This window comes from Oryzias latipes, chromosome 4, assembly GCF_002234675.1.
Source record: "Oryzias latipes chromosome 4, ASM223467v1".
Taxonomy (NCBI): Eukaryota; Metazoa; Chordata; class Actinopteri; order Beloniformes; family Adrianichthyidae; genus Oryzias; species Oryzias latipes.
This window is the reverse complement of record NC_019862.2, coordinates 31494088-31635938: the sequence shown is the minus strand read 5'-3', so window position 1 is coordinate 31635938 and position 141851 is coordinate 31494088. Positions and strand designations below refer to the sequence as shown.

Here is a 141851-nt window from a genome sequence, read left to right as displayed (position 1 = left end):
CGAAAGCTCTCGTCTTAAAAACAGCGTACAAAGACTGAAAGTAGAGATTCAAATGAAAAAGACTGAGCTTCAACGTCATTCTAACCTCATTTGGGAAGGAACTGTCAGCTCGTCGGATCCACAAGCTCTGTTAGGGGCAGTTCGAGAAGAACAGCGTGCTGTCGAGCTTTTAAAAAGGGAAGCCACATACCTGAAGACTCAACTGCATGAATTGGAACTATCTTCAACATTCCAAGGAGGTTTGAGAGGAGAACTGAGGGGCCTGTTGGCTCAGAAAAAGTCAGCAGAGGAAAATAATTCCAGGCTGAAAAAGAAAATCCGACAACTCCAAGAGGAACACAAAGAGGTGATCGAAATACGAGGAGAAGTTGTGGCACAAAGCAAGGCTCTGGATGCTTTGAATGCAGAAGAAAAGGAGTTGGAGGAAGCTTATAACAGCATCAAGGCTGATATCGTGGCTCTTGGATACGGCAAAGGTCAACTAAAACTTGAAAAAGAGGTCCTGTCGGGGCAAATCCAGGAGAAAAAGAAGGTTTTGCAAAAGAAGGGCGAGGTAGAAGCTGAGCTGTGTGCTCTGAAGGAAGTTAGCAGTTCTCTCAAAGACGGCATAGAACTGATCAAACAGGAGATTGAAAGAGAAAAGGCTGAATTTGAGCGGATCAGTGAGTCTAAGGAGCTTCCTGACACACTGATCTCAACTTTGACGAAGAAAGTTTGGGAAGAAAAGTTTGCCGTTGAAAATTTAGAACAGGAAGCTGACGTTCTCAAGCGCAAGCTCCAAGACCTGAAAGTTTCTGTTCAGCAAAAACAAGGCGTAGAAAATGAGCTGCGTCAGGTTTCTGCACAGAAACGGTCGGCGCAAGACAATATTTCAGAGATGGAGCGTGAAATCACCAATCTTCAGAGCACGCTCCATCAATACGATAAGATCAATGCTGAAGTTCTGTCAGAAAGCAAGACTCTACATGCTTTGCATCAGCGACAAAGGGAGTTGGAAAAAGAACAGGAGAGCATCCAGGCTGAGATCTCAGCTCTTCAAGTCAACAACAGCAAACTGGCTGCTGAAAATCAGACCCTGTCAGAGAAACTCCAACAACAACAACAACTTGGGAAAAAGAAGACAGAGGCAGAGGAAGAGCTGCGTGCTCTGGGGAGAGTTACCGCTAGTCTCAAAGACAGCATAGGAACCTTGAAGCAGCAGATTAAAAGTGAGACGGCTAAGTTTGGAGGCGTCTTCCAAGACGGTGCGCATGAAGCCATGCCTGACCCATCAGACGTCTTCAAGGATTTCTCCAGGAGAATTGCCGACCAGAAGATTGTCGTTGAGAATTTAAAACTGGAAGCCGACAATCTCAACAGCAAATCCCAAGAAATGCAAGAACTTAACAAGCAAATACCATTATTGGAGAAACAGCTTTTGGACCTTGATCGACGAAAACAGTTATTGCAGGAAAATGTTTCCACGACGGCGCGAAAAATCTTAAAATTTCAGGAGAAAAAAAAGAGCTACATCAGCATGAATGAAGAAGTTGTGGCAAAGAACAATGAACTTAAGAAACTGTACAGAGAACAAAAGAGGGTGGAAAAAGAATATGAGGCAGCAAAGACTGAAATTAATGCTGTTCGAGCCAGCACTAGCAAACTGAGGGAGGACAATTACATTCTAACCAAAAAACGTGAGTCCTCACAAAAACGTGTGCAGAAAATGAAAAAAAAACAGCCAAACCAGGGGGCTTCAAATGTAAAAGAGCCGGTTTTGAAGAAAAGTGTTTCACCAAGTAAACATTTGAAAGAAAACCCTCCACCGAAAACCCCCAAATTGAAAAGTCCTGATCCTGTCTTAGAAAGCTCATCTGATGACGATTTAACCCTCGATGACATTTCAGAGCTTCCTTTTGACACTCCTTCCCTCAGTGACTTCTGAATTCAGCAAACTGATATAAAAGACATTTTTTTAGATTTATAGATCAGTTATATAGTTGTTAGAAGACTCAGACTCTTTGTTTTAGTTAACTTATGGGCTGTTTTTTTATTTTCACTTTCACTTTTATTGTATGTTTTTACTGTGTATTTGTCATTAGCTTAAACTAGAAGTAGGTCTTTTACATCTCTATTTTTGTTTTTATGGTAATATTCTGTTTTACTTTAGGAAAATAAATTAAATCAGTAAATTCAAATTAGTGAACCATAATGTACTTTGTTTAATAGGTATCAGTATTATTTAGATGTAGGAATATCTGGGATTAATGTTTTAAATGTTTAGATTTGACGGGGGTGGGGGTGGGATGGGCATCTGCGGGAATCGGATCTCCTTGTGACCGGGCCCCAGCACTGAGACATGAACACCATGACAAAGGGTAATGGACCAGCACAGGAGGAAGGCAGAGACAAGACTTAAATACAGACAGGGCAGACAAGACACAGGTGAAAACGATCAGGGCAGATGGGGACCAAAGGAAGTAAAACTCAAGAAACAAGACATGACAGGGAACCTTTCAAAATAAAACAGGAAACAGAACCAAACAAGACAGAACAAGAACCAAGACGAAAAACAAGACACAACAAACTCAAAACATGACACAAAAGACATGATTATTAAGTATTTCTACTTAATATTTACTATTCCATTGCAATGGCACAAATGGAATTTAAATGGAGTAGATGTAACTCAAATACTGTGTAAACTACATAGAAAATATATGTAAAAAATGGAAGAAATTGAGTTGATCTACCTGAAACCATTCACAGGAGATAACTTGTAAAATGACTGCCAAGAAAATCTATTTTACACTCTAAAAAGTAATACTGCACATTACTTAATTAACTCAGTGAAACGTTGGTTGTTTCTACAGCGGAAAAGCACATTTTGAACATAGTGAATCCTCGATCAAATTTCTTTAACTCATTGACACAACATTCAGGCACACATGAACCTGGAGGACAAGGTTCGGCCGGTACTTGTTAAGCCCGTTGAGTTGGCGACTGAAAAAGTCATGGCGGCCTGAAAGTTTTAAGCTTTACACGGGTGCTCCCACCTGGTATTGGAATTGATTTCGACTCTAGTCCCAAACTGGCTCCAAAAAATGTCAAACAACATATTGAAATTGTACAAAATATTCCTAGTGGTATAACCTGTAAAATATGTCTATTAGTAACATTAAGTGGCTGCCGACATGTCAATTCAATTCAATTCAATTTTATTAATACGACACTATGTATTGACCTCAGTTCGCCAAAGTGCTGTGGAGCATTAAGCAGGAGAAATTTCAGACTAACTAATAAAACAAAACAAAAATCCATTTTGTACAAATGAATATAAAACATAAAAACAGTTCAGTAAAAAGCAATAACTACAATTATAAAAGCTATTAAAACAAAGATTGTAAAATAGAATATTAAGTACTGCTTGTCTGGGGCGGGGGGTGCTGTCCGGGGATGGGGTCACAGGCAGGGCCCCTGGTGGGGTGGAGGAGCGTTGTATCATTTTGTTCTTCTTTCAAAAAAATGTTGTTTTTTTTTAATTCCTTTTTTTCCAAAAACTGATTAGAACCTTTTAGGTTTGGAGTTGCTGGACCCAAAAAGGCAGACAGGGACTTAGTTTGATTTAAGGGGTTGGGCGTTGGATCTTTGGCGTTGGTCTTGGTTCTTTGGGGTTTTGTTCTTTGGGGTGGATTGAGAGTTTCTTGTGGCTTTTGTTCAGGAGGCTTGGGTTCTGGAGGCTTTGGTTCTGGTGGCTTGGGTGTGGACGTTGGCATTGGCTTTGGCTTGGATCGATGAGTCCTTCATTAGAGTAGACGAACCGACAAATGCTGGAGGGCGAGATGGACTAAAATAGGTTCACTAATTGGATGCTAAACAGGTGTGTGAGACCGGATCCTCAAGCAGGTGTGCGGGGTTGACCCCGACGCCTGACAGAACCATGATTCAGTGAAATTACAAAACCTTTTTTCATCAGGCTGTTTTTCTGTTTCATGTCGAACTTTTCAGCATAGTGTTGGTCTGCTATGCTATAACTAAATACAAATTATATATATCATTACATAAAAATATAAATAAAAAACATAAAATGCATTAAAAGTAATATAACAGTAATAATGAATAATAATAATTAATAAAAAAAACAAGTATTTAATAAATAAACATACAAACAAACATATAACTCTGCCAGAGTGTATCTTTTGGATCACTCTGCCAGTCCCAAGCCTGGAAAAAAGAGGAGGGTGTGTTTCTTGTTTTTCTATTCCATGTCACATCTAAGCATCTGTTTCCCTTCTGCCATCTCTGTGCCTGCCAATTAAATAGATGATGAAGACCTCCTGTGACGGTCCCTTTAAAGCAGGGGTCTCAAACTCAGTTGACCTTGGGGCCACTGAAGGCAGGGTCTACCACGCAAACTGTTAGTGCAAAGGTGAGCTAACACCTGTGTTTAAGAGAGAGTTTATGTTCTTCTGAAATGAATGGTGGAATGTGAAAAAAAGGAAGGGGGAGTGACCAGCCATCTGCAAACCAAGACCCCCGCCGCAGCAGCCGCGGCAGCCCCCAGCGCCACCCAGCAGCAGGTAGAGAACAACCGCCCCCCGGGCGATCACATCTGCGACCCAGGCCAGGGTCAGCAGGACCGCCGCGAGGCCCCCAGACAGGGAGGACAGAGGACAGAGAGTGCCGCCCCAGCCCAACCAGAAGAGCAGCCCCCCCCGACGCGCCAGGAGGGCCCAACGCTCTGGGCATCCCCCCGCCCCAACCCCAGGTACGACCAGGACCCCCCAAGGGAGACCCGCTCCGCACTCCAGGCAGCCACCCACCCGGCCCACCCTTGGTCTAGGAAGGAGAAAGGCAGGGGCCAGCCGCCCCTGCCCAGGAGGGGGCACCCCGGGGAGAAAGGGGCCCACGAGGGTGTTGTAGACCAGGCTCGGCCACAGTTGGAAATTTGGCGAGGTCCGGCACCCGGGGGCAAAGACCAGAACCCACCCCACAGGGACACAGACACCCCGCTCAGGTGTGAAGTGATCCCTGGCTTCTGGCCTTGCCAGAATCGTAAATGGTAAATGGCGTATACTTGTATAGCGCCTTTCTTCCTACAAGGACAAAGCGCTTTACAGTCACAGACCCATTCACCCAGTCACACACACATTCACTCACACATTCACACAGGCGCCCGCCTACCACCAGAGGCAAGGTGGGGTTCAGTGTCTTGCCCAAGGACACTTCGACACATGGGCGTGCAAAGCGGGAATCGAACCTGCAAAATTACGATCATGAGTCGACCGCCCTACCGCTGCACCACAGCCGCCCCAGAAAGCTCAGGGATCCCTCTCCCTGCGTGGAGAGAGGCCCGCCGGGCCCAGGAAACCAGCACCCAGGGGACACGGCCCAGTACCCCCTACCAGGGATGGGGTAGGGCAGTGGTCCCCAACCCCCGGGCTGTGGACGGACCGGTACCGGTCCATGGGTCATTTGGTACCGGGTCGCACAGAAAGAATAAATAACTTGCATTTCTTCTGTTTTATTTATTTCAGAATCTGAAAGATGTTTTATTTTGAAAAATTGCCAGATTCTCTGGTACAATGGTCTATTCAGGGCTGCTCATTACGTCCATCACGATCGACAGGTCGATCTTCGAAGACATGATGGTAGGATCGCAGGCCAGCAAAGATAGATAAAAAAAGTACTTCTTTTTTTTTTTTTTAACTTGTCCTGTCCAACAGCTGGGCAGACAGATGAGAGCTGAGGGCCTCTTGTGTTGGACATATTTTACTTTAACAATAGGGGTTATTAATCTTCTGACAAATCAAAGGTATGTCTGAATAAACCCCTTTTGTAATTGAGGCCAAACTTTATTAATTTCAATCATGTCTGAAAATCTTGGGTGTTGGACCGGATGGAAAAGGAAAGAAGGGAAGAAAAAGGAGGGATGTTAGAGAGAGAGGGGGGTAGGAGGGTGATAATAGGAGGGGAGGGGGGATAAGACCATGAAGCAGCATAAAGCAACAAGTTTACTGGTTGTTTATCGTTACGGTAAGGTTCAAATGTAGTACAAAAAGGGCGGGGCCTTCCACACACACACTAAAATGTTATCAACACACCTGTTAGCTGCAAAAATGTCCACATGTCGACATGCACACAAAACAGATAGTGTTCACACGCATACTTATGCCTTAAAACCAACTAGTGTGAAATATTTCATTAAACCATGCAAACTGTTAGTGCAAAGGTGAGCTAACACCTGTGCTCAGGTGGGTGTTTATGTTCTTCTAAAAATGGATGGTGGAACGTGAAAAGGAGGGAGAGTGCCCAGCCAAAAAAAGGGGTCCACAAGGGGTGTTGTAAATATGGCCCGACCAGGCTCGGCCACAGTTGGAATTTTTTTTTTTTTTTTTTTAACTTGTCCTGTCCAACAGCTAGGCAGACAGATGAGAGCTGAGGGCCTCTTGGGTTGGACATATTTTACTTTAACAAGAGGGGTTATTAATCTTCAGACAAACCAAAGGTATGTCTGAATAAACCCCTTTTGTAATTGAGGCCAAACTTTATTAATTTCAATCATGTTTGAAAATCTTTGGTGTTGGACCGGACGGAAAAGGAAAGAGGGGAAGAAGAGGGAGGGACGTTAGAGAGAGGGGGGGTAGGAGGGTGATAATAGGAGGGGAAGGGGGGTAAGACCATAAAGCGGCATAAGGCAACAAGTTTACTGGATGTTTATCATTATGGTAAGGTTCAAATGTAGTACAAAAAGGGCGGGGCCTGTCCACACACACACTCAAATGTTATAAACACACCTGTTAGTTGCAAAAATATCCACCTGTCGACATGTACACAAAACAGATAGTGTTCACACGCATACTTATGCCTTAAAACCAACTAGTGTGAAATATTTCAGTCATTCAATCATGCAAACTGTTAGTGCAAAGGTGAGCTAACACCTGTTCTCAGGTGAGTGTTTATGTTCTTCTAAAATGGATGGTGGAACGTGAAAAGAAGGAGGGAGAATGCCCAGCCACCCCCACCCCAACACCCCCACCGCAGCAGCAGCGGCAGCCGGAATCCCCCCAACACCACCCGGGAACTGGCAGGGAACAACCGCCGCCCGGGCGACCAAGCCCGCCACCCAGGCCAGGGCCAGCAGGACCGCCGCAAGGCCCCCAGAGCCAGAGAGCAGGGAGGCGCAGAGGGAAAGAGAGCGAGAGAGTGGGCAACCCTGTCTGGTTCCTCTTCCAAGAAAAAACCTGTTGGAAGTCTGTTTATTAGTTCTAACTGATGCATTGGGGTTGTGATATAGTATTTGGATCCAATTGATGAATGATTCTCCAAACCCAAACTTATGGAGGGCAGCAATAAGGAACTTCCAATTTACTCTATCAAAGGCTTTTTCAGCATCCAGTGATAATATAGTCATTTCCTGGTTTTTAATGGTGGCAAAGTCTATTACAGGGGTCACCAACCTTTTTGAGACCGAGGGCTATTTCATTCGCAGTAAGTGGTATGAAGGGCGCCACTAAAAACCTCCTAGCCCCCCCCCCCCCCCCCCCCCCCCCCAAAAAAAAAAAAACAAAAAACAAAACACAATTTGAGGACTTCCTTTTGTGTGCCCTATTTTTATTTGCTCATTTTACACACAAAAACATGCATGAATTTTTTAGACTCGTTTTACAGGGGGGTCAAAGTCAGTTGCAGAGGGGGCCTAAATCCAAAACAGACTTTAAGTTGCAGCCACACAAGATAAATATTTATTGAACACACTAAAGCTAAACTTTTAAACCTTTAAAAACGTTAACTTAATTTTAACTTTTTAAACATAAATGTGAATAAAAACAGACAGGAATATTAATCCAGAATAATAAATATATTCTGTCAAATTATGCAAATATGAACAAACAAAGCCAGGATATAATAATAATTAGAAATAATAAATCAAATTATTCCGTTTTCTTTGCTCTTTTGTCATTTTCTTAGAGCTCAACTCCTGACATCATTTTTTAGCAATAAGTTCATTTCTGCTTGGTGTGTGATGATCTGTGTGTGCCTCTGGTCCTGTGTGTGTGTTTTTGGTCCTGTGTGTGTCTTTGTGAAATGTATCAGAGGGATTTGATTATTTAAAAAACCTGTTATTGTGAAAATCATGTTTAGGTCTCATAAAACATTAAAAACTAAATCATAGAGCTCATCACTGGGATTACTCCAAAAATATTTGGCATTTTTCTAATTTTGTGCAACACCAACATTAAAAATCCTCCAAAATCCTCAATACTTTCATAAACAAATTATTTATTGTTTATTCATGGTCTGAAAAAATGCAGCTGTTTTCCAGCCTGCATTACCTGCTGTCTTTATTTATAAGTAACTATCACCAACTAAACAACCGTAAAAATAAATTTATATGGAAAATACAGACAATTATTGAAAATGTCCGCAATAATTAGTAAAGAATGACATTATTAAAATGAGCTGAGTCATAAGCTACCCCATGATCCAGGTGTAGCGCAATGGTCTCCATGCGACGTTTCACCTCGCAAGCTGCGCCCACTACCCCTCCCCTTCTCCTCCTCACACACACACACGCGCCTTTTTCTCAAAGGCGGGAACGCTGATTCGTAAGTTTCAGGCCGTTCCATACTCTGCCATATATTTCACAATAGCAGAACTAAAGTGCATCAATTACCAATAGCAAGCACTGTATCACTACCCTCTAATATCCAGGCCGGTACCGTTGCGCTCAAGTCTTGATTCACTATCTTCTTACTTAGAAGCAGCTCCACTGGACATGTCTGAATCAGCTACCTGTGCCTCATGCAAAGCACAACCCCCGTTTGTCAAAAATGACACTCACATAAGTTAGCGGACAATCATATCTGTCTGTTTATTTTGAACACCCCCACCACCAGCCAAACAGCATTAACCTCAATTCTGCTCACAGCTCCCTCACTTATGGTGAGCAATTTAACACACCAAGATTCCCCACTTCCCATGAGTCAAGCTGAAGGCGGGGCTAACCCCCAGATCACCACAATATATTGATTTGCTATATGAGCAGTACTATTTTTGGAGCATTCCCGTTAAATTATATTTAGCCTTCCAATCATTTTTTTACATTCTCGCTTTAACTGGGACAGTGATCTTTGTGTCTTTTGTGGAAATGATCTAGAAACGGTGAAATGGTTGTCTTTCCTTTCGAATGTTTGCATGTAAAAAAGTTTTGGTCTTCTTTTCATAATTGGCTTAAAGCCAAAGATATCATCATTAACCCTTTAAATTGGAATATAATTAAAATTTGATTACAATTAATTGACAAAAATCTGGACTTTCTGATTAATGTACTGATTGTAATTTCAAAGCATTTTATTCATACTTATAAATTCTTAAAGGTAAAACCTCACATTAATGGATGTCTCAACCTAATCTCTAAATCTTTACATTACATGAATCACAAGAACGCCCAGATATTGTGTAATTTATTTGATCTATATAAACTTTTGTAATAGACCCTTACTTTATTATTTTTTAAGTTATATTTGGTTTTTTTTGTCTACCTTTATCTCAGAATTGATATTGTTGTCATTGATAGACATCCCGTGGTTGTTTGTTTTTGAATATTTGCTTCAATTAAAAAAAAAAAAAAAAATTGGGGTGCATTCCCTGCGGGCGCCACAAGGGGTGCTCGGGGGCGCACTGGCGCCCGCGGGCACAGGGTTGGTGACCCCTGGTCTATTATGTTAACGAGTCTGCGGACATTGTCATCCGAGTGTCTGGCTTTGATGAATCCAGTTTGATCAAAGTCAATTATGTGAGGAGTGACTTTTTCTATTCTCTGTGCTAGTGCTTTGCAGATAATTTTTACATCTGCATTAATTAAAGAAATGGGGCGATAGCTTGAAGGACTCGTGGGGTCTTTGTCTGGTTTTAGAAGAAGGATAATGTTGGCGGAGTTCATGTTAGGTTGTAGAGATTGGCTTTCATTGATAAATTTTACCGTTTTATAAAATGTTGGTGCCAGCTGTTCCCAGAATTCCTTATAAAACTCTGCAGGAAAGCCGTCAGGCCCTGGTGCTTTACCATTAGGCATAAGTAACAGAGCTTCATGAAGCTCAGACAACGAGAGCGGAGAGTCTAAATTTGTGATTTGATCTTCGTTTAACCTGGGCAGGTTTACATTGTTGAGAAATGAGTTGATGCTTTGTTCTGATGGATTGATCTGTGGAGTGTATAAGTTTTGATAAAAGTCTTTAAACGCATTATTAATTTTTACCGGGTCATGGGTGACATTCCCTGTTTGGTCCATAATAGAAGTGATTGTTGATTTTTCTTTATTAATTTTAAGCTGATTAGCTAGAAATTTGCCAGATTTATTTGAGTTTTCATATCTTTCCAGTCGAAGCCTTTGTATCTGGAATTGTGTTTGTTTATTGATGATGTCATTTAACTGCAGCTTTAAATTTTTCAGGCCGCCCAGTATGTGTTCCTGTGCAGAAGCAGCATAGGGAGTCTCCAGGGTTTTGATTTTATTTTCTAGTTCTAATAAATCTGCTTTCTCTTTGCGTTTTTTATGCATTGAATAAGAGATGATTTTCCCTCTCATGACTGCTTTTGCTGCTTCCCAAAGAATACTTGGTGATATTTCAGAAGTATTGTTGAATTCTAAGAAGGTTGCCCACTCTTTTTTAAAGAATTCAATAAATTCCTGGTCTTTTAACAGAGATGTATTAAACCTCCAGATTGAACCCAAGGGTCTGGGTACTTCCCTTGAAATAGTAACAGAAACTGGTGCATGGTCACTGATAATAATTGGATGAATGTTGGAACTTTTAATTTCTTTCAAAAGAGAGTTACTGACTAATAAATAATCTAAACGAGAGTGTGAATGGTGAACTGGAGAAAAAAAGGTGAACCCCTTAGCGTTTGGATGACATGAGCGCCAAGCGTCGCAGAGAACCAGATCATTCATGTACTGCTGTAGGATACATGCAGAGCGCCATGTACGCTGGTTTGCTGCCGTGCTGAGTCTGTCAAGTTCAGGGTCCAAAACCAGGTTGAAGTCTCCTCCTATAATGATTGTGGAGTCAGAGTGAGCTGAGAGTGAGGTGAAGAATCTGTGAAAGAAGGAAGAGTCGTCAACATTCGGGCCGTAGATACTGGCTATACAAAAGTCCTTGTTCTGAATGGATATATTAATGATTACAAATCTGCCTTCTGGGTCAGTAACTGTATCCTTATGAGTAAATGTAACATTTTTATTAATCAAAACTGCAACCCCTCTTTGTTTGGAGTTGAAACTGGCAGAATACATAACTGGATACTGGGAACAGCACAGGAGATGACCAGCTGATAAAGATAAATGGGTTTCCTGCAGTAAAGCTATATCTGCTTTAAGACCATCCAGGTGATTTAACACTTTCAATCTCTTTGGCCCAGAACCAAGTCCACGCACATTCCAGCTAACGATGTTAAGACTGTTCATAGCTGTTCTAACCGGGAGAGTGCAAGGCTAAATAGTGCGTGTGCCCGTCCGTGTGCGCGTGCCCGCTGTGCGTACCTGCTACACTGACAAGCGCTATGCGTTGTGGGTGAACGTGTCTTGGCTGTGAGTTGCATGTTGCGTGCGTCCTGTGTGAGCCTAAGTGAGGTTTTTGTAGTTTATCAACGTGTGTGTGCGGGATCGCGTGTGCATGCTCTTAAGCACGCTAGTATGCGCGCGCGCCCGTTCCGTGCATAAATAAATACTCACCGTGGTTGCGTTGACTTTACCTGATTCACATATGAGGACATGGGAAGGGGGGGGGGACAAGAGAAAAGAGATAGAAAAGATAAAGAACAAAAAACAAAAACAACGAAACAACAACAGAAACATGAATGTGAGAGAAAGAAAAGACAGTTTTCCTGAGAGGTGTGGATTATTGATGATCCGATTATTTCCTAGTTAAATAAGTTTGCGGGTTTCTTCTGGGCGGCGCAGATGTCAGTGGGCCTCTGAAAGCCTTCAGCACAGCCAGGGTGTTACCTCTGGGTCCCGGAACAGCTTGCCGTTCACAAAAAGTTTATCAACGGCAACCACCGCACGGGCTCCAGCAGACAGGTGCTTCCTCCTCAGCGGGAAGAGGATTTTCCGCCGGCGGAGGATCTCGCCTGGAAACTGATCATTCACGCTGTAATGTGTGCCTTTCAGCTCTCGTCCTCTGCTTTTTACTAGCTCCTTTTGTTTATAATGTTCAAATTTAGCAACAATAGGACGGGGACGCTGATTGTCCGGCCTTTTTCCTCCGAGCCGGTGAACCCTGTGGAAGGAGATCTTCTGGACTTCTTCCTTGGGGAGCTTCAGGTGGACCTCTATGAAGGACTTAACAATGTTCTCCGGGTCTTCTCCTGCATCTTCTGGAATCCCTGCGATCGCTACATTGTCCCTCATGCTCCTCGCCTGAAGATCCAGGAGGGTTTCTTTGATGGATCGGTTTTCCTCAGAAAGACGGGCGGTGTCGTTGCTCAGGGTCTTCACGGTCTCTCTGAAGGCCTGGTTCTCCGCTGCGAGCTCCTGCACCTGCTGTTGGCTGAACTCCAGAGACTCTCGCAGACCTTGGAATTCCTTATGGAGGATTTCCAGCAGATTTAAACAGCAATCAAGGCTGGAGAGCTTTTTATCAATTGAATCCAGGATATCACTCATGTTGCTGCCTGGGGAGGAGGCAGCCCCCGGGGAGTCTTCGGGGCGGCCTCGTTTGGTGGACGGAGTGGCGTTGTTGGATTTCCTCATGTGGCAGGTATTGAAACACTCGTCGATGTAATTCTCCAGGTCCTCCAGGTCATCCAGGCTGGCAAATGCTTGACAAACTTTTTCAGATTTTTATTTTTTAACTTTCTGGATTATTTAAATATGGCGGTGTAATGAAATAAATCAAAAATGTTTGTTCACAACTTACGCGCCGCCAAGTAAACTCACCACACTCCTCTCGTCGGCTCTCGCGATACTACAGCATCACGTGTTCCCAAGATCTCCACAGTTGGAAATTTGGCGGGGCCCAGCGCTCAGGGGCAAGGACCAGGACCCACCCCCCAGGGACACGAACACACCCGGCTCAGGTGTAATGTAAACGCCTCCACCGCGCGGAGAGAGAACCGCCGGGCCCAGGAAGCCGGCACACAGGGGACACGGCCGCCGTTGCCAAGGGGCCCGCACCCCCCACCAGGGAAGGGGTAGGGGACAGATGGTCCTAGGTCCCACCTTCCTTGCAAAATGTGTGTGCGTGTATGTGTTTGAGAGGGTGTGTGTGTGCATGTGTGTGTGTTTATGTTGGAATGTATATATTGAGGGGGGAGGGGTGTGTGTACTAAGGGGGGTGCAGTTAAAATTGGCGGGTAGGCACTAAGGGGACATCTCCTGATTACTCACAGTGTTGTCCCCTCACCCTCCCCACCAAGGGGCCCTGAATATCTAAGGTGCGGTTAAAATTGGCGGGTAGGGTGCTTGGAGGACATCTGCTGCTTGCTGGCAGTGATGTCCAAGCACCCCCCCTACCAAGGACCCTACATGTCTAAGGTGCAAATAAAACCGAAAGGGGGGGCCCACTCCATACGGCAACCATAGGAGGGGGGCCACTGCCAAAAAGCCCTTCCCCCCCAAGGCAAATCTCAGGCTAAACCCCCCAACCCCTCACCCTAATATGGGGTTATATGAGGAAGGGGATGAGTTCGGGACAGCTGGTAGACTGTCCCCCAGACAGAGAGAGAGGAGCCAGAAAGCGTCCCCCCCCCCCCCGGAGCAAGCCCAGGCCCCCACCCCCAAACGAAGAAGAGCTCTGGTCAGGCCTCGACGGGACCGAGGCAGCCAACCGGCCGGGGCAACCGCCGATGGCCTCAGCGGAGACCCCGACCCGTCAACCCCCCCCGCCCCGTACCAATAGTGGGCCCCCCCAGAACGCCCCCCCACAGGACAGGGCCGACAAGCCCCCACCCCACCCCAGACCCCGCAGCCAAAGCGGATGACACCCAGAGCGACCGGTGGCCCCGAGAGGGTTGTCCCGTCCCGTCCCAGAGCCAGGGAAGGGCCGATCCCAGCCCCAGGTGCAGATGGGCAGCCCATCCAGCGCCCCCCCCCCCCCCCCCCCCCCCCCCCCCCCGAGCAGGGCCCCCCGCCAACCCCCCCCAGCACAGGCAAAGGGACCACCCCCCCACCACGCACCCCCACACCCAAGCCCAAAAAAAGAACTTCTAAACAATCCACCAGCCAATCAAATTCTTCACCGAGAAGTACGGGACTTGTTTGACATGCAGAACGGCCAATCGGACATCTTCTAATACGGGGGTCGGGAACCTATGGCTAGCGAGCCATATATGGCTCTTTTGATGGTCACATGTGGCTCGAAAACAAATCTTTAATTATACTTTTTTTTTTCATTACTTCAGTCCTTCTCGGAGGGAGCCGGTTTAGCTCGTGCTGGTTTGTGGCGCCTTCCGTCCGTGAAACCAGGGTTCAAATCCGGGCTGCTCCCTGTTCCCTTCTCTACCTCTGTGCCGGTCCCAAGCCCAGTTGCTTTGAAAAGGTTGCGTCAGGAAGGGCATCCGGCGTGAAACATTGCCAAATTTACCATGCAACTTGTTTGCTGTGGCGACCCCTGATGGGAAAAGCCGAAAGAAAAAGAAGTCCATTCCTTCTCGGGCGCGATGCGATGCCAGAGGCGCGCAGTAGTAGCGGTGCTTGGAGAGAAAACTATCAGTTTACAATTTTCTATTATTTCACAGAGTTTGTACCACCCGCAAACCTGTGAATTGCCGTGCCTAAAGGCCTGTTCACACCGGGACGAATTTCGCCGGCGATTTTCGCCGACGTTTAACGCCTCGTGACTAAACAAAGGGCACCAATGAGAGTGTGCACACCGACGCGAAAAAACGCCAGGCGTTAAAGCGTCAAAAAAAAAAAACGCCTCGGGTTCGTTTTTTTTTTTCGACGCGTCGCGTCGAAATCTACTCGACCAATGAGAACGGCGCTTTTACTCACGTGTCTGGAGCTTCTGAAGTTACAGTAAAACACAACTTGGGGGCGCTCAAACACAAAACTGCCTTGCTGAGCACACATACCAGCGAAGAAGATAGACGCCAAGTAGCGTCTACACTGCCGCGAAGAAATATTGACGGACATTCTAAAATATCCCCGAACCAAGCACCAGTTGGAGCTACTGGTGCTTGAAATATTCATGTTTTCTTTGTATTATTCTGACAAGCGTGTAAATACTTGCTCTCTTCTTCTGAGTGAAAAGCGACTTTAAGAAGCGTAAAGTTGCGCAGCGCCACCTTGTGTTCAGGAGTATTTCTGTTTACATTAAGCGCCATCTAATGTCAGGGAATGAAATTGCATGTTCACTCCACTCATCGTCAGCGAAAATCGCCTGGGTGTGAACACAAAAAACGTGGCGAAAAACGCTGGCGAATAACGCCTGGCGAATATTCGTCCCGGTGTGTACGGGCCTTTAAACTGCGCGCTCCCATCTCTGAGGAAGAGCGCGCAGTTGCGGAGACGGGATCTGTGAGGAAGAAAGCAGGGGGTGGGGGTGGGGGGGACAGGCAGCAGGTGAATCGCGTAGGGATTGTAAAACGTAAAACCCACTGCCCGTCACTCACTGCAGTGTGTGAGTGTGTGTTTGTCTCCACATCTGCATGTGATCAGTCTTTGTCACATCTAAAGAACATTCAGACCCAAGATCACGTTTAAAGTCTCAACGCCTGTATGAAGCAGAAACTCACCTCGTACTTTTTTTGTACTTTTTTTGCACCATGAGAGTGTGGGAAAGGGAGAGGATGATGAGACCTGTGGGATGTCAACTGTTAAGCGTGTCAAAATAAAAGCACAGGGTTCGTCTTGTCACGTATTTGATCCTCCATCATCCAAGTATTGCTACATAATCATCCGCCTATATTTGAAAGACCGGTCCGCGAAAGTTTGTGTGACGTCATACCGGTCCGTGGCATGAAAAAGGTTTGGGACCACTGGGGTAGGACACAGATGGTCCAAGGTCCCACCTTCCTTGCGGAATGAGTGTGTGTGTGTTTGTGAGGGTGTGTGTGCATGTGTGTTTATGTTGGAATGTATATTTTGAAGGGGAAAGGGTGTGTGCACTAAGGGGGTGCAGTTAGAATGGCGGGTAGGGCACTGAGGGGACACCTGATTACTCACAGTGATGTCCCATCACCCTCCCCACCAAGGGGGCCTAAATGTCTAAGGTGCGGTTAAAATTGGTGGGTAGGGCACTAAGATCATACACATGATGGCGCCGCGGATGGCTGCCTCGGTGCTGTGCTCTCTCGCACTTATTACTTTTTTCCCTTTTAGCGTTGCTCTCCGCTCTCCCACTGCGGTTACATTCAGCAGAGAAGAGCTGTTGCACATCGGGGAGTCCAGTGCCAGACTTTTTAATCCTGTTTTCACTCACACGGATAGTTTTTTGGAGATCCTGATCGGAGGCGCAGCAGCCCTGTGTGGACTTAGGAAACGGCGTCAACGTGGTAAGCGGGCAGGCGCGCTGGTCAAACGAAGGCAGCGTGGTTTACGCACCGCTCTACCAGCCATACACCTAGGAAACGTCCGCTCTCTGGCCAACAAAGTGGATGAACTGCTGCTTCTCCTTAACAAAAACTCAGATTTTCGCTGCTCCTCCGCCCTGTGCTTTACTGAAACCTGGCTCAGTGAACACATCCCAGACAGCGCACTTCATCTGCCGGGCTTCCAGCTGCACCGTGCGGACCGCAACTGACCTCAACACCGCGCTGTCAGGGAAATCAAAGGGAGGCGGAACGGGCTTCTATATAAACGAAGGTTGGTGCACAGATGTCACTGTGCTAAAGAAGACATGCAGCCCGCACTTGGAGACTTTTTTCATAAACTGTAGACCATTCTACTCTCCGCGGGAGTTTTCCTCGTTCGTGATGGTCGGTGTTTACATTCCACCACAGGCGTGCGTAACGGAGGCGTTACAGCAACTCGCTGACCAGATCACAGAGGTTGAAAGAAACCACCCTGACTCTCTGGTGATTACACTCGGGGATTTCAACAGAGCAAACCTCAAGGCTGAAATACCCAAATACAAACAGCACGTGACTTGCCCCACCAGAGGCTTGAACATTTTGGACCACTGCTACACAACAATAACGGACGCATATCACTCTGTTTCCCGCGCTGCCTGGGCTTAGCTGATTTCAGCTTTTACCTATAGGTAAAAGCTGAAATCAGCTAAGCCCATAGTGAAGACTGTGAAGAGATGGTCAGATGAGTCAAAGTTGTAACTGCAAGCCTGCTTTGACTGCACTGATTGGAGCGTCTTCGAGGCTGCTGCCTCAGACCTAGATGAACTCACTGACACTGTCACACCATACATCAGTTTTTGTGAGGACATGTGTGTGCAGACTAAAGGCCCGTACACACCGGGACGAATATTCGCCAGGCGTTATTCGCCAGCGTTTTTCGCCACGTTTTTTGTGTTCACACCCAGGCGATTTTCGCTGACGATGAGTGGAGTGAACATGCAATTTCATTCCCTGACATTAGATGGCGCTTAATGTAAAACAGAAATACTCCTGTACACAAGGTGGCGCTGCGCAACTTTACGCTTCTTAAAGTCGCTTTTCACTCAGAAGAAGAGAGCAAGTATTTACACGCTTGTCAGAATCAAACAAAGAAAACGTGAATATTTCAAGCATCAGTAGCTCCAACTGGTGCTTGGTTCGGGGATATTTTAGAATGTCCGTCATTATTGCTTCGCGGCTGTGTAGACGCTACTTGGCGTCTATCTTCTTCGCTGGTATGTGTGCTCAGCAAGGCAGTTTTGTGTTTGAGCGCCCCCAAGTTGTGTTTTACTGTAACTTCAGAAGCTCCAGACACGTGAGCAAAAGCGCCATTCTCATTGGTCGAGTAGATTTCGACGCGACGCGTCGAAAAAAAAAAACGAACCCGAGGCGTTTTTTTTTTTTTGACGCTTTAACGCGTGGCGTTTTTTCGCGTCGGTGTGCACACTCTCGTTGGTGCCCTTTGTTTAGTCACGAGGCGTTAAACGTCGGCGAAAATCGCCGGCGAAATTCGTCCCGGTGTGAACAGGCCTTAAAACCTTCTGCACATTCAACAACAACAAACCATGGTTCACTGCTAAACTGAGGCAGCCACGTCAGGACAAAGAAGAGGCCTACAGGAGTGGAGATCGGGACCGGTATAAGCAGGCTAGAAACAAGCTAACAAAGGAGATCAAGGCGGCAAAGAGGTCCTTCACTGCAAAGCTAACGGACCAGTTTTTGGCCAACGACTCTTCTGCAGTTTGGAAAGGCCTGCAGACCATCACCAACTACAGGAGACCATCCCCCTGCCCCTCAGACAGTTACCACCTGGCTGAGGAGCTTAACGACTTCTACTCAAGGTTTGAAAGAACATCCTCTTCCCCCTCAGCCACCATTTCCATCACACAGGATTTACCTGCAATCCCAACCTCCCCCACACCTGCCTCCTCATCCGCACTGAAGATCTGTGAACGAGATGTGCGTCAACAGTTCCAGAAGCAGAAGATCAGGAAGGCTCCAGGAACCGATGGAGTCTCTCCCTCCTGCCTGAAAGTCTGTGCTGACCAGCTAGCTCCCATCTTCACCAGGATCTTCAGTGGCTCCCTGGAGATGTGTGTGGTACCTGCTTGTCTCAAACTCTCCACCATCATTCCAGTCCCCAAGAATAATAATAATAATAATAATACATTTTATTTATAAGGCGCCTTTCTGGGCACTCAAGGTCGCTGCACAGCATGTATACAGTATAAAAAACAATAAACACTAAAACAACAACAACAATTTAAATAAATACACAACTAAATAAAAAATATATAAAAACGTGAAAAGGTTAATGTTAAAGTGAATAGGCCATTTGAAAAAGATGAGTTTTAAGCTTTGATTTGAAGTGTGTTAGTGTGTCAGTGTTGTGGGGGTCAGGGGGGAGTGAGTTCCAAAGCTGGGGAGCAGAGCAACTGAATGCCCGGCCCCCATGGTGACGAGACGGGCAGAAGGGACAGAAAACTGGATAGAAGAAGAGGAGCGGAGGGAGCGAGCAGGTATGGAGACATGAAGGAGGTCAGAGAGATATGGAGGTGCAAGGTTGTGAAAGGCTTTGAATGTGTAGAGCAAGATTTTGTATTGAATGCGGAATGGGATGGGGAGCCAGTGAAGCTGTTGAAGAATAGGTGTGATATGGTTGATGGAGGGAGTGCGTGTGATGATACGAGCAGCTGAATTCTGAACCATTTGAAGTTTATGGAGGGTTTTTTGTGGGAGACCAAATAGAAGAGAGTTACAATAGTCCAGGCGGGAAGTAACAAGACTATGTACCAGTACAGCAGTGGACTGAGTAGTGAGGGAGGGACGTAGACGTTGGATGTTGCGTAGATGGAAGTAGGCTGATCTGGTGACGCTGTTTATGTGAGAAGTGAAAGAGAGACTACTGTCGAGGATGACACCCAAACTCTTTACCTGAGGGGAGGGAGATGGTGGAGCCGTCAATGGAAAGAGAGAAATGGTTGGTCTTGCTCAGGGTGGATTTGGTGCCTATCAGAAGAAGTTCAGTTTTATTGCTATTGAGTTTTAAAAAGTTTGAGGTGAACCATGATTTGACTTCATTGATGCAGTCAACCAGCGCTAATGGACGCAGTGTGGAGTTGGGTTGGCTGGAAAGATAGAGCTGCGTGTCATCCGCATAGCAATGGAAATGGATGTGATGTTTTTGGAAAATATGACCAAGCGGGAGAAGTTAGATAATAAAGAGGAGTGGACCGAGCACAGAACCCTGAGGGACACCAGTTGTGATGGGGCCAGAATGAGAAGTGAAAGATTTCAGTTGGATAAACTGAGTACGGTCAGACGGGTAGGAATGAAACCAGGAGAGGACGGTGCCAGAGATGCCAATGGAAGAGAGTCTGTTCAGGAGGATAGAATGAGAAATGATGTCAAAAGCTGAACTGAGATCAAGCAAAAGGAAGATGGATAATAAACCACAGTCAGCAGAGAGGAGAAGGTCATTAGTAATTTTTAGAAGAGCAGTTTCAGTACTATGAAGGGGACAGAAGGCAGATTGGAAAAGTTCATACAGATTATTGGAGGACAGATGAGCATGAAGCTGAGCAGATACTGTTTTCTCAAGAATATTTGAAATGAATGGAAGGTTGGAAATGGGACGGATATTATTAAGGTCTGTTGGATCTGCAACCAGTTTTTTAAGTATGGGAGTGACAGCAGCAGTTTTCAGTGCAGGAGGAAAAATTCCAGAGGTGAGGGAAGCATGGATTATGTTGGTGATGAGAGGACAAAGAGAGGGAGCTGTAGCTTTAACAAGGATGGTGGGCAGTGGGTCAAGCTGGCATGTGGAAGGTTTGGATTTTTTAATTAATGTAGAGATTTGACTAACTGTGGGTAGGGTAAATGAAGAAAACGAATCATCAGACGTAAAAGATGGAATGGAAGATAGAAATGGAGCAGAGTAGGGGGTAAGCTGTTGATGGATAAGGTGAATTCTTGTGGTGAAAAATGAAGCCAAGGGGTTGCAGAAATCAGTTGAATAGAGATGTGATGGAAGGGAGTCAGGAGGTTTGGTGATGTAAGAGATGAGAAAAAAAAGAATCTTTGAATTTTCTTTATTTGAATTGATGAGATTGGAGTAGTAGGCAGATTTGGTTTTGGAGATGCAGTCTTTATAGTGGAGAATGTGCTGCGTGTACATGTCTTTATGGATACTTAGTCCGGTTTTGGTGTAGAGTCTTTCAAGTTGGCGACCTTTTGCTTTTAACTGTCTTAGAGAGGGGGTGTACCAGGGTGCAGTGTCGGTGAATGAGACAGATCTGGATTTGAGTGGAGCAAGTGTGTTGAGGATGTGGTGCAGGTGTGTGTTGTAGTGTGAAACAAGTTGATCTGGAACTGTAAAACTGTCTGTATTTTGAAGTTCACTGATCAGGACAGATAAATTCTCCAGGTCGATATCCTTAGCATTACGGAAGGTAATATTGCGTGAAGAAGTCCCCAGTCACAGGACTAAAGGACTACAGACCAGTCGCCCTGACCTCGGTAGTCATGAAATCCTTCGAACGACTGGTGCTGAACCACCTGAAGGTCATCACAGAGCCTCTGCTAGACCCCCTGCAGTTTGCCTACAGAGCAAACAGGTCAGGGGATGATGCAGTCAACATGGCTCTCCACTACATCCTGCACCACCTGGACTCTGCAGACACCTACGCACGGGTTCTATTTGTGGACTTTAGGTCTGCATTTAATACCATCGTCCCAGAGCTCCTCCACCACAAGCTGTCCCAGCTCGCCGTGCCTCTCCCCACCTGTCAGTGGATCACAAGTTTCCTCACCGACAGGAGGCAGCAGGTGAAACTGGGTCGCTCCACATCCAGCATCCGGATCCTGAACACTGGCACCCCCCAGGGGTGTGTTCTCTCCCCTCTGCTCTTCTCCCTCTACACCAATGACTGCAGATCAGGAGCCCCCTCTGTGAAACTCTTGAAGTTTGCAGATGACACCACAGTATTTGGGCTCATCCGGGACGGTGATGAGACTGCATACAGAGGAGAAGTGGAGCGGCTAGTCCTCTGGAGCAGCCAGAACCACCTGGAGCTGAACCCACTTAAAACAGTGGAGATGACAGTGGACTTCAGGAGGAACACCCCACACACACACACACACACACACACACTCACAATTCTCAACAGCACTGTCCCCTCAACAGACTCACACAGGTTCCTGGGGTCCACCATCTCACGGGACCTTAAGTGGACCGCTCACATTGACTCACTCCGGAAAAAGGCTCAGCAGAGGTTGTACTTCCTGCGACAACTCAAGAAGTTCAACCTGCCTCAGCAGCTGCTGACCATTTTCTACACTGCAATAATCCAGTCTGTCCTGACCACATCCATCACGGTCTGGTTTGGTTCAGCTACCAGACACGACAAAAACAGACTTCAGAGAATCATTAGATCTACTGAGAGGATTATTGGTTCCAGCCTTCCCCCCATTCAGGACCTGTACCGATCCCGAGCCAGGAAGCGGGCTGGCAGGATCGTAAAAGACCCCTCTCATCCTGGACACTGCTTTTTCAGCCTCCTCCCGTCAGGGCGGCGCTTTAGGACACTGCGAACCAAAACCACTCGCCACAAAGACAGCTTCTTCCCCCAAGCTGTCACTCTTATGAAAACCTGACTCCAGACTACTCAAGGACACTGTACAACCACATAAACTGTCCAACTGGAATTACTGCTGCTGCATTTTTTTTTACCTTTTTTATTTTAATCTATTTCCTTATTCAGTTATGTTTATTTACTCATACAGCTACCTTACATCTACCTTTTTTTATTATTTATCTTTTTATTATTTATCCTTCTACCTTGCTAGTTTGCACAAGAGCACAAGTAACCGAAGTCAAATTCCCTGGACATGCGCTGTACTTGGCAAATAAAGTGATTCTGATTCTGATTCTAAGAGGACATCTGCTGCTGGCTGGCAGTGATTTCCAAGCACCCCCCCTACCAAGGACCCTACATGTCTAAGGTGCAAATAAAACCGAGAGAGGGGGGGCCATTCCATACGGCAACCACGGGAGGGGGACCACTGCCAAAAAGCCGCACCCCAAGGTGCATCGCATGCTAAACCTCCCACCCCCTCACCCTAATATGAGATTATATGAGGAAGGGCGTAGGTTGGGGAAAGCTGGTAGACTGTCCCCCGGTGGTCAAACAGCTGTCCCCCAGCATAGGGCCCAGGTCCACCAGCCCCGGGGTCCCATCCCCCGAGGCGCCGACTCCCCAGGCCCAGCACGACCTACCCCACACAGAGAGAGAGGAGCCAGAAAGCGCCGCCCCCCCCAGGAGCGAGCCCAGGCCCCCACCCCCAGGCGCCGGCCCTGGGAGAGCTCTGCTCAGGCCTCGATGGGACCAAGGCAGCCAACCGGCCGGGGTAGCCGCAGATTGCCTCAGCGGAGATCGTATAGGCTAACGAAACCCAGATAACTTTGTCCGATATATCCAAACAAAGTTTTGAAGTCATATGTGATGGCGACACTACCTATGGTTTGGCGGCCATTTTGTGCCAAAATCTGCCATTTTGAGTTTTTCGCGTTTTTACATAATATGGAAAAAAAAATTCGAGCGATTTTCACAAAATTTGACTCACATGTCCCTAGCGTAAGTTTACAATCACCTCTGGAGTTTCGTCGACCTTTGACCTTGGGAAGAGGCGGCCATCTTGAATTTTCTATAAAAATGACCTTTACCACCGGATTCAAACGTAAACTTGCCGTTGGAAATTTCATGGATCATCTCGAAACTTTTTGGGCATCAATGGCGAGCTACTGTGGAAAAAATGTTGCAATTAGAAGTTGTAGATTTTGAACGGCGTGGGCGTGGCGAGCTAGCAAATTGGCGCACTGTTATAACTCCTATGTTTTTCAATTGACTACTGTGAAATTTGAATGCATGCATTCATGTCTGAAACTGCATACATTGAAAAACACTGGACATGGACATATAAGGAATGTGGGCGTGGTTAGCATAAAACCACTGTTGCTTAGTATGACAAAAATTTTACTTTTTCCGATCTGTCTGAAACTGACGTCAATCTGTTCGTCCTCCGAGGGGACCAAAACATGAAATGGTTGCTATGGAGATAAAATCAACAGAAATGCCGCCAAAAAAAAAAAAAAAGTGTTTTTTTTTATCAACTTACGACATATAGCTTTCACCAATGGAGCAATGTGTTTTTCTGAGTCAGTTGATGATGCTGATCGCTATGCTAGCACTTTTAGCCAAATTAGCATAGTTAGCATAATTAGCATATTCTGCTTTGACTAGCTTTGATCAAAGGTGGGCAGTGAGGGTGGTGAGAGCGGGAAGGGCGGTGGTGGTGCATAGAGTTGGGCGTGGAAGGTGGGGTGCGTCTGCGGGCCATACAACGCCGCTTGCGGTTTTAATATTTTTCTTGTTTTTCCAATTTGTTAAAATGTGTTTTTTAGCAATACAAAGAGTTATGAAAATGATATTTAATAATTCTCCTTCTACTTCGATGGCACTCATGTCACCAAGCACGCAAAGTGACGGTGAAGCCGTGATTGAAACTTTAAGCCAGACTGATAGATCGGCACATACCTGCTGCCAGAGAGCCTGGACAGGTGTGCAGAACCATAGTGCGTGCATGTAACTATCGGGTAGATTACTGTCACAGTGCTCACAAATGTCTGAGTTACTGAGACCCATCTTGAACATCCTCTGTCCAGTGTAGTAAATTCTGTGAAGAGTTTCAAATGGATTAGCTGCAAATTTGGACTTTTTGTCAGTTTAAAGGTGTTTAGACAAAATTCTGACCAGAAGTTTTCATCTGTGCTGATTCTCAAATCATCCCATTTTGATATTGGAAGTGAAATATTATTATCTAAATTGCACAAGACTTTGTACATTTTGGAGAGAGTTTTATTAATTGAAAAATTAATCAAAAAGGTAACTACTTCTGGTAGCTTTAAATCGTTGTGTCTGTATTTAAACTTTTTAGTAATAATAGATTTAAGTTGCTGAAATTCCAAGAAGTTATTTATTCCATGTTTGTCTTGTAGTACCTGGGGTGTTATGAATCTTCTGTCAATAATTAAGTGCTCTAGTAATGTTACCCCCCCTGCTTGCCAAGCTGGGAAGTGTAAAATATTTTTGTTTACTAGGATATCTTGGTTGTTCCAGATGGGTGTCATTCTGCACGGTTGAATTGACGAGTTACATATTTTAAGAAATTCCTACCAGGCTGTTAAAGTGGCTTTTATATTAATACTTTGGAAACAGTCCTGTTTTTTAACTGTTTGGCTAATAAATGGAAGGTCTGACAGGTTGATCTTTCCACATAACGCCTGTTCCAAGTTTAACCATGAGTTGGTTTCTGGATTATTTTTTAACCATTTTACGTTGTATTGTAATCTATTTGCAAGAACATATTTGTGGAAGTTAGGTAATTCTAATCCTCCACAGCTTTTTGCAGATTTTAAAGTTTTTAGACCAATTCTTGCAGGCTTATTGTTCCATAAAAAGCTTGATATGGATGAGTCTAGTATTTTGAACCATTTTAGTGTCGGTTGTGTGGGAATCATTGAGAAGAGATAATTAACTTTTAGTAAGATTTTCATTTTAACTGTGGCTACTTTGCCCATAAGGGACAGAGGCAGGTTGGTCCAGCGTGTTAGATCGTCCTGTATGTTTTTCAGTAATGGGGTGTGGTTTAGCTGCACCAGTTCTGATAATTTGGGGGAAAATAAATACCTAGATATTTGATGTTGCCTGATTTCACTGGTATCGTGAGTCTTTGCTCCGCATTACTGTTCAGTGGTAATAAAACAGATTTATTCCAATTAATGGAGTAGTCTGATATGGAGGAGAATTCATGAATAATTGTTGCTGTTTTATTCACAGAATGAGAATTATTTGAAAACAGTAATATGTCATCTGCATAGAGACTAATTTTATGATGGCTGTGTTTGGTTTTTATTCCTATAATGCTCTCATTCTGTCTTATTGCTGCAGCTAGAGGCTCAATAAATATAGCAAAAAGAGAGGAAGAGAGTGGGCAACCCTGTCTGGTTCCTCTTCCGAGAAAAAAACTGTTGGAAGTCTGTTTATTAGTTCTAACTGATGCATTGGGGTTATGATATGATATTTTAATCCAATTGATGAATGATTTTCCAAAACCAAACCTATGGAGGGCTCGAGTTCTCCAGCAGTCCAGAGGAAACCTCAAGCTTTGCCAAGCCGCGTGTCACGGTGCCTCTGTCAGCCCCGCCCCCCTCTGCTCTGCTCTGCTCCTGACTCCACCAGCTGTGGCCACTTCACCCTCATCAACCAGCCTGCTCTTAAGGAGATCCAGCTCAATCATTCAACGCCAGTTCGTTACCCCTTATGGTGACTATGCCTGGTCTAGTTCTGCCCATGCCTTGCTTTTTCCTTGCCTTGCCTCGAACTAACGTTATATCTCCTTGTCACAGGATTCATCAACACGAAGGTCACCTGTGTGGAAGTCACCTGTTTCTCACCTGCTGCCTCTGAGGATGTCAGGAATTATCAGCCGCAATATTACCTCCAGCCACGTCACGAGCCTCCTTCCAGTCTGGATTGCCATCCTGTCAAAATAATCTAGTTATCTCCAGTGAGATTAAAATCTACTTACCAAGCCACTGATCTGTGTTATCATTCTGGGTTTCAGCGTCTGGGTCTGTCCTGCCTGAGAATTATGACACCGCGCTTTTACCTCCAGCCGCGCCACAAGCCGCTTTCCTCTCCAGCTGCCCACCAAACCACACCAACTTTCCTGGAAGGAAAATAAAACTCATTTCTTACATTTCACCAATCCTCGTCCTCACTCTGGGTTTCAGCATCTGGGTCTGTCAATCCTTCAAGTCATGACATTAATATATCCATGCCAATCTCTCTACATTAACCCAAAGAATGTCAAAAAATTTAACTCAGTTATTTATAAATTTATTTGGAGAAATAAGACCCATTACATCTCAACTTATTAAGGAATATAATTTGGGGGTATAAAGACGACTGATTTTAAATCAATGGTCGGAACCCTTAGAATAAAATGGTTAAAAAACTTTATAGCAAATCCTGACTCAATATGATTTCATATTCCCAAAAACATCTTCAAAAAAGTAGGTGGATTACATTTTTTGCTGAGATGTGACTTTGAAATTTCCAAACTTTCTATAAAGATTTCAGAATTTCACAAACTAGTACTTTTCCACTGGAAAATTATATTCTGTCACAATTTCCCCCCTCACTGCGCCCCCCTGTGGAACAACAGAGTAATTACCACACACAGGAAGACAATGTTTCATCAGAATTGGTTTGACCACAAGATCTTTTTTGTAAGTGATATTCTTGATTCAAATGGAGAAATTTTTCAGTTAAGAGACTTTAAAAGGAAATATGATATTGAATGTTCAACCAAGGAATTTCAGAAAACTTACAGAGCAATTCCAGTTGCTTTAATACATTTAATAAAAAATACAATATTGTCTTCCTATGTTCAAATTAAACTTCTTAGTAATAGGAGACATAAAACTCAGTTGGAAAAATTAGATAATAAATATCTAAACAAATTCTGTAAAAATAAAATATACCATGACTTTAATAGAAAAGTGAAATATAAAATAACTGAGACACCCGTCACATCAAGTGCTCAACTATGGAAATTCATAGAATGGTCAGTGATCCCCAAAATTAAAGAAATGAGGAAATGCGATCCAAAGATTCTGGCAAAATTTCATAATTCTGTTAGTCAAAAAATTAACAACATACAGTTCACAGAAAGAGATATTTTGTTTTATAACATTAAGTTGCCAAAAGAGACAGCAAAAGTAGTGAACATCCTCCTGATTTTGGGAAAATATCATATTCATAAGAAAAAGTGGAAATAAGATCGGCTGAATTTACTGTGCTTTAAAAATGAAGTCAGACTGTATTTATCCTCATTGAAATGTATTCACAACTCAAATCCTTTCATTGATGACATTTGTAAATCTGCTACAGAATGGTTACAAATCTAGGGTCCAGAAGGTTGATTGCCTTGTATTTGAATTTATGCTGAAAGATTTTTTTGATTTTTTTATATATGTATACATTCTTGTTTTTTTTTTATCTTTGTTTTTGTAAAGAGCTGTGGCTTGCATCATTGTGTGGTTGTGTCTGCGAGAGTTTTGTAATGATTATTTAAAAAAAAAAAGACACCCCTACAAAATGGTGACGGCACTATATAGGGGTTAGGGCGGTAATTCGGACACAGGGAAAGTTTTATTTTGTGCTCCTCAAAGTTTCCCTTTCTTATTTCTATTAAATTACAAAAATCAAAATCAAAAAATAAAAATAAAAAATTACAAAAGCACATCATATTATTTGGAGTAGTTTCTGGTGATAATCTATTTGATTTGACAGTCAATAATTTGTTAATATCTGGGAAATTTTTCATTCATAAGAGCAGATTCTTAAAAACCAAACCATTATTCATTACATTTCAATTCAATTTCAATTCAATTTTATTTGTATAGCCCAAAATCACAACAACAGTCGTCTCAATGGGCTTCGAAGTAAAACATGAACTCAAAAGGATCACGAATACAAAGAGTGCAATAGGAAAATACTAAAATGAACTAACAAACTGACTAAGCTATACTGGCATCCCTGCCCTTAGACCCCCTTCGCGGTTAGGAAAAACTCCCAAAAAACCGTAATCCGGAAAAAACGAAGAAACCTCAGGGGTGCCCACATGAAGGAGGGATCCTCCCCCAGGACGGACAGGCGATTTACCAGAACTCTTAGAGAAGAATTAACTTATCTAAATCTACAACTACATATATAAAAGTCCAGCAGACGAGCTTCATCCAGCCGTGGTTGTGGGGACAGTCAAAGGCACGAGTCGAGCCGGAGACAGGATCCACAGCCAGGTGTAGGAGCAGGAGCAAAGGCGAGGCAGACGGTCAGGAACTGGAGCACGGATGAAACAACTGGAGTCTGGCAGCACTCCCACTCCGCAGGAGGGGAGAGGAAAAGAGGGACAATACATGAATCACTGTACCAAACAGAAGCATGGAGAACTAAATGATAAATGATGATCAAAAATAGAGGAGAGGAAGGGTAGAAGTAGAAAACAGACGGGCCGGCTCTGTCCTGGACTGCTCCCTGGACTCCATCGAGGAGGTGGGTGAGAGGAGGATGTTAGCCAAGCTGACATCAATCATGGACAACCCCTCTCACCCACTGTACCAGACTGTTTCAGACCTCAGCAGCTCCTTCAGTGGCAGACTGCTGCACCCACGATGCAAGAAGGAATGCTATCGCAGGTCCTTCATCCCAGCTGCTATCAGGCTGTTCAACACCAGCCTAAGTAAATACTTTCATAGTTTTTGTTTTTTATTCACTGTACAAAACTGTATATACAGATGACCTCTAAATACCTGCACATCTCTTTCCCTGTTTATTTATCAGAACACTCTTACTTTTGTATATATTCTTTCAAATGTGTGTCTGTCTAACTTGTCATTAATGTCTGTACATACTTGTGCCAAACTCCATGCTACTGTGACAAGGAAATTTCCCATTCGTGGGATTAATAAACAAATCTAATCTAATCTAATCTAATCTAATCTAAAAGAGAAGAGGACAGAACCCCGGAGCACCATAGTTACCCCAGCTTCAACTTCTAGCAGCCTTTTAAAAGAAATAGTTATTATTAAGTTTAATTTAAACAAATTAACATTAAGTTAAATATCTCTGAATACTAACTAGTCTGATAATAATCCTGTCCACAGAGGAATGTTTTCAGTCTAACTTTGAATGTAGAAACTGAGTCGGCCTCTCTTCCATGAGCTGGGAGCTTATTCCATAAAACAGGGGCTTGGTGGCTAAACGCTCTACCTCCAACCGTACTTTGACTGGTTCTAGGAACCACAAGCAGTCCTGCATTTTGCGAGCGAAGTGTTCTGATTGGTTGGTAAGGGACTATGAGGTCCTTAATATAGGACGGGGCCATTCCATGTAAGGCCTTCTAGGTTAACAGGAGGATCTTGAACTTGATTCTGGAATCAACTGGGAGCCAATGGAGCGAAACCAACACAGGAGTGATGTGATCTCTTCTGCTGGTTCCAGCTAACAATCTAGCTGCTGCGTTCTGAACAAGCTGGACACTTCTTAAGGAACTCTTAGGACACGCTGCTAACAAGGAGTTACAGTAATCCAGCCTCGACGTAACAAATGCGTGGATGAGTTTTTCAGCATCACTCTTAGAAAGTATATTTCTGATCTTAGCAATATTCCGCAGGTGAAAAAAGGCAGTTCTGCACGCCTGAGATATGTGAGCCTTAAATGACAAATCCTGGTCAAATAAAAATGAAAAATTTCACAAAGAGATCAGTTTATATTTTAAATCTCTGAACGTAATGAAAAACAAAAATGCAATAAAACTGTGTATTTTGATTGACAATCACATGCTGTATGACAATCCCTAGCATTGTAAACTACAATTCATTTTTTTATTTGTTTTTCTTTTTTTTCTTCTTTGTGTCGTTACTATGTGTATGTAAAAAAAAAAAAGATAGTGAAGAATAAAAAAAAATACGATGTGTATGTGTTTGCTTGAAGAACAAAGTTTTATTTTGCCCCACAACCTAACCTGTATGTCTCGTTTGTTCATTCTGAGATGTGATTTGTTGTGTTATCTGTCTGTATAATGATCCATCCAATCAGAGATAAGTGGGCGTGTCTCAGAGGAACGATTGAAAAATCTTTTCACAGACGGGCAGAGAGAGTCAGACAGTGTTGCCAGATTGGGCGGGTTTCCGCCCAATTGGGCTTCTTTTGGTTATGTTGGGCGGGTAAAATTGGCATTGGGCGGGTCTATAAAATTTGGGCTGCTTTTCAAAATATTTAGCGGTTTTATTGTCATTATTATTATTTTTCTTATTATTTAAAATATTAAGTAAAAGTATACTAATTAATATATAGCCTAAAAAAAGCATTGTGAATATATGAAACATTACAGTAATCCCCCTGTTTAGTTCCCCCCCCCCCCCCCCCCCCCCCCGCGAATAACAAAAATCAGCGAATAATTGACGCTGTTTTAAAACTCCCAGAGCCTCTGCAGAGTCAGAACCCTATTCTGCCGTTTGGGTTCATTTCCAAAAGATGGAGATGATGCAGGGCTTTTATTGGCTTTTATTAACCTTGTCAGAATGGTTACAGCTCGGACAAAAATAGCGCAGCCTGCTCATACACTCAGCCGGAGGAGAACGTTCAGCCAACGCTCACCCAGGTAGGCCCCGCCCCCTCTAATCCACCAGTCACCAGCCCACCGCTGATTGACATACGCTGTGGTCCAGCAACTGGCAGTGGCAGAAAGAGGGGGGCGCCATCAAAAGCCATCTAGAGTACACGATACGAGAAACCTATAACTGGATTTTCTGTACTTATTTTATAAAAAAAATATTATAACAGACTTATTATATAATAATTTATTATTATTGCGTCATTTTTTATTAGGCTACGGCTATACTTTTACGTTCAACATTAGGTTTTTGCTAGGTTGAGATTTGGGCTTGTTTTTATTGAGGTGGGCGGGTTTTACAATGAGTTTGGGCTGGAAACTGTCGCTCAGATCTGGCAACACTGGAGTCAGACCTTGGTGAGGAGCGGAGCTGACGCTGAAATGAATGCTTGTTTGCTACGATGTTTTTCAGAGTCAACTTTCTGTTTAGAAATGGGGAAACCGTTGTCATGTAAGCAATGATTTTTTTCTAGATGTGTTTACTTTAAACTGCTCGTTTTTTATTACAATACTATATTGTATTATAAGCAAAAATGATGAATAAAATTATGCAGCAAAGTGCTAATTGCGACTAGCTTTAGCATGTCGTTAACTAAACGTTAAGTGTGACGTGTTGTGTTACTTTTTCACTAAATGCTAGGTAAAAACAACCCAAAAAAACGTTCAAAGTTCTAAAGGGACTTTTATGAAATTGACCATAGACGGGTCTTATTTGGACTCTCTGGAAGACCGAGCACACCGTGCCGCTCGTCTGAGCCGATCCCAGCCTCCAGGCCTCAAGAGATTCCCGCCTCTTCCTCTGTCCTGCACAGTCAGATTATGCCGCAGAGTTTGTCTGCAGAGCATTTTCCCCGCCAACAGTTGGCGTGACCATCAGCTACGTGAGTACCTGTACGTTGTATTTCCCTGCTCGTTAGGGTGTGAGGACCCTCTTTGGTTTTTGGCCACAACGCAGCCGAGCATCAGGGAACAGGGGAAAAAAAAGGGGGGGGGGGGGGGGGACTGAACAAACCCTTTTTTTCAGTGTAAGGAACTTTTTTCCCACCATTCCTTGGTTAACGTAAGATATATATATATATATATATATATATATTTCTTTTAACCATGTGTGTGTATATTCATCAGTTACAAGGGATGGGTGTTACATCTGTGTTTTTAGTTGGTGGAATCCATTCTCACCCAAGAACCTGGTGGGGAACAAATAATAAACGAATATAATGTGGAAGCAAAGCTTTGACAGATGAAACCAGAAGAGAACCGGTTCACATACTGGCTGCTGAAATGACAGAGAAGAATTGGTCATCTATCATTATGGCTTAGTGGACTCAGTGTATGATTAACATGTCATTCTGATCTTTAACAAATGCAACTCAGACATTTGTATATCAAATCAAATCAAACTTTATTTATAAAATGGCGTTTCTCATGCATTTTGTGCAGCTCGAAGCGCTTTAACACACAATATTACAGTAAAAACCCAATCCACCCTTCACCCTTCCCACTCCCCTCCGTTAAAACATATGACCCATGGAATAATGACTATGTAACTTTAAATAAATATATAAGCAAACAAACAAACAAGTATGTCTTGGCTCTGCTGTGAGGAAACGGTATTTGGGAATCCTTTCATACCAGGAGCCAGCCTGGCCATTGGAACATCTCCACAGTGCCCACCCAGACTGGGACAACACTGGGGTCCACTTCACAGCCGTCAAGCTGCAAAGTTAGTCTCCAGCTGCCCCAGCAAGGGCAAGAACTGCAGCAACAACCACCGACCAAACCGGCAAGCCCTAGAGGAAAACATCCCCACAAGAAACACTGGGGCTAAAATCACGAGAAGATACTAAAATTAAAGACATAAGATCTATATAAAAACATAAAATTGAGAATAAGATGCATACAATAAAAATAAATGCATAAAATAGCCTATACTAAAACTAATAGAATAAATTAGCAGTTAAAATCTACTAAAAGCTAAATTAAAAAGGTGGGTCTTGAGCCTCTTCTTAAAAACCTCTACAGTCTCTGCGGCCCTGAGGTTCTCCGGCAGGCCGTTCCACAGACGAGGACCATATGGCAGAACGAAGCCTCACCATAAGTTTTGGTCCTCACCTTAGGAACAACTAAGAGGCCAGCACCGGAGGACCTCCGGGTCCGCGAGGGCTCATTTTTTAAAAGAATATCATTTAAATAAGAAGGCCCAAGACAATAAAAACATTTATAAACCATTCAAAGAATTTAAAAATCAATCCTGAAACGCACAGGGAGCCAATGCAGCGATTTTAAAACCGGTCTCATGTTTTCCCGCCCTCTGGTCCTCGTCAGAACTCGTGCCGCTGAGTTTTGCAATAGCTGTAGATTTGAGATTGACTTTTTGGGTAAACCAGAGAGCAGGGCATTACAATAATCTAAACGACTGAAAATAAAAGCATCAGCTAGGGATGGGTATCGTTAAGGTTTTAACGGTACTACTACGCTTATCGATACTGCTTATCGATCCGGTATTTTAACGGTACTCTTATCGATACTTTTTAGGACGAAAAATAAACAAATAAATAACAAATTGAGAACATAAAGTGTTTTATTTCCTCATTATGCAACATTGTTTTTTTTTAACAAAACATTTTATTTTATACATGTGAATGTTCCAGACAGTAAGACATTAAATAATTAATTTCATTATTTTCATTCTTTATAAGCCCGATATTTCCTTTGAACATATTTCCTTCTTTTGTCCATTTTCCACAACCTTGAACAAATTTTCTGTCTGTCAAACACCCAGAGTTAAGTTAAGTGAGATGATAGAAACAAATTCCCTTTGATGCAGATTAGTTTCTATTTATTTATTTATTTTTAAACCCAATAAATTATATTAATTATGCATGACGAATATCATTAGTTATTAATTATTATTAAGTTTTAGGGAGCAGCCGTTAGTTTGTTGCGGTTCTGGAATCATAAACGCTGAGTGTAAGGCCCACCTTTCTACCTGTTCGTTGTTCGCTCCTCATGCACCCCCCCCCCGCGCGCGCGCAGCGTGTTCACACACAGCTCAACGTACGGACATCGTTTAATTAACCATTAATTCTACACGGAAATGGGTGTTCTTAGAGTATGGGGAATAAAAGGATTTTTTGGGGGGGGCGCTCACGTGTCCCCTACGAAACCACCACGGACTGTGTGCGCTGCCTTGTCTTGTGTGTGTGTGCGCGCGCGGCGCGTACTGTCCCAACAGCCCCGCCCCCCGTGCACACAAATAGGCAGACAGACCTCTCCTGTTCAGCGAAGGCAGCGAAATTAACATAATTAATTAAAGGAAAATTGACTGACTTGATGAGTTACATATGCCAGATAACGTTTTTATTTTGTGGGACACAAAAAATAAAGCGACTTCTCCAGTACCGATAGCAGAACCGTTTAGGTCAGATCTTAACAATACTGCGGTCTTGAAGAATGTGGCCCCGGGGCGCGTTCAATACCAGGGCTCTGTACCCAACCCTAGCATCAGCACCTCTGTGCTGGCAAGAGAGAGGAACTGGCGGACTCTGGCAATGTTTTTGAGATGATAAAATCCTGTCTTAATGACATTTGTAATGTGTGGGATAAAATTGAGCTCAGAGTCAAAAAGTACGCCCAGGTTTCTCACACATTGATAAGGTTTAAAATTATGAAGATGTGGTAAAATCACCTCTCTCTTTTCTTCAGAACCGATGATTAGAACTTCATTTTTGTCCTGGTTGAGCTGTAAGACGTTTTCTGCCATCCATGACTTTATATCTAAAATACAGTTTAAAAGATTGTTAACAGGTTCAAGGTCATCAGGAGACACGGCGATGTAAAGTTGTGTATCATCAGCATAGCTGTGAAAGTCAACGCCATGTCTCCTGATGACCTCCCCAAGAGGCAACATATATAAATTAAACAGTATTGGCCCTAAAATCGACCCTTGGGGAACCCCACAACTTATTTCATGGATTCCTGAAGAGCACGTATCCATACTTACATAAAAGTGTTTCCCTGTAAGGTAAGATTAAAACCACTTAAGAACATTTCCAGAGAGGCCCACTAGACTCCTAAGTCTGTCAAATGAAATCTGGTGATCTACTGTATCGAAAGCGGCACTAAGATCCAGTAGCACCAGAACAGAACATTTCTGTGAGTCATGGTTTAATATAAGATCATTAACGATCTTACTCTGTACTATGGTTTGTCTTAAAACCAGACTGATATTTTTCTACAATTTTTGGGGCATTTAAAAGCTCATGCAGTTGAGTAGCGACACTTTTTTGTATAATTTTACTTAAAAATGGTAAATTGGATATGGGTCTAAAGTTATCTAGATTTATTGGATCTAATTGGCTCTTCTTCAGAAGGGGCCTCACCACCGCCGTCTTACAGGCAGAGGGGAAGACTCCAGTCTGAAGAGAGCAGTTAACTATGTTTAAAAGCTCTGACTCAAAGAATCTATAAAATGTTTTCAAAAAGTGAAGTGGGAATGGGATCTAAAAGGCAGGTTGTAGCAGTGTGCTTGGGATACAACTCGACCAAGCATCTCCGCATCAACCAAGACAAATCTCCCCAGTGTCTTCTGGTAAAAACAACGCTGGTTGTCTGTTAAGATTAGTGTATGGCATGTGTAACCCACATGTTTTCCTGGCACTGTCCCTTTAACGAAACACGCAATTTTGGGAACTCTCGCGAGACTTCCGAACGTGACAACACACTCAACTTCCGTGTTTCATTGAGTTATAAATAAGTGGCGGGGATGGTTTACAGGAGGCATACATTCGGGAGTTATCAGCAATACCCTTGCTACACAACGCCTTGCGTCAGACAGCCTTCTAATTCGACTTCCAACTTTCGTTTTTCTCACGCTGCAACTGGTGAGTGACACAGTTTTCTTTTGTATGTGTGCGAGTCAGCGGGCGCCAGCTGATCTCACAGCTGATCCCGGTTTGAGATCATGTAAACAAAACAAATTGTTTTGAAAAATGTAAGAACTGTTTATTTTAAAATCAATTGTGAGTACTCTAAACGAACAGAACTAATAATCATGCGCATGTTAATTATTATGAATTGATGATTATGAATTATGTTGTGGTGATTACATTGTTTCTGATCAGAAATCAGATCAGAAAATCACAGGAAATACGCATATTTGGAAAGCTTTTGTCATGAACTTATTTTTAAAGCATAATTCCATGTTTTAAATAAGTATTTGGTCCTGTTTATACAGGCCAGGTTTTTTTCCATCGGGAGGAATCCTCTTCCCATCTGCTGATGGCGAGCTAACAGAGCCCACCTGGACCAAAAGCCAACTGTCCCTACTAACGCGGTAGGATACAATCACATGAACCCTCATCAATAACTTTATCGGCATTGCTCAAGCACCAATCATTGGAGCTAATTCAGCTGACTCCAAAGAGTCTTTCTGAATCACCCAAAAAGGGTGAACTTGTTGGACACTGGACTAAAAAAAAATATATATATATATATATGTATATATATGGTTATTTTGCATTGTACATATTGTCTGTCAATTATTTTGTTGTTTGTTCACTGTAAATACATAAACTTCAAATCAGCTGAAGGAGTCCTGTGTGATTTTGCATCTCCACATTTCCTCGCTGAGACGAATCTGCCCAGTCTAATGTATCCTTAATCAAAAGTGTTACACATGGATGAAATGTTTGATCTTATAGCATTGATTTGACCCATGATGATGACATGGAGGACTCGTTAAAGTCTGTTTGTTAATTGTTTTAAAAAGAAATTTGGGGTTGTTTTTATTTTCTGAAATGATTTTTGAAAAATAGGAGGTTCTGGCCCGTTATAGTTATTGTAGATTTTGAGTTCTTTTAAAATGTCTTTATGAATTATTAAATTTGTCTTCCTGTATCTCCTCTCTGCTCTCCTGCAGTTCTGCTTCAGACCCTTAATGTCATCAGTCTTCCATGGCATTTTAGGAGTGGTTCTTAATGTTTTTGTTTTGAATGGAGCCACTGCATCTTTGGAAGACTGAAGTCTGTTATTAAAATGATCAAAAATAAAATCACTGGGTGCAGGTAAAATCTGAGGAGTTTGCTTAAAAATATTAATAAAACTTGCAGCCACTTCAGGAGTTACATACCGTTTCCTCACAGTTCTCACTGAGGTTCTCATCTTAAACACGTCTATCGTTGCATTTTCCCCAACGTGTTTTCAGTGTGTCTAAGACTAAATCTTGTCACTCCCACATATTTAAAGTTCAAGCCCCGTTAGCTGTCACACATGTACGTGTGGGACATTTATTCTCCTCAGCTGCCCCGACTCCCGCGGGAGCGGTGAGCTGCCCTAACAGCCGTGCATAAACCGTTTGTGGTCGGGGTGACACGCCGCCGCGCGCTTAACCAAAACCCTCCGGGTCTGTGCGACCCAGAGAAAAGTTCAGCACAGACTGCATGTATTTAGAAAATTACGAGCGAATAAATACGTTCTAAAGGAAAGTAAGGAACTCGTTATTGTGGTCCGGGGAGGGAGGAGGCTGTCGGGTTTCCTGCTTTCAAGCCCCGTCATTGTCACGCCCCCCAAGAGATATATACCCCACTGTGGTTGGTTGGTCAGCTCCGCGCACGTCAATAAAAAAGTGTCTTTCATACAAACTGGCAGGCCGAATTAAAATTGAACTTTCATATTGAGGCAGGGGCCGCAAAATATCATCTTGGGGGCCGCGAGTTTGAGACCCCTGCTGTAGACTGTGGCACTGGTACACTCGCAGCAGGTCGGAAGAACGAATCAATAGTTCGCTTACCTATAGCTCAGACGTGCGCACATATCAGGTTGTGATGATATTTGTCTCCGTTTCCTTCCCACAGATGTTTACGCGCGCGTGAATATCTCTAAGCCCCTCCCCCACTCAGTGGCATTCCCTATTCTTCTCACACGCATTAGACCCATGACAGAGGCATCACGCGAGTGTGTGCTCGCGTTTCATGAATATGTGCGCGAGTGTTTGCCTGCGTGCGTGTGGGCTCGCGTCTCATTGATTATTTCATTGATCATTGACGTGCCCTTTCTATGTTTAATGTATTAAAAAAATGAAGGGTGGGGGAGGCATATTGACTGGTAGCACATGTGCGACTGGATGTAAAGTTTAGTCGCACACTCTCAAATTTTGGTCGCAAAATGCGACCATTTGGTCGCAGTCTGTAGAAATGCTTTCTAAGCCTTAAATTCTTCAACAGTGCATTTATGAATTTGATTTGAGGTGTTTAGGGTTGCTTTATCATTTATTATAGAAAAAGGGAAAAGAACATGCATGTGTTTTCCTTGAAAGTAATGTCTTTCTTTTCTCCTCTTTCTAAAGGACCAGCAGCAGCGTGGACGGCCTGCTGCCAGAGGTAAGAAGAGCAGCAAAGGTAAGGGCTGTTCTCCTTCCTGCATCTGTTGTGAGGTTCAGCCAACGCTCTGACATCACAGCTTTTTATAGGCTTTTTTTAAAGTGATGACATCATAACTAATCCAGGTCCTAAAATACAGGGCTGTGATGACTTGTTATGACAACGTGTCACAATGTGTCATAACGTGTCATCACAGCCTTGTTTTGTTATGACGAAATATGACATCACTGATGACATCAAACTCATCAAGCAAAATGTCATTTGACTCCATATTTTTTAATATATATCACCCCGACTTTCTAAACTTTAATTGGACAGACTGCAGTTCAAGTATTAGATCCGCAATCAGAGGAGCATTTGCTGTTCAAGGTTTTTAAAGCCTTTATTTTAGAACAGCTTTTAAGAACTTCCATGATGAGTTTCTTTAGAAGAACTGCGGTGAACATGGACTTTCTTCAGGAGGGCCAACTAGATTGTTTGCACCAAGAAAATGACAGTTTACGTCACAGGATCGAAACTCTTCGTGGCACTTTGGGTAACAGCAAAAAGGTGGAGGAAATGCACAAAGACGTCGACAAACGGAAGAAAGCGGCCTCTAAACTGAACAAAAGTTTGAAAAAAGAACTTGACAAACTAAGTAGGCAGCTTCGGATTCAGATCGATTTGGAAAACAAATGTAAACGTTACCAGGACAAGATAGAAACGCTCAACCGCATGAATGAAATGTATCAAAGACAAACGACAAGCGTCATAGAACAACTGTCGGACACTGGAAAACAAACTGAAGGGGCTGCAAGGAAGCGCTTTTGAGAAACAATAAACTCCAAATTGAGAAAGACTTGAGGTGCGCTGACCCTTCACAACACAACGGTTTCAAAAAGATCAAAGAAAAAGAAGTTTTAGTCCAACAGTTAGAAGAGGAAACAGAAACTCTTGAACAAATGCTCAGAGAAATGCAGGTTTCTGTCCAGGAAAAGGAAAACTTGACCAAACATTTGATTCAAAGAGGTTCATTGTGTCTATAAAATTACACTGCGTATTTAATTTATTTTTTATCAGACACTGGTTTGTTTTGTGATGTAAAACGTACCGACATGTTTCGGTGGAATGTCTTCCACCTTCACCAGGGTCGTCATCAGGTGGTGGTGTGTGATGTCTTTAAAAAACAGCTGATTGTGACGGAGGCGGAGTCACCTGTCAAACTTTGACAAGTGACTCCGCCCCTTGATGTCCGTTTTTTGCTGGAGGATATTGCTCCAGGTGTGGGAGAGCAGGAAGGCCCCCTCATCCCTGTTCATGGAAGTGTGGGCTCACTTTCTTATCTCCACCGCCTCCCTGATCCATCTGCGGTGTCTGTTGTCTTCAGTGCGGAGGACTTTGGCCTTTTCCCAGTCCATGATGTGGTTTTCCTGCTTGCAGTGGTCCGTTATGGCTGATTTCATATTTTCTTGTACTGCCTGATGTCGTCTGGCGCTTGTTAGTATTTTATTTGTTTCCTTTTCACATTATTTTTGATGTTCCATTTTTCTTGTGATGAAGGTGCGTCCTGTTTCTCCGATGTACGTTTTATTGCTGGTGTGACATGGGATTTCATAAATGACGTTGCATTTCTTATTTTGTTCGATCTTGTCTTTCGGGTGAACAAGTATTTGCCCGAGTTTTTTATACGGTTTGACTGGGGTGCTGATGTGATGTTTTTTCATAGCCCTTTGGATGCGTTCTGTTATTCCTCTGATGTACGGCAATGTAACCATGCCTTTGTTTTCTGATTTCTTCGTTAGATTTTTCTTCCCTGCTTCCTTGTATTTTTTCTGCTCCACCTGTGTTTGTCCCTTTTTTATGGCCCATTGAGGATATTGACATCTGGTAAGTGCATTTTGTATGTGTTTTTTCTCCTCCGTTTTGTCTTCCCTCTCCGTTACCAGTTCTGCGGGATCAAATAAGGTTCTTACGACAGATATTTTGTGAGTGGTAGGATGTTCTGAGGTCCATAATAAATATTGATCTGTGTGAGTTGGTTTCCTGTGTATTTTTATTTTTATGTCCCTGTTTTCGGTGTGCGTGATGTTTATATCCAGGAAGTTGATGGAGTTGTCTTTCTCCTCTTCATGTGTGAACTTGATTTGTCCCGTATCGTCCATGGTGTTCAGGTGGTCTGTGATCTCTTGCGTGTGTCCTGTTTTGATCTTTTCCAGAATGTCATCGACGTAGCGTTTCCACAAGGTTGGACGGCAGTGCTCTGGTGCGGATGTTATTGCTTTCTTTTCCAGGTCTTCCATGAAAAAGTTGCACATTGTGGCTGATAGTGGGTCGCCCATGGGAAAGCCTTCCTTTTGTCTGTAAATTGTGTTACGGAATTGGAAATGCGTGGATGTAGTGATTAAATGGAGAAGTTGTGTAATGTCGTTTACTGTGAGATTTGTGCGTTTACTGTGAGATTTGTCTGCTGTTAACTGTTCTTGGACTATTTGCAGTGTGGCTTCTACTGGAGTCCTGGTGAATAATGATACTACGTCATCTGAAATGAATATTTCGTTTGCTTCCATTTTTGTCTCTTTAGGTTCCTCTGCCAACTGTTTTGCATTTTCACAATGGTAGTCTGTGTTTCCTAGGAGGGGTTTCAAAATATCGGCGATGAATTTGGAGAGGTTGTATGTTACTGATCCCATGCTGTCTATTATGGGCCTCAGTGGTGCTCCAGGTTTGTGTATTTTTGGAGTGCCATAGATCCGGGGGATGATGTTGGCTGTTGGTATGAGGTGGTTGTAGGTTTGTTTGTCTATTTTCTTTTCGTCCTGTAGCTGTTTCAGTATAGTCTTGAGTTTTTTCTTCTTTGCTTCTGTGGGGTCTTTTTTCAGGGCCTCATAGGTGTTCCGGTCATGAAGTATCTCATCCATTTGTTTTTCATATTGTTCTGTGTCCAGGATGACTGTGGTTCTGCCTTTGTCCACTGGTAATATTGTGATTTCTCTATTGTTTTTCAGATTGTGGATGGCTGCCATTTCTTTTTTGGTTATGTTGCTTGGTGGTAGTTTTGCGGTTTTGAGGATGCCTGCTATTTCATTGCGCAATGCTGCTTTTTCTCCTGGGTCATGTATTCTTTCACCTGCTAATTCAGTGGCTGAATTGATGGATTCCTCATGTGGGATCTGCTTTGGGGTTATGGCGAAGTTTAAACCGTATGATAATACACTGCGTTCAGCTTCGGATAGAGTGTGTTTTGATAGATTGCAGATCCATTTGTCATCTATGGTGTTTTTGTGTTCTTGCTTTTTTGCTGCTTTGGCTATTAGTTTTTCAAGTTTTTGCTATGTGGCGTGTTTTTGTTTTTTCATACTCACTGTTGTGCACGTTGCGTAGATGTCCTCTCAGGTTTTTCTCAGTTTCTTTAAGCGAGTGTCTTTGTGTGAAGTCCTGTAGTTCCCGTTCCAGCTGTGTTTCCAAAATGTTGATCTTGTTTGTTGTGCACCGGATTCTTTCTTTGGCCAAAGCCCTCCGCACTCTTTTGATCATCCACTCTGCGTTGTCGGTTCTAATCGGGTTCTTTATTTTGAGACTGGTTGGAATAATCCCTTCATCCCGGCAGCAGAGGTTAAACCGCAAATGATTCTTCTGACGCGCCCGTTTACGTTCCAGTTTTTCCAGCCGTCGGAGTTCTCGCATGCATAATTGTCCGATACTTTTTCGTAATGATTCAAAGAGGTTCATTGTGTCTATAAAATTATACTGCCTATTTAATTTATTTTTTATCAGACACTGGTTTGTTTTGTGATGTAAAACGTACCGACATGTTTCGGTGGAATGTTTTCCGCCTTCATCAGGGTCGTCATCAGGTGGTGGTGTGACGTCGTAAAAAAAACAGCTGATTGTGACTGAGGCGGAGTCACCTGCCAAACTTTGACAAGTGACTCCGCCCCTTGACCAAACATTTGCAAGCCTTACGGAACAAAGAGACCTCTCTGCAAAATGCTGGTTCCAAGCTAACATCTAAGATCAACAAGCTGAAGAAAGAAAATAAAAAGTACAACTTGATGATACAGGAACTGGAGGCAGAGCAAAAGACTCTTGAAGAGAAGAGGAGACAAATTCAGGAGCTGGAGGAAGATCATGAGGAGATGAGACTACGAAAGCTTATAAGCTTAAGGTTAGCCAAATGAAAGAAAGAAATGTGGCTCTTTCCAAGAAACTCCATCAAACCCAAACTGCTGTTAAAAGCAAAGAAAATGCTGAAGCAGAATTGTTGGCGTTATGGAAAGAAAAAAGTCTTCTCAAGAACGACAAACTCAGGCTCCAGCAGGAGATTCAAAAATTGAAGATGGAGAACGGTGTCCAGATGCACAGCATGAGTGTTGAGAGGGACGCTTTGGAGCTAAAAATCCAGAAAGAAAAAGAGGCCATCCAACAAACACAACAGGAAGTCTGCGCTCTGCAACGGGACCTTCAGGTGAAGCAGGATGCTCTTCAGCACAAAGAACTGGAGGAAGAACTGTCCGAACTGAAGGCGCAGAGAAAAGATGCTCAGAACTCAAGTTTCAAGCTGAGGTGTGAATTACAGAAGCTTCAAAATACTGGTGGCGACTGCAAATTACTGAAGCACGAACTTGAGGTGGAAAAGACGATTCTTTACGTCAAAAGGCAGAAATTGAAAACTTTAAAAAGACAATGTGAAGATGTTACCACAGATGTGGAGAAGGAGAAACGAGACATTGACACACTCAGGACTGAAAACCAGGCTCTGTTGGGAGAAATCCAAGCTTTAGAAAGAGTTGTGAAAAGGAAGGCCGAGGCAGAAGCAGAGCTGGGTGGTTAGAGGAACGAAAGCTCCCGTCTTAAAAACAGCGTACAAAGACTGAAAGTAGAGATTCAAATGAAAAAGACTGAGCTTCAACGTCATTCTAACCTCATTTGGGAAGGAACTGTCAGCTCGTCGGATCCACAAGCTCTGTTAGGGGCAGTTCGAGAAGAACAGCGTGCTGTCGAGCTTTTAAAAAGGGAAGCCACATACCGGAAGACTCAACTGCATGAATTGGAACTATCTTCAACATTCCAAGGAGGTTTGAGAGGAGAACTGAGGGGCCTGTTGGCTCAGAAAAAGTCGGCAGAGGAAAATAATTCCAGGCTGAAAAAGAAAATCCGACAACTCCAAGAGGAACACAAAGAGGTGATCGAAATACGAGGAGAAGTTGTGGCACAAAGCAAGGCTCTGGATGCTTTGAATGCAGAAGAAAAGGAGTTGGAGGAAGCTTATAACAGCATCAAGGCTGATATCATGGCTCTTGGATACGGCAAAGGTCAACTAAAACTTGAAAAAGAGGTCCTGTCGGGGCAAATCCAGGAGAAAAAGAAGGTTTTGCAAAAGAAGGGCGAGGTAGAAGCTGAGCTGTGTGCTCTGAAGGAAGTTAGCAGTTCTCTCAAAGACGGCATAGAACTGATCAAACAGGAGATTGAAAGAGAAAAGGCTGAATTTGAGCGGATCAGTGAGTCTAAGGAGCTTCCTGACACACTGATCTCAACTTTGACGAGGAAAGTTTGGGAAGAAAAGTTTGCCGTTGAAAATTTAGAACAGGAAGCTGACGTTCTCAAGCGCAAGCTCCAAGACCTGAAAGTTTCTGTTCAGCAAAAACAAGGCGTAGAAAATGAGCTGCGTTAGGTTTCTGCACAGAAACGGTTGGCGCAAGACAATATTTCAGAGATGGAGCGTGAAATCACCAATCTTCAGAGCACGCTCCATCAATACGATAAGATCAATGCTGAAGTTCTGTCAGAAAGCAAGACTCTACATGCTTTGCATCAGCGACAAAGGGAGTTGGAAAAAGAACAGGAGAGCATCCAGGCTGAGATCTCAGCTCTTCAAGTCAACAACAGCAAACTGGCTGCTGAAAATCAGACCCTGTCAGAGAAACTCCAACAACAACAACAACTTGGGAAAAAGAAGACAGAGGCAGAGGAAGAGCTGCGTGCTCTGGGGAGAGTTACCGCTAGTCTCAAAGACAGCATAGGAACCTTGAAGCAGCAGATTAAAAGTGAGACGGCTAAGTTTGGAGGCGTCTTCCAAGACGGTGCGCATGAAGCCATGCCTGACCCATCAGACGTCTTCAAGGATTTCTCCAGGAGAATTGCCGACCAGAAGATTGTCGTTGAGAATTTAAAACTGGAAGCCGACAATCTCAACAGCAAATCCCAAGAAATGCAAGAACTTAACAAGCAAATACCATTATTGGAGAAACAGCTTTTGGACCTTGATCGACGAAAACAGTTATTGCAGGAAAATGTTTCCACGACGGCGCGAAAAATCTCAAAATTTCAGGAGAAAAAAAAAGAGCTACATCAGCATGAATGAAGAAGTTGTGGCAAAGAACAATGAACTTAAGAAACTGTACAGAGTACAGAATGGTCTCCCATAGCTAACTCCGTGACTTAGGGGGTGGGGGGGGCATGGTCGTCGCTGCTCCTTGCCCTTCTGCCGTGTGCCGGGGTGGGGGTCGGGGCCTCCGGTGCCTGGCCGGGGGTGGTGGGGGCTCCGTTGGTCGGGGGGTCGGGTCCGGCACCTGGGTGGGGCGGCCTGGGGCGCTGCGTGGTCCTCTGGGCTTGGGTGTGGGGGTGCGTGGTGGGGGTGTCGGGTGGTGGTCTGGCTTGGCTTGGGGGGGTGGTCCCTTTGCTGTGCTGGGGGGGGTTGGCGGGGGGCGCTGCTCGGGGGGGGGGGCCCAGCGGCGCTGGATGGGCTTCCCGTCTACACCCGGGGCTGGGATCGGCCCTTCCCTGGCTCTGGGGCGGGACAGGCCAACCCTCTTGGGGCCCCCGGTCGCTCTGGGTGTCATCCGCTTCGGCTGCGGGGTCTGGGGGTGGGGTGGGGGTCTTGTCGGCCCTGTCCTGTGGGGGGGCATTCTGGGGGAGGGGGGGGGGGCACTATTGGTACGGGGCAGGGGGGGTTGACGGGTCGGGGTCTCCGCTGAGGCCATCGGCGGTTTCCCCGGCCGGTTGGCTGCCTCGGTCCCATCGAGGCCTGACCAGAGCTCTTCTAGGGCCGGCGTTTGGGGGTGGGGGCCTGGGCTTGCTCCGGGGGGGGCCGGCGCTTTCTGGCTCCCCTCTCTCTGTGTGGGGGTGGTGGTGCTGGGCCTGGGGTGTCTGCGCCTCCGGGGGTGGGGCCCCGGGGCTGGGTGGGCCTGGCCCCCTTGCTGGGGGGGGGGGGGGGGGGGGGGACGGCTGTTTGACCACCGGGGGACAGTCTATCATCTGTCCCCAACTTACCCCCTTCCTCATATAACCTCATAATAGGGTGAGGGGGTGGGGGGCTTAGCCTGCGATGAGCCTTGGGGGGGGGGGTTTACTAGGCAGTGGCCCCCCTCCTGTGGTTGCCGTATGGAGTGGTTCCCCCCTCTTTCGGTTTTATTTGCACCTTAGACATGTAGGGTCCTTGGTAGGGGGGGTGCTTGGACATCACTGCCAGCAAGCAGCGGATGTCCTCCTAGCACCCTACCCGCCAATTTTAACCGCACCTTAGACATTTAGGGCCCCTTGGTGGGGAGGGTGAGGGGACGTCACTGTGAGTTATCAGGAGACGTCCCCTTAGTGCCCTACCCGCCAATTTTAACCGCACCCCCCTTAGTACACACACCCCTCCCCCCTCAATATATACATCCCAACATAAACACACATACACGCACACACATTTTGCAAGGAAGGTGGGACCTAGGACCATCTGTCCCCTGCCTCTTCCCTGGTGGGGGGTACGGGCCCCTTTGCAACGGCAGCTGTGTCCCCGGGGTGCCGGCTTCCTGGGCCCGGCGGTGCTCTCTCCGCGCGGTGGGGGGGTTCACATTACATCTGAGCCGGGGGTGTTCGTGTCCCTGGGGGGTGGGTTCTGGTCCTTGCTCCTGAGTGCTGGGCCCCGCCAAATTTCCAACTGTGGCCGAGCCTGGTCGGGCCATATTTACAACACCCCTTGTGGGCCCTCTTTTTTCCCCGGGGTTCCCCCCTTCTGGGCGGGGGCGGCGGGCCCCTGCCTCGCTCCTCCCTGGACCAACCGTGGGCCGGGCGGATGGCTGCCTGGAGTGCGGAGTGGGTCTCCCTTGGGGGGTCCTGGCTCGTACCTGGGGTTGGGGCGGGGGGATGCCCGGAACTCCTGGGTGGTGGTGGGGTGCTCGTCTGGGGCTGTGGGCGTCCTTCTCCGGTGGGGCCCTGCGTTTGGGTTCTCCCGGCGCGGCGGGGGGGCTGCTCTCCTGGTTGGGCTGGGGCGGCGCCCTCTTTCCCTCCGTGCCTCCCTGCTCTCTGGCTCTGGGGGCCTTGCGGCGGCCCTGCTGGCCCTGGCCTGGGTGGCGGGCTTGGTCGCCCGGGCGGCGGTTGTTCCCTGCCGGTTCCCGTGTGGCGTTGGGGGGATTCCGGCTGCCGCTGCTGGTGCGGTGGGGGTCTTGGGGTGGGGATGGCTGGGCACTCTCCCTCCTTCTTTTCACGTTCCACCATCCATTTTAGAAGAACATAAACACTCACCTGAGCACAGGTGTTAGCTCAACAGACTGAATGACTGAAATATTTCACACTAGTTGGTTTTAAGGCATAAGTATGCGTGTGAACACTATCTGTTTTGTGTACATGTCGACAGGTGGACATTTTTGCAACTAACAGGTGTGTTTATAACAATTGAGTGTGTGTGTGGACAGGCTCCGCCCTTTTTTTTTGTTTTTTTTTACATTTAAACCTTACCATAATGATTAACAACCAGTAAACTTGTTGCTTTATGCTGCTTCATGGTCTTATCCCCCTTCCCCTCCTATTATCACCCCCTACCCCCCCTCTCTCTAACGTCCCTCTCTCTTCTTCCCCTCTTTCCTTTTCCGTCCGGTCCAACACCAAAGATTTTCAGACATGTTTGAAATTAATAAAGTTTAAACTCGGATTGTTCCTGAATCCGAGGTTTGACTATCGGACGGATTCTCCTCTCCAGTACCCTGGCATAGACTTTCCCAGAGAGACTGAGGAGTGTAATTCCCCTGTAGTTAGAACACACCCTCCGGTCCCCCTTCTTAAAGAGGGGAACCACCACCCATGTCTGCCAGTCCAGTGGTATAGTTCCCGACTGCCACGCGATGCAGCAGAGACGTGACAGCCAAGACTGCTTAAACCACTGTCACCCAAATAAAACATCGTACCACGTCTACTTTCGTTATGTGGTTATTTCTACAGCCGAAAAGCACATTTTGAAAAAAGAGTGAATGCTCGATCAAATTTCTTTAACTCATTGACACAACATTGAGACATTCATCAACCTGGAGGACAAAGTTTGGCCGGTACTTGTTAAGGCCGTTGAGTTGGCGACTGAAAACGTCGTGGCGGCCTGAAACTTTCAAGTTTTTACACGGGTGCTCCCACCTGGCATGAGAATGGATTATGACTCTAGTCCCAAACTGTCTCCAAAAAATGTCAAACAACATTTTGAAATGATACAAAATGTTCCAAGTGGTATAACCTATAAAATATGTATATGAGTAACATTAAGTAGCTGCTGCAATGTCAATTGAATTCAAATTTATTAATATAAAACTATTTATTTTCTTCAGTTAGCCAAAGTGCTGTACAGCATAAAACAAGGAAAAAATTCAGACTGATTGATAAAACAAAAATCTTTTTTAGTACAAATTAATATAAAACATTAAAGCACTACAATAAAAAGTAATAAGTACAATTAAAACAAAGATTGTAATATAGAATATTAAGCACTCAAATACATCAAAATCAGATATAAAAATAATATATATAAATAAAATGAAAAGAGAGCCAATAATCTAGGCAATAAAATAAAAGTCACACATTAATCAGAGAGGAAATTAACGAGCTAAGCTAGTTTTGACTCTAAAACAAATATGTTCGTTATAGTCATATTTCTGAATTGATATTTATGCTCACGCTTGTCCTCTTAAACTATGGAAGCAAATGCAGTATTGTCCCACATTACTTACCGTGGTATCAGGTTGACAGTTGTGTCGAGGACCCGGCTATCCTGCTGTCTAGGGTTGGGCGATGTCCCTTAAATTGGCCGTTGACGATGTTTGCTGTCAACCATCGGGATGGACGATGACATCGCCGGGGGGGGGGGTATTTTTACATTTTTCGTTCTTATATAACTGCTATTCGTTTTTCTGCTTTTTTCATTTTATTTCCCAACTAATGACTAATCCACGATGATCCAGTATAAACTGAGGGAAGTGACTTTAACAAAAAAAGTTACAAACAAAATAGAAAAGAAGTAGTCCGCTCCCGCATTTAACTAGTGAAGTGGACCGGCGGAGCGCGGACTTACAGCTTTGTGTTTGAGGGGAAAGGGGGGGGGTGCTTTGTTACATGAGCGGTATGTGGGAGATTTAAGACTGCGATCCGTCCCGCAGCTCTAGGGATACAAGCAACCGAACTCAGAACCGGGTCTAAAAGTGTGTGTCTGAGCACAGCTCGGATCGTCAGCACACACAGCGGTTTGAGCTTCAAAGCAGAAATGTCGCTCAGTCCTTAGAAAACATTCAAACAATCACGCGGATTTGTGTTTCCAGTCGTGTCCCGACTAAATAAAGGCTGATGTTATTCTTACATGTTTACGTGCAGCCAGTAAGCAGCACCACCCAAAGCTAATGTTGTTAGCCCGTGTTAGCATACTGCTAATCCTGGCTTCGTTCAGAAAAAGCACTGACCACACCACACTGATTAAAATTCAAATGATGAGCGAACAGGTGTTTCATAATAACCGTAACATTATTAAAAGCACGTTTAGAAGATCATCTCGTATTTTACCGAGCTGACATGTCAATGTAAATAGCCGCTCGGCGCTGTTTAACATTGTTTTGTATTGAATTGTTACATTCAATACAAAACAAAGTTTGAAAAAAAAAGCCGCTCGGCGGAATTTATATCCTTCCGGTTTTCAAACCCTACTGATGATTTATTCCGACGGAAAGTGTGACCTTAGTGAACGTTTTTATATTCTGAAAACATTTTTCTGGGCCCATGTACACGGTTGGATTCTAATCCGACCATTGATCCCATCAAGATATTTTGTAAATGTAACCGCGGCTTATGGTGTCGACGCGCAACGTGGCGGGGGCGTGGCATCACGATGGTGGTTCTCTTTCAACATTCGTTTCGGTATCTCACTATGGGACACGCCCCCTGCGCTGTCCCCCAGAAGCTCTTTTTCATTACGCCAGTCTTGACTGGCAGACAGAAGGTGACGTCTGCTCTCAGGAGGCGGAACTTCCTCCTGCTATAAGAGCCGGACGCCATCCTCTCTCCTCAGTCTAACACCTCTTCTCGCTCCCAGAAGCATCCTCAGACGGCAGGTGTAGTATCCGAAGCTAGCTTAACTGTTCCTAGAGCGAGCTAACAACTCGGTCGCTGAACGCTAGTCGGTGTTACATAGCTTGTCTGGGTCACGCGGTTGGTCTGTCTCCAAACAGCACCCGTTAGAACTAGTCACCATACTAGTAATTTTCGCGCTTCGCTCTCAACCGGAGTCGACGAAGTCGTCATGGAGCCTGAACCTTTCCTCGCCATGGAAACGGTCAGACCTCTGCCTAGAGCCTGCTCATGCGGCAGCAAAATCGCCGGGGCAGACACCCATTCTGCCTGTGCTGCATGTCTGGGGCTGCAACATGCCCAGGACGCGTTAGCATCTCCGGCTAGCTGCGAGCATTGTGCGCGCCTCTCCCTCAAGACCCTGAGACGCAGACTAGCGCGCCAAGCTAGTCTGTCCAAGGCGGACCCGGTCTTGGGGGTAACCAGCCCCCCACTACCAGAGGAGTCTACGCAGGGAGAGGTGGCAGGCATGAGCTGGGGCGACCAACTGGATACGGTCGCGCCACTCGAGGGCATGGATGAGCAGGAGGCCGCGCCCCCGGAGTTTCAGGACACTGTGCCCGACTCCGGAGACGAGTCCATCAGCCTCGGCTCTGAGGAGGACGAGGAGGACAGCGAGCCTTTCCTTCTGCCATCGGCTGCAAAGCCGCTGGCTGCGGGCGACGCGTGCGGCGGCTTCCCAAACCCGACCGCCGCGATGGACCTGCATGATGTCTGCAGAAGAGCAGCTGAAAAGCTGGGCATTAAGTGGCCTGAAGCCCTCACCGAGGCCACCACGTCTCGCTATGAGGGAAAAAGACTGCCTAAAGCCAAGTCTTCCAGCAGACAGCTGCTGCCAGTGTTCCCTGAGTGCTTGGAGGAAGCAACCAGGACCTGGAGCACCCCCTTTTCAGCCAAAAGCCCCGTCCTGGGAGGCTCGGCTTTGGACTGGGCCAACATGGAGGAGAACGGATTCTCGCAGATCCCTCCAGTCGAACCGCTGCTGGCTTCCCACCTGCACCCAACACAGAAGTCCACCATGACTTCCGCGGGCCCCGCCCTGCCCTCGAAAGCTGACTGCTTCCAGTCAACTCTCACCGAAAAGGGCTACAAGGCAGTTGCCGCATCGGTGAAAGCCCTGAATGCATCTTCTCTGCTTCTAGCCTACCAGGCAGAGCTGCAGGAACAGATGTCAAGCACTCCAACCCCAGACCTGTGGAACGAGCTATGCGTGGTCACAGACCTTTGTCTGCGTCTCCACAGGTCCGCAGTCCAAGCCTCTGGGCGAGCCATGGCCCTCATGGTTGTCCAGGAAAGAGCCCGGTGGCTGAACTTATCCAGTCTCTCTCAGAAGGAGAAGACTCAACTCCTCGATGTGCCGGTGGACCCAAAGAGCCTATTTGGGCCAGCAATGGCCACAATGCAAAGGCGCTGTGAGGAGAAGAAACGGGAAGGTGAAGCACTGCAGCTGTGTCTGCCCAGGAAGGTACCCCCTCCTACCCCAGCTGCACCGCGTCTTTCCTTCGCTCAAGCGGTAGCTAGACCAGCTTACCGCACTCCGAAACGCCAGCCTCAGCCAGGTGACCGGAGCCACGGAAAGCCTGCTGAGGCCAGAGGGGCCTGGGCCAAGAAACCGTCTGCTCCAAACGTGACGTCAGCCCAGCCAGCGCCTCCTGTCGCTCAGAGCGCAAAGAAAAAGAGGCGTGCCACCTAGGGCGCAACCAACAGGGATGGAGAGCGGGCAAAACCAGAAGCCTGCTTCCCCCCTTCCACGACACGTTCCGTTCCTGTCGTTTTTCTCCAGGGCATGTTCCAGCCCGACCAAAAGGCGTGCAGAGGCACAGGTGGCCCTCACTGTTCACAGCCAGTTGAAAAGGAGAAAAGAGGGACCCACAGAGAGCTCAGTGGAGCCACAGTTGGGTCCCAGAAAGTGTTTGAAAAGGTTTTTAAAACCAACACAAATAAAAATCCCCGAGGCGCGCAACCAGGCCCCGAGCCAAGGGCGCAGCCTCAACAAAAAAAGACAAAACAAAAAACAAAACACATACAAATGACGGGAAGCCGAGTGGGAGATGCTCAGCTGCACATGAGGCCACAGGAGGGAGCTGTTGCTCCGCCAGTGGCACAGCAGCCCAGCACCGTGGTACCAACGAGCCCTGCGCCAGCGCAGCTCGTGTTGGCCACGCCCACCAGTGTCTCAGCGCGGATGCCGCTCGGCCCGCTCTCGGACAAATCACAGCAATGGCGGCACTGCGGGGCGCCAGACTGGGTTATAAGCACTGTTACCAAGGGTTACAGACTCCAGTTTGCATTTACCCCTCCCCTTTTCGATGGTATACTGCAGTCGCAGGCCAGGGGGCAGAATGCACGAATTTTGCAGGAAGAGATCAAAACACTGCAGGGCAAAAGAGCCATTCAGCTAGTGCCACCGGAGCAAGCTCACAGCGGGTTCTACTCCAGATACTTCCTGGTCCCAAAACGGGGTGGAGGCCTGCGTCCGATTCTAGACCTGCGAGCACTGAACAAATGCTTGAGGAAGTACAAATTCAGAATGCTAACACACGCAGGTCTGGTACGGTTTGTGCGTCCAGGAGACTGGTTCGTCTCCATAGATTTGAAAGACGCATATTTTCACGTCCCAATATACCCCCCTCACAGAAAGTATCTCAGATTTTCCTTTCGAGGGAAGGTTTACGAGTTTCTAGTGCTCCCCTTCGGCCTCTCACTGAGTCCGCGGGTGTTTGTGAAATGCACGGAGGCCGCCGTCGCACCCATGAGACAGATGGGCGTTCGGCTGGCCATGTATATAGACGACTGGCTGCTCGCAGCGCAGTCTCCCGAAGAACTCAGGAGGCAGGCCGGGTTGCTCACATCGCACCTAACTGCACTGGGCTTCACAGTAAACTGGGGAAAGTGCGTATTGACACCAGTTCAAACGATCACTTTCATCGGCTTATCCCTGAATTCGGTCGAGTTCAGAGCGCGACTCTCAGCGGAGAGAGTGACAGCCTTCCGGGCGTGTCTGTCACAGTTCCGCAGGGGGGCGTGGATAACATTCAGACTGTGCCTCAAACTCCTCGGGCTGATGGCATCGGCGCTGTCCGTCATCCCTTTTGGCCGCTTACACATGCGTCCTTTTCAGCGGTGGGTGGCGTCGCTCAATCTAAGCCCCGCCTGCCATGGTCACCGACGAGTGCTTGCTTCGGTTACGTGCATTCTCGCCCTACACAAGTGGAGGGACATCTCCTTCCTCACCACGGGTGTTGTCATGGGAACCGTGCAAACAAGACAGGTGATCACCACAGACGCCTCGCTGACAGGCTGGGGAGCCACTCACGAGGGCAGGACAGTGAACGGTCTGTGGGGCTCCCACATGCGATCAGTTCACATAAACTGCTTGGAACTCCTGGCGGTGTCTCTTGCACTGAAACATTTCTTACCCTTTCTGAAAGGGCGCCATGTTTTAGTCAGGACCGACAATACCACAGTGGTGGCGTATATCAACAGACAAGGAGGGCTGCGCTCATTTCAGTTGCACACGCTAGCACACAGACTGATTATGTGGAGCAGCTCCCGTCTTCTGTCGCTGCGGGCCATCCATGTACCGGGGATAATGAACTGGGGAGCCGACCTGCTCTCCAGAGGGAACCCGCGTTACAGGGAATGGAAGCTCCACAGCCAGGTGGTAGCCCAGATGTGGAGCATTTACGGTCAAGCAGAGGTCGATCTCTTTGCGTCAGCGGAGAACGCCCAGTGTCAAATGTTCTACTCTCTGACGGACCAGAGCGCCCCCCTGGGGGTGGACGCTCTAGCGCACTAGTGGCCGTGCCGACTTCTGTATGCGTTCCCACCATTGGAGTTGATTGCCCCTACCCTCACCAGGGTTCGGGAGGGGAAACACTCTCTCATCCTCGTAGCCCCTCGGTGGCCCGGGAAACACTGGCTAGCGGACATCATTCAGATGCTGCACAGCCAACCGTGGCCCCTGCCTTTACGCAGGGACCTCCTGTCGCAGGCCCGCGGGGAAATTTTTCATCCTCATCCGGAGCGCCTGGCTCTGTGGGCCTGGCCCGTGAGAGGCTGAATCTCATGGCAGCGGGACTCCCGCAGAACGTCGTGGACACGATCCAGAGTGCCAGAGCGCGGTCCACCCGCTCCGCCTATGGCGCCAAATGGCGCGTTTTTGAGGACTGGTGCGTAAAAATGGCCGTATTGCCTTTCCAGAGCCCAGTCCCAGTCATTCTATCGTTCCTTCAGGAACTGATTGAAAAAGGTTTGTCCTTTTCCACCATTAAAGTGTATCTGGCGGCCATATCCGCCTGTCACATAGGTGTTAATGACAAAACAGTGGGCCAGCATCCGCTTATTTGTCAGTTTATGAGGGGCGCACGTCGGCTCCGACCGGTGTCGAAAAGCCTTGTTGCTCCTTGGGATTTACCGGTGGTGCTGGACGCACTGTCGTGCGCACCGTTTGAGCCACTGAGGCAAGTCAGCCTCAAAGCGCTCTCTTTTAAAACAGCTCTGCTTATTGCACTAGCTTCTGCTAAACGAGTGAGCGACATCCATGCGTTGTCAGTTCACCCGTCCTGTTTGCAGTTCTCCAGAGGGGATTCTAAGGTTTTGTTGAGACCGAATCCGGCATTTATGCCCAAGGTTTTCAACCCTACCATACCTTGCCACCCCATTGAGTTTTTGGAATTCAATCCGCCTCCTTTTTCCTCTACGGAGCAAGAGAGGCTTCACACATTGTGCCCTGTGCGGGCGCTGCGCATGTATGTGGAGAGGACGGCTGGCTTCAGAAAATCTGAGCAGCTGTTTGTGTCGTGGGCTTCTCCTCACACAGGAAAGCCTATAACCAAACAACGCCTGTCACACTGGGTTGTGGGCGCTATAACCATGGCTTATAACAGCAAGGGGTTAACACCCCCGGCGGGCCTGCGCGCTCATTCCACTCGCGGCATGGCATCATCATGGGCAGTTTTTCAGGGCATCTCTCTGGATGATGTGTGCACGGCTGCCAGTTGGGCAACGCCTCACACTTTCATCAGATTTTATAGACTGGATGTCACTAGACCAGGGCTGCCTCACGCAGTGCTAGGTGTGGGGTCCACACCTTCACCTGTATGATCAGCCTGGTTGTTCTCTGTTGGTCTTCGGAGTAAGCTTATCTGGCAATACGGGAGTCTCTACATCCCATAGTGAGATACCGAAACGAATGTTGAAAGAGAACTTTAGGTTAAGAACTTAACCCCGGTTCTCTGAAACATGAGTGAGGTATCTCACCAGATCACCCTCCTTGCCTGGAGCGAGAAGAGGTGTGCTTATTTAGACTGAGGAGAGAGGATGGCGTCCGGCTCTTATAGCAGGAGGAAGTTCCGCCTCCTGAGAGCAGACGTCACCTTCTGTCTGCCAGTCAAGACTGGCGTAATGAAAAAGAGCTTCTGGGGGACAGCGCAGGGGGCGTGTCCCATAGTGAGATACCTCACTCATGTTTCAGAGAACCGGGGTTAAGTTCTTAACCTAAAGTCTCTCCATCGGGATGTCAGTCACCCATCACGATGGACGATGATATCGTCCATCGGCACAACCCTACCGCTGTCGCTCAATCTGTCTTGTCCAAGCGGTCTCACTGCTGTTAGATGTGACTTGTTTAGGTTAAATTTATTAAGTTTAGGTGGATTTCTAATACAATTGAGTTACATTTTAATTACAATTAAAGCCGCAAATGGCATAGTATGGCCCTTAGACGCAACCCGCCTTGCCCGCCCAACTCTACGCATCACCGCTGCCCTCACCGCCCTCAGTCAAAACTGCATATGCTAACCATGCTAGCTGTGCTAATATGGCCAAAAGTGCTAGCATTGCGATCAGCATCAGCTCAGTTAGAAAAACACTTTCAGTGAGATACTAATTATGCTAACATGCTAATTTTGCTAATATGGCTAAAAGTGTTAGCATTGCGATCATCAACTCTCACAAAAACAGTCTAAAATGCTAATTATACTAACTATGCTATTAATGCTAATGTGGCTAAAAGTGCCAGCATTGCGATCAGCTTCATCAACTCTCACGAAAACACATTGCTTAAAATGATAATTATGCTAACTATGCTGATACGGCTGGGGGGTGAAGCATGGGGCAGGACTCCCTTGGTTGGGATTTCGGGGGGTGCCTGGAACCTCCTGGTGGTGGTGGGATGCTTGTCTGGGGCTTGGGTTTAAGCTGTGAAAGGATAATTACATCGGACTTCCACCGCTCCCACGGCATTTCAGAGGGCATAGCGAGACCACAGGGGTCTCCGTGGATGGTTCTCCCCAGCGGCAAACCCAAGAGGAAGCGAAAACAAAGTATGCAAAGACGAAGCTGCAGGGGTGGCTGATAGCGCGGCTGAAGAGACAACCATTTAAGCTGCCTCTCCCCAGCCTTTTCCTCTCCAACACCAGATCCATTTTGAACAGAATTTACGAACTGAGGCTGAACAACGCAACCAACAAGTGTTTGAGACTGCTGCGTCATATTAATCACAGAGACTTGGCTGAATCCCTCAATACCGGACTCTGCTATCGAGCTAGCATGCCGCACGGCCTACCGCCACGACAGGAACGGGGACTCCGGTAAGAGCAGAGGAGGGGGGCTATGCATCTACATCAACAACAACTAGTGCAGGAATGCAACGACTGTAGACAGCTACTGTTCCCAAGATGTGGAATATCTGACTGTTAAATGCAGTCCCTTCTACATTCCGCGTGAGTTTACCGCCGTCATGGTAACGGCCGCATACATACCACCCGATGCTAATGCTTGCGTAGCCATGGAGGTGCTGCACAATACAATTACCACCCAGCAGAACTTTCATCCTGACGCATTGCATATTATAGCCATGGCCGGAGGGCGCTTCACAACAGCTGCAGGATTGCTTTGAGGACATAGACTGGAATGTGTTTGCACACCAGGACCTTGAGGAGCATACTTCATCCGTGCTCTCTTACATCAACTTCTGCATTGACAACGTCCCCGTGGTCAAACGTCACAGGGTGTACTCCAATCAAAAACCCTGGATGACTAAAGAGGTCCAGGCCCTGCTGAAACACTGTGATGTTGTCTTCAGATCCAGTGATAAAGCGCAATGCAAGTGCAGCCAGGGCGAGCCTGAAAAGGAGGCATCAGGGAGGCGCAGGCAGCTTAGAAGAGGAAGATTGAGGACCGCTTCAGAGACAACAACACACGACAGGTTTAAGGGTGTGAAGAGAGTGCCAAGCTTCTAGTACCTTGGTGTGCACATTGATGAAGACCTCCAATGGAGCTCAAACACTAAAGAGGTAGTGAAAAAAGCCCAACAGCGTCTTCACTTCCTGAGGATCCTCAGGAGGGTCAACCTGAAGAGAGAGCTGCTGGTTGCCTTCTATTGTTGCTCCATTGAGAGTGTATTAACATACTGCATCTCTGTGTGGTTTTCAAGCTGCACCATGGCACATAAGAAGGTTCTACAGAGGGTCATAAACACTGCCCAAAAGATCATCGGCTACCCTCTTCCCTCACTGAAGGACCACTACAGCACTCGTTTCTTGGAGGAGGAGGAATGTAGAGTCTGTATATACACCTTGTGTGCATTTGCATATTTGTATATATATTTGTGTACATATATATATATATATATATATATATATATATATATATATATATATATATATATATATATATACACACACACACACACACACACACACACACATATATATATATGTATATATATATATATATATATTATATATGTGTATATATGTATATATATATATGTGTATATACACGAATAAAAAAAAAAAAAAAACGCCCCTCTCACCCTCCGCGGGTGGTTTTTCCTCCAAGCTTGGGTCCTCTACCAGAGGCCTAGGAGCTTGAGGGTCCTGCGCAGTATCTTAGCTGTTCCTAGCACTGCGCTTTTCTGGACTGAGAGGTCTGAGGTCTTTCCAGGTATCTGTTGTAGCCACTCCTCCAGCTTGGGGGTTACTGCCCCAAGTGCCCCAATTACCACAGGCACCACTGTCACCTTCACTTTCCAGGCTTTCTCCAGTTCTTCTCTGAGTCCCTGGTATTTCTCCAGTTTCTCATGTTCCTTCTTCCTGATGTTCCCATCGCTTGGCACTGCCACATCCACCACAACGGCTTTCCTCTGTTCTTTATCCACCACTACAATGTCTGGTTGGTTCGCCATTACCATCCTATCAGTCTGGATCTGGAAGTCCCACAGGATCTTTGCCCTCTCATTCTCTACCACCTTCGGAGGTGTTTCCCATTTTGACCTTGGGGTTTCCAGTCCATATTCTGCACACATGTTCCTTTCCCATTTTGACCTTGGGGTTTCCAGTCCATATTCTGCACACATGTTCCTGTATATTATTCCAGCCACTTGATTGTGGCGCTCCATGTATGCTTTACCTGCCAGCATCTTACATCCTGCAGTTATGTGCTGGATTGTTTCAGGCGCCTCTTTGCACAGCCTACACCTTGGGTCTTGTCTGATGTGGTAGATCTGAGCCTCTATCGCTCTGGTGCTCAGGGCTTGTTCCTGAGCTGCCAGGATGAGCGCTTCAGTGCTGTCCTGCTGTCTAGCCCTTTCTAGCCATTGGTAGGACTTCTTGATATCAGCCACCTCAGTTATGGTCCGGTGGTACATCCCATGCAGGGGTTTGTCCTCCCATGAGGATCTGTCCTCCAGCACTGTATCCTCTGCTCTCCATTGCCTGAGACATTCACTGAGCACACTGTCAGTTGGGGCCTTGAGCTTGATGTACTCATGCATCTTGGATGTTTCATCCTGGATAGTGACTTCTACGCTCACTAGTCCTCGGCCTCCTTCCTTGCGGCTCGCATACAGTCTCAGGGTGCTGGATTTGGGGTGGAACCCTCCATGCATGGTGAGGAGCTTTCGTGTTTTAACATCCGTGGTCTGTATCTCTTCCTTTGGCCATCTTATTATTCCTGCAGGGTATCTGATAACTGGCAGTGCGTAGCTGTTTATTGCCCGGGCCTTATTTTTGCCATTGAGCTGGCCTCTCAGGACTTGCCTCACTCGTTGTAGGTATTTAGCTGTTGCAGCTTTCCTTGTTGCCTGCTCAAGGTTGCCATTTACCTGTGGAATTCCAAGGTACTTGTAGCTGTCCTCAATGTCTGCTATTGTTCCTTCTGGGAGTGAGACCCCTCCTGTGTGGACTACCTTGCCTCTTTTTGTCACCATCCGGCTGCATTTCTCGAGCCCGAATGACATCCCAATGTCAGTACTGTAGATCCTGGTGGTGTGGATCAGGGAGTCAATGTCACGCTCGCTCTTAGCATATAGCTTGATGTCATCCATGTAGAGGAGGTGACTGATGTTGGCCCCATTTCCGAGTCGGTATCCATAGCCAGTCTTGTTGATTATTTGGCTGAGGGGGTTCAGATCTATGCAGAACAGCAGTGGGGACAGAGCATCACCTTGGTATATCCCACATTTGATGGACACTTGTGCAAGTGGCTTCCCATTGGCTTCAAGGGTGGTTTTCCACAGCTTCATTGAGTTTCCTATGAAGGCTCTTAGAGTCCTGTTGATGTTGTACAGCTCCAAGCATTCAGTGATCCATGTGTGTGGCATTGAGTCATAGGCCTTCTTGTAATCAATCCAGGCTGTGCACAGGTTGGTGTGTCGTGACTTGCAGTCTTGAGCGACTGTTCTGTCGACCAGGAGTTGGTGTTTGGTCTCTACCAATGCCCTTCTGTGTGTTGCTCATGAATTGATCCATGTGCCTATTTATCTTGGTTGCAATGATGCCAGACATGAGCTTCCATGTTGTGGAGAGACAGGTTATTGGCCAGTAATTGGATGGGACTGCACCCTTTAAGGGATCCTTCTGGATCAGGATCGTTCGCCCTTCCGTTAGCCATTCGGGGTGAGTCCCATCTCTTAGCAGCTGGTTCATTTGTGCTGCCAGGCGCTCGTGGAGTGCGGTAAGCTTCTTTAGCCAGTAGGCATGTATCATGTCAGGGCCCGGTGCTGTCCAGTTCTTCATACCTGAGACTCTTTCTTGGATGTCTGCCACTGTGATGGTTGCTATGTTCTTTTCTCAGAGAGACCAGCCACTGGGCATTGCTGTTATGTGCTGTCTCTTTCTCCCATATACTTTTCCAGTACTGTTCAGTTTCTTGCCTTGGTGGGTCTGCTCGGCTGTTTTGACCCTGCCACTGAGCGTACACTTTTGCAGGTTGAGTTGCGAAGAGCCTGTTTATTCGTCTGGCTTCATTGTCTCTTGTGTACCTCTTTAGGCGGCTGCTCAAGGCTAGGAGCCTTTGTTTGGCAGTTTCCAGTGCTTCAGGTATGGGCATCTGGCTGTATCTCTTAAGTACTTGCTTTCTCATTGTACCTCTTTGAGCCTCTGTCAGCCTACTCACATCCTTCCGAGTTGCCTTGATTTTAGCCTCTAACCGTTACTTCCATGGTGGGTACTGTTTTCTTCCATGGTTGCTCTTATAGCCAAGCATCTCAAGGATCACTGCTGCTGAAGTGTAAACCAGTTCATTGGTTTCTGTGATGGTTGTGGTAGGAATTGCCCTCAATGCTTCATTCACAGTTTCCAGTAGACTTTCAGGCGGTACATCACTTAACCGTTGCCTAGTCTTCATTGTGCTGGTGTCGGGGTTGCCTAGTCTTCATTGTAGACATGATCTTGTCTTTCAGGTCAGTTGCTGCCTCGCTCAGCGGAATTGTGGTTGTTGGGGCTGTGTACCCAATCTCAGGGTGGGAGTGTGGTATAACCTCCTCTCTGACCTGTTCTGGCTCTCCTGTGGCATTGTATTGTATCGCTTCAATCTCAAGTTGTGATAGGAGTTGCCGCTTGTGGATGTTAGTACGCTGGGCTACCAGTTGTTTGGCAGTTAGCCTTGATTGTGGGTTTCGAAGCATCCATTCATTCCACATTCTCTGCATGTAACCCCTCTGGGTGGGATTACTCGAGTAGTAGCATTCTAACAGAACCTTGTTTTCACATCTAGTCCATTTCTTGTTCCAGTAGCCCACTTTCCATCAGGGTGCCCTGGTCCCTCAGCACCTGACGCAGACCTTGTTTGGCCGGGCGACGTCTGAGCCGGCATGACATGTGGTTCATTGTCTCTCATGTTGTGAGGTAGGCATCAGCGTTAAGGGTCTTGCCCAAGGACCCTCACTGGGTGATGTTAATTGCCCGTCATTGTTATGGTAATTGCCTCATTTCCATGGTAATTGCCCCATTTCCGTTGCCATTTTTCCATTACCATTAATTGTTCATTCCGCCCTGGGAATCGAACCCAGGTTTCCTGCATGACAGTCCTGCACCTTACCAACCGAGCTACCCAGCCGGTATAAATAAATAAATATATATATATATAATATACACATAAATATTTATATATGTATACATTTTTTTTATACTTTTTGCGTGTGTAAGATAATTGTAGTTTTTTTTCTTTTCTTTGCACCAATGTGGGACAGTTTGCAATTTTGTTGTACTGTTGTACCAAATGTGATTGTATAAAGACAATAAAGCTCTATCTTATCTTAACCCAGTGCTTCTCAAATAGTGGGGCGCGCCCCCAGGGGGGGGCACGAAGCGATGCCAGGGGGGGCGCGCGGTGGTGGCGGTTTTAGGCACAGGTTTGTCCGGTGCGCAAATTTAACGTGGGGGCAGCGGTGACAGCGGCTCAGTGCTTGGAAAATAATCTGGTCCACTATTCGGTTCCTATTGTCTGTTCTGTCTGTCCGCGGCTGCGCGAGTGAGAACGAAAGGGGAGGGGTGGTGTGGGCCCTGTCTGCCAGGGGAATCGGGGCACGCGGACCACTGCTACCGCTGCCTGTTGCCCAAGATCACCGCTGCCCTTAGATTCCTAAGCTCATGCTAACAATGTCATTCTTTATGAACTATTGTAGACATTTTGATGACGTGTCTTTATTTTCCATCCATGTTTTCTTTGTCTGCCTGTGGTTTAGTTGGTGTCAGACAGACATAAAGACAGCAGGTAATGCAGGAAAACAGCTGCACTTTTATGAGATCAGAAATAAACAATCCGTCATTTAGAAAAAAAAAATCAGCACGTTTTTACCTATTTCTTCAGACTAAAAACGTTAAATATATTGGTGCTGCTGTGTTAATGTTTCAGATCAATTTAGATTTAATATTATTTATTGATTGAATTATTTTTTTCAGCATCAAATGGTTCAGTTGGTCAAAATGTTTCTAGTTTAAATAAGGAATGACAGATTTTTTTTATTTCAGGTACTTTCAGCTTCTTTTCTGTTTTAGACTAGAACAGGGTTTCTGTGGCTAAATAAAGTTAATATTTGTTGAAAGTGGATTTATTTTGCTTTTTTCTTTTGTTAGTGTTAAAAGATACAATTTTAGGTATACAAATTTTATAGATACTGACCTGATGTATTGTCACCGCGCGAGTGTGTCTGTGTGTGTGTGTGTGTGGGGGGGGGGGGGGGGGGGGGGGGGCGCGAAACATTTTCTTTTCCTAGGGGGGGCCTGGCAAAAAATAATTGAGAAGCACTGTCTTAACCTAATAGTATTTAATAAAACAACAAAAACATATAACTCTGCCAGAGTGTATCTTTTGCAACACTGCCAGTTCCAAGCCTTGACAAAGGGTATGTTTCTTGTTTTTCTATGCTGTCACGTCTAAGCACTGCTCTGTTTCCCCTCTGCCAGCTCTGTAGTAGGTAAATAGATCATGAAGATCTCCTGTGACTGTCCCATCGTTTTTGAGAGATTATTTATTTTTACAGAATGGTCCTATTCTCTGAACTAGCACTTTGTTGACGGTCCCTTGGCAGGCGTGTCGCTGCTGTTTCTCCATTTACAGCTGGAAGAGAACAATTCCACGTGTGAGTTAAAGTGTTGTGTTGTGAGTTAAAGTGTTGTGTTGTGAGACATATTTATTTTGTGTTGTGTTTGGAAATCTGAAGTCTTGTCTTGTGACCCTTCTGGGCCACCGTAGGGATGTACCCGAGGAAGTTAAACACAACTCGTTTACACCAGGGTCCTCGTTCATCTTATTTTGTGTTATCCATCCATCCATCCATCTTCCTCCGCTTATCCGGGACCGGGTCGCGGGGGCAGCAGTCTTAGCAGAGATGCCCAGACTTCCCTCGCCCCAGCCACTTCCTCCAGGTCCTCTGGGGGGACCCCGAGGCGTTCCCAGGCCAGCCGGGGGCTCCGCCCAGTGCAACATGCCCGGAACACCTCTCCAGGGAGGCGTCCAGGAGGCATCCTTGAGTTTTCCTTCTCTCTGTTGTGTGCTCTGTTCTCATGTTCCTTTTTTCCAGGGTCTTCAAAACTTTGGCTTGTCCAGCATTTTAGGCAGCAGACAGGAGAAGTTGTGTCCTGCTTTTTCTGGCTTAGATGATGAAGACAACGACAAAGACGAGCTGTCACAAACAGAGGTGCGTTCCGTTTCTTTTGCTATGAAAAATCAAAGTTCCTTACAGACCTGGACTCCGTCTTTGCTCCGTCTTTCTCACAGCTGAGTGATTGTGAATCAGACGATCCACTTAAGGACCGTCATCTGGAACTGGCTCATCTTGGAGGAGGTCTGCAGTACAAGGTAGACCTTTTTACACCTTTAGTCTTCTGTATTGTGTGTTTCCTGATACTGATTCAGAAAGCTTTGCGCCTCCATTTGCATGTTTTTTTGTGGCAGGACAGTGAAGGCAGCGCTTAAGCTCCAGCTGAAGAGAGGAGTTTGGCTGTAAAAGGACAGCAGAAACACCAAGAACCGCGTTACCACTCATTCATTTTGTTATACATTCGTACTAACCTTATGATTTTATTTCCAGTGCATGATCTGTTAGTTATGGCATGCTAAGACCCCCCCCTACCTTGCCGTCTGTTCATGGACATCCCCCCTCATCCCCCCCCCCCCCCCCCTCCCTTCCAGAGCTTGCACTGGCGCTGCAGAAGGCTTGGTTGTGTGCTTGTGCAATCCACACACTACTTGGTCTTGGTTGTGTTTTTGAATATCCGTCAGTCTGCCTCAGCTTCTGAGACTGTGTAGTTCTCTCTCGTTTCCCACGCTTCACCGTTTTTATGTTAGAAAACTTTCTCACCACTGAGTGAATTGTGTGTGTGTGTCAATGCAGGAGTCTGAGACCAGTAAAAACATTGAGGAGGCTCATTCCTCATTGGATGTCAAGGTAATCTGGACTCTACTACCAAGTCATACATTCAACTCTTTGACAGTGTAACTTTTAAACCGATTGAAATGTTGTGACTAGGAGCTGTCACAGAAGGTTCTGGACATCAGCGACCTGTCTGGAACCATGAGCCCAGTGGACAGAGAGGAAAGAGTGGGAACGGGAGAAGAAGAAGGCAGAGGAAGAGCAGCGCTCCAGGCCGGTATTCTGTTGTTTTAAGGTCTCTGTGGAAATGGAGATAGAGATCGCTTTCACTATGATAGAAATGTATCCCCAGTTAACCCTTTCTTTATAGCCCTCTGATCATCTTTGGATCTGCTTTCAAAGTGTTCCCAGTGGTCTTTTCATGATGATGATGCTGTTTTTAGACATAATCCAGAAACCTGTGTTGTTTTCTAGGACATAGTGAGACATGGCATAAACTTTCATAGTTATGCTGATGACACCCAGTTATATGTGGCTGTGTCTCCTGATGACATGGGACCCATTGATGACCTTTTAAGTTGTGTTTTAGATATTGAAACATGGATGGGAGAGAACTTCTTAAAGCTAAATCAAGACAAAACTGACATTTTAATTGTTGGTCCTGAAGCTGAGAGAGAAAGGGTCCAATCCTATTTATCAACTTTTAATCTGAATGTGTGCAATAAAGTAAAAAACCTCAGTGTGATTTTAGATGCAGATCCTAACTTTGAAGCACACGCAAACCAAGTTACAAAGACTGCATTTTATCATCTTAGAAATATTGCTCGAGTGAGACCCTTTCTCTCACAAGCCAGTGCTGAAATATTAATCCATGCTTTTATAACTTCTTGGATAGACTATTGTAATGCTCTTCTTTCTGGTGCTAAGAGAAATACTATAAACCCGCTGCAGCTTGTTCAAAACTCAGCTGCACGCCTTTTAACCAGAACCAGAAAGAAGGAGCACATTACTCCAATTTTGAAGTCTTTGCACTGGCTCCCTGTCAGCTTTAGGATCGATTTTAAGGTTCTTTTATTAGTTTATAAAAGTTTACATGGAACTGGATCCTCATTTTTATCAGATTTACTTTTAGTCTATGACCCTCCCAGAGCCCCTCAGGTCCACAGGTGCAGGTCTGCTAGTGGTCCCAAAGGTCAGAACTAAAATTCACGGCGAGGCCTCCTTTCAGCACTGTGGGCCTCGCCTGTGGAACAGCCTGCCTGAGGACGTGAGGGCTTCAGCCACTGTGGAGGTTTTCAAGAAAAAACTTAAGACACATCTTTTTAGTAAAGCTTTTACATAGTTTTTACTTGTCCACATGTTTATTTGATTTTATAAATTTTTATTTTAAAGGAGGGATGTGTATGTGTTGGGTTTTTGCGTGTTTTTATTAATTCATTTATTTTATTATTATTTGCTTTTATTATTGATTTGATTTGATTTGAAATGGTTTATTTCAAGCAATCAAATAGAAATAATACACAAAAACAATATAATCATCAGTTATACATTCATACAGTAACTAATCAAACTTAGGATAATTAGACATAATTAATAAATATTGCTTGAAAGGGAGTGGAAGGAAGCGAATTTATATAATCCCACCCCGTTATACTATAACCATTTTATTACATGATTTATCAATATCCGGTTCCTAGGTTTTATCAGACAGAATTAATAATCATAAGGTATCAATAAAGCACATGCCAAAGATGAATTACTTAAGTACTACGTCAAAAATAACTATTTTAGAAATCAACATGGCAAATGCAGCATCTGAAATATATGCAAATTATGTTACTTTTAAAAGTCATGCTTTAAAACATAATACTATATCAGTAAAATAGACACAACACTGTTTCAGGAATTTTCATAGCAAAAATTTCATCAAGTATCAAAAGTTAAAAACATGTGCAAAATTATGCTACATTAGGAAAGATTTTTGAATCAATTTATCAATTTTAGGAGCTAGTGAAGTAATATCATCAAAAGTCAATCAATTTAACAATTTTCAAAGGTGATTAATCAATTGTTTTACTCTTTTTGTATTTTTTTTTTTTTGTATTTTTATTTTATTTTTTTTATATAATAAAGTAATGCTGTGGGGGAAAAATAAAAAGGGTCCATAAACTGTCGAATTGTCCAAGGTTGGCATTTCTTCTTTTACTGATAACAGCCGATTTTCTGGGTTTAAACAGTTAATAGTTTTCTTCCATGTTATGTCTGCAGACATTAGATTCAGGTCCATATCCTTCTTCAGCTGATATCAACTGCGGTGAAAGTTGAGGTCAAGTTGTCTGCATGTCAGAACTCTGCTGTTATTCAGGTTACGTCAGACATACAGAGAAAGTTATGATTCCAGGTGTCATATTTCTTGAAATTATTTGGCTCTTTGATTTGTTACTCCACGTTGTTTCAGACAACCGTAATCAAGCACTTCTCAAAGTCCTTCATGGTGTTCACGACCAGAACCTTGGCCCGGTCCTCTGGACCGAGCGGTTTGACGTAAATCCTGCAGCCTTTAACCCAAGTGTTCTCAATCTGCTTACGCTTCCTGAGAAGCCGTGCATGTTTTGAGATTTCAGCATTCCTTCTGGTCAGATGGTCGTTCAGATAAGCAGCCGAACCTTTCAGTTGTTTCCTTTGGTTCATCAAAGCTAGCTTGTGTTTGTGATTCACAAACCTGATGAGGATCGCTGGTTTATCCGTCTCCTTTCTCCTGGAGAGCAGGTGGCAGGTCTCGATGGTATTGAGATCCAGGGAAATCCCTTTAGATGTGAGAAATGAAAGTATTTGCTGCTCCAGCGACGCTGCACCGAACTCCGTATTAGAACTGCTAGCTACGCTAGCATTAGCAGTGCTAGCTCCAGCTGCATTTAGCTTCGCTCGAGGCTTGATTGGTACTCCAGTGAGAATGACATTATTCATCCTTACTTGCTGTTCCACATCGTCCAGTCTTTTCTCCAGAATCTCGACCCGGTTTTCTCGCTGCTCGTTTTGAGCCCGAAATCTTCGGAACTCTTCCATCATCTCCCAGAGCGGTGTTAGCTTAGCCGACACTTGATCCATAAAACTTTTCAGCGTTTCTTGAATAATGTCAAGAGACTTTTTGAGCTCTTCATATTCCTGGGGTTTCTTCGGGGGCATGGTCAGCTATCTTTTTTGGAGAAAATCAACTTTTTAAGTAATTTGAAGATAGTTGTATTCGCAGAGAGGCACGCCACGCGTCCTGCCCGTAACCCGGAACTGGATTATTACATTCTTTTTACTTTGTTTATTATTTTAACTATTATATATATATTTTTATCTTATTTGTTTTATTCTTTCTTTGGGAAACACTTTGAGATGCTATGAAGCATGAAAAGCGCTAAATGAATAAAGTTTAATTTGAATTTGAATAGTTTCTGCAGAGCGACAGGAGTTCATTGAAAAGTTCATTGAAAAGGGGGGCCGTTGATGCGGAGCAAGCCCGCGCCCCCCTCCCATCACCCCTAACTGAGAGCTGTCTGTTTTCACTATTGACTGTATAGCAGAACTGGACGGACTGCGTGTGACGTCATCCGTGCAACCCACCTTACTTCTGGTTCCAGCCAAGTTTAGTCATGTCAGTCGCCGTTTCCCGCTATACGTCTGTCGCCATGTTGGAACCAGATGTCCTCAGTAATCCTTGATTGAGATGTCGATCTGAGGCCGTTGGAGGGCTGCGTCCTTCAAGGGCCGCGGTCTTCCCGGGCGCCGTTGGTCGGGTCCTTCGTCGAGCGGGTAGGTCTGATGGTAACTGCTGTGAATTTGGACAAGTCTAGCCTTTAGATAATTCCAGCCATTACATTGGTAAATGTCCTGTCGCCTAGCAACTGGGAGTCCTAAACAGAAAGCAGTCGTGAACCAGGCATGGAGCTCAAAGTTTTCCTGGCTTATTTGATCCAACTTTTCATCTTGGAGGTTTTAAATATAAAAAGGCGTAATTATTTCCGTCTCCAGGTCCCGCTTCACAGCCCGCCATTGCTGTCAGAAAATCTCTGGGTTCGGCCGCAATGCATCTTGGGAAATGGACAGCATAGAAAAATACACCGGACCAATTCTTAAAATCATGAAAAAGAAGGCCGTATTCGTTGGCCGCATTGGTAGGAGTCGTCGAGTTTGGACAGCACTTGTGGCGGCGCCGTGACTTCAGCAGCCTTTAAATGCAGCCCAGGAAGAACGCTGCCCTCCAGTCTGGACTCAGCATGGTCTACATTTCCAATGCCACCACTCTCCAATCAGGATTGAGCATGTCAGAAGGCCACACCCCAAGCATTGAAGGCGAATTCGGGAGAATCTGTTAAATGCTTCAAACGTTCACCGTGAGGCCACCTGCTTTAATTGAGGATTGATCTGATTGCTGCTCCCAGGGGGGAGGGGTCACTCAGTCCAGTTCTTTTATACCGTCGATGGTTTACACCAGGGGTTCTCAAAATGTGGCCTGGGGGCCAATGGCGACCCACGGTAAGATTTTGTGTGGCCCTCAATAAAAGAGAGCCAGAGCAGGTTCCTTTGAGGAAAAACGTGTTGGCGAGCAGAAAAGGCGTTTTCAAGCTAAGTGGACAAATGCTTACTTTGTGGTACTTCATGGATAAAGCCCAGTGTCTGATGTGCAAGCAGGTAAATGCAACGCTTAAAGAATTCAATATAAATATTCACTGTGTTACAAATCATAAAAACACTAAGACAAATGTACCGGCGAGGAGTACAGCAATAAGCTCCAACAACTACAACGGGGCTATGCTGCACAGCAAAAATGGCTGAATCCAGTGAAGATGTGACAGAAGCTGATAGCTACTTTGAGGCTTTGGCCCAGCAAACTAAGCCCTTCAGTGACGGGGAGTTTGTAAAAGAATGTATGCTGAAAGCAGCTGACATTGTTTGTCCAGAGCAAAAGAAAGTCTGTCAAATGATACAAATACTAGACGAGTAGAAAACATCTGGAGGACTAATTCGATTTCAGCTGTTCTAAAGGAAATGTAGAAGTTCTACAAAGTTGAACATTTCTCGGCTGGAACATTTACTTTAGATAATGCTCTGTTCGGTTTTATTTTAAGTTGACATGTTCAAATTGTTGTGCTTTTGAAAATGCTGAACGTTCTGCCCTCTTTGTTTTGCTTCTTTTTAGGCACATTTTGAGCTGAGACCAAGAGCCTCCCATCCAGAACATTGACCGACTCGTTCTCCATCAGGCCAGCCCAACCCCGTCTCAGTCCTCCCTGTCCGAGCCCCATGTCCTCCATCCGCAGAAGGCCCACAGCTTCCTGCAGAGGCCTGAAACATCTCGAGGCCGACCGGCCAGGAATGTAGAGGAGAGCTCTTTCAAAAAACAAGAGAGCCGCGAAGAAGTGGAGCCAAGGATTAGCCAGAAGAAAACCAGCATGGGAAAGAAAGAAGACTGCAAGATGGCGGAGAACAGAGAGACAAGTTTTAGAGAAAGGAAAGAGTCTTGAGAGGAGAAGGAGGGACGCAGAGCTAGTGGTAGAGGAGGAGAAGGAGCCCATGTTGAAGGAAGAGGAGAAGAGGATGCATCTCCTCAAGGAGGAGCTAGCCAGAGAAGAGCAGCAAGAAGAGAGGAAGCTGAGGCTAGAAAGTGATGAAAGGTTTAGGTGTGCCATGATGTCCGCTGTTACGTCCATTCAGGTCAGACTCAACCGTTCTCTGTCGTGAAAGTGCTCACTCTGGGTGTTTTTGTGCCCAGGACTCTGCAACTCCTGTTCCACAGGAGAGAGGGGGAGGCGAGGTTGAAAGAGGAGAGCAGCCGAACACTGGAGGAGCTCAGGGAGGACAGGCAGAAGCAGCAACAGAAACTCAAGTGAGACTCAGACGTTTCACCGCACACGCGCAGTAACCAAACACGTCCAGAGGTTTAAACATGCCTCTGTTATGCTCCAAATCACAAAGATCACACCCTCAATAAGTCCCCAAAGACCCCCAAATCCAGGATCTGCACCCTCAGGCTCCGCCAGGGCCACAAATAAACTTTCACTTTAACCCCCCCTTTTTTTCAAATAACGTGTGTTTTCGTCCCATGAAGCGCATCAGGTGACAGAAAGCAGATGAGATGAGGGAAACTTTCTTCAAGTCGTTTGCAAATAGTAGCCGCCCGTTTCCCTCCGCCAGGCTTCTGACTATGGTGGCCGTTAGGGTCAAACAACCCGTCAGTTTTGGAGTTTACTGAAGCAGAACATCTTGACACGTTTTTGAGGCCGTGTACCACAGAAACATTAATCGAGTTTAGTCAGCGGAATTCATCCTCAAGGAGCAGGAGATTTGACGGTGGATTATTATCATTATTGTCTGTTATTGCTGAAAAGTCAAGGATTTTAGAAGCGCCAGACGGTCCAAAAATATGGTGAGAGTCACATAATTAGCACTGATTTAATTTGAATTTGTTATTTTGCACATTTCTGGCTGAGATGCTCCAACAACAATAAAATGAACGAAGTATGGTATTTTTTTAATGGCTGATGACATCACACCATCTACTACTACATTAGCGACATTGAAATGATCTGATGAGATTCATGGTGTCTTTTATTTTGAGAAGTCATGTGACCCTCTGTTTAAAATGATGAAATATTTTATGTTTAGAAAACAAAAACAATGTTTTTTATGCATAAACATCAACAGATCATTTCTATTTATCATAATTGTAAGAATAAGATAAATACTAAATGGCGCATAATAGTTTAGCACTTTTTTCCTAGGCTCAAAGCGCCTTACAGTCACAAACGGATTCACATTCTGATGGCGGCTTCACAGCCGAACTCTGGCGCCAACCTTCCACCAGAGGCAGGGTGGGGTTCAGTGTCTTGCCCAAGGACACTTCAATACACGAGGTGGCCAAGGTGGGAGTTGAACATCAGAGGTCGACCGCCCTACCTCTTATTTTTCTGAAGGGTGACGTGAGACTGTGGCTTCAAGGAATCAAGCCGTGTGGAGGTCTGCAGACCCCCGCCCTAAGCCCTCATAACTCTCTAAGTGTGGAGGTCTGCAGACCCCCGCCATAAACCCTTATAACTCTGGTGTGCTCAGGGAGGATAGGGAGGCCATGCTGATGGAGCTGTGCGCTGCTCTGGAGGAGGAACGAGCTGCGGCACGTGAGGAAGTGGAGGCTCGGAAGAAGCAGGACATGAGCGTTTGAAGGTGGAGGCAGAGGAGGAGCTGCAGGCAGAGGAGTCCAGACTCCGGAGGGAGGCGGAGCAGAAAATGAAAGCTGTACAACAGGAGGTGAATGAGTGTGAGGCTGGGAGTCAGATTCTTCTTTACTCTAGGCTAAAACTGAACCCAAACAGTCAGAGGGGGCGCTGGCATCATTGCCAAAACCAGGAGGTCCTGCTGCAGACTAAAGTATGTGTAAGAGGTTCACGTCTGCTCAGAGCAGAACCCCCTCCTCACCCTCTCTCCTGTCAGGCACTAGATCTGAAGAGGAGGAGAAGACGGCTGGAGGGAGAGGAAGTGGATTGCCAGGTCAGGGCAAGGCAAGTTTATTTGTATAGAACAATTCGTACACGAAGTAATTCAAGGTGCTTCACAAAACAGAAAATTGCATCAAAATCACGATACATCATAGAAATAATCAACGTGAAATTTACTTTAAAAGAAAAGAAAAAATTTGAAAATTGATTTAAAAATAAAGGAAGGAAAGGAAAGAGAAGTGCAGATAGGACCTTCCAGTCATATACACGGCTAAACAGAAATGTTTTAAGTCTAGATTTGAACATGAACACAGAAGAGGCCTGTCTTACGACTTCAGGGAGGCTGTTCCAGATTTTAGCTGCAGAATATTGAAACACTGATTCCCCTTGTTTAGTTCTGACTCTGGGAATCAACAGGAGGCCGGCCCCTGAGGTCCTCAGAGTACGAGATGGTTCATATGGCACTAACATGTCAGAGATGTACTTTGGTGCTCGGCCATGGAGAGACTTGTACACAAGCAGAGCTGCTTTGAAGTCTATTCTTTGAGGTACAGGGAGCCAGTGCAGAGACCTGAGCACAGGACTAATGTGATCATACTTCCTGGTTCTGGTCAGGACTCCAGCAGCAGCATTCTGGATGTAATGAAGCTGTTTTACAGCTCGTTTGGAGAGGCCGGTGAGCAGGCCGTTACAGTAGTCTAACCTACTGGAGACAAATGCATGGATAAGTATCTCCAGGTCTCGCTTTGAGATTATGTTTTTGATTTTGGCAATGTTTTTCAGGTGGTAAAATGCCGCTGATGTTACTGACTTGATATGGCTGTTAAAGTTCAGGTCAGAGTCCATGATTACCCCAAGATTTCTGACTTGATTTGAGGGTTTAAGAGACAGAGAATGAAGGTAGCTGTTGAGACTTTCTCTTTGTTTTTGTGGGCCAAAAATAATAACTTTGGTCTTGTTTGAGTTTAGCTGGAGAAAGTTGTTCTGCATCCACGCACTGATCTGTTGGAGGCAGTGGCCCATATTCACCTGTTGTCAGTGACACAGGTACTAACTTTACCCCATGTAATTCCAAACGCAGTTCGGCCATCCGCATTGCCTCACCCGTTCTGCTCAGACTTGACCCAGTGTGATCCGCGACCACGACCAGCTGAGAGAGGAGCTGCAAAGGGGGGAGGAGCAGACGGCCCAAGCCCGGGACCTCATCCACAGACTCCGAGAGGAGAGATATCGAGGCAGGGAGGAGGAGGATAAGCTGAAGGGGGAAATAGACAGAGCCAGGGAGGAGAGCCAAGGAGGACAAGGAGTGGCTGGAGGGCAAGGTGGCACTGCTGGAGGACAGATGCAACTGCCTGGGTCGCAGAGTCAGGTGCTGCACAGGTCTCTGAATCATCTTTGTCTCCCTCCCTAAAAGAGAAATTATTAACCCCTTGATGCCTGAATTTATTCACCGCAAGGTCATCATTGCTGTTTTTGCTTTTGAGTAGATGCTACCAGAAGATGAGTTTGGAGCAGAAGTGGTTTCATGCGTATTTGCATCGCGAGGCATCAAGGGTATAAAGAGTTGTGTGGTTGAGAATCCCACAATAAAGCAAAATGCTTCTTTTATGTCTTCAAGGCTTTACATAGTTTCTTCCTTTTAGTGAGCTGGAAAAGCTGGAAGCACCCAGCGCTCCTCCTAAACCAGAACCAAGCAAAAAGGAGGCAACAGCTCCCTCTAGTGACCAGACAGTGGTCTGCAGAGGCAGGCCAGAGACGAGGTACACGGGCAGGTACAGGAGCACGGATGAGCCACCTGGAATCAGATGAGAAGCTTAATTTTAGCCTTAAACACTGCTTAGTTTGAACAGAAATGGAATGAAATGATGACGGTGATGATGATGAGGTGTTGTCACCGTTTCTCAAACCTTCACGTGGGTTCGTCTCTATAAGGGTTCGGCAGTACATCTCCTCTCACGGAGCGTCCATCCAAAAGACCAAACTCTTCCTGGAGAAGGAGAGCAGCCGGCTGCAGGAGCGGCAGGCAGCTCTGCAGGCGGCCCAGGCCAGCTCGTCTCAAGGCCATCGTCTTCTGGGGGTCACAGAGGAGGTGATGAGAAGCCTTCAGCAGGTACGGAGGGGGGGGCGGAGTGGCTGACTGTAAACAAAGGCCTAAAGAGTTCCCTCCTGTTCCGCCCAGGAACAGGAGGGAACTCCTGGTTTGTATGTACCGTTTGTAGTAGTTTGTTAAATCTAGTCTGGGATCTTCTTCTTTATTTCTTTGATCAGTGCCCCATTGACCAGTAGCATCTCCACCATGAAAAGATAAAGAAACTGAATGTTTTCCTCTTTTTCTGCCAGGAATGCTCAAGTGTGGAAGTGGCTGGAACTTTGAGACCTGAATCAAATCCAGTTTGATTTGTAGGAGTGCATTTCATTCCATATTGGGAAGTGTTCATAAAGCAAACTTCACTAAGCCAAAGGAAAAGTCCTTTTCGTCAGGTACTATTTTGCAGAGTTTTTGAGGATGTGGAGCCAGTGAAATGTGTGCTCAAACACACAGCAAGAAAGAAAAATCTAGTCTGTGCTGCCCCTCAGAATAACAATAAAACCGCTAAGACACAAACTTAATTATGTTACCAGTGTAATTATAGACTAAAAGGCAGAATGTTGTAGATAGAAATAGAGGCTTTTGTCAAAAACTTCAAGGAAGTTTAAGGTTTTCTGGTTAATTCTGCATTTCTTCCCTCTCCTCCTTCCATCAGGGCATCCCACCGTCCCAGCCAAAGTCCTCTCCGTCCTCAGTGCCATTCGTCCCTCACACGCTGTGAGCCTCCCAGATCAACTCTGGAACTGGACCCCTCAGGGCGGCTCGAAACCCGCCCCTCCCATTAGCACAGGGCCCTCCAGACATCTCAGGTCTGCACCTTTGGATCTGCCGCTTCCCTCCAAACCACCTACCTACCCACCCACCCAACAACCTACCTACCTACCCACCCACCTACCCATCAACCTACCTACCTACCCACCTACCTACCCACCCACCTAACAACCTACCTACCTACCCACCCACCTACCTACCTACCCACCCACCCAACAACCTACCTACCTACCCACCCACCCAACAACCTACCTACCTACCCACCCAACAACCTACCTACTCACTCACCCAACTACCTACCTACCTACCCACCCAACAACCTACCTACTCACTCACCCAACTACCTACCTACCCACCCACCTACCTACCTACCCACCCAACAACCTACCAAAACCTACCCATCCACCTACCTACCCACCCACGTACCCAACAACCTACTTAACTACCCACCCACCTACCTACCTACCTACACACCCAACAACCTACCTATCCACCTCCGCTTCGCATCAGACGGTTCAGGCTTCCACCCACCTACCCAACAACCTACCTACCTAAACCACCCACCCAACAACCTTCCTACCGACGGACCTACCTACCTATCCACCTATCTCTACGGACAAATCGCTTTCCGGATGGAAAAATTGACTATAATTGGTGAACTTTCACTTTATTTTCTATATTTCACCATGATCGCTTTTTCTATGGACGCAGCTATCTTGTCTTCCCGACCCAATTGACCAATGATGGGACGTTTTAGTTGCTTTTGGATGCTGTTGCTTTTGTATGTACCGTTTGTAGTAGTTTGTTAAATCTGGTCTGGGATCTTCTTCTTTATTTCTTTGATCAGTGCCCCATTGACCAGGAGAAACCCCCCCCCCCCCCCCCCCTTGTAGATTTTTTTGATCTGACCGCAGAATAACCGACCACACTGATCAAAACTGAAACATTTGAATACATTCCTCTATGTAATTTTTATATTTCCTAATTATAATGATTTAGTTCAGTTTTGCTCAAAAAAATATTATTGACATTAATTATAGTTATTAAGTATTTGGTGGTTTGGTCCCACACTCCTTTAAAAAATAATGTTTACAATGTTTAATTTTGTTTGTATGTTTGTTTTGATATTTCCCAGATTACTAAGTATTGGTGTTAAAGAATTGATGTATTATGTTATAGAAAGAGAGTTTAAAGCAGATCCCATATTTTGCTGTAACTATAGTTTGAGAAAACAGTATTTCTAAAGCAGAAATGTTTCAAATAAATGAGGTACTTTTATAGAATATCATAGTTACTGGTGTTCTTTTTGCCATTTGGGGCTTTGATGTTACTATATTTTAGCAATTGTATGTTTTGCAGACTTAAGGAAAAGCTTAGATTGTAGGATTGTGTTACTTTTAGCAATTATCCAAATTCTTTTTTAGAACCAGCAAGTCCTTAATGCCGATTAAAACTAGGGGTTTGAATTTTGATGAATCATGATGCTCCAATTAGTCTTAGTTTCTTGATTAAGAAGTGAATAACTAGCTACCAGAATGTACCAGAATGCATCTAAGACCATGTACTTTTCAAAAATTTCGCCCCGCGGCCGCCATATCACTCAAAGAAAAGTTCAGGGATTTTATCTTTGCCCGGCTTTCATCCCTGGTTGATGCGTAGCCCCTGTCTATACAGTGAGCATGCAGGTAAAGTAATGCTATTGTAATTTGTTGCAAATATGCGTTTGGGATTGTATTAACAATCCAATCTTTTTACATTTTCACAAAAAATGCAAAACTTTACACAAAATTCTGTAAATAAGCTGATTGTTTTATTTTGCTATCCTTCAAAAAAGTTAATGACAGAGAGACGGGCGGACAGACGTTCCATTTGCTAAAAACTGCAGAAAGCTTTGCCTTAAACAAAAATATCAACCTGTAAACAAACATGAGAACAGCAAACATGCACTTTAGTCCTTTTCTATGTAAAATCAAGGATGTTTTTCACAAATATCACAATTTTATCTACTGGAATTAAAGAAAAAGTATTTTTATTTTCTCACTTTTTATATCTTCATTTTTCCACTGACACCTCTGAAGTTATACTTAACTCGGTGTTTTGGTCTCAGAATTTTTCTCACTCAAAGAAAGAATGATGCACTTAAGACGATGGTCGTCTAAAATAATATTTAATTTTTATATGTAAATGCTGCTCTCCTCAATTGTCAGGAGTAAAAAAACAACCTTACTGTGTCTGTGTGGCAACTAAAGACATGTATGTTCTTTCCAGTGGAAGGATCCACTATAAGGAGATGTACAAAGTTGTTCGCACTATCTCACCTCCTCTGGGCTTTGGAAAGAACTGCCCCCACAGGGTGGCATGCAAGGTTTGGTTCCCCCCATGTCCACCAACTCCCCTCAGCTTATTTCATGTGGGATCCTTCCTTGATCCCTCCTTTCTTTTCCGCCATCCCTGCTTGACCTTTGGGGTCGTCCTCCTCGGGTTAAAGACGTGACTGTAGTCTCGGGGTACTAAGACACAGGATGCCCCGTATCCTATCATAAACACATTTACTGCTAGATAAAAGCTTTGGGGAAAATGTTGAGGAATTTGAGGGAATTCTGTGTCTTCCTACCCTTTTGGATCTGGGGGTTCAGGTTGTGTGATCTAGTGAAGCTTCCTGCAGAGGTAAGTATGGATATTGGAACCAGATCCATTGAGGCTGTCATTCCTTTGCTCCTCCTGTCCACTGAGCTCCTGTTCCCCAGTTTCTATGCTCGGTTCTCGGCATAGAAAGGTTTTTATCTCTCCTGCTTAACTCTTTCCTTATGTGTGATGCCTGAAATAATCCTATCTCTTGTATCTCTTTCACTCTTGTCCCTTTATTTACCCCTCTACCCCTCCTGTGCTTCTTTCCTGCCCCATCCTTTGGGAATGCACCCTCCCAAATGCCTCTTTTCTTTTCCATGTTTTCCCTCTTCTCTCCTCCTCATCATCTTCATCTACATGGCTTCCTGGCACCCACAGTTGCCGCATCCATTACACTGACATGTATGAGATGTTGACCAACATGTCGCCACCTCTAGGCCTGGGCAAGAAATGCCCCTCCAAGGTGGCATATAAGGTAGACTAAACACTAGAGACAGCCACTGCTTTGTGATCTAACCCACAGAGAAATAGATTTTTGTCACACATTGGATAAGTAAAGCATCGTTTGTCTTGATGCACAACAGCTTGTTGGAGTGTTTGTCACTTATTTGCTCTTCATCCTGGCAGACGATGAAGGCGTCCTTATCTGTTTGCTTTTATTTGATAGAAGATTTTGATGGAAATGGAAATGAACGTGCTAAACATCTCCATGCTTGACTCTGTCTGTGATAGAAGCACTGGATTGTTTGATCTTGTCTTTCATTCCTCAGTCTGTTTTCCTGTCTGCATGTGCTTGCTGCTTCGGCCCAGTGCTGCGTTAGTGTTTGTTTTATGTGTGCATTAAACATCGAGCAGATATGTGCAGGTCTCTGTGCAGGCAATGCCACAAATGCCTCTTGTCCTTTCAGTTGGGTCAAAGAAAATGTGCTGAGTAGGTTTCAGTTATGAATAAAGACAATAAAGATCATTATTTTGGAGGGAAAAAAATGAGATGCAAACAACTGTTTTGCTGACAAATCGATACAAAAATATATGGAATATAGGAAGAAATTCCGAAAACATGAGCATTACTTCACAGTTAAATGAATTTCTTGTCATCTTTGTTTTTAAACCCTAACTGTGGTCCAAGTTCAGTTAGTGACCAACACCTCAAACAACATGTATTGAACGTTTGGGTGCATTTGCTTTAAGGACTCTGCTCACATTTGATCATTCAGCTCAGTTACTTTAAAAAATGTTTTAAATAATCAAAAACCTCAAAAAAGTCAGTGTGACTATTTTATAAACGTTTAATTGAAGTTTTTAACAAATTGAAAACAGATGGTTTGCTGCCTTTATCACTGAACATTTACTATCAAATTGATCTTATTTCAATCTTATTTTACTTAAACAATTTTGAGTTTCGAGTCATTTCTGGCCCTAATGTGTTAACCTTTCCTATCAGAGACTTGTTCTGATGAACATGCCTGTGGATGACGACATGAGCGTCCACTTCACATCCACCCTCATGGCGCTGATCCGCACCGCCCTCGAGATCAAGATTGCCAGAGGTTAGTGTGGACACCTTAAATTATTTGCATATTCACCTCTAAAAATGTGTTCCAGTGTGAGAACATGTCTTTCACACTTGGCTTTTAGGAGGAGAAGATAGAAACCAGATGGATCTGGATCTGCAGAAGGAGATCGGCGTTATTTGGCCTCATCTGTCCCAGAAGGCGTTGGACCTGCTGGTCCCGATTCACAAAGGTAACATCTTTGCAGACGTTCAGAACAATTAACTCACCACTGAAAAAGAATAGTTCTGATATGAAATAGTCTCATTCTTTTTTTCTTTTCTGTGCAGCAAGTGACATGACCATAGGGAAGATCTATGCTGCCATGATGATCATGGATTACTACAAACAAAACAAAGCCAAGAAGTTGCGACAGCAACTAGAGGAACAGGTATTTCCATTTTATTAAATTTTATATTGCAACTTTTATTTTCTCTTTTTTTAAGCATCTGGTTGTTTTAACAGACTTATCTAGAAGTCCATGACAACTCAGTCATGACGGACAAGGAGGAAACACCAGATTAGCGCTCAGGTTTTCTGGATAACAGAAAAAATCTATTATATAATTTAATTTAGAACAGCTTTACCCAAAGTTGCAGCAAGACATGACAAAAATCAAATGAGAAAACCAGTAAAGCTTTTACAAAAAGGGCTTTTGAAAAAACATTCCATTCTATGGTAATCCATAGGATAATAATAAATAATGAATAATAATGAGAAGCCCAGAAGGCTTCTTAAACGGAATCTTTTCATAAAACAAAGAGTCGCTGAGAGGCTGACGCTGGGTCTGATTGTTGAATGAAACTCTCAAACAAATCATGAAGCACAATGAAGTTCGTATTTTGAACTTTTAATAGTGAAAGGGGTAATTAAATCCACTTATTATAACATGATAGAAAAAAGCAAAGAATCAAGAAAAAACACACAAAAAGGTGAGTTAAATCTACTTGATGTTTCCACCAGGTGATTACCGCCAATAATACTATAATCCAAACAAAATAAATATTCAATCCCCATAATAAAGACCTAACTTAATTCATGGCACCTACAGTCAAAGTGTTTCATTATTAGAATACGCTCAAAGCACATTTTCTGATCCTCTGCTGCAGAACAGTGTCTGTTCAAAGTTCTTAAAGTGTATAATTGCAAAGACATTTTTATGTGATTCTACACCAATGTTTGTATTTGCTGGTAGCACCAAAGGTGCTCTAAGTGCTACAATTGACCTACTTGTATTAATAATCCAATTAAATCTGCGGCAGCAGGAGGATCTGAATCAACACGAAGTGTATTTTATTTTGAAAGGAGCTTGTATTTGCTGATGTGAAACGTAAAAGAAAAAATACAACAATTCAATGATTGTAAACTAGCTAGTTTACAATCTAGTAAAACAGCTACAATTTGTGGATGAATACCTTAAGGGCCACAAAAGTATAAATAAAGGTGAAGTGGGAATCTGCAGCTCTCACTCGTGTAAGAAACTGGTCCGATTGGTCCTTTGAAAGTCGCAGACCCCGGCCCTAAAAAGAAGAAATGGCTTAACCTCTTAGGACTCAAGCTAATATTTGAGCTAACCTTCCGCCCATGTGGGGCCCAGTTACATAGAATTAACTGCTGTGAGAATATAAGCCAAAATGTCAGGTCTGCAGAGGTTAAAGGCAAATAGAGCCACGAAGCAAAACTGCAATTTCTATCTACAAAGACATGGGTTTGAGCCGACTGTTAGTTTTTAAATCAACTGGTGAGATTTGTGGGTCTGGATTGGACTGATGTTCACGTCCTGCACAAAAACACAAACCAGACCTTTTCCTAATTATCTTTTACCTTTTTAAGAGTGCTGACCGTCCCAATTTTGCTTGACAATGGCATTGTCGTCCATCCATCCTATTGACCTGTCAGCTCTGAGCTACACGAGTCAGCTTTAGGTTTGTCAAAGACATGAAAAACGGAGCAAGTTCTGCAGCTTTTATAGTTCTTCTCAACAGTATGTCTGGCAAAGAGTGAACGCCTGCAAATATCTGTGAGTCAATAAAGGTTTTTTTTGTTTTGAATTGCGTCTAAGGGTTTGATCAAGCAGCAACTAAGAAACTTTCTGCCTTCATGATATGTTGAGTCAAAACAAACAAAACTAGGATGGATTTCTCTTTTTCCTCTCATAGAAACACGCTCCCATGTTCCAGCGAATGGATGCATCTTCTCTTCCTCAAGAAATCCTATGCAATGTGAAGTCTCTGTCGTTCCTCGGGCACAGCGCTGGATCTGCTCTGTAAATTCTCACCTTTTATTCTCCTAACTGCTGTTTTCACCTCTGGTGTTTGGTTTTTTCTGCTGCAAGATGTCCCACCCTGTTCTTGTTTTGTGCCCACAGCACCAGAGGAGGGTTTGTGGCGCTCAGCCCAGTTTCCCCCCAGGAAATGTTTGTGCAGCAGTTGCCCTGCTCCCGGCAGGAGAAGGAGGAAGAAGAGGATGCGGACTACCGTTCCCCCTACCACCCCTACCGCCACCGTCTTCACTACCATCAACATTTGCACACGCTGGTGAATCCCTCGCTGCTTTTTGTCCGCATCACTCCATTTTGATCCTAAATGCAGCCTCCACCTGTGCAGGTGCCAGAGGTAGTGCAGTACAACCAACTGATGCAGCAGACACTCAGTAAATCACCTCAGCGCACTGCATCAGTTAGAGCATCTTCCATGCCGAGACTGGCTATTGACCCGCAGGTAATTCAGAATGATCACCTTCATAATTTCTTTTATGCAGCGAGTAACACTATGAAAAGGAGAAATTCAGAAGTTCTCATCTTCTCCAGGTTCGTCTATCGCCCTGATAGTTGCTGCCGGCAGCAATGGAACTAAATGATTGGATCAAACGGCAGCAGTGAAGGGAATGTGACCAATATTTCTGTCTGTTTCTTATGCATGAAGCCCGGGTTGTCCGCAGACACCAAGTCCATGAAACGTTCCTTCTCCACCATCGGAGACCAGTGTGTGAACGGCCTCTGGCAGGAGCAGCACTCTCTGGAAAGAATAAGTCCAGACGCCGCCTACAGACCCCGGCAGAGGAGCTTTAGAGGTCAGTTCCCTCTTTTTCTGACCCGTTAACCACTTGACCATCATAATGGTTAGATACTTCTGCAGACGGAGGTTTGATGGTTACAGTAAAAACTCAGCTTTAGTCAGAATCATCAGTTTTAGGCTGACATGGAAACTCTACAACAGCTCGAGTGACGTTATCTTTTAGGGACATGCTCTGCACTTAATTCAATTCAATTCAGTTTTATTTGTATAGCCCAAAATCACAACAACAGTCGTCTCGATGGGCTTCGAAGTAAAACATGAAATCAAAAGGATCACGAATACAAAGAGTTCAATAGAAAAATACTAAAATGAACTAACAAACTGACTAAGCTATACTGGCATCCCTGCCCTTAGACCCCCCTTCGCGGTAAGGAAAAACTCCCAAAAAAATGGATTCTGGAAAAAACGAAGAAACCTCAGGGGTGCCCACATGAAGGAGGGATCCTCCCCCAGGACGGACAGGCGATGTACCAGAACTCTTAGAGAAGAATTAACTTATCTAAATCTACAACTACATATATAAAGTCCAGCAGACGAGCTTCATCCAGCTGTGGTTGTGGGGACAGTCAAAGGCGCGAGTCGAGCCAGAGACAGGATCCACAGCCAGGTGTAGGATCAGGAGCAGAGGCGAGGTAAACGGTCAGGAACTGGAGCACGGATGAAACAACTGGAGTCTGGAAGCACTCCCACTCCGCAGGAGGGGAGAGGGAAAGACGGACAATACATGAATCACTGTACCAAACAGAAGCATGGAGAACTAAATGATAAATTATGATCAAGAATAGAGGAGAGGAAGGGTAGAAGTAGAAGAGAAAAGAGGACAGAACCCCAGTGCACCATAGTTACCCCAGCTTCAACTTCTAGCAGCCTTTTAAAAGAAATAGTTATTATTAAGTTTAATTTAAACAAATTAACATTAAGTTAAATAATCTCTGAATACTAACTAGTCTGACAATAATCCTGTCCACAGAGGAATGTTTTCAGTCTAGCTTTGAATGTAGAAACTGAGTCGGCCTCTCTTCCATGAGCTGGGAGTTTATTCCATAAGACAGGGGCTTGGTGGCTAAACGCTCTACCTCCAACCGTACTTTTACTAATTCTAGGAACCACAAGCAGTCCTGCATTTAGTGAGTGAAGTGTTCTGATTGGTTGGTAAGGGACTATGAGGTCCTTAATATAGGACGGGGCCATTCCATGTAAGGCCTTATAGGTTAACAGGAGGATCTTGAACTTGATTCTGGAATCAACTGGGAGCCAATGGAGCGAAACCAACACAGGAGTGATGTGATCTCTTCTGCTGGTTCCAGCTAACAATCTAGCTGCTGCGTTCTGAACAAGCTGGACACTTCTTAAGGAACTCTTAGGACACGCTGCTAACAAGGAGTTACAGTAATCCAGCCTCGACGTAACAAATGCATGGATGAGTTTTTCAACATCACTCTTAGAAAGTAGATTTCTGATCTTAGCAATATTCCGCAGGTGAAAAAAGGCAGTTCTACACGCCTGAGATATGTGAGCCTTAAATGATAAATCCTGGTCAAATAAAACCCCGAGGTTTCTAACTGTGGAATTGGGGGCTATACTTATGCCATCCAGGGAGACTATCTGAGCAGACAGAGCATCTCTGAGGTTTTTAGGACCAAGTATAATGACCTCAGTTTTTTCTGGGTTCAAGAGGAGGTCATTGATTGTCATCCAGGTCTTGATGTCACTGATGCAGGCATTCAGTTTCTCTATCTGGTCATTCTGGTCAGGCTTCATGGATAAATACAACTGCGTATCGTCGGCATAACAATGAAAATTAATGCTGTGTTTCCTGATTATGTTTCCTAGGGGTAACATATAAAGCGTAAACAGGATGGGTCCCAAGACTGAGCCCTGTGGGACTCCATAGTTGACTCGAGTGCACTGAGAGGAATGGCCATTTACATTAACGAACTGATACCTATCGGACAGATAGGATTTAAACCACTGGAGAGCAGATCCTCTGATCCCTATGTCCTGCTCTAATCTATGGAGTAAAATACCGTGGTCGATAGTGTCAAAGGCTGCACTGAGATCTAACAGGACCAGAATAGAAAGTAGTCCCTTTTCTGAGGCCAATAACAAGTCATTAGAGACTCTAACTAGTGCAGTTTCCGTGCTGTGGTGAGGTCTAAACCCCGACTGAAAGTCTTCAAAGTGGCTGTTGTCCTGTAGGTCAGTGTTTTTCAACCTTTTTTGAGCCACGGCACACTTTAACCTTGACAAAAATCCCGCGGCACACCAGCATCCCAAAAAAAAAAAAAAAGCAGAAACTCATAGTCTGTTTTGATCTACAACACCCCCCCCCCCCCCCCCCCCCGGCAATCTGACGTGCATTTTTGTGATAATTGTGGCAGAAAAAGCAGGAAGTTGCAGATGTTTTTCTAAAAGATGTAATAAAAGTTAAGTTACATACAAACTGTATGTCGTTGTGTTTTCAAGACGCTGTCCCTTTAAGCCAATGCATCATGGGAGATGTAGTGTGAAAACTGCGAGAAAACGGCAGAAAGACTCGCGTCTCTGAGCTTCTTGGTTTTGTTCACTTGTTCCACGGTCTGATACCGGATTCTGTGGAAAGTTACACCGCTAAAGACGAGCTTTAGCTGGTGTTTTTGTCGGAACTGACTGAGTTATGAGCTAAATTGGAACAAGGAAGTGGAGACTTTAACCACTTCTGATTGGTCAGACTGATGACATGTGATTAAGCCTTCAAGAATGATTGGTGGAGTCGTGGAGACAGTAAAAGCTGCGGGACTTTTCCTTACACAGTTATAGCTGCAGCTATTTCGCGTTACCGTCATTCTTATCAAAATGTCTTTAATAGAATCAAATAAACACAACGAAAAAAGTATTTTATGATCGTTTATATTCCTAACTACTCAGTGTTTTATCAGGACCTGTTTGGATGAACAGAGAGCTGAAATCCTGGAGATGGGAAATGTTTTTAGATCAGTGAATGAGGGCAATTTTCCACGGCACACTTGACCATCTCCCACGGCACACTAGTGTGCCGCGGCACACTGGTTGAAAAACACTGCTGTAGGTGGCAGTAAAGCTGCTTAACTACAACTCTTTCATACTCATAAAATCACATCATAAAGAAAAAGGCTCAACCTTACATTTATGGCTTCTGCTTCTTTGTTTTTCCTCTCGTTTTCCATTCATAAAAACCTGTTTTACTTTATTTAATAATTCACGTCTCATGTGATTGTGTCAATGTTTGATAAATGGTGTTTATTTTTGAATCCTAGAGAGTTTGCACGTGTAGAACTGTCTTATTGCTCGAGCGATTTAATCATTACCCCAAAGCAAAACTGTTTTTAAAACATTTTCATTCATCTTTGACAAACAGATGATCCACAGCTGATCTTAGCCACACATTTAAGAAATGTGTACTAAGTCAGGTTTACTGGTGACATTGCACGTTTACATGTGATCATCTTTACCTCTAAACTGCTCCTATTTAATGTCTGTAGCCAAGCATAAATCAAAGAACATCCTCCAAACTACTAAAATGAATGTCATTTCCTACCATTACTTTTTTCTTATAAGCTGTTTTTGCTTCTTTGCCTTTTGTCTGCTCCCTTTGACGACCACCACAGTCCATCATCCATGTTCTCAATTCACGTATTCTGATTTTGGTTTTCGTTGGCTGGCCTTCCTGGTGCAACACTCTGCATTTGTCTGGACTTGGAACCGGCACACCAAAGCCATGGATTGTTTCTTGTGGTTGTTTTGCATAAAAGCTTGTTATTTTCCACAATCTCAGCAGCAACAACAGTTTAAACTCTTGTCTTAGTCTTTAAATTAAGATTTAAATGGTAAATGTCGTAGACTTAAATAGTTCTTACTACCTTCTTAAAAGGCACGGTAACACTTTATATTAAGATTCCTTAACAAGCTTTGTTAACACATTAACAAGCATTATAAATGAATTTATAGAGTGTTAGTAAGACATTTATTATTACAATAAGTCTAATAAGGTTTATTAAATCACTTAGTTAACACATTTAGAAGCATTATTATTACAATGTTTTTAAGATGCTAATGATGCATTTATTGATATTATAGGTTCCTGACAAATGTGTCAGTGTTAATAAGCTTAATAAGATTTATTAACAACCTTTGTTAACAAATTAAGAAGTATTATTATTGTTTGGGGTTCTAGTGAGACATTTAATAGCATTATTAGTTCTGCGTCTCCTGATTCACAGCGACTTGAAAAAAGAAATGCTCAGAAATCAATTTGGAGCTTAATTTTCTTTATAAATGTCCTCCATCATCAGACTCAAAATGCCACAAGAACATGTTAAAAACACAAAAAATACAGTTTTCATTGGAGGGGGTCTTTAAAAAAGAGGTTCTGATGCCATTTCTAAGCAGTTTCATTATCAGGAATGACACTTTTCAAATACTTAGTCACCCTCAAAGGTGTTAAAACTCTTTGGCAGTAAAGCAGATGACATTTTTCACAGACCAGCAGTTCTCTGCCTGAACTCTTGCTCTGTGTTTGACGTGCTGACAGGTGATCGCGTCGGTCAGTCCTGTCAACTCGGCCTCAGAAACTGGTACTCCACGTAACCGCCGCCAGCTTCCTCAGACACCTTCCCGCCCGCGGCCTCACATCTCCTACTCCCCTCTTGTCTGCCGAGCCTCCACCTCCCCCACCGCTCCAGCCCCCACAGAGGAACAAAGCCTCCCTCCCGATGGGCCCAGCGACTCCACAGAGACCCCCTGGAGGACTGACAAGGACAGCAGACCCCTGTCGGCGGGTCAGAGCTCCCCTGAAGGCGGCGGCTCAGCACCCAGCCACTCCTCTCCACACCGCTACACCTCAGAGCCCCACCTCCCGTTTCACAAGGAGTCCAGCCCAGCTGAAAGACAGGAGACCCTCACCTTTGAGACCGCCATCGCCACCACCCTGGGTCGGACACACGCCATAAGCTCCGCCCCTCAGCTCAGACGCTCATGGCAGGTTCCGAACGGGCATTTCCGTAAGCCCTTGGCTCAGGCCAACCCGGCTGACGGCAGTGAGTTGCTCAGTGACACTGATGAAGACGACCTCTGCTAAAACTCTGAGGACCTCAGAGAAGCTGGAGCTCTCAGCAACAGTAGCACCAACCTGAGGGCTGAGCAACGCCGCACTTCATCTGGACAAGTGACCCCGACGGACGGCGTCCGTGTGTCTGCATTGCAGCTGAAGGACGGCCGTATGTGGGAATGAAACCTGTTTACATAGGTGTGCTGTTAACAGAACATGTGCCAAATAAAGAGGCGGATCGTCCCATAACCCCCCCCAGCAACCCACAGTGTGACTGGTATTGATGGTGACAAAGTCCAGGATGTTCAGATCATTGAAAGTAGAGCATCTAAGTGATCATAGACTAATGAGATGAATGTATTCTGTTCCCATGAGGAAGCTGTTGTTGCTGTGCAGTTGTGTAAAAGCAGACATTTAACCCAAGCAGAAACCAGGAAAAGATTCTTGGACATTTCATTGTATTTGGCACACTTGAATGACACTAAATATGTTTCTGCACAGGATCTGAATCCTGATATTGATGGCTGGCTGAAGTTTGAGGAGAGAACGGAGGTTAACTCCAAATTCCTGTTATGTTCACAAATTTATTATTCATTGATTTGCACATTTACATTTTAGGCAGGTGTTTCATTTTTTTCCCGTTGCCCCTCTTGAGTTTATTATAAGGATTGATTCAGCGTCAGATGTAAAATATTCAGTCTGAATAAAATTAAATAAAACCATTTTTCTAAGTGAAATGCATTTTATTTTACATCCATTGGCCTCTGTGAATGAATGTGTAATAATTAGTGATTAGGCTACCATGCTGGCTAAGGCATTTTTTCCAACTGGGTAAAAAAAAAAAAAAAAAAAAACTGTTTTTGCTTTTATATTACTGGGCCAGCCCACTTGGGATCAGACGCCTTGAATGCGGCTCCCTAACCAAAATGAGTTGGACACCCCTGTTCTAATACTTTTTTGGAAAAAAGGAATTAAAAAAAACAAACATTTTTTTGAAAAAAGAACAAAATGATACAACACTCCTCCACCCCACCAGGGGCCCTGCCTGTGACCCCATCCCCGGACAGCACCCCCCGCCCCAGACAAGCAGTAGATGGCAGAAGGGAAACAGATGCTTAGATGTGACATGGAATAGAAAAATAAGAAACACACCCTCCTCTTTTTTCCAGGCTTGGGACCGGCAGAGTGATCCAAAAGATACACTCTGGCAGAGTTATATGTTTAGATTAGATTAGATTAGATTAGATTAGATTCAACTTTATTGTCACTGCACATGTAGGTACAAGGCAACGAAATGCAGTTAGCATCTAACCAGAAGTGCAATAAGCAGTAAGTACAGAATAAAGGCCCGTACACACCGGGACGAATATTCGCCAGGCGTTATTCGCCAGCGTTTTTCGCCACGTTTTTTGTGTTCACACCCAGGCGATTTTCGCTGACGGTGAGCCGAGCGAACATGCAATTTCATTCCCTGACATTAGATGGCGCTTAATGTAAACAGAAATACTCCTGTACACAAGGTGGCGCTGCGCAACTTTACCCTTCTTAAAGTCGCTTTTCACTCAGAAGAAGATAGCAAGTATTTACGCGCTTGTCAGAATAATACAAAGAAAACATGAATATTTCAAGCATCAGTAGCTCCAACTGGTACTTGGTAAGGGGATATTTAAGAATGTCCGTCATTATTTCTTTGCGGCAGTGTTGACGCTACTTGGCGTCTATCTTCTTCGCTGGTATGTGTGCTCAGCAAGGCAGTTTTGTGTTTGAGCGCCCCCAAGTTGTGTTTTACTGTAACTTCAGAAGCTCCAGACACGTGTGCAAAAGCGCCATTCTCATTGGTCGAATAGATTTCGACGCGACGCGTCGAAAAAAAAAAACGAACCCGAGGCGTTTTTTGTTTTTTTTGACGCTTTGTCGCTTGGCGTTTTTTGCGTCGGTGTGCACACTCTCATTGGTGCCCTTTGTTTAGTCACGAGGCGTTAAACGTCGGCGAAAATCGCCGGCGAAATTCGTCCCGGTGTGAACAGGCCTTAAAGGTCTATAGTATGTACAATAACTATACAGGTAAGTATTATGGACATAATTTACAGATATTAGTACTATAAGCACGATATACAGATAGGTGTACTATGAACATACTATTCAGATGGGCTATGTAAGAGTGTATGAACACTATAGGCAGAACTATGAACATAATTTACAGTATTGCAATGGACAGTAAAGTGCATAGAAAATATTACAATGTGCAGATGGATTATACAGTGTTCCAGGATGAACAGACAGTAGTGCAAGTCATAAGTTACTGTTTTGCTTGTTGTGAATAAATAAATAATTCAGAGTGTTGAAGAGGGGGTAGGAGTCTATGGTGGTGTGGGGGGTGTTTTAGGGGTGTCAGAGGGAAGAGTTCAGCAAGGAGACAGCTTTAGGGAAAAAGCTGTTCCTGAATCTTGTGGTCTTTGTCCGGAGGCTCCTGAAACGCCTCCCGGAGGGGAGGAGGTTAAACAGTCCGTGGTCAGGGTGAGAGGAGTCCTTGAGAATGCTGCGAGCTCGACGTAGACAGCGTTTCCTCTGGATGTCCTCAAGAGCAGGAAGTGGTGTCCCTGTGATGCGCTGGGCAGTTTTCACCACCCTCTGCAGTGCCTTGCGGTCAGCCACTGAGCAGTTCCCATACCAGACTGAGATGCAACTCGTTAGGATGCTCTCGATCGCACACCGGTAGAAGTTCACTAGGATGGATGAAGACAGCTGGTTCTTCTTCAGTGTCCTGAGGAAGAAAAGGCGCTGGTGAGCCTTCTTGACCAGGCTGGAGGTGTTTGTGGCCCAGGACAGTTCCTCCGAGATGGTGGTTCCCAGGAACTTGAAGCTGGAAACACGTTCAACAACCATCCCGTTAATGTGGATGGGGTCATGAGTGTTTCCTTTCTTCCTCCTGAAGTCCACAATGAGCTCCTTGGTCTTGTTGATGTTAAGGAGCAGGTTATTGTCAGCGCACCATGTGGCCAGGTGCTGTACCTATTCCCTGTAGGCAGTCTCATCGTTGTCACTGATGAGGCCAATCACCGTGGTGTCATCTGCAAACTTAATGATGAAGTTGGATCCATGCACAGGCTTGCAGTTGTGGGTGTAAAGGGAGTAGAGGAATGGGCTCAGCACACAGCCCTGTGGTACGCCAGTATTAAGTGTGATGGTGGTAGAGTGGGTATGACCTGACCGAACATGCTGAGGCCTGTGGGTCAGAAAGTCCATAATCCAGTTGCAGAGGGAGGTGTTGATGTTCAGGTCTCCAAGTTTTGTGGTCAGCTTGGAGGGAATGACGGTGTTAAATGCTGAGATGAAGTCAACAAACAACATCCTAACATATGTGTTGTTATTGTCCAGGTGTGTGAGTGCAGAGTGCAGCACTGTGCATACTGCATCCTCTGTGCTCCTATTTCTGCGGTAGGCAAATTGGTGTGGGTCCAGTGTGGGTGGGAGGCAGTCTTTGAGGTGTGCTAGGACCAGTCGCTCAAAGCACTTCATAATGATGGGTGTGAGTGCCACAGGGGGGTAGTCATTCAGGCACTTAGGGGAGGAGTGTTTCGGTACTGGCACAATGGATGTGGACTTAAAACATGTTGGCACAGTTGCCTAGGAGAGGGACAGGTTGAAAATGTCTGTGAAGACCCCTGCAAGCTGCTCTGCACATGCCCTAAGCACACGTCCAGGAATGCCATCCGGGCCAGCAGCCTTGCGTGCGTTGATCCGGCTCAGTGCATGTTTGTTTGTTTGTTTATTTATTAATACTTATTTTTTTTAATTAATAGCACATTATTACTGTTATATTACTTTTAATGCATTTATGTTTTTTATTTATATTTTTATGTAATGATATATATAATTTGTATTTAGTTATAGCATAGCAGACCAACACTGTGCTGAAAAGTTCGACATGAAACAAAAAAACAGCCTGATGAAAAAAGGTTTTGTAATTTCACTGAATCATGGTTCTAATCATTTTTTGGAAAAAAGGAATTAAAAAAAAACAACATTTTTTTGAAAGAAGAACAAAATGATACAACGCTCCTCCACCCCACCAGGGGCCCTGCCTGTGACCCCCTCCCCGGACAGCACCCCCCGCCCCAGACAAGCAGTACTTAATATTCTATTTTACGATCTTTGTTTTAATAGCTTTTATAATTGTAGTTATTGCTTTTTACTGAACTGTTTTAATGTTTTACATTCATTTGTACAAAATGGATTTTTGTTTTGTTTTATTAGTTAGTCTGAAATTTCTCCTGCTTAATGCTCCACAGCACTTTGGCGAACTGAGGTTAATACATAGTGTCGTATTAATAAAATTGAATTGAATTGAATTGACATGTCGGCAGCCACTTAATGTTACTAATAAACATATTTTACAGGTTATACCACTAGGAATATTTTGTACAATTTCAATATGTTGTTTGACATTTTTTGGAGCCAGTTTGGGACTAGAGTCGAAATCAATTCCAATGCCAGGTGGGAGCACCCGTGTAAAGCTTAAAACTTTCAGGCCGCCATGACTTTTTCAGTCGCCAACTCAACGGCCTTAACAAGTACCGGCCGAACCTTGTCCTCCAGGTTGATGTGTGCCTGAATGTTGTGTCAATGAGTTAAAGAAATTTGATCGAGGATTCACTATGTTCAAAATGTGCTTTTCCGCTGTAGAAACAACCAACGTTTCACTGAGTTAATTAAGTAATGTGCAGTATTACTTTTTAGAGTGTAAAATAGATTTTCTTGGTAGTCATTTTACAAGTTATCTCCTGTGAATGGTTTCAGGTACATCAACTCAATTTCTTCCATTTTTTACATATATTTTCTATGTAGTTTACACAGTATTTGAGTTACATCTACTCCATTTAAATTCCATTTGTGCCATTGCAATGGAATAGTAAATATTAAGTAGATATACTTAATAATCATGTCTTTTGACTGAATGGAGAGCTTTCATATTTACTCAGCTATTTTAAAGTGTAAAAAGGTTTCACGTCTTTTATTAATTAATGTGCAGTTTTAGTTTTTAGTGTGTGGGGGGGGGGGGCACCGAGAGGACATCGCCTGATTTCTCACAGTGATGTCCAAGCACCCCCCGTGTCTAAGGTGCAATTAAAACTGAGAGGGGAGGGGCCCAATTTCATGCAACAACCATGGGAGGGGGCCACTGCCAAGTAGCCCCCCCCCAGGCTGATCCCTGGGTCAGACCCCCCCAGTCTCTCCTGGGGCCCGGTCACAAGGAGATCCGATTCCCGCAGATGCCCATCCCACCCCCACCCCCGTCAAATCTAAACATTTAAAACATTAATCCCAGATATTCCTACATCTAAATAATACTGATACCTATTAAACAAAGTACATTATGGTTCACTAATTTGAATTTACTAATTAGGGCCCGAGCACGGAGTGCAAGGACCCTATTGTATCTGTAAGAGTTATTATTATTCTTTTTCTTCCGACGGAAGAGTCGCCTTTTTGAGGCCTTTAACATACCCCAAAACTCACCAAATTTGGCACACACATCAGGAGTCGCGAAAAATTTCGTATTTTACAGGAGATTGGCATGGGCGCACAAAAACGGCTCGACAGCGCCACCTACAGTGACATTTGTCCCGAGCCCCCGCATATGCTTTGACATACAAGCTTGATCTTTTCAGGACATGTTCATCAGATGGAAACCTACAAAAAAGTCTCTTGGTACCAAGCTGTCAGTCGCACAGGAAGTCTGCTATATTGGTGTCAATATGTCATTTTTGCTCTATTTTGGACATTTGTAGGCCTCCTTCTAGAACGAACTCCTCCTAGAGATTTATGAATAATGACTCCAAACTTTGGTTTTGTAAACTAGACCCATGTCCGATGTTAAATTGCGAAGCTTTAAAGGTATTACGGATGTTTGTGACCGTGGCGGCGCGTCGAACTTGGAGGTCATTTTGAAAACACGCCATGAAAAGAAAAATGGCCATTACTCAGCCATGCAAAATCCAATCTGATCCAAAGTTGATATGCATGATTGTAGTCTGACTCTGAACACATCAGCAGTGAAAAAATCTGGAAAAGGTGTAGCGCCACCTGCTGGCAAGAGGAAATGACATGTTTTACTTGGAGCATCACTGCTCCGAGTAGGATGAGCCGACACACCTGAAAATGACGTCCACCTGTTGAAAAGCCATTGAAGTTTACTCTGACAAAAAACCATAACTTTCAATGCGGGGGTGTGGTCGTGACAGAGCGGCAAAGTTGGGCGTCTCGCCATGCACACAAAAGTTGCTCTCACGTGCACATTCCTTGTCCAATCTCACTGAAATTCAATGGATATGATGAGGCTTCCATTCTGAACCCATGGATATGACAATTCTGGACGAGCTCCATAGCGCCACCTAGTTATTGAAAAAAACAGTTTTTGTCGCATTCTTCCCTATCTTTTCTCTGCGCTTCGTCCGACGTGCATGAAATTAAAACTGGAGATACTCAGAAAGGTCCTCTCTCATCATCTAAAATTTCATGGGTGTACATCTGACGGTGCCTTCATAAGGCCCCCCCAAACAGGAAGTGGTCAATTGCACTTACTCATAAAACAAAGCTTCCACAGCAAATCAGCCGTTTGTCTCAGGAAGCTGAGATTTCAGAGTTAGATGCCTCTTACAAATCTCCAACTTTGATAGATAGCACTATAGGGTCTACGAGAAACTTCATACCGGTGTTTTTCCTATGCAATTTTGGACTGAACAAAGATTTTTAGCATAAATTCTGTTTAGGTTATCAGCACCAAAGACTACACTTTAATAGGCATTTATGTGCTACTGCTTCCTAAAAAAATTCAGAATGATTGAAGTTACAGGTGAACTTTTAGACAGCATTTCATCCAAAAAGGTCCGAAAACATCTTTTTAGGCAAAACTGCAAACACCTATTTTTTTGCATAACTTATCTTTCAAATATCAGCACAAAAAAATTAAAAACGGTAGGGATCTGTGTTTGCTGCCTTCCATATTTTTTTCAGACTTAAAAGTGTAACAGATGATTTAAAAAAAAATCCTTTTTCATCCAAAAACCTGTGTTAAATCTGTCTAGACTCCAAACAAACATTTTTTTATGGTAACTTATGTTTCAACAATCGACACCAATTTTCACAAACCTATAGCTGAAGATGTCCCATAGCTCCCTGAATATTTTCATAGATATAAAATGAACTGGTCATTCTAACATCTAGCATTCTAACATCTAACATCTTACATGTCAAAGCCTCTCTCAGCCTGGCTCTGCTGAAGGAGTCGTGTTACAACCCCGCCCCCTCCTGCTGGGACCCCTGCTTCTATGTAAATTAGCAAGCAGTGAACAGAGAGATGAGGAGTAAGAATGGCCATTACTCAGGCATGCATAATCCAAAGACAGCCAGTTAAACACTGAAAGACATATTTTTTCAGTATGTCTTTCATACATCTTTAGTATTAAAAACTCTCCCAGATGAATGTGCCTGACTCCACCTGCAGGTGGATCACAGACTTCCTGACGGACAGACAGCAGTATGTGAGGCTGGGGAAGCTCGTCTCAGATACTCGGACCACAAGCACCGGATCCCCCCAGGGCTGTGTCCTTTCACCCCTGTTACTCTCCCTGTACACAAACAGCTGCACAGCTGGTCACCTGTCTGTCAAACTCCTGAAGTTTGCTGACGACACCACACTCATCGGCCTCATCTCTGACGGAGATGAGTCGGCCTACAGGAGTGAAATAGCCAGGCTGGTGTCATAGTGCAGCGCTAACAACCTAGAGCTTAATGCTCTGAAGACAGTGGAGATGACAGTGGACTTCAGGAAGGCCCCAGCCCCCCTCCCCCCTGTCATCCTCTGTGACTCCCCGGTGACCTCTGTGGAGTCCTTCTGCTTCCTGGGAACCATCATCAGCCAGGACCTCAAGTGGGAGCAGAACATCAGCTCCATCACTAAGAAGGTCCAGCAGAGGATGTACTTCCTGAGGCAGCTGAAGAAGTTTCACCTCCCTGAAAAGATGCTGGTAGACTTCTACACTGCCATCATTGAATCCACCCTCACGTCCTCCATCACAGTCTGGTTCGCTGCGGCCACGGCCAGAGACAAGGCCAAGCTGCAACGCGTCATCCACTCAGGAGAGAAGGTGATCGGCTGCCACCTCCCGTCTCTCCAGGAGCTGCACATCTCCAGGACCTGGAGGCGGGCAGCCAGGATTGTAGCCGACCCATCTCATCCAGGACATAATCTCTTTCGGCCCCTCCCTTCTGGCAAGAGGCTCCGGTCCATCAGGACCAGGACCTCGCGCCACAAGAACAGCTTCTTCCCCACTGCAGCCAGCCTGCTGAACAGAACCCCAACTCCCCCAGGTGACCCCCCCGCCCACCAAAGGACTGTCGGTGCCACTTAATGGCCCCACCATCCCAGCCCATCTGTGCTCCCACTTTACTTCACCTTACTCTACTGTATATAGTGTGTTGTTGTTGTTAACTTAATTTTTAACTTATTCTTAATTGCACTATACACCAAGTCAAATTCCTCGTTTTGTAAAGTGCGCTCTACTGAACCTGGCAATAAAACTTTTTCTGATTTCTGATTCTGATTCTATTAATCATTGTTTTTTATTCATTCAAAATGCAATTAAATCAATATTTTATCTTTTTTCTTTTCCTTTTTCTTTTTTTTTTATCTCTTATATCCTTTTTTATAATCAATGTTTGAACTTCTTTTCCTTTCTATTGTCATGGTTTCAGTTTGTTGTCTTGTTTTTCGCTTTAGTTCTTGTTCTGTCTTGTTTGGTTCTGTTTCCTGTTTTATTTTGAAAGGTTTCCTGTCTTGTCATGTTTCTTGAGTTTTACTTCCTTTGGTCCCCATCTGCCCTAATCGTGTTCACCTGTGTCTTGTCTGCCCTGTCTGTATATAAGTCTTGTCTCTGCCTTCCTCCTGTGCTGGTCCATTAACTTCTGCTCATGTTGATCACGTCTTCTTGTCTGGCGTCCATGTCCCTTGCCATGCCACAGTAAGTTTTTGTTTTTAGTTTTGTCATCCTGCTCTGCAGCGCTTTTTGTTAGTTAAATAAACCCACTTGCCCTGAACCCGTTTGCCTCCCGTCTCTGCGCCTGGGTCCTACCTGCTCTCGAGCCTCCCCCCCACACGACATCTATACATCCAATGAAATTAAACTACAAATCAACAAACACAACTGATAACAAATGTCTCTAAAAAATGATGTGTATATTTGCAGAACCTTAAAAACACCAAACAAATAACAAATGCTTCCCAAATAAAGCACAAAAAATGGAACACAAAATGTAAAACCCAAGTTAGAAATTGCAATTTGAAAAAGATACTTTTTTCAGCAGCTTTTCAAAATCAATCACCAATTCTACTCTTCTGTGGATGAAACAAAGAACTCCAGAACAATGAAGCCATTTCTCTAAGTCTCTCTCACCTTCAGTTTTAAACAAGGTCTGTGAAAATCCACCATACATTGGTCACATGAACTCAGAGACCTGCTAAAAGTGCACAATTGTAAAAGCTCTTTTATATAGACAACTGTTTGTTTGCTTAGAGCTCTAAATATAAAAAAAAATGCTTTTCTATCACCTAGACACAGATGGAGAACCATATCAACTGGATTCATAACAGGGTGGCATGTTTAGGTTTAAACTTACATCAATAGACAACATGAAGCTGTCCATCACATTTTTGACCTAAACATGTAAACACATCCTTGGCTCTGCGGTTAGGAAATGGTATTTGGGAGTCTCTTTATACCAGGAGCCAGCCTGGCCATTGGAACATCGCCACAGTGCCCATCCAGACTGGGACAGCAACGGGGTCCACTTCAGAGCCGTGAGCTGCTGTGTTTAACTCCAGCTGTCCCAGCAAGGGAGACAACTGCAGCAACATCCACTGACCAAGCTGACAAGCCCTGGCAGAAAAGATCCCCACAAGAAAAACACTGGCTCAGGCAGGCTGGTCAAAAAAAAAAATAGTTTTGCCATTGTCTTGCAGCTCGCAGATCAAGTGGTTTAGTTTTCCAGTAATGTCAGTCAAGAATGCAAGTTCAGATTCACAATGTTCATATTCACCATATTCAACAGACATCTCCTCCAATAGCACCTTAAAAATCCTGTTCTGTTTTGCTTTGCAGCTGAGGTTGTTTACGATTTTCAGAATAAGAGTCATTATATGTCCAGAGCCAATCACTTCTGCACATAAGGCCTGCTGGTGAATGACGCAGCAGTAATGCAGACATTTTGGAAAGTCTGGGTCAGCTTTACAGTGAGTGATGAAACCTGTTTGTCTATTGATCATAGCAGGAGTCCCATCTGCAGTCACTGCTACCAGCTTTTCTAATGGTACCTTTTTCTGCACAAAAACTCCTTCACCGTGTTATACATTTCAACTCCTCTTGTAGTTGTCTGTTAGGGCAGATGTGTCAGGAGTTCTTCTCTTGTGGAAACCAAAAGCTATGCTGTACTGTTGCCGTCCACAGACTCATCAAACTGGACGTTAACCACCTGCACTTTGCAAGATCCCGGTCCAGCTAATTGGCCAAGTTATCAGACATAGCTGACACTCATCTAGACATTGTAGTGGAAATTGAATGAGTTCTATTGTTCTCATCCTTAGGGACAGTGATAGCAATTATCATCATTGCTTGAATTTTTTTCATGCTATATGCAAAAGTCTTTGTCCCTAAAGGCAACAGATTACAGCCCCCCCCCCCCCCCCCCCCCAGGCTGCTGTCGTATTAACATTAGCTTGGAGCTCCAGAATGGACAAGAAAAAACGACGAGAATGGCTCGAGCAGGGCGTTGCTCACGGGGCGGTCGCTCGTGCCAGGCGGTCGCACGTGCTCGGGCCCGCTAAATGCTACTTGTAGCTTTAATTTAATTTATTTTCCTAAAGTAAAACAGAATATTACCATAAAAACAAAAATAGAGATGTAAAAGACCTACTTCTAGTTTAAGCTAATGACAAATACACAGTAAAAACATACAATAAAAGTGAAAGTGAAAATAAAAAAACAGCCCATAAGTTAACTAAAACAAAGAGTCTGAGTCTTCTAACAACTATATAACTGATCTATAAATCTAAAAAAATGTCTTTTATATCAGTTTGCTGAATTCAGAAGTCACTGAGGGAAGGAGTGTCAAAAGGAAGCTCTGAAATGTCATCGAGGGTTAAATCGTCATCAGATGAGCTTTCTAAGACAGGATCAGGACTTTTCAATTTGGGGGTTTTCGGTGGAGGGTTTTCTTTCAAATGTTTGCTTGGTGAAACACTTTCCTTCAAAACCGGCTCTTTTACATTTGAAGCCCCCTGGTTTGGCTGTTTTTCTGTCATTTTCTGCACACGTTTTTGTGAGGACTCACGTTTTTTGGTTAGAATGTAATTGTCCTCCCTCAGTTTGCTAGTGCTGGCTCGAACAGCATTAATTTCAGTCTTTGCTGCCTCATATTCTTTTTCCACCCTCTTTTGTTCTCTGTACAGTTTCTTAAGTTCATTGTTCTTTGCCACAACTTCTTCATTCATGCTGATGTAGCTCTTTTTTTTCTCCTGAAATTTTGAGATTTTTCGCGCCGTCGTGGAAACATTTTCCTGCAATAACTGTTTTCGTCGATCAAGGTCCAAAAGCTGTTTCTCCAATAATGGTATTTGCTTGTTAAGTTCTTGCATTTCTTGGGATTTGCTGTTGAGATTGTCGGCTTCCAGTTTTAAATTCTCAACGACAATCTTCTGGTCGGCAATTCTCCTGGAGAAATCCTTGAAGACGTCTGATGGGTCAGGCATGGCTTCATGCGCACCGTCTTGGAAGACGCCTCCAAACTTAGCCGTCTCACTTTTAATCTGCTGCTTCAAGGTTCCTATGCTGTCTTTGAGACTAGCGGTAACTCTCCCCAGAGCACGCAGCTCTTCCTCTGCCTCTGTCTTCTTTTTCCCAAGTTGTTGTTGTTGTTGGAGTTTCTCTGACAGGGTCTGATTTTCAGCAGCCAGTTTGCTGTTGTTGACTTGAAGAGCTGAGATCTCAGCCTGGATGCTCTCCTGTTCTTTTTCCAACTCCCTTTGTCGCTGATGCAAAGCATAGAGTCTTGCTTTCTGACAGAACTTCAGCATTGATCTTATCGTATTGATGGAGCGTGCTCTGAAGATTGGTGATTTCACGCTCCATCTCTGAAATATTGTCTTGCGCCGACCGTTTCTGTGCAGAAACCTGACGCAGCTCATTTTCTACGCCTTGTTTTTGCTGAACAGAAACTTTCAGGTCTTGGAGCTTGCGCTTGAGAACGTCAGCTTCCTGTTCTAAATTTTCAACGGCAAACTTTTCTTCCCAAACTTTCTTCGTCAAAGTTGAGATCAGTGTGTCAGGAAGCTCCTTAGACTCACTGATCCGCTCAAATTCAGCCTTTTCTCTTTCAATCTCCTGTTTGATCAGTTCTATGCCGTCTTTGAGAGAACTGCTAACTTCCTTCAGAGCACACAGCTCAGCTTCTACCTCGCCCTTCTTTTGCAAAACCTTCTTTTTCTCCTGGATTTGCCCCGACAGGACCTCTTTTTCAAGTTCCAGTTGACCTTTGCCGTATCCAAGAGCCACGATATCAGCCTTGATGCTGTTATAAGCTTCCTCCAACTCCTTTTCTTCTGCATTCAAAGCATCCAGAGCCTTGCTTTGTGCCACAACTTCTCCTCGTATTTCGATCACCTCTTTGTGTTCCTCTTGGAGTTGTCGGATTTTCTTTTTCAGCCTGGAATTATTTTCCTCTGCTGACTTTTTCTGAGCCAACAGGCCCCTCAGTTCTCCTCTCAAACCTCCTTGGAATGTTGAAGATAGTTCCAATTCATGAAGTTGAGTCTTCCGGTATGTGGCTTCCCTTTTTAAAAGCTCGACAGCACGCTGTTCTTCTCGAACTGCCCCTAACAGAGCTTGTGGATCCGACGAGCTGACAGTTCCTTCCCAAATGAGGTTAGAATGACGCTGAAGCTCAGCCTTTTTCATTTGAATCTCTACTTTCAGTCTTTGTACGCTGTTTTTAAGACGGGAGCTTTCGTTCCTCAAACCACCCAGCTCTGCTTCTGCCTCGGCCTTCCTTTTCACAACTCTTTCTAAAGCTTGGATTTCTCCCAGCAGAGCCTGGTTTTCAGTCCTGAGTGTGTCAATGTCTCGTTTCTCCTTCTCCACATCTGTGGTAACATCTTCATATTCTCTTTTGAAAGTTTTCAATTTCTGCCTTTTGACGTAAAGAATCGTCTTTTCCACCTCAAGTTCGTGCTTCAGTAATTTGCAGTCGCCACCAGTATTTTGAAGCTTCTGTAATTCACACCTCAGCTTGAAACTTGAGTTCTGAGCATCTTTTCTCTGCGCCTTCAGTTCGGACAGTTCTTCCTCCAGTTCTTCTTTGTGCTGAAGAGCATCCTGCTTCACCTGAAGGTCCCGTTGCAGAGCGCAGACTTCCTGTTGTGTGTGTTGGATGGCCTCTTTTTCTTTCTGGATTTTTAGCTCCAAAGCGTCCCTCTCAACACTCATGCTGTGCATCTGGACACCGTTCTCCATCTTCAATTTTTGAATCTCCTGCTGGAGCCTGAGTTTGTCGTTCTTGTGAAGACTTTTTTCGTTCCGTAACGCCAACAATTCTGCTTCAGCATTTTCTTTGCTTTTAACAGCAGTTTGGGTTTTATGGAGTTCCTCGGAAAGAGCCACATTTCTTTCTTTCATTTGGCTAACCTTAAGCTTATAAGCTTTCGTAGTCTCTTTTATCTCCTCATGATCTTCCTCCAGCTCCTGAATTTGTCTCCTCTTCTCTTCAAGAATCCTTTGTTCCGCCTCCAGTTCCTGTATCATCAAGTCGTACTTTTTCTTTTCTTTCTTCAGCCTGTTGATCTTAGATGTTAGCTTGGAACCAGCATTTTGCAGAGAGGACTCTTTGTTCTGTAAGGCTTGCAAATGTTTGGTCAAGTTTTCCTTTTCCTGGACAGAAACCTGCATCTCTCTGAGCTTTTGTTCAAGAGTTTCTGTTTCCTCTTCTAACTGTTGGACTAAAACTTCTTTTTCTTTGATCTTTTTGAAACCGTTGTGTTGTGAAGGGTCAGCGCACCTCAAGTCTTTCTCAATTTGGAGTTTATTGTTTCTCAAAAGCGCTTCCTTGGCTTTCAGCCCCTTCAGTTTGTTTTCCAGGGTTTTCTTGTCCGACAGTTGTTCTATGACCCTTGTCGTTTGTCTTTGATACATTTCATTCATGCGGTTGAGCGTTTCTATCTTGTCCTGGTAACGTTTACATTTGTTTTCCAAATCGATCTGAATCCGAAGCTGCCTACTTAGTTTGTCAAGTTCTTTTTTCAAACTTTTGTTCAGTTTAGAGGCCGCTTTCTTCCGTTTGTCGACGTCTTTGTGCATTTCCTCCACCTTTTTGCTGTTACCCAAAGTGCCACGAAGAGTTTCAATCCTGTGACGTAAACTGTCATTTTCTTGGTGCAAACAATCTAGTTGGCCCTCCTGAAGAAAGTCCATGTTCACCGCAGTTCTTCTAAAGAAACTCATCATGGAAGTTCTTAAAAACTGTTCTAAAATAAAGGCTTTAAAAACTTGAACAGCAAATCCTCCTCTGATTGCGGATCTAGTGCTTTAACTGCTGTCTGTGAGATTGCAGTTTCAAGAGTTGGGGTGATATATATGAAAAAATATGATGGAGTCAAATGACATGTTGCGTGATGTGTTTGATGTCATCAGTGATGTCATATTTCATCATAACAACAAAACAAGGCTGTGACGACAGATTATGACACGTTATGATGTCGTTTTTGTGAAACATGGATTAGTCATGATGTCATCGCTTAAAAGAAAAGAGCCAATAAAAAGCTGTGATGTCACAGCGTATTTTAAATGTATTTTATTCTTTTTTTTCCGTTTTGTGCCTTGGCAACGGCGGCCGTGTCCCCTGGGTGCTGGTTTCCTGGGCCCAGCGGCCCTGTCTCCACGTAGGGAGAGGGATCCCTGAGCTTTCTGGCAAGGCCAGAAGCCAGGGATCACTTCACACCGGAGCCGGGGGTGTCTGTGTCCCTTTGGGGTAGGTTCTGGTCTTTGCCCCCGGTTGCTGGACCTCGCCAGATTTCCAACTGTGGCCGAGCCTGGTCGGGCCATGTCTACAACACCCTCGTGGCCCCCCTTCTCCCCGTCGGTGCCCCTCTCCTGGGCGGGGGCGGCTGGCCCCTGCCTTGCTCCTTTCTGGACCAACCGTGGGCTGGGTTGGATTGCTGACTGGAGCGCGGAGCGGGTCTCCCTTGGGGGGTCCTAGCTCGTACCAGGGGTTGGGGCGGGGGGGGGGGGGGGGTGCCCAGAACTCCTGGGTGGTGATGAGGTGCTCGTCTGGGGCAGTGGGCACCCCTCTCGGGTGGGGCCCAGCCTTGGGCCCTCCTGGCGCGGCAGGGGGGTGCTCTCCTGGTTGGGCTGGGGCGGCACTCGCTGTCCCCCCATGCCTCCCTGCTCTCTGGCTATGGGGGCCTCAAGGCGGTCCTGCTGACCCTGGCCTGGGTGGCGGATGTGATCGCCCAGGGGGCGGATGTGATCGCCCAGGGGGCGGTTGTTCTCTACCTGATGCCGGGTGGCACTGGGGGGTTCTGGCTACCGCTGCTGCTGCGGCGGGGGTCTTGGTGTGGGGATGGCCAGTCATTCTTCTTCCTTTTTTTCACATTCCACCATCCATTTTAGAAGAACATAAACACTCACTTAAACACAGGTATTAGCTCACCTTTGCACTAATAGTTTGCATGATTGAATAACATGAAATATTTCACACTAGTTGGTTTGAAGGTATAAGTATGCGTGTGTGAACATTATCTGCATTGTTTACATGTTGACATGGGGACATTTTTGCAGCTAACAGGGGTGTTTATGATATTTGAGTGTGTGTGTGGACAGGCCCCGCCCCTTTGAAATTTGTATTCTATCTGTACCTTACCGTAATGATAAACATCCAGTAACTTGTTGCCTTATGCCTCTTTATGGTCTTAACCCTCCCCCCCTCCTATGATCACCCTCCTACCCCCCCTCTCTTTAACGTCTCTCTTCTTCCCTCCTTTCCTTTTCCGTCCAGTCCAACACCAAAGATTCTCAAATATGATTAAAATGAATAAAGTTTGGCCTCAATTCCAAAAGGGGTTTATTCAGACATACCTTTGGTTTGTCTGAAGATTAATAACCCCTCTTGTTAAAGTAAAAAATGTCCAACACAAGAGGCCTTCAGCTCTCATCTGTCTGCCCAGCCGTTGGACAGGACAAGTTAAAAAAAAAAAAAAGAATAAGAATTGAAGAAGAAAAAAAGAAGAAGAATTGCGCATTTTGGTTATTTCTTTAAAAAAATCCTAACTCGCCACAGGAATGGACTAGAAACCTGCTTTCTTTTTTAAACATGCTTATGATTTTGCTCTTCATGGGTAAACCACCTGGCGGGCCGGATGCTTGACAACCCTGAGCTAAAGCATAGAATAGAGCAGCATAGATGCAGATACATGTCACTCTCTCTCTATCTAACAATGTTTCATGAAGTTGTCCTTAAAGTCCCTTTCCAAATATCTTTATCTTATATCAATACCTTTCAAATATATTTTGATCTGTAGTAAAAGCGTTACCAGTGGCGTTTTAATTATGGTGATGCCATTTTTAGCCAAAATATTTTAAAAAGTGGAATTCTTTAGAAAGCAGGAGTTCTTTAGAAATTCACCTCTGAGTTGTGAAAGGGACTGTGTCCCAAAGTAGCCCCTGCTTCCCCTCACCCATAATGCTCTCTGTTTATGCCCTCTCTCACTAGCTTACAGACCCTCAATCTAACATTACCAGTGCAACCAAAATGGTGAGCAATCCAGTTTTGAGCCACATTCCAGCGCAGATGAGGAAAACAAAGAAACACATGGATGTATTTGTATGCAAGTGGATGCATCAGAATGGAGCAGAGCAGGGAGCTACAATACGCCCAGCATATTTTCTACGTCATAAATACGATCCTTTTTCAAACAGCATTTTTTCCCTCTCATCCTGATAAACAGGACTGGAGAAAAGAAACACTCACAAAGGCAATTTGAAGCTTATTTTTCTTAATATGTGTCCTCTATCATCCAGAATTTGCCACAAGAACAGGTTAAAAACACAAAAAACACAACTTTCATCACAGAGAGTATGGAAGATTTTTTAATTCTGTATTAAGTTCAACAAAGTAATAGTGAAGAAAAATTCCCAAGACATTGTAAAGTGTCCGTCCCCTAAAATTGACTTTAGGGATCCACCATTCAGGGTGGAACTAGGACACACCCCCCCACCCCCCTTACTGAGAGGCCACACCCCTCCTGACATACCTACCATCAGTCCGTCTCACGCTCTTCTGATCCTGGTGTTACATTCCTCACCTGAGCCACAGTCTTCCTTTTCTCCCCCAGGATGAAATCAAATGGAGGGGGGAGGGGGGTGAGGTAGAATATTCCATTTGATGCTTTTTAAAGTCAGCATCTTTAGCATTAACCTAAAGTTTGAGCAAATATACATGAAAAAGAACAATGTTTCTTCAGAAAAAGAATCCAGCTTTTCAATAGAAAACTCCTTCAAAGACACTAAATGAGCCCACAAACATTAATCTGTTTGGATAAATATTCCATTTCTACAGATGTGTAGACAAACAACTGTCTTCTTTGTTGTTTGTGTGTGTTCATCTCTCCATACTGTAAAGGTGGGACCAGTGTTGCCTTCAGAAGGTGGAGCGTTACGTCTCGTCCAGCGGGGCGTGACGGCTGCACAGACTTAGACGCACCAACAGGAAGTTCAGTCTGTTGTTGAAGCCATGCTGGGCGCCACGGTCGGACTGCTGCTGTCGCTTCTGACCCATGGAAGTCTGAGGGTTTGTGTTTGCGTCCTTATTTTCTTGTAATATTTGTATTTGACTCATTTATTTCTTTATTTTAGCTTGATGGTCATTGCTGGTGGGTATAAATAAGAATAATGTTTAAGGTAAACATGCAAAACCTTAAGTTTGTTTCAAAATAATACTCCAAGTATATTTACAGGCAATACAAATCTCTACAAATGTGTTAATTTTTTATTTTAATTTAGAGGTTTCTACATATTTTATTTTTTGTGCTTTAAGCATATATATTTTAAATTTCCATTTGTTTGAATTTTGTGACCTTCAGAGGTAGAGTTAGAATATTTACCTCATCAAGTTCTAAATCACTTAAATAAGAATAAAAAATGAGTATTAAACATGTTTTGATGCAATATTTTGGGATGACTTTAGATGTCTTTATAAATCGGAGCTAAACTTGATTTTGATTCGATTTTTTTTCTTGTGTGTAAATGTTGTTACTAGATAAATACATTTTTATGATAAATTTAAAAAGACTTAATGTAATGTAATTTAAAAATGGAGCTTTGTACAAACACACCTTAAGGAAATGTTTGTATGTTTTACAAATATATTGAAGCTAAAGCTAATGAGCAGTATTTATTAAAGAAAATATTCATAACATTTGACAAGGTCTGATTTATACAGAATTAACATCTAATTGGTATGAATTGTGTCGCTGCGATTGGTAAATTGTAATTTTTTTGCTGTCAAACAATCTCAGCAGGTGTGTTTACCTGCGCAGTCCCATGTTCAGTCTGAAAAAGGAAGTTCGTCCACACCTGAAGGTTCTCCGCTCAGCTCCACTGTGCAGCCCGCTCACACTGACCTGACACCGAGGTCTGATCCGCCGGGCAGCACTTTCGTTCTCGTCCCGCTTCCTGCTCCACACATGCATGATGATGACTCCCAAGCTGCAGCAAAACCTCAAGTTGCCATAGAAACCAAGACCACAGCCGGCCGAGCCGCAAAAGCAAAACCAAACACTGAAGACGAGGAAGTGCCAGAAAACTCCAAACCCCTCCCTCAGACTCTGAAAGAGATTTTTCATTCCAATTCTCCCAAAATGGTGACACTGAGAGATGAACGGGGCTCCACAGGCATTACTACCAACAGCCCAGATGGTGAAGAACCTCCTCATGTGACTGATCAGCCATCACTTTATCAATCTAATGGTGTCACCAAAATGGGCTGTGATGAGACTCCAACTTCAAATCCACAGACTCAATCACCTCAGAGTCCTGCAGAAAAAAGTCAGAATATCTCTGATGAGCCTCAGTTTGCTCCAACATCTCTTCTAGTTGTTGTGTCCACCACAGAATCTGCACTCGGCGCCTCCAGAGAGAAGCTTTTATCTGAGGAAGGAGAGATGATGGAAGGTATTCCCAGTCCATCCTCCTCATCATCCTGGATTCCAGCAGTCACTCTCAGTGCGTCTGGACTGGAGGAAGAAATGCCCCAAAAGCAGGCGGAGTCACTGGACTCCGCATCCCCTCCCAAAGCCCCGCCCACAAACCTGACCGCCTCATCTCCCACACAGCAAAGCACGGATGCATCAAGTACCAGCGATTCAGAGATCCGGCTGGGTAACGCTGTACTCACCACAAGTAAAGAAACAAAAGAAATGGAGGCAACTTTTCCCCCCGCAGCAAACGTGATGCTGCTTCCAGATGAAGAACAAGAGAGCGGGATGAAGAGGGATGAAGATGAAGCTGGTGTGGATATAGAGAAGGGACGGTACGGACAAGAGGACAAGGACAAAATAATTCATCAAACCCACGCTGAGAGATTTTTCAATCAGAACGTGGATTCTTTGGTCAAAGCAGAGATAAATCCAACAGTTCCAAACACAGACAGACATCAGGACACCAGACCAGATCCTGGAGTCAGAGGTCAAAGGGTAAAACTTTATTACCATTTTACCTTGTTAACCCTTGTGCTATCCTAGGCACTTTAACATTGGGAGGCGGGTCATCTTTCAACCTTTTTTGAGCCACGGCACACTTTAACCTTGACAAAAATCCCGCGGCACACCAGCATCCAAAAAAAGAACAAAAACAGAAATTCATGGTCTGTATTGATCGACAGCCCCCCCCCCCCGCCCCCCCCCGCCCGCAATCTCATGTGCATTTTTGTGATAATTGTGGCCGGAAAAGCAGGAAGTTGCGGCTGTTTTTTCTAAGAGATGAAATGAAAGTTAAATTAGAAAATTTAGAAACTGTTTGTTTGTTGTGGTTTCAAGGCGTTTCGCAAGGACAACTCATTGTGCGCTGGGACACTGGCTCTTTAAGCCAATGCATCATGGGAGATGTAGTGTGAAAACTGCCGAAAACTTGCAGAAAGACTCGCGTCTCTGAGCTTCATTGTATTGTCCACTTGTTTCACGGTCTGACACCGGACTCTGTGGAAAGCTACACCGCTAAAGAAGAGCTTTAGCTGGTATTTTTGTTAGAACTGAGCGACTTTATCAGCAGAATTAAGAACAAGGAAGTGAAGACTTTAACCACTTCTGATTGGTCAGACTGATGACATGTGATTAAGCCTTCAAGAATGATTGGTGGAGACAGTTAAAGGGACGGGACTTTTCCGCAAACTGTCATAGCTGCAGGTAAATCGCGGTACCGTGATTCTTATCAAAATTTCTTTAATAGAATTAAATAAACACAAAGAAAAAGTAATTTTAAGATCTTTTATATTCCTAACCACTCAGTGTTTTATCCGGGCCTGTTTGGATGAACAAAGAGCTGATTTCCTGGAGATGGGAAATGTTTTTAGATCAGTGAATGATTAATGAGGGCAATTTCCCACGGCACACTTGACCATCTACCACGGCACACTAGTGTGCCGCGGCACACTAGCACACTGGTTGAAAAACACTGATCTAGACCCACTAGACAGTACTCTGAACCTTTTTTCTTCAATGATTTGTGATCTTCACTGGTGTCCATGGATTACATGAAATCTTTCCACCTTTATCCACCTTTGTCATAGTAGGGAGAACATGTCAGTGTAAGGGGGGGGGGGGGGGGTCATAGGATAGCACCAGGGTTAATATATGAGCAAGACAGCACTTGGATAAAAAAGATAAAGACTCTCCCTTAGAACTCTTGGCTTTACTTATTGAACCTTTAACAGCAGCTGGAAGACAAAATAAAGACATAGAAGGAATTAAAACAAACATCCATCATAAAATTAGTCTTTTTCTGAGGGGGGGGGGTTGCTCCCGGGTCTTTGTCTGATGTTGGGCTCTTTGATGCCTGGATCGGCCGGGCTGCTGTGCTGTCTGCCCCTGGCTCTGGGGTGGGGGGCCTCCTGCCTTTGCTGGAGCATTCAGTGTGATCAAGGACTCTAGGAAGCACACATTCATACAACCCACCTGCTTGTTCACTTTTGCACATATATGGGCATGGGTATTGTTTTTACAGCCCTCTTCAAGAATCTTGGTAGTGCGAATCTAGTGTGTATTTGTCTGTGTGCATAAGTCTTGTGAGATAAATCTTCCATGATGAATGTATAAATATACTTCCAACCTGTAAATAGCTGTGTGCAGACGAACTGAGTCATGCAATTTAATAATAATAACTATGGATTGGATTCATCTACGCTTTTCCAGACGCTCAAAGTTCTTCCAATGTGTCAATCATTCATTCATACGTGGTGAGGGTAACTATTGATGTTGCCACAGCTGCCCCGGGGCAGACAGACAGAGGCATGGCTGCCAGTTCACACCTTCTGCCCCTCTGACCATCACTGGGACATTCATGCACCGGTGGAGCCACTCTGGAGGCAGTTGACTGGGGAAGCGGGAATCGAACCACCGACCCTTCCATCATTGGCCGACCAATGCCGCCCCCACTGTTGCCCTCACTTGTGACACTCTTATGTTTTTACTTTGTATCATCGACTGCCCCTCCCCATCTATATCATCCCATGTCTTTCTCTCTCTCTCTCTCTCTCTCCTTTTCTTCTGTCCAGTCCAACAAAGAATGCATTCAAAGAGAATAATTATAAATGAAGCTTAGCCTCAAATACAAAAGGGGTTTATACAAATATACTCTCTGTTTGCCTGAAGATCCATAAACCTTTATGGTAACAGTAAAGTCTGTCCAAGAGGCCATAAGCTCTGATCTGCTTCCTCAGCTGTTGGACAGGACAAGTAAAAAATGGAATGTGTTGCGTCTATTTTCTAATCCCATAAACGGCATTAGTTACATAAGTTAACAAATAGAAACCATTTAACCATGAATAAAATGAATGATGGACACTTGAAGTTCTTTTCAAGTAGAAGTTTCAAACGCTTCATTCAAAAACCTCAAAATGTATTTTCACAGTCAGTGATTGGTTAAAAAATTAAAAATCGTCTAAATTTATGAGCTTTTAACCTTAATATTTACAGCAAGCCGCTTAAACAGCAGAAAAAAGAACAACCAGCATGTTAAACTACAAACACCCCAAAGTATTTTTGCGCCCTCTGGTGGTCAAAGGGCGGAATGATTTACTTCAGGGGAGCTGTTGAACCAGTTCCATAAATCCCATCATGCAGCAAATCCAAACTCAGCTAACAGACTGTTAGAAGATCTGCTACCCACTCAAACCTCCAGCAATCATTTCAGAAAAAGACTGAGAGAAAAGTCTCAATGAAAGCAGAAACTCCACAGACTCCAAACACGCTTAGATCACTGCTGAACAAAAAATGATATCTGTGCAGTGATGGTTTACATCCTATTGTCCTTGTTGACTCAGATTACACAGTTATTAAAGTTTTTTTTAAAAAGATGTGAATTGAATTTGTCCCGTCTCTCAAACTGTGGATTGGCCCTGAGGGACACATGGAGGGGATTCAGGATGTGTCACGCCTTATTTGGTTCTTTCATATCAGTTTGTGCTTTTAGTGGGAAAATTCTTCATTTTATTCATGACATTTTGGTTTAAACTTTAGTATTATAAGATTAGATGATACTTTATTCATTACTGAAAAGGAAATTCAGGTTTTCTGTTTCAGTCACCGGATTTCTACAAAAGAAATAAAACATAAACAAAAAGTAGAGCCTTTTTAACCAATCATAACTGGATTGTATAAAAGGTTGAAAATGAGTTGAGATTTTGCTGAATCCTGTTTAATCACATCAAATTAATCATGAACTTGTTAACTGAACAAACTCTGTTTTTTATGACAAAGCCACTACGTACATTTAGCGCATCTTCCATGAAATGTTGGTCTTTCGTGATTCGTGCGTGGTACACGTCATTCATAAGTGTTTCTTGCATTCGTCATCATTCGTCAATGTTCCCAGATGTCTGTCGACGGTTACGGCCAATGTGAAATTTGGTTTTAAGCGGTGTAAGTTCTTTGTCTGTTGTGATTTACGCATATTTTTTGTGGTTTATCCTCATTATTGTGTAAATATTGTGCGGGATTTTTGCGAGATGCAAATTTGTGGCTTTCCACCACCGTTCCATGAATATCTAATGGACTTTTCACGCATGAACCACTGATGTATGACTTTTATAATGTATACACGGCGCACATATCATTTTATAATTACATCATTGATGCACAAATCACAAATGAATCACATATAAACACCGCAATAATCCTGCATAGTTCATGTTCTGCGTCGTTTTATGTGTTCTTTGTACTTCAGGGGTTTTAACGTGGTTCATTCCTGATACATCTGTGAAATTTCCCGAAAAGGCCACAACTTTCCTCACTTTTTCCACCTATATTCACGTATGACCAATTTTCATCCGTGCCATCTGCACAAAATGTACGTAGATGCTGTGAGACCTTAAGTAACAATGAGAACAACAGCAAAAGGATTGAAAATAAACGAATTTGGAGAAGTAAATGTATTTATATGCATTAATAAACCCATGAAACAGCAAACCAACATAAATGTAGTTGATAAAATAAACATAAAAACATGTGACCACGGCAGAAAATAACATCTTGAATGACCTTCAGATGGGCTTGCCTTAATTTCATTTAAATTGTTTTTTTCAGGGATTGCACGGCCCACCAGGGCTACCAGGATACCCGGGACCTAAAGGAGATAAAGTAGGAATCTTGTATGATTTAAACACTTTATTTTGGGTCAGAAATACATCCAAGTGTGTGGTTTAGTGTTTTATCTAAAGCCCACTTTTATCCATAACTTAACGAACAAAACAGCTGTAATACATTAATTTAATGCCCGTCAGCTAAACACTAATAGGGAAGGTTACCTGTTCAAACTAAAAAATCCCTTATTTGCCTCTAAGGGGGACCGAGGTGTCGTGGGCAGACCCGGACAAACCGGAGACCGAGGAGCTGTTGGTCCACCTGGGATGCCTGTGACCTTTGTGATCACAGCCTCTGAAGAAGAATGGAAGGCGTTCAAGGTCAGTGTTCTGGTTGATTCTTTTTTCTCCACTTGAATCCTCATTAGGCTTGTTCTCATTTAATTGGATTGACTTGTGGATCTCAGCCCATCTGTGTTTACATCAGTTGGACATCTGGTTAAATTCTAATGCGTTTTGTAGCAAAACATAATAAATTGATTTAATGGTAACTACTATCTCCTTCTAAATGGTAACTGTTCCAAAACACCCCATAACTTAACATGTAAAATTCACATACAATGAATCCAACTTCCTGTGTACATACTCTGTTCTCATTAACAGTAAGTCCCATGAAAAACACTAAGGTACCACATGAGTACTATGTAATTACCCATCCTCTCACATAAACTTGCTGAGTAAGTAGAAAGCAAATCCTGGGTCCTTTTTCACAGTACTTCCAATGTAGTATCTGTTTCCCTACTATCTTGTTACACGTGGCTAATACCATGAAACATACGAGTGCAGACATAAATTCAAGGTACTTTATTTGTACTTACATTGTTCTTACATGTGGTAAGTTCTACAAAAGACACATTTACACAACATGTAAATACCCAGTAGGTACTATTTAAAACCCAGTCTGTACAACATAAACAGAGAAGAAAAATTAAAACACAAAGAAAAGCAGTTTCACTTAAATAACACAATTTAGAATCCAAAAAAATAAGTTCAAGACAAAGGAATCAGGCGGGACAGAGGATGAAAATTAGCTTAGGCTACAATCCTGCATGTTTACAGTGTTTCTCTATTTTTTCAGCACGCCACACTGTTTTTTGTATGCATTGTCCCTTTAATAAATTAATAAATAAAAATAAAAACATCAATACCCAGTATAAATACCCAGTAGGTACCTCGTAATAGTACCATATAAATACACAGCAGGTACCATGTAAGTAACAAATAGACACAAAAATAGTAAGTACCCAGTAGGGCTCATAAAAGTACTAAAAAGTACCCTGTAAGTACCCAGTAGTTTTAAAGAAAGTACCATGTAAATACCACTTAACTACGCAGTAAGTACAGTACTGTAAAAGTAATCATTAGCGATTTAATTTGATCTCAGAGCTGATTTTCTGAAACATTATGACTGAGAAACCACTGAAAGAATTACCAGAAGAATTCAACCTCAACTCTTTTCAACAGAGAAAGAAAATCTACAAAAACCTCGTCTCATCCTGGCCGGTACGTCATTCCTGTTCATTTAAGACTTTACTATTCAATTTTACAAACAAGGTCATATTTTTCTTTATTCCCAGCGTGTGTCAACATGTATTTCTGTCAGATCTATGAAGCTGTTGTTGCTGTGCACATTGATGTTTTTTCCTAGAAACGTACGGGCCCCCCAGGCCCCCGTGGGTCCCCAGGAGAAGAGGGGCCAATAGTACGTAGAACAATGCTTCATATGGATGCCTTGAAAATTGCATCCAAAATATTTTTTGGAATAATTTGTTCTGTAAGTTTTAGTTAAACCTACTTTGTGTTTGTTTAGGGACCGCCAGGAATGAGAGGAAAACAAGGAAAAAGAGGAGTTCAAGGGAAAATTGTAGGTATCTGATTATATTATTACGGTTAAGACATGCAAATCTGTCAGAATGGAAATAAGAAAATATGTTATTGGTGAGTCTCCAAAGCAAAAATGATCAGAAAAGTTAGTGTTCTGTAAGAAAACAACAATGAGACATAAAAATCTTCATTTCAGTTAAAGAATTATTATTTTAACTCTGGAGAACCCAAGAACAGCTTTTTTCTGGGCTTTTGGAGTTCATTTGAATTTTGTGTTTGTTTAGTTTGGGTATCAGCAATAACAGCAGCCATAACAATAAAAATGAATGATGAACAAATAAATAAAATAAACACAATAAGAAGAAAAAAAACAGCAGCCAAATTTGACCCACTTGGTTCTCCAGGGTTAAACTTTTTTTCCCCCTTTTCGTTTGAATCTACATGTAGCTCTGAAATTGAGCTGTTTTTAATATTAAGTATTAATATTAAATATTTAAATAATATTAAATATTTCTGACTCAACCAGACTGATAAAGTATCAGGGTTCAAACCCAAACAACCTGCTGACAGCAAGCTCACTACACCACATCCAAGCTGACAGATTAACAGCAGTGTTTTCATCCCCACACCAATAAAAACGAAGGTGAAGCCCCCTTCAGGATAACTGTGGAGGCTCACAAATCAGTCAGAGAGTCCAGTCTTATTTTAATGTCATTATCAGATCCTTTGCACAAAAACAGTTTGAGTTCAGACACAAACACCGACAGTGTTTGCAGACTGTCATCTACAAACACTGATCCCAGAAAGTGGCTGTCAAAGTGCTGGTAGACACAAATACAGGAGTAAAAGGATTCATGCAGACCACATCTTCTGGCTTACATCTTTATGTTTAGAATTTGGATTTTTTTCTCGGACTAAATCTTTAATCTACAGTTCTCTGACGAATAAAAGAACATTTCATTGTATGTTTATTGTGGACTTGAAGGAAGCTTTGCTCAGGTGAGCTTCAGGTAATTCCTTCAGGTTAACATCAAAGATGTCCATTAATGCTACATCAGGGCAGTCGTGGTCCACATGGAATTCCAGGTCCTCAAGGGCGACCTGGAGTAGATGGCATCCCAGGACACAATGAGGATCCAGGCCCTCCAGGCTTGCCTGGAGATCAGGTATCCCAGCTCGTTAACATGTTATCGAATTTTATCTTGATTTTGCAAAGGTATCAAACTGGGTTTCAATAAAGTTATTGTTAGATGTTTTTTTTTTCTTTTAATCAAATGGGAAGTTTTAAAAACGTATTTTCCACACTGACCAAAAATATAAATGCAACACTTTTGTTATTGCTCCCATTTTTTTATGGTATGAACTCAAAGATGTGAAACATTTTCCACATACACAAAATAACCAGTTCTCTGAAATTGTTCACAAATCTTACTAAATCTGTGATAGTGAGCACTTCTCCTTTGCCAAGACAATCCATCCCACCTCACAGGTGTGCCATATCAAGATGCTGATTAGACAGCATGATTATTGCACAGGTGTGCCTTAGACTGGCCACAAGAAAAAGCCACTCTGAAATCTTCAGTTGTATCACACAGCACAATGCCACAGATGTCGCAAGTTTTGAGGGAGCGTTCAATTGGCATGCTGATACCAGGAATTTCCACCAGAGCTGTTGCTAGGGAATTGAATGTCCATTTCTCCACCATAAGCCGTCTCCAAAGGCGTTTCTGAGAAAATTTGGCAGCACATCCAACCAGCCTCACAACCGCAGACCATGTGTGACCACACCAGCCCAAGACCTCCACATCATGCATGTCCACCTCCGAGATCATCTGAGACCAGCCACTCGGACAGCTGCTGAAACAACCGGTTTGCATAACCACAGAATTTCTGCACAAACTGTCAGAAACCGTCTCAGGGAAGCTCATCTGCATGCTCGTCGTCCTCATCGAGGTCTCGATCTCATTCCAGTTCGTCATCGTAACCGACTTGAGTGGGCAAATGATCACATGTGATGGCGTCTGGCACGTTGGAGAGGTGTTCTCTTCACGGATGAATCCCGGTTTACACTGTTCAGGGCAGATGGCAGACAGCGTGTGTGGCGTCGTGTGGGTGAGCGGTTTTCTGATGTCAATGTTGTGGATCGAGTAGCCCATGGTGGTGGTGGGGTCATGGTATGGGCAGGTGTATGTTATGGGCGAAGAACACAGGTGCATTTCATTGATGGCATTTTGAATGCACAGAGATACCGTGACGAGATCCTGGGGCCCATTGTTGTGCCGTACATCCAACAACATCACCGCATGTTGCAGCATGGTAATGCACGGCCCCATGTTGCAAGGACCTGTACACAATTCTTGGAAGCTGAAAACATCCCAGTTCTTGCATGGCCAGCATACTCACCGGACATATCACCCATTGAGCATGTTTGGGATGCTCTGGATCGGCGTATACGACAGCGTGTTCCAGTTCCTGCCAATATCCAGCAACTTCGCACAGCCATTGAAGAAGAGTGGACCAACATTCCACAGGCCACAATAGACAACCTGATCAACTCTATGGGAAGCAGATGTGTCGCAGTTCATGAGGCAAATCTGGTCACACCAGATACTGGCTGGTTGTCTGAGTCCCCTGACCCCCTCAATAAAACAAAACTGAAGATTTCAGAGTGGCCTTTTTTTGTGGCCAGTCTAAGGCACACCTGTGCAATAATCATGCTATCTAATCAGCATCTTGATATGGCACACCTGTGAGGTGGGATGGATTGTCTTGGCAAAGGAGAAGTGCTCACTATCACAGATTTAGACAGATTTGTGAACAATATTTCAGAGAACTGGTTATTTTGTGTATGTGGAAAATGTTTCACATCTTTGAGTTCATACCATAAAAAATGGGAACAATAACAAAAGTGTTGTGTTTATATTTTTGGTCAGTGTATAACCTAGACTTCTCAAAAGTCAGATTTACAGAACCTAGGGGGGAGTACAGAGGGACAATTAGCTCAAAAAGCAAACCAAAAAAATACATTTTGACAGAAAGAGAGGAAAAAACAGTCCCTCCACAGGCTTAATTTGAGTTTTAGATAGAAATGTTTAAAGTAGATTAAAAATGTTAGTTAAAAAATCGATTCGTAAAAACATGTCAAAGGCTGCAGATGTGCATTAAAGTGCGTCATAGCTTTCTGACTTACTTGGAAGGACAAACAAGAAGAAATTTTCTTGTGATGGATGGAACTGACAAATATAAAAGAGATTAGAGAGGAAAACTGTGCTAAATGCCAGAAAAATACATTTGGAAAATCCAAACGATCTAGAAAAAGTGGAAGACCAAGGTCCTTAGCAGAGATGTTTCTCATAGGAAGATGCATTTAAACTATAATATTATTCAAAAAATAAAAAGGTTTGTTATTGTTAATTCATAAAGAAAAACGATCAATTATGTCCACACATTTAAATCACATTACAATATTTTATGCCTTAAATTCTTGTAACTCACAAAAATACCGTATTTTCCGGACTATAAGTCGCCCTTTTTTTCATAGTTTGGCAAGGCGTGCGACTTATACTCCGCAGCGACTTATATTAGAAATAAATTGAAATAAATACATTGTTAACCCTCCTGTTATGTTCATTTGTGAAGAACAGAGATGATGTTTCTGGGTCAATTTGTTGTATGAGGTATGTTAAGTGTTAAGAGTATGTTAAGTGACTCAGAGAATCAGAAAACCTTTTTTTTTTACAGTAACATCTTGAAGGCTAAAAACATAATATTCTATTTTCCAATGATTTCATAGATTCAGAAATGCAATAAAAATGACAACTGTTTCTACAAATACAGGATGAAAACAGAGTATTAGTTGGCCAATGATGCTTCATGAAAGGAATAAATAAATAAGTATGAGAAAGAATTACTGTGAAATTATGAGATAAACAGTCTGCTATGATTGTGTCATATGAGGTTGTGCAAGTTATTATATCTTGGTCTCAGATTTTGTCAAATAAATTTCCGTCGAAATGCGACTTATAGTCCAGTGCGACTTATCTGTGTTTTTTTCTACTTTATAATGCATTTTTGGGCTGGTGCGACTTATACTCCAGAGCGACTTATAGTCCGGAAAATACGGTACAACACTTTTGTTATTTATCTCACATGTTTTGCATTTTACTTTGACTTTATTGTCCTTCATTTTGGAAAGCTTTAAGACGTTTGAATTGCCTTTAAGTTAAAAATACAAATACAAGGATTTTGCCTCAAACCACTTGTACATATAACTAATACAAAGAAGAAGAAAGATAAAAAACAAACTAAAGTCAATGATAGACAACGATGCTTGAAAATGTGTAAAAGATGTAAGTAGTTGTGTCCTCTGAACCTTTTTAGTCATCATTTTACCACTTTTTAAATGTTGCTTTTATTGAGTTCATATAGGATTAAAACGCTGTTAATAGTAGCAACATTCCTCTATTATCCATAAAGATGGGGTGGGGTATTTAAAGTTTATTTGTCAGCTCTAACTGGGTGTTTTTAAGCCACCTAAGCTGTGTTTTTTCCTTGCAGGGTCCCAAAGGTTACATGGGAGAACAAGGCAGCAAAGGGGAGCAGGGTGAGTGGGTAAGAGCGCATTCGACTTCCTGTTTCATCGTAAATAAAAAGGCAAAGACATTTAGAGTGAAAATGTAGGTCATTAGGTGTCACATACCTGGTTACCAGACTGACTAATAGATTGACAGAAAGTTGTGAGCTGCAGAAATCTGAAATAATTTCTTTAGTTATTAATTATTAGGGTGAAAAAATGTCAAGAAGAGACCCTCTTGAAGCTGATTTTAAGGTAAGGTTGCAGCTGAATTGAATTGATTGTTTTAGCAAAATGCGTAAATAAATTCCATAAGAGGGAAAATTTATGAGCAAAGTTGAGGAAAGGATCAGTGATTAACCACAGATTAAGTTTTATCAAACAAACTGTGGGCAGCAATCAAACAACAACCAGGAACTATTTGGAGGTTGATAACCCCCCACCTTAATCCAACCCTAAATACTGAATTTCAAACAGGAAAACGTTGTTGTTGTTTTTTTTATGTTTGCTAAGTCTGTGGATTTGAAGCCACGATCTTCTAGTCTCAGGTCAGACAATCAGGTTAGCGAAACCATTTTTTAAGCCTTTTTTGTCTTTTGGCACTGGGAGAAAAAGGAAACCATTTCTTATTGGACCTCACATATTTTTAATAATATTTACATGTTCAAATTAATTCAAATAAAAAATTTTCTGAAGCACCTTGCATGAAAAAAGAACAGCTGAAGATGCTGTACATAAAAACAAACAAGAATGCAAAACAGCAATCCCCACACATAAGAATAAGCCCCTTATAATAAAATACACAAAAAACACAAATAAAAGAGAAATGGCTACAAATTACAATAGATTAGATAGAATTTATTTATCCCACGATGGGGAAATTCTTTTTGTCTGCGGCAGCAAAAAATGAAAATGAAAAATGAAAAGTGACAAAGACAGAACCCAGAAAGCGCCGTCTGCCCTGTCCTCCTGTTGGCCGGGGTGTCAGCATTAATGCGGCCCAAGCACAACTCATCCTGAGGACCTCAGGGCTCTGGGAGGGTCAGAGCTAAGAGCAAGTCTGATGTAAAACAAGGACCATGGTCTCTCCTATATGTTGAAGAAGAACTGGCGGCTCCTCCTGTTGCGCCTCGGTCTGTTATTCGAGAGAAGATGGAGCTCAACAAAATGAATGACAAGTTAAAATATCAACAATATTTAGTTTCTAATTCAGTGATTTAGGTTATTTTTTTTATTTTATTTTATTTTTTTAACTTGTTCTGTCCAACAGCTGAGCAAACAGATTAGAGCTGAAAGCATTTTTGTGTTGGACAGGTTTTACTATCACAAAAAGAGGTTATATAGCTTCGAGAAACTAGAGTTTAGATTTGTATAAACCCCTTTTTGTCGTATTATTTTTTATTTATTTGTTACATTTAGTGTGTGTGGGGAGGGAGAGGGGAAGAATGTGAGGGGAGGGTGGAAGAGAGTAAAAGGAAGAAAGGTGAAAAGGTGGGGAATACAAGCACTGATTTGAATAAGTTATTATTTTAAACTGTAACAATTATACCAGATCTGCTGGAAAGACGAATGTTACATAAAAGGTGAAAATCTGAATCGAAGAAGAGTGGAAAACATCTGTCCATCAATACACTGTAGGTAAGGAGGAGGGATGAAGCAGACAGGGAGCAGTGTGGCAGTGTGCACGTGCACGTGAGGGTGGAGATACATGCATGCTGCCGATGTGAACCGTGTGTTCATAAAGGGAGCCAGATCCTACCCAGCAGGACCAGCCAGACCAGGAGAGGGGAGGAGAGCCCCCCAGGCCAGAAGCCCCCCCAGCATCCGGACCCAGGCAGCCCGGGAGGGGAGGAGGAGGGGACCGCCCACCCCACCAGCCAGGCACAGAAAAGGCCCCCCTACAGGGGCCCCCCCAATGCCCAGAGGCACAAGCGAACCCAGTGTCCGGCCCCCAGGCCACGAGACAGGAGCGCTTAGCCGTACCAGGCGGCAGCCATGGGGGCCACCGGGCGCCGGACGCCGAGACAAAGGCCAGGGACGAAGCCAGGGCCCCCGGGACCCATGAGTCGGCCACCCCCCGACCGGCGCCCCGTCTCCGCAAGCCAGCCCAGGCACGCGACCTAAGCAACCCAGGGATCGCCGCGCACCCACAGCCACCCCTCATAACCCTACAACCCTACACACTACAACCCCCCCCCCCCCCCCGCCATATTATCTGAGCCCCCCTCCCCAACCCTCTCAGTGCCCTCCCCTCTCTGTGAAGGGGAGGGAGAGCCCCAGAGGGTCCCAGCGAGCCAGCCCCCAGGTCCGTCCTACCCATGCACTCACGCACACATACTCACAATCATCTGGTTACCCTCCCTCCCCCCGCCGCCATGCAGTAACCCCCCCCCAGCCGGCAGAGTAATTTAGGTTATACAGAAAATGAGTTCACCATCAGAGTGCTGGAGCAAAATAATGTTTCTCTTAAGGAACAGACAGAAAGTGGCAGGTCTGTAGCTGCAAGCAGAAAAGCATTAGGAAGGGGTCAAAATGTCCCTGAAAGTTACCAAACTTATACATAAAAGCATTATTTCAGTCGATTCTACACTCCTGTTGGTCCAAAGACGTCTTCGGTCCATTTCTGACTAAACTTCACCTCCAAATACGGCCGTTCTTTTAGGGATTTCGGGGAGAGGCAGGACCTCAAGGGAGCAGAGGACAAACAGGATACAAGGTCAGAAACAAAGGATCCTATGGGGTTTACCCCAAACAGGGCATCTCTGTGTGACTCTCATTCATTTGTGTTTGTGTGTGAAGGGGAATAAAGGAGCTCGGGGCTTTGCAGGGATTCCTGGCTACTCGGTAAATGCAGACGATTGTCCTCCATCTTAGTTCTGTCTCCATAATATCATTAACTAATGTTCCATGCACACAAAACCTTTTAGTCTGATAGATATCTAATTTTCTAAAGCCAAACCATGAACAAGCTCCACATTCTTGATGCGGTGCATCATTTATTTATTTTTTAGGGGGTGCACGGAGCAAGAGGTCCTCGTGGTTTTCCAGGACCATCAGGACCAACGGTTTGTGTCCAGCAGTTCAGTGGCTAACCTTTTGCTCAGCTACTGTAGACGAGAGTTTAAAATGACACAGAAGTAAACAGATTAAACAGAACAAATAGAAAAATAAAGATTGACGCTAAGATAACAAACACTGATGGTTTTCAGGGCGAGATTGGCTCTCCTGGTTTCACGGGTCCACCAGGCCCTCCTGTAAGCTCCATCCCTACATTCAATCCATGTGTAACATCTGACAAAAGTACAATTACGTCAGCAAAAGTGGGGGTGTGTGTGGGGGGGGTGTTAATCAGTGTGTTTGCTCCTCAGGGCAAACTGGGCCCCCTGGGGGTAAAGGGGCTTTTGGGAATTAAAGGGCCTCCAGTAAGTGAAGGACTAGTTCAAAAATGCAATCAATGCTTAAGAGAAATGGTAACTAAATGTGATGCTGCCAGGGTCATCAGGGGCCATCGGGGGTCAGAGGAGCCACTGGACCACAGGTGAGGGGACAATGACCTGCTTTCTCTTGAGTCACTGATCGACTGTTTGACCTAAAACAAACAACTGCATATCATATTTTTGAATCATTTGATGCATGATTATGTTGTGTGTGTGTTTTTGTCATTTTTTGTCTTTCTTTTTAAAATTGGAAAATGTATTTTTGTTTAGCACTTTGAGTTATGTCAGTCAGAAAAGTGCTCTACAATAATAATTTGATTTGATTTTCTTTTTCATTTGATTTGCTTTGATTGCTCAGGGGGAGCGTGGTCCCCGTGGAGCTTTGGGGTTTCCTGGTGTCCTCGGCCCTCAGGTAATAAACTCAGACGTGCTGAGGACTATCGGCTCAGTCTTTAACTCAACTCTGAATATTTGAATAATCGTTTGAGAAATTCCTGCACAGGGTGATCCTGGACAACAGGGATCAAAAGGTCCCAAAGGCGATCCTGTGAGTGTGCTGAAAAGCAAAGTGGAAATTAAAAGAAAATACAAGAGGAAAATGATATAGTATAAGTCAATCTGCATGTCTGTCAGGGGGAAATGGGCGATGAAGGTGAAATTGGAGAGCCTGGTCCTCCTGGTTTAAATGTAAGTTAAAACATTGAGAGCAGATCAAAACTGGTGGTCATCTCTGCTTAAATGAGTCTTTCTTTGTTCTTGTCTTTTGATGAGGGGGTCATTGGAAACCCTGGAAAGCCTGGACCCTCAGGTGATCCCGTAAGATTGCTTAAAACCATTGAATTACTCCTGAAATGGTTGCATCATTGATCATACCTGGACAAAATGACTACTCCTGATGGTAGATGGTGTTCAGCTCTGAATGTCTCTCCCAGGGAGCCACAGCCAGACGAGGGGAGAACGGCGACCCAGGGTTTAAGGGGGACCAGGTGGGTTTGTTCCATCTGTGTGGTCTCTCTTTTCCAACGTTGAATAATTTATCCAGATTAATACATCTTTGAAAGTTGTTATTACCATAGGGACTGCCAGGTCCTCCAGGAACACAGGGACCTAAGGGGCGTCCAGGGCCAACCGGGTTGCAGGGACTGGCAGCGCCAAAGGGGCCACCAGGACTTCCAGGACCCACTGTGAGAGAAATGAACTTTAAATTTTAAATTATGGTTTCCACATCAAATTAGCAACATTTTTTTTTTAATCTGAGGCCATGTTTCTTGACTGGAGAAAGGTAGTTTTTCCCTCTCTGGGTGGGTCGAGTGCCCCTCCCCAGGTGGAGAAGTTTAAATATATCATTTTCATGAGTGAGGGAAGACCGGAGGGAGGAGATCCACTGACGGATTGGAGCAGTCGATCTATGTTGAACTTTGGTCATGAGCTCTGAAAGAAGCTCTGCAAAATGTCAAGCGGTGCGCATCTTGTAAGTCTGGTTCCAGGTTTTTCCTTCACACCACTGTTCCGATATATGACTGACCTGGTGTCCTATGGCTCCAGCCAGGGACAAATTTCATTTCTCCTCCACTATCAACTTTCAAACGGACGTTTTTATAAAAAGGATGCAATCTATGCGTCACTACCTAATTTATGATTGGGTGTTCAATAGGTGCCATTTTGTACGTTCAGCCCTAAAACGGTCGAACAAACTCACATAGAGATGCGTGAACGCAAGAGTTTTGAACGTGGAAGCCCGAAATGCTCATGTACGCCGGTTGGCGTGCATTTACGTAGACTTTTAATTGAAAGCGGTCACTTGAACGCGTATTTCTGAGGGTGGTGTGAGACAGATTTTACTGTTACAACAGTAGCTTTTGACACACGAGGTGTACATTTGAATAAACCCCTTTTGTACTTGAGGCTAAGCTTTATTTTTATATTATATATGCGTGCGTTTCTTTTTCAAATCAAAATATTTTTTGGGATCTGTCTTAAGATTTGCAGATTTTAGGCACTGCAATTTTTCCATTTCATTGTGGCAGGGATTTGACGGCACCATGGGGGAGCAAGGAAAGCAGGGAGACAAAGGACCAAAGGTAATTTAGTGAAAATGGACACACACATCGCAAACTGCAAAATGACATAATATGTGTTTGTGCACACTTGATGATCTGTATGTGCTCTGATGCAGGGAGGTCAAGGACCAACTGGTGTCGGAGGAAATCCTGGCCCTCGAGGTGACAAGGTAGACCTTTTACTTTACAAACTTCAGTGATGCGAGTGATAGTCTTCATGAAAGTTCAAAAAAAAAATCAAACTGGAAATGGACTTTAGGATAAAAAGTCTTTGTTGCGTTCAGGGTCGAGAAGGTAGAGAAGGATTTTCTGGACTGCCTGGTCCCATTGTGAGTATGCACATGAATATATGTGAGGTGTGTTTAATATTAGAACTGGATACTGTCTGACAGCAATTTGGTGATGTTTTCTGTTTGCAGGGAGAGAGCGGGAAATCAGGAGAGGCGGGGCTTGAAGGAGAATGTGGTACTAAGGTTTCTGTCTGGCTGCATTGCTTTTTCTATGATGTGTTTCAATACATTTAAGACATAAAACCAAGGATACACAGACACAGATTTAGCTGTGTCTTTGAACATAGTAAGATTTCAAATCATTTTAATGGCTGTTGAGGAGTATACATGCTTAACAGTTTGCTTCATTAAGTTCATTGTGTCTGTGTGGTGTTTGGTCAGGGTTTGGCCGGCCACCCAGGAGTAACAGGATTCAAAGGCTCTAAGGTAAGATCAGATCAAAAATATGACAATTCTTCTAATTAGTACCAGGTAGAACCAATATTCCAGTGCAATATTTGTTTTTATATTTGCTATTAAAAAAAACTATATGGGCTGATTTAAAGTTCCACACCAATCATCTAAAAACCTGTGTCGTTTTCTAGGACATAGTTTCTGCGGAGCGGCTGGAGTTCTTTATATATTTGCCTTTGAGTTGTGGGCAAAACTGTTGGCGTGGTATAAGCCTGCAATGATTTCCCATCATCGTTTGTTGGTAACTCTTTATTTTACAATAGAGTACTTAAAGTGTACTTAAGTGGCATTGACATGGTAATTATAATGTAACTACTGGGTACTTACAGGGTATTTACATGGTACTTTTTATGGAATTTACTGGGTACTCACAGGGTGTTTACATGTTACTTTTTATGGGACTTACTGGGTACTTACATGGTACTTTTATGTGTATATACACTGTACGGGAAGGTAACACGTGAAAGTACCCAGCATTTAGTACTGAAAGTACCATGTAGTTGAGTGGAAATAGGGCTGATTTTCTTTTATAGTCCAGTTTCATTGTACTTAGGGGGTAGTTTCTGAGGTAAATTCATGGTAAATACCATGAAACATACAGCGAGTGCAGACCTAAAGGTCAAGGTACTTTATTTGTACTTACCTTGTTCTTACATGTGGTAAGTACCACGAAAGGCACCTTTGCACAACATGTGAATACCCAGTAAGTATATTATAAATACCCAGTATGTACCACATAAGTATGAACCATATAGTACCACATAAATACACAGTAAGTACCATGTAAGTACTGAGTAGACACAAAAAGTACCATGTAAGTACCCAGTAAGTCCCATAAAAAGTACCATGTAAATACCCTGTGAGTACCCAGTAGTTACAATATAAGTATCATATAAATACCACTTAAGTACACTGTAAGTACTGTATTGTAAAAAGAAAGCGTTAGCCATTTGTTTACACTCTCTCACTAGCTTACAGCCCCTCACACCCCCAACCCAACATTACCTAAAATTCAATATTGGAGCGATTCAGCCGTGCGGTTTAGAGCTAGATGGCAGCTCAAGCGAGGAAAACCAAGACAAATGGATCCAGTCATCTACGAGTGGATGCATCAGAAGGGAGCGGAAGACCTGCATCACTGCTACAAGCTCTTTCCCACGGCATTTTTTCATTTTCTCCTGGTTCACAACGATTGCAGTAAAGAAATACTTAGAAATGCTTTTTTAATCCTAAATTCTGTATGCATGTCCTCCATCATGAGAAAAATGCTACAAGAACATGTGAAAACACCCAAAAACACAGATTTTCCATGGCGTTGGTCTTCGATGCCTATATACATAACTTTATGTATTTGTACTTCATATTAAAATCCCCATATATCACTCATCAGGGACTTCAAGGCAATGTAGGCAGAAGGGGGCAGGAAGGCACTCTGGGAGACCAGGTAAAGCATACTGTACATGTTTACATATAGCTTCATTGCCTTTCTCCTGCTCCCTTTAGGGGGCGACACAGCGAATCCTCCAACCTTCTCCTCTCCACCTTCCTCCCTCACTCCAACTTCCCCCCTGTCCTCCTTCTCTACATCCACAAATTTCCTCTTTGCTTTTCCTCTCCAACCTCAGCCTCCTTTCACCAACATCATCACTGTCCCTCCTCTCAAACCAGCTCATCTCAAACTCCTACCATGAGTGGATGGATTCATTCATGATCCTATCCATCATTGTCATTCACAAAGAGAACCTCTACGACTTCATCTCCACTATCTCCATCTTTAAATCTTGTATCTGCATCAGAGTCTCCAAACCGACAACATGGCTGCTCTGCCTGCAGTTCTTCTACACCTTTCCTTTCGTCAAACCGAAAGCTTCCTCAACCCGTTCCAACCTGCTTGCAGACGCCTCTTCACCTCTTTCTCAAACCCTCTGTCGTTCTGGACTGTTAAGCCCTTGACGTCCTCCACCTTCTTCACACTTGAATTTTTCTTTTTTCACTTTTTGAACTTTATAAGATAAATCTTTTCCGAATGTTCCAGTTCTTGAGACATAAATTATGACATCTATCTGCTGACATGTACCCGACTGAGCTTTGCAGTGCAGACACACTCATTCTGACACACTTGGAAATGAGAACAATAACAGTTTTTAATAGACAATTCATCCAGATGTAATCAGATGTAAGTAGGGCATTGAAAAACATGCAGACACACCATCTTTGATGCTTGTAGTACCCGCTCCTGATTTCAACCAAACATCTGATCATTTACCACCCACTACCGGACAGTTTGTATGTAGATTGTTGTATTTGCTATTTAGGACAACTGTCCAGTCTTCCTACTTGGAAATTTGCAAATATCTGAAAGAAATGAGATCTTAAGGAAATCAGGAGTGGAAGACATCAATAATTCCAGTTTCTTTCTCAGGGATCTATCGGTAAAAACGGACTGAAGGGGGAGCCTGGATTACCAGGATCAAAAGTGAGCTTACCTCCACGATAATTTTTTTTTATGTTTTTATTTATGTGTTTATTTGAATTAGGACAATGCATATTAAACAATGTTTCAGGAGCTGCTTTAACATAAATATGCCAGAGTTATTAGCACAGGAGCTAAATTTCATCCGTTGTCCTAGGGCAGGATAAAAAGTTCAGCAATTACATTTACAACACAATAAAATAGCACAATATTACAGGTAAAAATATTTACAAAGGTTATTACAATAAAAAGCAAGTCTAAAAAGTCCAAGAAAGTCAAAGAAAAACAACAATAACTAATAATGTCTGCAGGACTGGTTTGTTTTCAGCCATTGTTTAAGAGCTGTTTGGAAGGTAGGGTAGTTTTCCCAGTTCCTAATGTGCTGTGGCAGCGTATTCCATAACTGTGTGCCTCTAATTGACACCACTGTTTGGCTGAATTTAGTCCTGCGCCTTTGAACATTACAGTCCCCTCGAGTTAAAGCCCTGGTGCCTATTCCAACATTTTTTTTTTAACTTATAAAATCTAACAAGGGTGGAGGGGCCAGCCCATTCAAAACTTTAAAAATGAGACAGGCATCCATGTACATTTTATAACTTTCAAGATCCATTATGCCATACTTGGTTAGAATGTCACAGTAATGATAACGCAGAGGCTTTTTGTCTAAAACTTTCAGGGTTTTCTTGAACAGAGACTTGAGGGGTTTCAAAGTGCTTTCATGTAGTAAGACAATAAGTTATATGACTAAAGATCAATGAATGAATATAAACCTTTGCAGCCTCAGTAGTTAGAGAAGACCTTATTTGTTTAAAATTTGACAGATTAAATTTAAAAATATTGGATATTTTCTTTACATGATCTTTAAAAGTTAAGTGTGAGTCAAAGATTACGCCAAGATACTTGAATTGTTCTACAACTTCCAATCGCTCCCCATTGACCACTACAGATGGTTGTTCTTCCCTCGTTGGCTGACGTGAAAAAAAACATACATACAGTCTTTTTAGTATTGAGATGTGAGCATGACCTTTGGAGCCACTGAAAGATTGGAACCATGGCTCCAGACAGAACTGCAGCTGCTTCAGCTTTTGTTTTGGCATGAGCATATAGAACTGCATCGTCTGCATATAATTGTATTTTTGTTTTTTTGTATACATCTGGCAGGTTGTTCACATACAAGCTAAATAGAAGTGGCCCCAATACTGAGCCCAATGCCAACCTGATATCGTCAAAGCTCTGTCACAGAAGAATGAGGAAAAAAATACTCTCTTCACAGATTAACATTACTTCATACCATTACTCTGAGCAACTTATTAAAAGAAACGTCTGAGTTACCAAAATTATTGAGTGTGGAGAAGTTTGTAACGAGTAACAAATAATGAAACGATTTCTGCAGGGATATCCTGGAAAACTGGGATCTCCAGGAATCCAAGGGCCTGTAGGAATGAATGTGAGTGACTACTAAAACTTGAATGCATCTACATCACATAAACTTGTAGAAAAATTGGGATGTTAATCGAGCAAAACCTTGAAAATGTGAACATTTCCAGGGAGCATCTGGTGGTAGAGGAATGCAGGGAAGACGAGGAGAGCCAGGAGACAAAGTGAGTTCTCATCATCGCCATATGTTCTCCAACTGTGTCATCTGACTTCAATTTGGGGTCAAGATCCCGCTGAAAACTATCACTGACGTTCTATAGGGGGCTGAAGGTAAACGTGGCATACATGGACTGGAGGGAAATAAAGGCTCAAAGGTATTTGAAGTTTCTTTTTTGTCTGAGAAGATCAAAATGTGACTTTATTTGTCAAACTAATCTAAAATGTCCCTGAAGGGTAAAAGGGGTAAAAGAGGACCAAAAGGAAAACAAGGCTCCCCAGTGAGTAAATCAGCTGTTTTTTCTCAGCCATCATAACTGTTGTAGATTTTCTTTCAGTGCAGTCATGCTCCTGCAATTTGTGCTTTAGGGTGAGATGGGCTCACCTGGACCGAAAGGATACAGAGGACCTCCTGTAAGATGATTGGGACCATTTCTCTGCTCCAAACAGTAAAGCTAAATTACAATGATTTTCAATATTAAAAAACAAAGGTTTTTGCTTCTTTTTTTAATTTGCTTTTGGAAGTGTGGATGATGGTAATGTGTGTCTGCAGTTTTCAACAGCAGCAGTGTTTGTTTGCAGTGGAGGGCCTCGTTGTCAAAAACCACACATTTCTAACAGAGCTTTGAAGACGCCACAACTGTGACCCAATCAGCCAAAAATTAGAAAACCATTTCCGAATTCCCTCAAGACACAAAAAACGGCCTTTTTTTGAGGACGCAAACTCATTTTTGGATTCTGACAGGATCCACACAAGCCTAAAAAAGGCTTTTTGTTTATATTGAGGTAAAGCAGCTACCGGTAACTGTTTCTACAACCTTTCAAACATGGAGGCAAAGATCTTTAAAGAGAAGACAAAGCTTTGGCTGTATGCACGAAAACACAATAAAAAAACAATAAAAAAGGAAACTACCTTGAATCTTTCATGTCCATAAGATAAAAAGATGTTTCAGTGTTTTTCCTTCAAAATGATGCTCAGTGAAGTGGAATCCTGGCTTTATTAGCACGCTGTGAATTAGTAACACACAGCATGAAAGGGTTAAACCGATGCAGCAAAAATGGAGAATTAAAAACTAAAACCTCCCATCTTAAAGCATTATTTGTGTACGTTATGTTTAGTTTTAGCCCATCTAATGCCTCTTTTTCTACAGGGTGTACAGGGTGCTATTGGACCGTGGGGTGAGATTGGGCCAACTGGTCCTCCAGGAGACGGAGGGCCAAGAGGTCCAGCCGGTCCTCCGGGTGTTACAGGCTATCTCGTGAGTAAATATGAATTATCGTTGAATCTCTGCATTTATCATCAGTAGCTCCATAAAAGCTGCATAGAGGGCTTAGGAGCATCATTGTTTCCCAGGAAGATGATCTTGGTTTAGCCCAAACCCCCATATTCAGTTTCTGAAGTTTTCAATGCTTCAGTTCCCTCTTTTTACCACTAGAGGCAGGCTTCAGCGGGAAGAGTTTCTGTTAACAGTCCACCAAAAATAAACTTTATGTTCCTATGGGTGACGTCAGAGATGATCAGTCTTTTAATTGAATCTAGAATTAAGAAAGCTTGTTGGTAAACTGACGACAACAAAAACCCTGTTACCCATGGAAACCCATGGAACCATAAGGAATATGAGTCTTCGCAGGGAAGTCCATCCTCACTGAGCGAGGAACATTCTGAAGGACAGCAGTCACCCTGGTTTCACCTTTTCTATCCGCCGCTTTCTGTCAGACGCTACAGAGCTATACCAACTAGAACAGACCTAGGAACAGTTTTTTCTAAAAGCAGTCTGTTTACTAAATGTCAATTATGCACTACAGCCGCCTGATTCCTGCACATCTCTCTTTTGATCCTTGCACATTAGCTTTTTATTCTATTTATTATTGTATTTTATATATTTATCAATAACACTGCCACATTTACAATGCAGTGTTGGAGTTTGGGGAAATACTGATAAAAAATCTGCAGTGTTTATATATCTTATCAAAAAAAGCCATTGGAATAGTTCATGGTGTGGATTATGGGACACATACGAATGCACTGTTTTTAAAGTCGGGTTTATTGAAATAATGGGAACTATTGAAATTAAAAAACCACACTCATCATGTAAAGCCAGAAATAACTTAAAAAACATACAACATGTGTTCAAGGGCAGAGACAGAAGATTAAGAAATCAGCTGCACTTCAAAAAGCATTCATACTACAATAAAGAAAAACTATTTGTGGATTTATGGAACGGACTGGAAGAAGGTTTAAAAGAAAGAAAAAGTTTACATGCATTCAAAAAAAAACTACAAGATGCCACTGATGGAACTTTATAAGGCAAGAAATGATCAATAAATCCAAAAATGCCACTTCTGCATAGGTGCCATGCAGAATGTAATGTGAATGTTTAACATGTACAAACGTGTAAATAGAAATACGTAGATCATCAGGTGTTGTAAAAAGCGGTGGGATCATATACGATTTCTCTTCAACCCTTTTAAAGCTCACTGTCTTGTTTTATCTGTCTATTTTAAACTGTGATTATTTTCATTTGTGTCCCTGAATCTAATGATGCCCTGTATAATGACAATAAGGCCTTTCTATTCTATTCTATGTACATATTATTATATTATATTATGTCTGTGGTTCAAACTGAACCTCTTTTGAAACGTGTTTTCCATGTTTTCACAATTCAAAAACATGCATGTAGGTCAAACTATCAGAATTAAATACATTTTAAAAGTAGGAGACTTGGAGGTTTTTTATTTGTTTTGGTTTTGCAACTCTCAATATTCAACCCAACAGAAATAAAACAGATTCTTTTCTTAATCTTCCATCGATCTGTGGTCCCTCAATGACGAAAGCAACCACAAAAACCAGATAAATCAGCTGTTGACCCGGAGCAAACCACTCCATGCCGTCATGATTTGGATAAACTTTACTCTACAGACAACCCAGTCTCATCCTAAAATGTGTAGTAGCTACATTTGTCCACATGGAAATACGTGACAGGTTCACAAAAACGGCCCGTAACTTGTGAGACACTTACGTTTCATTTTCCTATTCATTTTCTATTAGCCTTCTCAGGATCACGTGACTTCTGAGGTTTTGCCTGCCGTGAAAAAAAACATGGCGGATGCTCGTTCATTTTTCGGTAGAAAATCCCACAAAACAGGATTTTTTAAGGACTAATCTTTATTCTGACAACATTTCTAGTGAGAAATATACCATTTACTTTCAGAAGGCTTTTATAAAAATGCAGTTTTTAGTTATCTTTTTTCGCTCTGTGAAAACGTTTTTTTAGGGGCTCTAAATTGTGAAAAACAAACGTTTACACCTACGTTAGTCCACAGGGCGAAACGTCTTTATTTTACAACAGTGGTCCCAAGCCACCGGGCCTCGGGACACTTGGCACCGGGCCTCGGGACACTTGGCACCGGTACCGATCCATCCGCGGAACACTTGGCACCGGGCCGCGGGACACTTGGCACCCGGCTGCGGGACACTAGGCACCGGTACCGATCCATCCGCGGGACACTTGGCACCGGGCCACGGGACACTAGGCACCGGTACTGATCCATCCGCGGGACACTTGGCACCGGGCCACGGGACACTAGGCACCGGTACCGATCCATCCGCGGGACACTTGGCACCGGGCCACGGGACACTTGGCACCGGGCCGCGGGACACTTGGCACCGGTACCGATCCATCCGCGGGACACTAGGCACCGGGCCGCGGGACACTAGGCACCGGTACCGATCCATCCGCGGGACACTTGGCACCGGGCCACGGGACACTTGGCACCGGGCCGCGGGACACTTGGCACCGGTACCGATCCATCCGCGGGACACTTGGCACCGGGCCGCAGGACACTAAGCACCGGTACCGATCCATCCGCGGGACACTTGGCACCGGGCCGCGGGACACTTGGCACCGGTACCGATCCATCCGCGGGACACTAGGCACCGGGCCGCGGGACACTAGGCACCGGTACCGATCCATCCGCGGGACACTTGGCACCGGGCCACGGGACACTTGGCACCGGGCCGCGGGACACTTGGCACCGGTACCGATCCATCCGCGGGACACTTGGCACCGGGCCGCAGGACACTAAGCACCGGTACCGATCCATCCGCGGGACACTTGGCACCGGGCCGCGGGACACTAGGCACCGGGCCGTGGACCGGTACCGGGCCGCGGGACACTTGGCACCAGGCGGTCCGCGGAAAATTTTTGCACCGGGACGCACAGAAAGAAAAAATAATTTCCATTTTATTGTTTTATTTTTATTTTGAAATTTATTTTATTTTGAAAAGTGACCGGATAAAGTTGCACATGATTACACAGTGGATTTACGTTCATTATTATTATTGTTATTATTATTACTTAAGAGAAAATACCCCCCCCCCCCCCCCCCCGGTCCACGGTAAACGTGCCCCCCACCCCCACCGGTCTGCGGTAAACGTGTCTTGCGTTTTACCGGTCCGCGGTTGGGGACCACTGTTTTACAACACTTGCGCATTCTTTTCTCGTTCATTTCTGTGGGTCACGTGACTGACAGGTTTCCTAGCAGGAGCCAGGACATCGCCTGGGTTTTTGATGTGAATTTATTATTATTGGCTTTATAAACACTTTGTTTTGATGCATTTTCTAGCGAGAATCATACAGTTGTTTTCAACATTATGTAGCTTCCAATTGTATTTGATACCTATATATTTTTTCTACGTACATTCCTTCATATAACTCAACAAAATAGTATCGACGGAACATTTTTATGTTGCTATGGTGGTAGCTACGGACGCTACCGGCGAACCGGAAGGAAGCCACGGTTAATTTGCGGTTATTATTGTGTCAAATTATTATTACTTTTACTCGAAAACAGCTTTTCACAAGAGGAATGCAATTAGATTTCACAAACTCAACTCAACCCACTAAAACGGTACTACCCATAAGTCTTGCGTTCGGAAGTAACTTTTTGTTTTGGGGGAAAACGCTATTTTGATTATTCATACTGACTTTTGATTCGTTTTAATTGCTTTACTGAAATAAACTGACAATCTACGTTTACCACTTGGTTTATGTTTATGATTCCAAGGTTTTTCTTTTATAAATGCTATTTCTTTTATCTGTCTTTGAAATTGTAAAGAATATACGTCTGTATAATTAATAAATGGGGGAAGCTAAAAAGGCAAATGACGACCTGGAAGAACAGTGTGTTTTTTTTTTTTTTTTACCTCAAATATACATTCATCTATTTAGGTTGCACAATACAGCTCCATGCATTACATCTTTGCTCTTATTTCATTATACTAAATACCAAAAATGATTTACTATTAAGTATGTATCATTATAACTTGAGGTATGATCATTTGCAATTGCCATAGCTGTGACAATCCAACACAAAAACCTGATATCTGGTTATATGACAAATTTTTTGTATGTTTTTTATTGTAAACTTTTGTTTAGAATTTCACAACAAATGTGTCCTACCTCTATGGTATATCATACATGTGAGCATGTTGAGCAATAAAAAATGTAGATCAAACCCTTTCATTTGAACATTTTTATTAACAACAATTAGAAAGCAGTAACACAAACAACAATAATAATTTAAAAGGTCAATCTGATCAACAGAGGTGCCTTTGGGGTTTATTTTTTGGTGTTCCTTTTTTCCACCCACTGTGGAGACCATGTTTTCCCACTGCAAAAAATACATAAATCAATGAATACATAAAAACAGTTAATGACAACATTACAATAAAAGACAACAAGCTCCAGTGAACTCCAGTTTGTACTTTATGCTACCATGCTCACAGTTATGTTACTGCAAATTCATTTATCATTTTCTAATTTGACTGACACATTTGTATGGTCATATGTATATTATATATTGTTTATGTCCTTGTTTGTTCCCCTGAAAATATGTCCCTGCGACAATTAAGTATCCTTGCCTAATTTGTTAATTAACTCTTTAGTCAGGAACCTTGGGTCAACCCTGGACCCTGTCTCTAGAGTCTCTAGAGCAAATGTGACAAACTCCAGGCCCGCGGGCCAAATGTGGCCTGCCTTGTCATTTTAAGTGGCCCCCAAAAGCATAAAAGTTTTAAATTTCTTAAATAAAAAATAAAAAATTGGTGTGTATTTATTCATATCTAGGGGGAATCTGACTTGAAATATCAGATTGGGCTATATATTAGGACTTAAACACTTTCCATATAACCTAACCTGATAGAATCAAATTTAAAAAGATTTATGCTGGAGTAACAAGCAAACATATGTTTTCTATGCAACTGAAATTGTCATTTTAAAAAGTTATACTAAATACATAATAAGTTATTCCACATTAAGGAGTAGCTAAATTTATTTTTTATTACATTTACTTACATGTATAAATTATATCTGGCCCTTTGAGGACAACCACTTTGCTGATGTGGCCCTCAGTGAAAATGAGTTTGACACCCCTGGTGTAGAGTCTTGTCTCATGTCTCTGGTTCAGTGTTTGTCTTTTAATCATATAAGAACTATTGTCAAATTGAGTCCAACTGTATCAAAATCTAAAAGGGATATGATTTCCCATGCATTAATTTTATCATGCTGTATTATTTGTAACTTAATAGCTACATGTTTAAATAGGAAATCACATGAATGTTTTCAGGTGGTCCAGAGCACTGCTACAAGGCTAATAACTACACTGGCTCCACATCATGCACAGCCTCCTCTTATACAATCTATAAATAAACAAAAAAAAATTATACATACCACATGGAACATGGCTCCCATTCAACAAACTCCATTAATTTCCCCTGATAAAAGTAAATTTAAAAAATGATTTTTTAAACATAGGCCATCATATTATTACACTTAAGAATTGTGATGCCGTAAATTGTATTTCATACATTCATATGAAAGGCAGATGAAAAGTACACATTTCTACTTCAGATAAGAAATAAAAATAACCTTCTGCTTTTTTGTCTTCAAGACCTGCTTCACTGGGTAAAACTGATCTTCTCCCCCATGGCTGCACTCTGAAAATATAAAAAGCACAATATAAAGGTTTCAAAGAAAGTAAACAGTAGGAAAATGTTTGGGAAAACATTTGTATGATGAATTTCCAAATGAAACTTCATGTTGTCTGTGGTTTTGCAAAAGCAAACACTAAATGCTGTAATGTATTTTATACATGGACACATAGTCTGTGACAACTAAATTATAAAAAAATTTTTTTTAAAGCTGTATAGCATCAAATAACTAATTACTATCTCAGTTCACTGTCTTCTTATTGCCTTCTTATTTTGAAGCAGTAATGAAGTCTGGCCAGCTGATTTTCATTGAGACAAATGCTTCTCAAACACTAAACTTTTTTTTGAAACAGTTGAATTTAGAGCTTTGGGAAGCTTTGTTTTCTCCATCACTAATTAGAAGCACTTATAGCATGCACAGCTTCACCATTTAGTTGTGGTTATAAGCTACTACACAGTATTTGTATATGTTCAAAAAAAACAAAGAAATGGCCAGATCACAACAGTTTTTCCTTAGGTCATTTATAACTGTTGCTGAAAATTAAGTCAAAACCTGTAAATCACTTTTTGAGTGATTTTGCAAACATTTCACACAACATACTAACAAATCCTAATGATAACATGACCTTCTTCGCAAAAGTAGATTATGAATGTCACATTTATTTTTTCATGAACAAGTTACATGTAAAAATAATGTCAATTAAATATATGATATTAATATAGATTTGACAGTCAAACTATCAAAAAGTTAAATTAATCTGCTGCAACATAACTGAAAGTATATTTTATATATATATATATATATATATATATATATACACACACATATATATAAAAAAGCTAATGTTCTATTAACAAAAAAGAAATTGCAGCAACATAACTGAAATTATATTTTATGTATATATATAAAATATAATTTTAGATATGTTGCAGCAATTTCTTTTTTGTTCATAGAACATTAGCTTTTTATTTTCTTTTTCTAGTCTTTTTGTTATCACTGTTTGTCAATTTTTTGCTGCTAGCATTTTAAGTATCCTTGTGAGGAACACATAACTCTGTTAAGTCCACATAAAGGTAACCTCAATTTTAAATAGTTGACTAAGGTCATTAAGCATGTCATTTAGAAGATACAATAACATTGTCTATGTTTGTATCTGAAGCTGTTGATAGCAAATAAAAGATAACCCATTTACCTCCAGGTGAATCTTTCTTGTTATCTCTTTTTTTCTTTTTCTTTGCTGGAACACCTGCTAGAAATAAAGAACATTTTCTGTAAATTATATTGTTGATTTCAATTAATATTATGCAAACATTTAAGCCCACAGTTTTTCCAGTGTGATTTAAATAAACAAAAAGAATGCTCTTTTGACACCATTTCAACATCTTACAATATGTTGTGGTTTTAACATGTATTTCAGAAGACTACGTCACCATATTATTAAAATGTTATGAATCTGCATACTGGTTGAAGGCTGGATGGATGGTGCAGTTGAAGGTCGAATGGCTGGTGAGGCTGAAGGCTGGATGGATGGTGCAGTTGAAGGTTGAATGGCTGGTGAGGCTGAAGGCTGGATGGATGGTGCAGTTGAAGGTTGAATGGCTGGTGAGGCTGAAGGCTGGATGGATGGTGCAGTTGAAGGTTGAATGGCTGGTGAGGCTGAAGGCTGGATGGATGGTGCAGTTGAAGGTTGAATGGCTGGTGAGGCTGAAGGCTGGATGGATGGTGCAGTTGAAGGTTGAATGGCTGGTGAGGCTGAAGGCTGGATGGATGGTGCAGTTGAAGGTTGAATGGCTGGTGAGGCTGAAGGCTGGATGGATGGTGCAGTTGAAGGTTGAATGGCTGGTGAGGTTGAAGGCTGGATGACTGGACCAGAGGGCATTTGAAGGCTCGTCCAACCTCAATGGGGAAAATAAATAAAATAATCTAAATGCAGTTGTCTTGTTATGCATATAATTTTTTTGTCTTGAAATACATTTGCTAAATTTAAACATATCACAATTTTACAACTTGTTTTACTTTTTTAGATCAGATATACATTTATTCCAACACATTGGATAGATTTAATGTACTACAATTCCTTCTACAGAATAAAATAATACCGGTACTATAAAAACTAAAGTTAATCAAATCAAAAGTGACAAATAAAGCAGCACAATAACCGTGAAAAATATATCACTATATACTCCAAGTGTTTTAGATTAGTCAAACGTTATTATTTTTTCTACCTCTAGAAATAATGACAAATTTGAATGCACTAATCCTAGGAACAAACTGGGCTGAAATTATAAACATTTTCAGACAGAAATACTTACCATTGATCATTAGCTCATATAGGTCTTTCATGCGGTCCAGACACTGTCCAGCTTGATCGGTTAATTGCCACCTAGGGTGAATGACATGTGTATGCCACGTAGATGTTTTCTTTCCAGGTCTGGCAATAAACACAATGGCTTTTTGTCCCAAAGTATTCAACTTTTCCACCTAAAAAAATTGTTACATCATCAGTAATAACTAAAATTATAAAATACAATTGCAGACATAAAACACGTACCAAAACCGATGCCTCATCCAAAACATGTGTGGTGGTTTTGTTTTTCTTGTGTTTTTGCAACCAAGTCTCCTTTTTGGATTGAAACTTCTCCAGTTTTTTGGCAAGCCTTTGCCTCATTGGCTGGATTGTTTGGCATACTTTACATGTCTTAGTTGCCACACCAATCACAGCTTTGCAGCTGACACAAAGTTTTGTTGTAGATCCTCGTGGCATCTTGACCTGTGAATATATATAAAATATATATAGAAAATATGTTTTGAAAAAAATTAACACTGAAATTGAATTTAAAAAACCCACTTAAGTTCAATAGTATATACTATACATTTGATCGACTAGTCAAACAAACTTACATTTGTGTTCTGGAGTCGAACCACTGGATTTGCATTATTTTCCAGCATAAAAAACATATAAACAAATAAACTTAATGACATGCTGTTTCTATCTAAGGTGTTGAAATTGGGGCACAGCAGAAATTCCATTTAATTGTTTGTTTGTAACCTATTAATTTCGTGGGTGTTTGCTTTCAATAACATAAACCTACAGAGGACCTAGTCTTAACTTTAGTACTTCATATTTTATTCAAAATATTCATTCATGAATTGTAGAATACACTTCTTCATATCAAATTTGATATGACAATAGAAAAAATAAAGTCATTGTTAAATGTGGTCAAGTTTAACTTTATTTAGTACCCCTGTTAAATGGAAAATTAACATGAAGTCTTTTAAGTCAAAATAAACTGCAATTGCTTCACTCTTTTACTATATGTAAATAATAAACAGAAATAGAAATTATCTTCAGATATACATTGACTTTATTTTGTATGTTCCACAATTAGTCAAAATGAAAGATGTTCTATATAATGATTTACTTAAAATGTAAAACTTAAGAGAAGGTGTTTAGATAAATTGTAGTGTTCACATTGAAATTCACAACTAGCTGTAAATTTAAACAACCAAGCACATGTTTGTGGTAGGTTGTTATTGGTTATTGACAATTATATTTTTCACAACTACGTACTACAAAGATCCCAAAAGTACATAGCATTTACATATAGCAGAAACCAGATATTGTGTTGTGGCAGTACTGTCAATCAGCAATCAATGGGCAGTTACTTTGTTTGTAGTAATTATCAGTTATGACATATTACCAAAATGGTGCCAAACCGTTCCACCAGCACTTCAAAAACATTACTACTCCGAAACCGGAAAAACAATTTCTCATTACATTCTTCTCTTTATGTTAGAACTAGTTGTCGTGTCTTACCCTGCTGCCTACGTCTTTGTTTAGGTTCTGACCAACAAAGAAGCACCCTTGCGATCGATATATGAGGTAGTTTCATTAGCTGGCACCGACCGACCCGCGTGCTGCCAGAACCCGGGCCAGATTAGCTAATGTCATTCAACAGTATGACTCCGTCTAGAGATGTATTAATTTTATAAACTAAAATTCTAAATTACAAAAGTAATACACCGTCATTAAAGTTAACTGTCACTGAAAATATTGTTCGTGGGGGGGGGTTAGTTCTGCTTGACTTGTGTCATGCGTGGGTTAGCTGAAATATTAGCTAAGAGGTAAAGCTTGCATGACCAGAAAAAATTATAGATTATTGGTATTTATTTTAAAGTTCAAATAGTTTAGATTTCCCGATGTATGTTCATTTCTTACCGTTTGTAGTCTTGCATCAGCTTCTTGGCAAGCCAGTCCTTTAACTACTCACGCGCAGTCATTGCCGCCCCTCCCCCTCTTCAAAGCAAGCGCACAAGAACAAAGCATAGGCCCCTTTTTATACTTTCATTTGATATAGAATTAAACTTTAGCTTTGAAAACTTTCAGAGCCTGTCACATTAAAATATATAATTTATGAATTTAATACATTGTTTACCTATTAACATCTACATTAATTTACACCTGCGGAAAAAATTTAAATATATTGGAATGGATATGCATATGTGCATCAATGGATATTAAGGGGTTAAACGTTTTCGGTATGATCAAAATTTTATGTGGATGTGAGAGATGAGGTCTTGAGATCAATTCAAATTGCATATTGCCATTTACTCCCAAAAAATAATGTACGTATGTTCAGCTCCTGATACTTAGCTTCAGGTTGGACCCAAGGGGATGGATCATACATCCTATGTGTGATCCATTGTTTTCCAAGAAAAACAGTAACATTGATACTTATATACAGTGAGGTCAATAAGTATTTGATCACCCTGTGATTCAGCAAGTTCTCACAATTTTAAAACATGGAGGTGTCTAAATTTTTCATCATATGTGCATTTCCACAGTGAGAGACAGAATCTGAAGAAACATTCAGAAATCACGTTGTACAATTTCTTTGTAAAAGTCTGTGACAAATACGTTTTTGATCACTTGAGTTAAACAACTTTGATATTTGGTACAGAAGCCGTTGTTAATCAATTACAGAGGTCAAACGGTTCATATATTTCTTCACTAGGTTAATACACACTGCATTAGGGATTTTGGCCCACTCCTCTACAGATCTTCTTTAGATCTGTCGGGGTTCGGGGCTGTCGCTGAGCAACACGGAGTTTCAGCTCCCTCCAAAGATTCTCTATTGGATTTAGGTCTGGAGACTGGCTAGGCCACTTCATTACCTTGATATGCTTCTTACGGAGCCACTCCTTGGTTTTCTTGGCTGTTTGCTTCGGGTCATTGTCATGATGAAAGACCCAGCCACGACCCATCTACAACGCTCTGACAGAGGTTAGGAGGTTTTTGCCCAATATCTCACAACACAGAGCCCTGTTCATCCTCTCCTTAATACAGTGCAGTCGTCCTGTCCCTTATGCAGAAAAACACCCTCAGAGCATGATGCTTCCACCTCCGTGCTTCACTGTAGGTATGGTGTTCTTGGGATGATGCTTCTTCTTTCTCCTCCAAACACACTGAATATATTTGAGACCAAAAAGTGCTATATTGGTCTCAGACCACAAGACTTTCTCCAATGACTCGTCTGGATCATCAAGATGGTCATTGCCAGACCTCAGACGGGCGTTGACATGGGCTGCCTTCAGCAGGGGAACCTTCCGTGCGATACATGATTTTAAACCATGACGTTTCAATGTATTACTTATAGCCTTGGAAACAGTGGTCCCAGCTCTCTTCAGGTCATTGACCAGCTCCTCCCGTGTAATCCTGGGCTGATTCTTCACCTTCCTTCGCATCATCCATACCCCACGAGATGAGATCTTGCGAGGGGCCCCAGTCCGAGGGACATTGACAGTCATCATTAGCCTCTTCTATTTTCTGACAATTGCTCCAACAGTTGTCCTTTTCTCACCAAGCTGCTTGGCAATTGCCCTATTTAAAAGCAGAACTGCAAGTCTTTGCTGGTCAGAAATCTCTGATAATTAAGTGCTCAAATACTTATTTGTAACAGTAATATACAAATAAATTGTTTACAAAAATCGTATGCGATTTCTGAATGTTTCTTTAGATTCTGGCTCTCACTGTGGAAATGGAAAAATTTTAGACCCCTCCATGTTTCCTAAGGGGGAGAACTTGCTAAATCACAGGGTGATCAAATACTTATTGACCTCACTGTACATACCTACATATATGTATACACATATACATACATATACTATAATATCCATATCAGAACTAGTTTAATAATACCTTTAAATTATGCAATGTAAAAAGAGTAGTGCAAAATTAAAAATCCACCAATTTCATTCAAGAGAATTTATTGGTCAATTATCACAGTTTACTTATGTTCTTCTGGAGACATTTGGGGGTGGGGTGGGCATGGCGGTGTCAAATATCTTCATCCGAGGAACTACTGTCTAAGTTTTCCTCATCTGTGGAAGAGTCATCTAAACACAATGCTTGCAATCCCAAAACATTCTGGTATATTTTGCGTGCAGCATCCTGTCGAGCACGGAGTTCTGTCGACCTTCTTTTCAGCAAACACAGTAGCCCCTCTCGTCCTTGCTCTGTCAAGGCGTCAGTGTTGCCTGACGATGACAAAAAGACAAATTAAAATCAAGTGTCTTTCCATATTTTCATTTATAAAAGAATGTTTTACCAACTTTGCTCAGTGATCCCTTCAGAAATCTGAGAAGAAAGCTCTTCAAGCATCCCAACCGCATTCCTTAGGTACTCCCAGTGCTGCTTAACTTCCCGAACCACAATGACCTTCTCTTCTTTCAACCTGGTCAGCAGCATTACCTTGTCAAAAAGCTGCTTTTTCTTAACCATGTCACCATGACCTAAAATTCAGCACAGTTTCAGTCATTTCAAATCCCCATTAAAATTCATCTAAAGTTAGGTATTAAAGTTTTTTGTTGAATAAAAAAACAAAACAAAAAAAACGTACATTCCCAAGGCCAGAAATAGTTCTCATGAGCCAAAAGCACATCAGAAGAAGGTAATTTCTCTGTTTCAGACAAATCAGTGTTTCGTTTTGTGATGGCATCGTCTAAGGCTCTCTTTTCTGTAGCAATCTTCTTTCGTAATAGATGACGCCGTTTGTTGCCATCTAGAGGGAAAAAAAAAGTTCATGCATACCCAGCTTTATCTTACAAGAGTATTTCAGACATTTTCAATAACTTTTTATTTTTTTCCCCTCACCAGCCTTGCGATACAATTCATATTTCCTCTGTTTGATGCTCAGATACAGTCCTTCAATGTTTTTTTCAAGGTCATTATGACCAGTTGAATCTTGTGGGGAGAAAAGTAGAAGTAATTAAAATTATTTTAAGAACACAAGGTGCTTTGACAGTTTGACTTGGGCCAAAATTCTATAAAAAGGCATTCATTTGGAGGTTTACTAATATAAATGTCATTGGAATTAAAAAAAAAAAGAACAATTTTTGTGTGTCTGTCTGTCTATAATTTTTTCCCCCCAATAAGCTTCACAGTACCTGCAGCCCAATTTTTTACATCAGACACCCATTGCTGGACAGTGTCTTCTTGTATCGACAGCTCTTTAGTTAGTTGATCAAGATCTGCCAATGCTTCAGAAATCCTTTGTGCGGTCTGTCAAAAATATTGCAACATTGTTGAACAGTGTTTGAATGAAAGAAGTCTAAGAGTCATGGAAAATGGATGTCTAGTTTTTACCTTGATGTATCTTTTTGCTAGAATCTGGTCAAGCTTTTCCACCTTCCGCTTGTTCCATCCAATAGCCTGTATCGTAAGGATATCTGTGCGTACTTCAAGCACAACATATATTAGCCCAGCATAACAAAAAACAATACATTTTTATAATATACTTACCAGCTTTGGACATGTATTTAGAACATATGGCTGCCCGAGACAGGAAGCTGTTCACTTGCTCAACCTCCTCCCCCATTGTTAT

At 43.4% G+C, this 141851-nt stretch overlaps 7 protein-coding genes, 3 long non-coding RNA genes and 1 pseudogene across 28 annotated transcripts in view; 8 read left to right on the top strand and 3 right to left on the bottom strand.

Moving 5' to 3' along the window:
- The window catches only part of LOC111947405 (plectin-like), a 4021-nt gene extending 2087 nt beyond the window's left edge, over positions 1 to 1934 (top strand). The window contains exon 1 of the mRNA XM_023954604.1: positions 1 to 1934. This exon is cut by the window's left edge and continues 2087 nt beyond it. Within this exon, the coding sequence (XP_023810372.1) occupies positions 1 to 1924 (1924 nt within the window). The 3' untranslated portion in view covers positions 1925 to 1934.
- A 23695-nt stretch (positions 1935 to 25629) lies between these two features.
- LOC105357830 lies at positions 25630 to 26191 on the top strand. Its single transcript, XR_911637.2, has 2 exons — positions 25630 to 25919; positions 26003 to 26191. It is a non-coding gene; the product is annotated as an uncharacterized LOC105357830 (long non-coding RNA).
- A 4974-nt stretch (positions 26192 to 31165) lies between these two features.
- Positions 31166 to 39296, top strand: LOC111947404. Of its 3 annotated transcripts, XR_002873221.1 has the most exons (4): positions 31166 to 31288; positions 31478 to 31718; positions 36074 to 36172; positions 38183 to 39296. It is a non-coding gene; the product is annotated as an uncharacterized LOC111947404 (long non-coding RNA). The 3 variants fall into 3 exon arrangements; XR_002873222.1 differs by lacking the exon at positions 36074 to 36172 and having other exon boundaries at positions 31167 to 31288; positions 31539 to 31718; XR_002873220.1 differs by lacking the exon at positions 36074 to 36172 and having other exon boundaries at positions 31168 to 31288.
- An 11950-nt stretch (positions 39297 to 51246) lies between these two features.
- LOC105357679 lies at positions 51247 to 56750 on the top strand (annotated as a pseudogene).
- A 5959-nt stretch (positions 56751 to 62709) lies between these two features.
- LOC111947403 lies at positions 62710 to 72146 on the top strand. 3 transcript variants are annotated; one of them, XR_002873219.1, is made up of 9 exons: positions 62710 to 62979; positions 63060 to 63140; positions 63676 to 63729; positions 63811 to 63949; positions 68843 to 69323; positions 69416 to 69529; positions 70425 to 70659; positions 70753 to 70947; positions 72105 to 72146. It is a non-coding gene; the product is annotated as an uncharacterized LOC111947403 (long non-coding RNA). The 3 variants fall into 3 exon arrangements; XR_002873217.1 differs by lacking the exon at positions 72105 to 72146 and adding an exon at positions 71131 to 71204 and having other exon boundaries at positions 70753 to 71067; XR_002873218.1 differs by lacking the exon at positions 72105 to 72146 and adding an exon at positions 71131 to 71175.
- A 1733-nt stretch (positions 72147 to 73879) lies between these two features.
- On the top strand, positions 73880 to 86261 carry LOC111947402 (voltage-dependent R-type calcium channel subunit alpha-1E-like). Its single transcript, XM_023954603.1, has 10 exons — positions 73880 to 74033; positions 76264 to 76360; positions 78068 to 78173; positions 78262 to 78369; positions 78467 to 78567; positions 80336 to 80442; positions 80545 to 80713; positions 80783 to 80896; positions 81101 to 81248; positions 85803 to 86261. Exons 2-10 carry the CDS (start codon positions 76286 to 76288, stop codon positions 85856 to 85858), a joined length of 984 nt encoding a protein of 327 aa, XP_023810371.1. The 5' UTR covers positions 73880 to 74033; positions 76264 to 76285; the 3' UTR covers positions 85859 to 86261.
- A 12098-nt stretch (positions 86262 to 98359) lies between these two features.
- On the bottom strand, positions 98360 to 100315 carry LOC111947326 (kinectin-like). The gene has a single exon (XM_023953871.1). It carries the CDS (start codon positions 100313 to 100315, stop codon positions 98360 to 98362), a length of 1956 nt encoding a protein of 651 aa, XP_023809639.1.
- Positions 100316 to 103840: 3525 nt separating this feature from the next.
- LOC110013679 (collagen alpha-1(XXVII) chain-like) lies at positions 103841 to 116896 on the top strand. Of its 2 annotated transcripts, XR_002873216.1 has the most exons (8): positions 103841 to 104210; positions 104941 to 106113; positions 110218 to 110271; positions 110475 to 110594; positions 111738 to 111975; positions 112084 to 112137; positions 113156 to 113263; positions 116655 to 116896. XR_002873216.1 is itself a non-coding variant. In XM_023954601.1 (5 exons), exons 1-5 carry the CDS (start codon positions 104154 to 104156, stop codon positions 111882 to 111884), a joined length of 1551 nt encoding a protein of 516 aa, XP_023810369.1. In that variant the 5' UTR covers positions 103841 to 104153; the 3' UTR covers positions 111885 to 112068. The 2 variants fall into 2 exon arrangements, 1 of the variants encoding a protein (XP_023810369.1); XM_023954601.1 differs by lacking the exons at positions 112084 to 112137; positions 113156 to 113263; positions 116655 to 116896 and having other exon boundaries at positions 111738 to 112068.
- A 2182-nt stretch (positions 116897 to 119078) lies between these two features.
- LOC101167514 (collagen alpha-1(III) chain) overlaps positions 119079 to 141851 on the top strand; it is a 39150-nt gene continuing 16377 nt past the window's right edge. For 5 of the 11 annotated variants that reach the window (XM_023954591.1, XM_023954586.1, XM_023954590.1 and 2 more), the window contains exons 1-25: positions 119079 to 119386; positions 119470 to 119514; positions 119682 to 119735; positions 119880 to 119924; positions 120039 to 120092; positions 120164 to 120208; positions 120466 to 120519; positions 120610 to 120654; positions 120741 to 120794; positions 120879 to 120923; positions 121040 to 121093; positions 121184 to 121291; positions 122135 to 122188; positions 122284 to 122337; positions 122452 to 122496; positions 122587 to 122640; positions 122839 to 122883; positions 124301 to 124354; positions 125333 to 125386; positions 126777 to 126830; positions 126931 to 126984; positions 127081 to 127134; positions 127213 to 127257; positions 127346 to 127390; positions 128128 to 128235. In XM_023954591.1, coding sequence (XP_023810359.1) covers positions 120747 to 120794; positions 120879 to 120923; positions 121040 to 121093; positions 121184 to 121291; positions 122135 to 122188; positions 122284 to 122337; positions 122452 to 122496; positions 122587 to 122640; positions 122839 to 122883; positions 124301 to 124354; positions 125333 to 125386; positions 126777 to 126830; positions 126931 to 126984; positions 127081 to 127134; positions 127213 to 127257; positions 127346 to 127390; positions 128128 to 128235 — 975 coding nt within the window. In that variant the 5' untranslated portion in view covers positions 119079 to 119386; positions 119470 to 119514; positions 119682 to 119735; ... (4 more) ...; positions 120610 to 120654; positions 120741 to 120746. The other 6 variants (XM_023954594.1, XM_023954593.1, XM_023954588.1 and 3 more) reach the window with 6 other exon arrangements.
- On the bottom strand, positions 132165 to 138379 carry LOC111947401. Of its 3 annotated transcripts, none has more exons than XM_023954599.1 (7): positions 136870 to 138379; positions 136520 to 136738; positions 136281 to 136449; positions 135161 to 135217; positions 133906 to 133973; positions 133708 to 133751; positions 132165 to 132649 (listed from the first exon to the last, which is right to left on the bottom strand). In XM_023954599.1, the coding sequence occupies exons 1-7, from the start codon at positions 136996 to 136998 to the stop codon at positions 132598 to 132600; spliced, it is 738 nt and encodes a 245-aa protein (XP_023810367.1). In that variant the 5' UTR covers positions 136999 to 138379; the 3' UTR covers positions 132165 to 132597. The 3 variants fall into 3 exon arrangements, 2 of the variants coding, with proteins under 2 accessions (XP_023810367.1, XP_023810368.1); XM_023954600.1 differs by having other exon boundaries at positions 138188 to 138379; XR_002873215.1 differs by lacking the exons at positions 136281 to 136449; positions 136520 to 136738; positions 136870 to 138379 and adding an exon at positions 135430 to 135475.
- Positions 140219 to 141851, bottom strand: part of LOC111947400 — a 6755-nt gene continuing 5122 nt past the window's right edge. For both annotated transcript variants that reach the window (XM_023954597.1, XM_023954598.1), the window contains 7 exons: positions 141770 to 141851; positions 141614 to 141705; positions 141415 to 141529; positions 141122 to 141211; positions 140868 to 141029; positions 140581 to 140760; positions 140219 to 140505 (listed from right to left, as the gene is read on the bottom strand). The exon at positions 141770 to 141851 is cut by the window's right edge and continues 36 nt beyond it. In XM_023954597.1, the coding sequence (XP_023810365.1) occupies positions 140306 to 140505; positions 140581 to 140760; positions 140868 to 141029; positions 141122 to 141211; positions 141415 to 141529; positions 141614 to 141705; positions 141770 to 141851 (921 nt within the window). In that variant the 3' untranslated portion in view covers positions 140219 to 140305. The remainder of the gene's footprint in view (positions 140506 to 140580; positions 140761 to 140867; positions 141030 to 141121; positions 141212 to 141414; positions 141530 to 141613; positions 141706 to 141769) is intronic.

Bases quoted from the DNA above. Each gene is read 5' to 3' on its own strand.
- LOC111947402 (XM_023954603.1), top strand. From the start codon at position 76,286: ATGTACAAAGTTGTTCGCACTATCTCACCTCCTCTGGGCTTTGGAAAG. The intron at 78,174-78,261 runs GTTAGTGTGGAC...CTTGGCTTTTAG, and splicing joins CGAGATCAAGATTGCCAGAG to GAGGAGAAGATAGAAACCAG. The intron at 78,370-78,466 runs GTAACATCTTTG...TTTTCTGTGCAG, and splicing joins GCTGGTCCCGATTCACAAAG to CAAGTGACATGACCATAGGG.
- LOC111947401 (XM_023954599.1), bottom strand. From the start codon at position 136,998: ATGGAATTTCTGCTGTGCCCCAATTTCAACACCTTAGATAGAAACAGC. The intron at 133,974-135,160 runs GTAAATGGGTTA...TTATATTTTCAG, and splicing joins CAAGAAAGATTCACCTGGAG to AGTGCAGCCATGGGGGAGAA. The intron at 132,650-133,707 runs GTATGTATAATT...TATTTTTTGCAG, and splicing joins TGGGAGCCATGTTCCATGTG to TGGGAAAACATGGTCTCCAC.
- LOC110013679 (XM_023954601.1), top strand. From the start codon at position 104,154: ATGCTGGGCGCCACGGTCGGACTGCTGCTGTCGCTTCTGACCCATGGA. The intron at 104,211-104,940 runs GTTTGTGTTTGC...CAATCTCAGCAG, and splicing joins TGACCCATGGAAGTCTGAGG to GTGTGTTTACCTGCGCAGTC. The intron at 110,272-110,474 runs GTAGGAATCTTG...TTTGCCTCTAAG, and splicing joins CGGGACCTAAAGGAGATAAA to GGGGACCGAGGTGTCGTGGG.
- LOC111947326 (XM_023953871.1), bottom strand. From the start codon at position 100,315: ATGCAGGTTTCTGTCCAGGAAAAGGAAAACTTGACCAAACATTTGCAA.